Raw genomic sequence first — 144,179 nt, 5'->3', positions numbered from 1 at the left:
TCTAGGTCATTAACAATAAAGATGGAAAAATGTTGATGCTATCAACTGTGTAACTTTCTAAGACCAATATAAGTCAAAGGTACAATTACCAGTTCAACATCACAAATGCAGATTTACTAAGCACTAAGTCAACTATGCACCCTGAGTATCAGCCACAAAGCTTATGTATCCCAGAATCCAAAAGATACAAAACAGGGATATGGCACAGGGTGTTGTGGATGTGGGCAGGAAGCCTAGGTTGACACAAAAAGTCGGTGCATGTGTGTGAGTAAAAGAGAGAAGCAGGCAGGCAGTTGGTTAAAGCAACAAATGGCCAATGAAACAAAATGAGTTTTAAGCTGCATGGCTGAACCATGTAACTGTTGTGTGTGTATCTGTATGGGTCCTCCAGGTGAAACTGGTGTGTGAACATTTGCATGAACACAGCCAAGCTCTGTGCTAACTTTACATATTGGTATGTTGCACAGGTATGAACCATGCATGGTAGAGGTGGCAGTTCATTATTGTCATTCCCGACCATGAGAATCTGCCAGGAGTTGCACTAGCACATTCAGACCCATGGTGAGATGCATTACTGCTACCTGAATGTGACTGATGTCTGCTGGATGAGCTCTCCTCAACAGGGCACCCTGGACCATGACACCATAGCCTGCCACATCTAGGTGTGGGCAACTCACCCACTGATGGAGCAGTGGAAGTACTGCCACTATGAGACTGCGACTGGGCAAGACCATGTTGTCTTACAGCAGATGATGTGGCTGACCTACACCCATAAATATGCCATCCCCTATAAGCAGATAATCCATCACAGATACCGCTCATTCCAATGTGTCATTCATCTGATCCACTGAATCAGCAACACAGTGGAAGCAGTCATGCATGTCAGCTTGTTCCACATCTACAACCCTCAGCATTTTTCTGCAGCACCTATGGGTACATGTCTGTGCCTCCATGATGGACCTAAACATATGCTGAGAGGCACGGGAAGAGACACCTGGATCAGGTGGAGGATGGACAGCAGGTCTCTTCCGAGCACCCCTAACAACCCTCCTACTTGGCACCTCGCCCACACTTTGGCAATGGCCAGAGTCAAGCAGCACTGAAGCCACAATAACCACACTTCCCTGATCGACTGTCTCGCCCTCTACCCTCCAATATCTGAGGGCTGACTGGAATAGATAGGTGCAGGCCTACTGGCTGTGTCCGATGGAATTTCAGGGTATGGCTGTATGCCAACCTCAGTGTCAGATTCAACCACTGCACCCCCAACTGTGCCTCTGTTTGGCCATCATCATCATCATCATCATCATATCATCATCATCATCAGAGTATGCTGATATTTTGACATCTAGTGGTAGATATCCCACACTTACACAGTCAGGATAATAAGCAACAAACACAGGAACAATTAATACCTACAACTACTATAGTCCAATATATGCTAACAAAATAACAGTGGTGCCACTATTAGACAGTACAGCAATACACACAACAGTCCTGACATCAACATCGCACACTAAAATAGTTCTTTGAATTGCTTATCAGTACTGACATAAAATGGCTTACCATGTGCAGATGATGGTATGCTCTGTATGCTCTGTATACCAGATGATCCTGGATGAAGTTAAGCAAAACATAACAACAACATCATCACAATTGACAGTAACACATGGGGTAATACTTTTGTCCATTTATATGTCCATTAACTACACTTTCAACAAGAACTTGGATGACAAGTTCAACCTAAGCCCATGTGTAATAAATCAGAATGTGTTGTTAATTGTAGACATCTTCAACCCCCCTCCAAAAAATAAATCTTGTGAAACAGAATTAAAGCATTTAGTTAAGATTTTTTTACTATACAACAGTATTTAACAATTGAGATACAAAAGCCTACCTGAAAGCTCTTCCTGAGACATGCTGTCCCTGAAACAGCAGTACCAATGTCAAGGACATGCTGTTCTGCACTTTCCTGGGAGCTGCCTTGATCTCTTACAGTGGACAGGAACTCTTCATTTGCTGTTAGTGGTGGTTCTGTAGCAGGGTCCCCCTCGGTTCCCATCCAATCACGAGCCACTGTAACTGCTCTCCTCCCTGCCAATGGCTCTATGGAGTACCTGGTCATATGTCCTGTTGTGACCGACCACTGCATTAACATTAGCAACAATCTGCTGCCAAATTTGCATTCTGCCTGACATACCTCCATGCCCCCTCTTAAGCAGGAAGGCACCATGTTGCCTAAAAGCTTCAACAATGACCTGATTCTCAAAGTCAGTGAAGGGTGGTTTTCAAGGATTGAGACACCTGGGTGGCATAGTCCTAGGTGCACTAAATGACAACAGAAGGATAATACACATAAGTATCACATAACTACAAAATAACTGTTTCAGATAAAACAAAAAAAGTAGCATTTCAGTATTATCCACTGGAGAACCATAAAACAGTCTTGAAAATTGAAATATGAACAACAGGCTGGATTCCAATAAAGGAAATGAACAATAGCAACATAGGAATATAGGATCACAGGATCACAGGAAATTACTAGGCTAATAGCCTTAGGGCCCTTACAAGCCTAGCCAAGTTCTACCCTTATTTTCACAATCAGCACCTATTGCCCTTGTCCAAGAGGGACACAGGTGGAACCCCCGGGGTGAATTTATGGTTACCCATCCAATTGTCTAGATTGTGTTTGAAGAGGGCCAATTAGGTGTTCTGTTTGACATGAAGTGAGAGTCTGTTTTAAAGGTGTGGCAACCCCTGAGAGACAAATCTGTCCCTTCAGCAGATTCTATTAGTGTCACACACCAGGTTAAGGTCTTTAGAGTGAGTAATCCGTGTGCCATTTGACTTGAGGATATGCAAGGCTTCCAATAAAGCAGGGTCAGAGATTGCCTTATATGCAAGGCAGAGATCACCTCTGAGTAGTCTGTATCAAACAGAATAAAGTGACAGTGATTTCAGATGATCCACATAGGACAGTTGCTGAAGACCTTGAATTTTCCTTGTGAGGAACCTTTGTAGTCTCTCCAATGCAGGTGCTTGGAAAGGTACATACCAAAAGGGACATTGTACTCAATTATTGACCTGATGAGGGAAGAGTACAGAGAAGTTGTAACTTCATTTTTACTGGAGGCAATGCCCTTACTTATGAGACGGGAAATACAGAATGCCCTTCTTATCAGTGTGGAAATATGGTGATCAAAGATAAGGTTGCTGCCAACCTATGTGCCCAGGTCTCTCACTACTGAGTGGGTACTTAGGGTGTTGCTATTAATGCGATAGCTAGCAGGAACATCACTCTTACTGAAAGGGATGGAAATACATTTTTTTGCTTTGAGTTTAAGGCTGTGACTTTGGCACCAATCATTTGTTTGTGTAAGACCCTCTTGTAGGATGTTGACATCATTTGGAGATTCTATGACTGCTCCCAGTTTGTATTTATCAGCAAACTTTGTCAGCCACAGACATTTATTTTTTGCTTGTACTTTGGAGAAATTCCAAACAGTAGTGGTCCTAAGGCTGATCCCTGTGAAACACCACTGGTTAAAGGTCTGCTGTTGGAGGTGGATTCCCCTATTTCAGTTATATGTGTTCTATCAGTGAGTCAGTTAGTGACCCATCTAATGATATAAGGGTTGATACCTAGCTAGGTGAGTTTATCAATAATGCCTGAATGAGGGATAGTGTCAAAAGCCTTGACTAAGTCTAAGTAGGCTGTATACACAGATTTCCCCTCATCTAGGGCATTGGTGACTGTCTCAAAGAAGTCCACCAGGTTTTACAAACATGATCTCCTCTGACAAATCCAAACTGAGTAGGGTCAAGTGTTAGAAGATTACCTATATCTTTGTTGATAAGGTACATAATGTTGATAAGCACCATGGCCTTGCAGATAAGGCTAGTCAGGCTAATAGGTCTATAGTTCTTTGTGTCAGTGGAAGCACCACCTTTGTGCAAGGGCATATCCTTGTTTGTACCATACCAAAATTCAGCTTTGCCCCCCCACCCCAAAAAGAACAGGCAGATGGCATATTCTGCTAACAAATCATCTTTGAAAAGCTAAAACTGAAACATGTCTACAGATTTAACAGAGAACATTCCATGTTAAGATATTTTCAATCATGTATACCTGTGAAATACCCTGACAAACATGCCCATTCCATCAGTACACTTCTAACTAATGCATATAGATAAAAGTGTAAAAGCATTTAATAGTCAGTATATATATATATATATATATATATATATATATATATATATATATATATATATATATATATATAAAACTATTAAATAGATTTTTCTTAATTACATTTCAGCATGTGCATTATGTAGCTGACAGAATGCAAGCATACCTGCTCAAGTTCAGTAATCTTCTGTGCAGATATATCCCAAAGTATTAGCCTCTTTTCTGTGTTCTCCATGTAAATGATTCTCCTCACCTACAGTTTCCCTAGCTACATGGTTGCCTTTTTATGGTGTAGATTCAGGACTGTCAGCACAGTGAAGATGCAAATGAGGTGTGAACTCATGAGAAGTGCTGAATCCCAAATACTTGGCTCTGTGTAGAAAATGTAAACATAGTGCAGACATTCTTTTAATAGATTACCACTGTGAATGATTACTGGTAAGGAGAAAGAAAACACAACAGCAATGCAGACAGCCATACATCCAGTGGGTATATCAGGTTAGACTTACAAAGTATTAGATGTAATTTTGTCAAGGTTGTAAATGTAAGTAAGCAGCACACAATCCACAGGTTCTTTTCATTAACATCAAACCTCTCCTTCATTTGTTTGCAACTGCATATTATATTATTGCCATTTAATATCCTCATACATTTTAAGGACAACGATATAGAAAGGGTTACAGACTGCATGTCTCAGATTACTGGTTAAATAAGAGAATAATGACCAACAAACACAGAGAGGTAAGACAGAAAAGCTGCATATTTGCAAGCAATACGCATAACTGGTTGTGTGACCACTTAGTGCACTACATCCAAAATAATAAATGTACAAATAAGACTTATATGGTTTCATGCTGTGTAAATTAGTTGCAGTTGGTTTTATGCAGGGTGATTTCAGTTCCTTGCTGTAAAGCTATTTGTCTGGCAAAGAGGGATAATGCACCCTTACTGTATTCTGAAGGTTCATTTGAGTAAGAGTTAAATCTAGACCTATGTAGAAATATCTCATATGTACTAACATTTTGTAATGTGTATGTCATAGATTGAGGTTGCTTTTCCTCATTTCAGTTACTTTTCTGTGTTTTTTCTTTTTTTTTGGGGGGGTATTGTTTGAATGATGCATTGCTTAGCGCAAACACTGGAAATGGAGAAAACTGATGTCAGGTTTGGGTGTGCTTTTCTTGTTCGCATGTAGTGCCATGGAGTAGTGGCCCACCCAGAAAGCAGACAGGACACCTGAAGAACACCTGAAAACAGGGTATCTGTAAAAGGGCAAAGGTAAAAAACAATACATTGTTGCAATTTCTGTGTTTTATTGTGAAACTGCACTTAGCAGCATTGAGCAGTGGTTAGCAAAGTTTCCCAGCAGCTCCAGCCATTGAACACCTGCAGACAGGGCTCAGACAGCCAGTAATTGAAACTAGATGTATTCAATTAATTCTGTTGGACACTGTGCAAACATGCTAAGCAGCATTGCAGGGATGTTAACACAGAGACCTTTAGAATAATTAGGAAATTAGAAAATGTCATCTAACTAGTTTGGTGCCAACAGGTTTAAGTGTAGGGTTGGAGTACAGATGGTCCTGTGTTCTATTACAGGGTGTGCAACCTATTTTTCCTGTTGTGACAGTGCAGTTTATAGCAATGAACTGAAAAATCGACAAGTGTTATTTCAACATTCATATGGCAACAGGTGTAAGTTTAGGACTGCCATACACATGGCTCTGGGTTCTAAAAAAGAATATTTCATTAATTGTACTTGCTGTTGTTCCACTTCACATTATATTCACTTTCACTTATAACACTTTAGATAGTGGACCTGATATGAATTATATGTATGAGGAATAAGACACCATTATTGCATTTTCAGATCTATGACTGAGGGTATACTGTCTCCTATATTTCTATAAGAATAATTCTGCTATCTGGACTTGCATGGGCTTCCCAATTACATAAGACATATACACAACTGGATCTACATCCAATAGCCTTTTCAGATCACACACATACATGTGTAATAGCTCAAACTGTCACCTGTATTTATGTATGATTCCAGACTATGTGCACTTCTGTGGAAAAGATGGAAAATCAATATTGTGGAAAAAAATGTTTTGTCTCTTATGCCTAGGTTTGAATCCCACAGTAAAAATCAACTTCTCTTAGTGTATAAAGGTAAAAACAAATGTGTCAGATCATTACATTTATGCCCCCAGTGCATGTCTACAAACTTAACTCACCCTAACAGTTACCTTCCAATTTCCAATATATATATATATATATATATATATATATATATATCCAGGCTGAGTCTACTTATAATAATTGAAAGGCCAGTTACCTGAAACTGAATTTACCAAGATGACAAAACTGAACTGTAAATTCACCAAAATATCACAGTACCCAATTTTTTAACAAGGAAAATATGCACTTGGCCAACATGTGGAAATTTTCCCTTTTACCCACTGTAGGGTGATCCTGGAGTTGGTATATTTTTTGGGAGGTATGGCAGGAGTAGCTCTCTACATTGGGGGGTGTGGGAGCATAACTTTCCACCTGGTGGGTTTGACATTTTGCAGTGAGTTTCATTGTTCAATATTGGCCAAGTGCATATTTTCCATGTTAAAAAATTTGGTAGTGTGTTTGGTAAATTAACAGTTTGGTGCTGTCATCTTGGTAAATTCAGTTTCAGGTAAGTGGTCTTTTGATTATTAGAAGTAGATTCATCCAGGCTGCATTGTAGACACTCCTCAAACTAAGGCCAAATGTCAGCTTAACCTTCCGATTTCAGTTATTTAATTCCTCCCTGCTTGGCACTGCTGCTCTTTGCTTAACATCTCACAAACACAGTTGGCATTGTTTTTCTCTTTTGCCCAGTACCAGTAAGTGTGACAACTGGAACTGGCTAGAAAGCATCAGTTTCCATTGTTCTAGTTTGGCTGGTAGACATGGCTGGTTTAGAGAGGAAGGTGCCAAGTTTAAAGCCCAGATGTGGGGTGTCCAGGAGTCCAGGATATTTACTGGACTCCTGATAAAGTGCCACAGCCAAAGGCTTCTGTAGGGGAACTATTCTGGCTCCCAGTACAAGTCTGAGGCATGGTATAGTGGGTTCCTATTAGAACCTCGAACGCTTGAAATGTCGAACATCATATGGTCGACACCATATGATCGACATTTCAAGTGTTCGAAGGTTAAGCATAACGGCATCATTCAGTGCAGAATGGGAGAATTTCCCATTTCTGCACTGAAGTGCTATCTCGGAGTTGGTATATTTAAGTACGGGGGTGTAGTGTCGGGGTGCAGGGGGGGATTGCCCCCCTGTCTGCACCATTAAGGTAATTTTTTTTTTAGTTTTTTGTTTTTGATTATATATTCGAACTTTTGAACTTCGATCATATGTTGTCAAATATATGGGATTCAAAGTTTTGAAAGTTCAATTATATAATATAGACCCAGCTTAGTTTGGCTCAGACAGTGTCCAGTGCCACTGGTATCCCATGCAGTGGAGAGCAGTGTAGGAATCATTTTAATGACCTATGCAGGTGTAAAAGAGTTACTCTCATCAATTGCTTGCATGAGTTTGAGACTGCGGACATCCCCCAGCTGTATAAGTATGACAATAATGGAATACTTGTAAGACTTAGCTAAATATAGGCAAGATTGGTATGCATTATTATTTTCTTTTCTTTTCTGTTCTTTCCCCAGCTTCCACCAAATGTGAATACAACTGTCAGGCTCATGTTTCTTGACTGGAGGGACTGAGGGAATCAGGAGTATGTGTGCAGCAGAACAGAGTGTTATTGCAGCTTTAAAAGTTAAAGATAGCTTTTTTTTATAGAGTTGTATTAAATTGAGCATGCATATCCTAAATATAAAAGCAAGTATACATGCATTAGTCTGTAGCACAAACCAATTGTAGGAGTCCACTCTTAGACTGTAGTCAGAGATTGTGAGTTCAAATACCATGATTTGCAACTATATGATACTGTTATTTCTTCAATGATATTTAAATTAAATTAAAAACTCTATACCAGTGGCACCAACACTGCTGTAAACTGTAATCTGTATAATTGGAAGAAGCATATGTGCAATATATACACATTTCAAGGATTACTTTCAGTAGTCTGTAGTACAGTGTGTATCTGTTAGGATGTATACTTAAATGTAATACTTCAGATAAAAGACTTGCATAATTGTATTAATTAATTTTATACCAACCTTGACAGCACTGCCTTTACTGCCCCTGCACTACCTGGTGCAGTGGTACCCTCTGGGAGCAGTTGAGGAAGTGGTGTTTATCATCCACTGGAAGATGACAGAGTTGATGTATAGGGTTGTGCACCACACCATTGGTGTATGCCTATGACAGATGGAGAGGCTGCTGTTCCTCATGGTCCAGAAGAGGAGAAGACATCAAGCACTCCAGCCACCAAGAGAGTAAGGGGACAGTGATAACAGTCTGTTAGGTGAGAGCTTGATTCTCACTGTCTCTGAGCTTGAAGGGCATGAGCCTGGGTTGTCCCCTCCCTCACCCCAATCATGGTGTCCCCCAAACTTTTGTGTCCCTCACCTTCCTTCTCTCATGTTTTGTTTGTCTTGTTTGTTTGCATTTGCTTCCTCACCTACCCAATTTACCTGACCCAGACATACTTAGTGTATGTCCCTTACCCAGCAGTCCTCACTTACTAAATTAAAAAAAAATGAGCACATGTCCCACAAAAAAAAAAATCGTCCCATGCATAGCTCTCCATTTCACACACATGCCCTCTTGACACACTTGATTTGGTCCAACTGGCTATAAAACATGATTACTTTGTTGTTACCCCTCTCTCTGGAGGTGACAGTCCAAATTCAGCTAATATTCTGCATATATGATCAGTTATTACTGTTGAAGAAATAGATAGCTGTGGTTCTTTCCTACCTCCCTTCTGCACATTCCTGTATTGCTTTCCCTTTGTTCTTCCCCTGGATACTCCCCATTTCACCACTTTCCTATCTACACAATTTTAACACCTATAATCTGGTAAAAACAGAAGCACATGCAACACACATAAATAGCAAAAAAGCAATGGATCCCTTCACTTTTTGGCCTCTATGTTTGTGCAGGGTTTCGTATCACACCACAATGCCATGCAACAGTGAGTGGTGATATTATGTTGCGATTACCTCTGCAAAGTGCTGCTTAACCTCACTGTGTTATGCCAACACACAATAAAATGTACTATAAAGAATTCATGTCATTGCATTATCACTGTTTAGTTAATAAAAGTATTAAAAGTATTGGATACACCTGGATTCAAACCCAGTATCATCTGGGCTCAAAAAGAAATGTGTCAATGCATTTACACCTGCTGCTAGAGCATCAGTTAAGCAGTAGGTGTGGTTGATAGACACAATACTAACTCTCAGACTTTAGCAATGCAGCTCATGTTTGCGTACTGCTTAACTATAAGTACTGGAAATGTGTAGCTCACATGTGCAAACACTTTGCCATCCTGAAGAAAACATTGTGTGATTGACATGCCAACTGGCTGTGATTTACCCATTACCTCATTGTAGTGCAATATCAGACCATGGGGGGTGGAGGGGGTGCAGCCCCCTTGCAAAAATATAAAAAGAGTTTACTTTTCATGGTGTTGGCCAACCAAAACATTTTGATGATTTCCAGTTTGATGAATAGGTCATTTGGTGAATGGGTACTTCAGCAATTTGGGTTTGATGATTAGGTGGTTAATAAATTAAGCTTTCGACGATATGATTTAGACCCCACCTACACTACAGAAATTAATATCAAATGTGTGATATGTAATGCACACAAATGTGTTAACATGCAGAAATAGAACTGTTGACTCATGAGCATAAAAAACCTTATCTGCAAGGCTAGGGAAGGGATCATCATGGACCTTATCCACAGGGACATAGGTGACCCTCAACACACTTGACTTGACCCATTTTGGTTTTGTCAAGGGTAGATCTTGATTATTAAACCTAGTGGACTTTTTTGATCCTGACCACAAAGACCTGGATGAGGGATAACAGGACATACCGCCTATGTTGAGTTATACAAGGCCTTTGACACTATCCCCATTCAGGTATCATACAAAAAAATCTCCCATCTGGGGATTAATCCATACATTAATAGATAGCCAACTACCTCAGCAACAGAACACACATTGTCAAAGTTGGGGACTGCACCTCCACCAGTAGACCACTTACCAGTGGAATACCACAAGAATCTGTGATGGGCCCTCATCTGTTTGGAAACTATTTCTCTGAAGTCCAGGCAAAGGTAGTTGTCCCATGGCTTACCAAGTTTTCAGATGACTGTCAACTGGACTCTGTCATATAGAGTCCCCCAACTATGTTAACATATTACAGAAGGAGCTGACACAGATGGGTCTATATCAACTTATCAAAAGCTGATAACATAGAATGCTAGTTGATCGACCACTAAATGTCGAACAACCAAAATAGCGAAGATACAAAACAGTGATTTTTTCCCCAGGGAAAACAATCGCTGTTCTACAAAAAAATAAATAAATAAAGTGGTGGTCTTTGCCCCGCACACCCCCAACTTAAATATATCAACTCTGAGATCACACCACAGTGGAGGAAATGGCAAATTCCAACAATGGCTCAGCAATTTTTTCCCTGGGAAAAAAAAAATTGCTGTTCTGTGTCTTCACTATTTTGGTTGTTCAACCTTTAGAGTTCGATCAACTAGCATTCAATGTTATCAGCTTTCGATAAGCTGATATAGACATGACACAGACAAATGATTGGTGCCAAACTAACAGATTGAACCTTACAGCAACAAATGCCTGATTGTCCCCTTTGCAATGAAGTACCCCTGCTAATTATAATATACATAGCACCCCTCTAAGCTCAAACACAGTGTTGTGAGACTTGGGAACACATGTTGATAGCTATCTACACTTCAGTCACTATGTTTCCATAGTGGTGAGATAGACAGTCTACATTGGGCACCTCATAAATAAGGCTGTCACATCCAAGACCAGGGAGGTCATAGCTCTGCTGTACTCTACACTTATCAGACCACTAACTGAGAACAATTATCTCTTCTGTATGTACATCACCAGACACCTGCAGCAACTGGAGAAAACACAAAGGTTTGTGGTTGGCAGAATACAGGGCCTCCAAAACATGTCATACAGGGAAAGACTGAAAGGTCTGTCACTGTACTCAGTATCATTCAGGCTGCTGAGAGGTGACTTACACCTAGCCAAAGCAGACATGGACCCTGCCCTACTGGAAATGCTGGGCATCTGCAAATCAAATGGACAAGAATAACTTGCTCCAGGGATCTCAACCTCACCTGTGACATATACATAAGATGCTCGGGAGACAGATATATCTCCTAGCAATTGCCACTTCTTTGTAATAGGCAAACACAACCTTTACAACTGGATGGGTGATTGTAAATGTATCTCTTGTGTGGCACCTATGTCCCTCATGGACAGGGTCAGTTGGCGCTGATCACAAAAATGCTCTGCTAACAATGATCATCTAACTAGGCTCAATAAGGGCACTTGTCTGGTGGTGCAGTGGTTAGCACTGTTGCCTCACAGCAAGAGGTTCTCTAGTTTGATTCTTGGTTGGGGTCCCTTCTGTGCAGAGTCTATATGTCCTTCCTGCATTTGTGTGGGTTTCCTCTGGGTGCTCCAGTTTCCTCCCACATTCCAAAGACATGTCTGGAGGATTTCTCTCTGGACCTCCTCTGATAATGGGAGCTCTCCCAGTTGGACTTTCTTGGTAAACAAATTTAAACTAAACAAACTGTGTTTTATACAACTAGATTTGTAAATGCCCTAAGACCATTAGGCTAGTAACCTCCTATGAACCTATGAACCTATACAAGCCTCCCAACATCTTCTCTCCAACATGCCCTTCTGATATCATCCACTATAAGATGACCTGCAGTCTTGTAAAAGTCAGACATGTGTAGTGGTGCTTGCATACATTTCTGTGGTCTGTGTACTTAGGTAAGGGTTATGTTCTCACTGCAGTCAACTGTGTGTGCGTGTCTATCCAGAAGAGCAGAAGGGTGTATCCTACAGTCACTGTTACAATCCCATGGATTGACAGTATTTTGATGCTTGCACATGCCTACACATTCTGATAGGGTGAGGTGTGTGTGTGTGTGTGTGTGTGTGTGTGTGTGTGTGTGTGTGTGTGTGTGTGTGTGTGTGTGTGTGTGTCTGTGTGTGTGTGTGTGTGTGTGTGTGTGTGTGTGTGTGTGTGTGTGTCTAGCCAGAAGTGTGTATACCACGATTACTGTTGCAATCCAATGTATTGATAGTATTTTGATACTTCACATGCCTACACATCCATTTCATGCAGACCTACTAACATCTTCTCTCCAACATGCCCTGGTGATGTCATCCATGATACATTGGCCTGCAGTCTTGTAAAAGTTAGACTTGAGCTTTGGAACTTGCCTTAAATGCAGAGTTCTGTAATCTGTGCATTTAAATAGGCAGGGGTTATATTCTCACTGTAGTCAAGTGTGTGTGTGTGTGTGTGTGTGTGTGTGTGTGTGTGTGTGTAGCCAAATTAACAGAAGTGTATATCCTACTGTTACTGCTGCAATCCCATGGATTGACAGTATTTTGATACTTGCTAATTAGACAAACGGCACTTCAAACCCAGAAAATCGACAAAAAAGACAGATCCAAACCAGGGCACAGAACCAAGATGTAGTCAAGTAAATTTAATCCAGATAGAAAATGAACCACGAAACACTGATACACAATAAATTAAGCGCTTTTCGTCTGACTAGTAACAGACTTCTTCAGAAAATAAATTAATCAGACAAGGAATACTTAATTTAAATCAAAAAGTGCGGGAAAAATACAATTGAAATTTAAAGATGTATACAATGAAAATTAAAAAAAATTAATTGTTATAGATAAATACAGATAAATTGATATTATGTACTAAGTATATAAAAAACTACAGTTATTAAAAAAGAAATGCTTATAATTCATCTCCTAAGACTGTTTAATTTTAAAATACTCGCTATAGAGCAAAGTTCATTAATGCCTGGAAAGTTACTAGCATTCAGTTTTATCTGCCACAAGAGCTCTAGCTCTTCCAATTTAAATGAAGCTGGTCCACCTCTCACATCCTGAATATACTGGTCAATAACTAAAAATTTAAATCTGTGGTCACTAAATGAATTGATGTGCTTGGCTAGAGCATTGTCCAATTTTTTGTGGGTAATAGCGTACTGATGTTCATAAATTCTGTCACGCAGTCGGCGCTCGGTTTTACCGACATAAAATGCGTGACAGTCAGTACATTTAGCTAGGTAAACCACAAATCTAGTATTACAGTTATACTTTCCTTTTAACTTAAAACAATTTCCATTAATAGAAAATTGATTAGTACTATCTACATGTTTGCACTGGTTGCAGTTCTCACATTTAAACATTCCAGTACGTAAGGGCATAAACTTTTTGCCTTTTTCAACAATGCTCTTAATATTTCTACCCTTTCTAAATGTCACAAGAGGTCTATTACCCAACAATTCAAAAATAGTGGAGTTGTTTCTTAACAAGTCCCAGTTTTTGGACAATATGTCCACTATAAATTTAGATTGGGCACTATATGCTGTAGTAAAGGATCGCTGGAAATAACTGGCTTGTGGTGCTCTAGTAGCCTCATTAAATAGACTGTCACCCTGTAATGTAAGAATATCGGGAGTCGAAAGATCTGTAGAACGTACTTGTAACAAGGGAGAAAATAATCTAATTGCTCTCTTGTTTTTAACTTCATTTATTAAATCGTCAATTAAGCGTTCTGGGTAACCTCGGTGGAGAAACATGTGTTTCAAAATTCTGGTTTCGTTGTAAAAATCCTCGTCTAGAGTACAAATACGGGATGCCCTCACGAGTTGGCCCTTTACAACAGATCTTTTCTGATGGAGTGGGTGGCAACTCGAGAAATGTAATAAGGAGTTTGAGTATGTTGGTTTTCTATAAACTTGACCTACAAAACAATGTAGTTCTAAGTTTTTAACCAACAAGATGTCCAGATAAGCTATAGAATGATCACTAAAAGAGTGAGTGAATTTTAAAAATTCAGTAGTAGAATTAAAGCTATCAATCATAGTGTTAGCCAAATGTTCATCACCTTTTAACAAAATAAAAATATCATCTAAATAGCGAGTGTAGTAGATGATGTTTTCAAAGTAAGAAGAAGGAAAAACAAAATCAGTTTCCCATTGGGCCATTACAAGGTTCGCCACACTGGCTCCACATGGCGAACCCATGGCTAATCCAACCTTTTGTAAATAAAATTTGTCATTAAACATAAAATAATTATTGGTTAAAATTAAATCCAATAATTCTACTACTAGTGTAATAGTTGTTAAAGCTTCGTGTTTTTTCATAATCTGAGCCACCCATTCCAAAGCTGTATCGTGAGGGATACACGTATAAAGATCTTTGACGTCTATTGTTAAAAAATTGTACTCATTATTAAAGGACAATTCGTCAATTCTAGACAGGAAAGACCAAGAATCCTTACAAATGTGAGGCTCGAGGACCACATACCTCTGTAAAATATTATCTACCACTTTGGAAATAGCATAAGTTGGTGAACCCCTCCCATCTATTAAGGGACGCATTGGAGGATTTCTGATATCTTTATGGATTTTTGGTATTCCAAACAATGTTGGAAACCTAGGAAAAGTTGTACAAGTAAAATCCAATAATGCCTGATCAATGCGTCCTTCAATAAATAAATCATATAGACAGGATTTAATAAGGTTGTAGGCTTTGTTAATTTCAGATCTAGAACATAGTAAATATGTCTCACTATCCAAGAGAGTTAACATACGTTCTATGTAGTCGGCTTTATCAAAAACTACGAGGCCACCCCCTTTATCCGGTTTACAAAGCCTGATATCTTGGGTTTGTATATACTCAAGGTGGCTCCTTTCAACACTCGAAGAATGGCCTCTCATAGCCTTTCCTGTGTTAACTAGATTTCTCAGATCTAGTTCACAAATCTGTTCAAAGACAAGTAACAGTGGATGAAGGGGTGGGTTAAATGTACTGGCTATAGAAAATGGCCTTGGTTCAAAAGAGGCGTTATTTCCCATAAAAAATAAGCCACCTTGAGTATATAGAATATAGAATAACAGGTTTTGCATCAGCATGAATTTTCTGAAGTGTATGAAATCCAAAACTCAAATGTCTGTCGTTGTTTAAGTTTAGTCTCTAGTAATTTGCTACTAATTTAACTGAAAACCACCATTTTATGAAAAACAGACAAAAAATATGAGGCAAAAATCTTGACATTCTGTGAAAATCTGTACAGTTGAGAGGTATCAGTTTTGCAATATGCACCCTACCCCAATTGTATTTCATAACTCTGATAGATGTCCTCTGCATTATTCATGTAAGGATGCTTATCTCACACAGACATCCTCCCCATTGCTACGCACCTTGTGTCACATTACACACATTTTCACTGTGCAGTCCATGCTGCATCAGATTGATATGTGCTTACTTGGTGCTGCTGCTACAACCATCTTCCACTGACGCGCCCTCATTAGCTGTACATTAGATTGTTTCACCTGTCCTCTTTTCCTGTGTTCATTACTACAATTCATCTGTGTTGCCCTATTCAATACACACACTTCCCCAAAGTGTTTATTTTATATGGCAGTCCATGTACCCTTACAGATCATTTACACAGCTTCAGTACAGAATGCTAGGAATGTGATTTCACAATAATCTGCACTATAGATACACTGCCCTGTACTGTGTTTGAACCATATACATAACAATCATACCTCTTAACTGTCAAGATTTTCACAAAATGTCTAGAGTTTTGCCCTTATATATTTTGGTGTGTTCCTTATCAAGTTTTCTGCCATATCATTGGGATGTTCTCAGGACTGATGTGACTCAATTACATACATTTGAGTTTCAGACTTCAAATCCTTCAGAACATGTATCTTAACACAAACCCCTGGCTATTCTAACACATTTCTAAAGAGCAACTATGTCAAATAAGATCCTATTTCTGGGTCATTGTCCCCCCATTATGTTGGCCTTTGTCCAGTGTCTTGCATTAAGAGACTGGGATGTGTTAAACCCTGGTGATCATCGTGGCATTCTGAGCAAAACTGCAGATCTTCAGTGCACTGATTTAAACACGATTGTTATCCATGTTTGCTTACACAATTTCCTGGCTAACAACACTGTTGCCAGCCACAAAACTTCTCTTATTTATGTTTAAATGAGGTGCGTGGCAGGAATATGCATTGAGTACTGCTGTTCACCGTGCATCACTGTGCAAGCATCTAACCATACACAAAGTTTATTGAATAGGTACACGTTGTATGACAATGAAATATTTAAAGAATTATATCCCATTTATGGAGAAGTTAAGGGTAAGGTAGTATAATACAAACAGGAATTGCAATATGAAATGAGAGGAAAAACAGGCTTATGGTATATATAGAGAGAAATTCAAGGGGGAGATAAATTGACAGAAGTAAGGAAGTGAGTGAAGAAGGGGGAGAAAGGTGGTGTAAGGTATGAAATGATACTTGTTCACATGTAGGGATTCAAGTTTATACTGGTGTTGAGCAAGAACAGAGATTTTGGTTAAGAAATTTTTCAATATGGTTTTGAAAGATGAGAGGGTATTGACCTGATGGATACAGATAAGGAGTTCCAGGTCTTAGCAACATGGCGTGAGCATAGACAATGCCCAGCAGATTTCATAGGTTTGTGGACAGACAGGTGTTTTGAGTCATTGGATCAAAATGATTGACTGGTTAAATAGTTGTGTAGAGTGATATTTAATGTTGGACAAGCAGATGGATGCTGAATAATTTTATAGGTGGTAAGAAGCTGTGTATATGTTAATTGATGGTGGGTACTGAAAAGGCTACTTGGTGCAAATTTAGCAACTTTGTTATAGCATTGTTCAAGTTTTGTTTTTTATGTTGCCTGGGGTTTAGTAAGGATGGCAGCACCATAAAGAAGTGGGAGGAGATAAGTAGTGGCAAAGATAATTTTAGTTGAATTAGTGAAAGTTTTTCGACCTGTAAAGAATCCCTAGTTTTTGAGTTTTTCTTTTGCAATTTTGTATATGCAGGTCAAATTTCAGATTATCATCCACTATCACCCCTAATAATTTACAATGAGAAGTGATTTCAATGGTTGTATTATCAAGAGAGAGGAATTTCATTTTTTTTTCATGAGAGAATGAATTAAGGGGATTTTTTTTGGAAGGGCTTTGAGTATGTGTTGTGAGTTATAAAGCCATGTTTCAGTGTCTGTTAAAGCTTCCTGAGTAATTTTTGGAGGTGTGCCATGTTGTCAGATATGCTAAAGGATAATAGGCTTATGGCCTTACTAGGTGGGAAAGGCCAAAAAGCTACAACTAGATTATAGCCATTTCCTGGGCTCCAAACCATTAAAATCTGTTTACTAACATGAAGTAAGAGACAGGGAAATAATTCCTTTAGGAAAGGACCGAAAGATATTATTGAAAGCCAACATGATGCTCACTAAGGAGGCCGAAAATCGTAGATATGCTACATAAGGGAAGAAATGGCCAAGTGATGATGTTTCTTAAAACATGTATCTACGTAAGAACCTTTTTATAGGTAAGAAATTCTTTTTATGAAGTAGAAAGTATTTTAGCATAGTTTCCCTTTAAGTGTGGATCATACTCCCCATAACAAATCATGTACCAATCTCCAGTATTCATAACTTTTGTATGCCAAAGTATTAATACTGCTTTAATGTGTATTTTGTGTGTTAAATTTTGTGCTGCTCTGGTACATAGAATACTATTCAGTTGATCAGTTGTTGGAGCATGAAAATTCTTTCATAGTTCATTAAACTGGCTTGAAACTATACCATGTACAATCCAACTTGATGTCCAATTTCAGAGTTGGTTACATTAAGGGGGTGCATGTATGAAGCTCCCTATACTGTGTATTGCAACCATGTAATACATTTTGTACTTTCTATATTTGTAGTGTAAGCCTTTTTGTGGATTGGGTTCAAATTATTGGGTCTCCGTTTGGGTTTTTATAGGTTGCTAATAGGCAATAGACCACTTACATCTGTAGAATCCTAACCATGCAATCTCACTGGAAAATCAACTAGTTAATCTCCTTGTCTTAAAGAAATGCGGGGCTAGCCCTGAAGCAAATTGCATTTTCCCACTTATTTGTGTAAGTTAGATTTGAATATAGGGGTATGCTTTGCTTTACAGAAAGTGAGTGATGGTTGGAGAGGAGGGTTTTTCTTTATGAGAAAGATGTTGCATATAGTCCCATTTATGATGCAAGACGAAATAACTAAAATATGTGTTTCATTAGTGTTTATTACCAATCTTGTCAATTAAGTTGCAAACAAAGTAGAATTGGGTCATTTTTGGCTTGGTAGACCAGGCATAGATAACACAGTCTGTAAGGGACAGAAAAGAGAGAAGGCTTTTATAAGTTCTAAGTAGCACAGAGAGCTTATACCAAATATTCTTTTGGTGAGGAACCACTGGGATTTTCAAGCTGGGTTAGGAGTTTGGACTGGCACATTGTATATGATAGTATGAAAATGATGTATGAGCAAAGAGGGTAGTGATCTTTTTTGGTTCCCACAGCTGATTCTACCCTAAACGTGTCTGGGGCTGGAGAGGAGAGCAAGGACCTTACTGCAGCATCATACTACTTCCAGGGAGTATGTTATAACCCCACCACCCAGCAGCAGCTTTGTGAACTCTGATGTGGACATCTTTGGGAAAAGCTAATCTCCTGACCAAGTGAACCACTGTTTGAAGCTAGGACCTTGCCAGGTCCTTCATACTGCTATTTTAGCAAGCCAGGTTGCTTTCTAACCAGAGGATCACAGACTGGCATCAGACACTCATGCCAGTTTTCCACAGCCTGATCTCTCCAGCACCTATGCTAATAGTCTCAAACAGGTCATCTGGGGTGCAGCCCGGGCTTTTTCCCATCTGTACCTTGACGACCAGATTAGGGTGATCTCTTGACCAAGATTATATACTCTTAGTAATCCAATTTAGCAAGGTAGAAGAATTTCCTAATGATGGTGGATACTTATGTGGTCAAAGGTAAGTTTATCCACAAATGTGCCTAGGTTTCTGAGTATCTATAAAAAACAGGGTGTCATTTGTGCTATGAGTGAAAATGTTCATGCTACTCACACTGTGCCATGCAACATATTTTGGTGGTAAGCTTTTGATCATGATCCTAACAGCATGAATCTGCTTGCCATGTACCCTTTTCCAGGTTATGTGTGTGTGTTGCTCTCTTTTTCTCTGTCTCTCTCTCTCTCTCTCTCTCTCTCTCGCTAATGCAGTTGATGATTGTAAGCTTGCAACTGTATATAGACTTTGTCAAAGATCTTTAATGTCAGATTTGTAATGAAAGACATAGATGCTAGATAAAAGTGATACCAAAACATTGCACTGGTGTACATCACCATTACATTTCTTGAAGATTAAGGTGCCATTAACTCTAGACTAGTGTCAGGGTTCTAGACAGCAATCCAATGGATTATACATAGTTTTATATTATGTTAATTCAGTTTGCCCAATATACCAGATTGTCAAAGTCATCTGAATTGCAGTAAGCTGTATGCACTGAGTTCCCCTCATCTAGTACTTCTGTGGCATTCAAAGAAGCCGGCCAGGCTTAAGCATGAAATGTCTTGCACAAAGTCAAATTGGTTAGGATTTAAGGATTGTTGATTCTGTATGTCAATATTTGAGGTCCATGACAACACATTCTATTACTTTGTAAATGATGCTGGTGAAACCATTACTTCTATAGTTGCCAGGGTCCATGTTATGGCTGTCTTTGTGGAAGGGAACTACTATGGCTGTTCAGGCTTCTGATAGGTATCAATGGAGAGGTTATGATTTGAATAATTTAAGGCAGTCTGATGAAGATTTTCATACTAACCAAGAAGTAGCCCAGTTTGTTCACATGACCCAAAAGCCTGCTGCTTTTAATCCTGGGGAGTACTTTAATCTGTTCAGAGAAGATCGCTACGTCCTTTCTTTTGGGAATTTTGGAGTTGATAATGGGGGTGGAGGAGAAGGTAGAATTAAATATGCATCTGCAAAGATTTCATGTGTATCCTCAATGTCTGTGTAACAAAAGGAGATACTGCCAGGCTAGCTATCTGGAATTTTGTAAATAATTATATGTCATTTGAATATTAATATGATTTATATAATACTGTGACAGAAGGAGATACTGCCAGCCCAGCTATCTGGAATTTTGTAAGCGGTTATGTGTCATTTGTGAATATCAACATGATGCAATTATTACAACTGTATTAGAACTTCATGTCATATTGTACAGACGTGTGCGGAAGAGATATTTTGTGAAATACTGAGCAAAAATGTATATACACTGTTGTAACTGTTTACATATATATTTTAACAAGGAAGACTGAAACACGAGATTAACTTGCAAAATTTCAGAAGAATAGTTGAGATTGAAGTACTTTATTGCTCGGCCATAAAAAGATATGTTATCTTTCAGTTTCAGTGCAACAGGAAACATAATGTCAAGAACTAGAAGTTTTTTTTATTGCCTTTAAATGTGGAGGAATGTAAATTATTTTATGACTTCCACCATTTGCCTTAGATCTATAAGAGAAGTCCTTGTTTAGGTATTTTCACAGAGAGTTGCTAAATGCCACCAGCTGCAGTGGGGGTTTTCACCTGGGATAGTCAGATGACAAGAAGTGATGTCATGCTGCAATATTTGAAATATTAATTTAAGAACTCTCTGAGAGAGAGACTGAGCATTTTGTATTTTGTCTTTGACCTGACAAGAACATTCACTCACCACATCTGCCTTGCCTTGTTCTGTAAGTTAAGTTAACTAGGGTACAGTAATTTCTCTTAGATTCAACAGGAATATAGCAGAGTATAGCTTAGATGTTTTTCTGTATTTATTTCAGACTGTTCTGCAATGTTGTTTTATGTGTTTCCTGTGATTTTGAACTCTGAAGTATCTGTGTTTATTTGCTGAGTACTTTCTTGTTCTTTTATTGTTTATTATTAAGTATATTTAAATCTTTCAATTGTGTCTGGTCTGTCTAGAGATATTTAAGCTCTTAGCGTACTTGCATATCTATTTGGTACCACTGTGTAGACCACTCCTAATAGCCTTACTCTTGGTCAAACTACCATTTGGATTAATAGTAACATTACACAGTAAGATTGGGCACCCTTTGTTAAGAGCCTTAAAGTAGCTGATAAAGAGTGGCTGGTGGCAGTCTAAACTATCTTATAGTCTGGGCAAATGGGGGCATAGCTAGTAAACCTGTACCAGCCTTTCCCAGGTGTGTGTGTCTATTTGTGTATAAATCAAATCTCAAAGAGTGTGTGTGTCAGCTATTTGGGCAGGGACACAAAGCACTGGTTGGACAGAGAGCGTGTTGGAAATCTTGGCTTGGTCCCTCAGCTAAGATTTCAACTCTATAGCTGTGCCAGTGGGGAGCCGTATTGGGGATCTGGAGAAAGAGGGAAAAACAGCCCCAGACTGACTGTAGTCTCTGTGTGCTCTTAAGGGATATTACACTTTACTGTGTGAGTGCTTGTCATCCTCCCAGTGTGTACATCCATCACTGTTGCCAGTGGTGAGTATGGAGGCTCCTTGATTACTGTACCAGTATTGGGGCATCATAGTCTGAGTGAATGATGACATTACAGATGATATTCAAGCAATGCTGGGTATTAACTCTGATGTTCTTTACATAATTAATGTCAGATTTTTCATTTGCCAACAACAATTTTTAGTTTGGGATTAGTTCTATAGGATTTGATCTTGCACGTGAGTTTTTGAGGCTGATTATAATGTAGTTATTTTTTTTTTCATCTGGGCTATGAGTGCTTTTTTTATTAGAGTTTCTTTCTTTATTGTCAAGTTTCATCAGAGGGGCTTATTTCTTAACCTGGCATTGTATCATGGTGAATAGGAACATGCAACACTTTGCAAGAATTATGCATGTGTAATGTATAGTTGTGTAAGTTGCATTTACCCATAACAATAGATGTTTGAATTCCTCACTGCTGCAGTAGCCCTTAGGCAGTGGGGGTTGTTTCCTGCCTAGGAAACAAACTGGACAGCTTCAAAAACTGCCCCCCCCCACACACACACACACCTTTACTCTGTCTGCTGATTTGCTAACTTCCAAGGAGAGAAATCAGCAGTGAGTGTGAAGTTTTTTTTTCAGGACTTTCTTTTCCATATATTGGCAGAAGAGCCTAACAATCCTTACAGAATAGCCAACCAACAGTAGCAATAAAATATATAAAGTTGAAACATATCCAGTCCTACTTTATTTTCCAACTACAACTATATACAAGAGTAGGGGGATAAAGGGTGAGGGGCCTAATGCAACAGTGAGAAATTCAAACATCTACTGTTATTGGTAAGTCAAATCGCACAGCTGTACTGTATTCATTATCCCCATTGCTACAGTAGCCATTATGATATATGGGTTGAATACCAAAGCCTATCAATCTTGGAAGGAGGAAGGCTATGAAGCCAGGAACAAGGTGTATATAGAAGACCATGCAGGTTCCTATATAATGCTTAACTCAACCCTTTCCTGTATGCTATAGAGGAAGACTAGGCACTAGTAGAATGTACCATTTATAATACCTGGAATGGATTTGGCACGGTAGGAATTAAAAAAAAAAATTAGCTGAGGACAATGGCATGGAAATTGTCTGTTTAGATGCAGGGTGTCGCTTTTTTGCCTCATGACAAGAAATAAATAGCTGATTGGGTTTTCTAAATGGTTTAGTCCTGTTAAAATATTGCATGACCTGCTTATGCATGTAAAGAGTGGTTTACCTTTGAAAGGTTGAAAATCAACCGGCCGAACGGCCCTTTGTGCAAACCTGAATGACAAAAACCGTCATTCCGAACTGCATCGATGTTCGAAAATTAGCAAATCGAAAAATAGATTCACTGATTTTCAAACTACAATTATGAATACAGATAGTAATGCAGGGGGGCAAGCCCCCCTGCACCCCCCATGTGGGGAGCTGTGCCTCCCACACCCCCCCTACTTTATTATTCTAACTCCGAGATCACACTACAGTAGGGAAAGGGTCCACTTCCCGATCCACACTATAGTGCACTTTGCACCCACAATGCCGAATCTGCAATGAGCGAATGTCAATGTGCATTTGCTCATTGCACATTCACTGCATTTCTATTCGGGTATCTGAAAACTTGAAAACATACTTCCGCACAATTGTCTTTCGACAATGTGCATTTCAAGTTTTCAAAGGTAAACCGTCCAGAGTATGTAGAGTCTATTCTCACTGCTTTTAAGGTTGTGGATAGAAAATGTGGGCATTGAAGGTTTGTTCCAAAGTAATCTCAACCACTTTGTTCATGAATGAAAGATTTGTTCTTAACAGACCTTATCCGCATGAAAGATGAGATAGCATTCACTCACCATGAGAGCTTGCAACTCAGATACTGTTCTTGCAGATCCCAAAGCAATAATGTGTACAGTTTTCCAAGACAAGAACCTTAGATCAGCTTGATGGACAACTGACAGTCTATTTCTTCAGTTGAGATGCTAGGGAGAGCAACCTGCCTACAAGGAGGTCTTGGGTGTAAAACTCCTTTCAGAAACTGTTTCACAACAAGCAAAGATGAAAGAGGAAATGTCCATTATATGTATATTTATGGAGGAGTAAGGAAGGTTAGGGGAAAGTAACTCACACAGATATTTGAGTATCAGTGGTACAAAATCCAAGATGGGTCCCTGGTTATTGATTAAGCACTGACTAGAAAATTGCTTCCACTTATCAACATAAGATTTTCTAGTAGCAGATTTTCTTGCCTTCTTTATTACCTTCTGCATGTCCTCTTGAAATAAGGTAAAGTTGAAGTTGATTGATATTGGGGTTTATCAACCTTCCCCTTACTTGTGAGAGTCAATTCAGTCTGTGAGGAAGCTTGTAGCAATTGCTTATGGCCAATTCCATAAGAAGGGACAATGAATGATTAACACACACTACCTTACTGGCATATGGATCAATAGTGTTCTGCTGGTCTGTCTCTGGCAGTCTACCAAAGCTCAGAGTTCCTCCTACTGCCTATCCATGGTAGTGGTGGACTAATCACCTGGCAGTAGAGGGACTGCCTTTCAGACCCAAAGACAGAACTGTTTTAGTCTTCTTGTGCCACAGTAAGAGAAGGATCTTTTGGAAGACTTCTCCTTACTCTGGTTCACTTCAACTGTGAGCTTTGATAAGAACCCCTTTTGGGTTTTATTTTTTCCCTCTGCTTTTTCTGCCAGTGCTTGAATAGTGTGGTCTGCTACTTTGACTGCTTTTTTTTTCTGATTAGAAATTTTGTATAGACATCTGTTTTAATTTTGAATACCTTAGTAATGCCTGTGTTGTTGATTAAAAGCTTCATTTGGAAGTTTTGACATAAACTTTCTGAAATTGTAATTTTTTTTTCTTTGGGATTGTGATTATTTCAGGTGATTTGAGCAGGATTACAGCATTTTAAATGATTGTTTCATTTCAGATGTGATTTTATGTCCATTTTGCATGTCAAACATTTCTGACAGGAATTTCTCATCAGTTTGATTTATTTCTTATCTTATCTTATACTATTAAGCTGTATCCATTCATTTGATTACAAAATTAGGTAACTTTCGTCCATGTACTTTGTGCTTGAAACTTTACTGAAACTACAGTCATTTTATTCAGTGCAGTGTTCAGAATAGTATCCCTACCAAAATAAACTTTAGATTACTATTTAGAGGAAAAATAGTGGGATTTGTCCATAATTTACTGGGTTGGCCAGCCATGCAGCCATTATTTGGTATTGATCTGGCTAAATTTGTATTTCCTGACTTAGTGGATTCTGATATGGTGACCCCCCTCCCCCACACACACACACACACACACACACACACACACACACACACACACACACACACACACACACACACACACACACACACACACACACACATACCATATAGCCATTATGCATCCAAAAACATAGAAATCAAGAAATATGCCTCTGGTTTGTGACTCCACATTAGGTTGAGTCAGGCTATCAGATTTTCTTTTCCCTCCAGGTCTCTAGATGTGGTATAGTGCCACAACAGTGCATGACATGAGGGTATTGAACTATACTGAATCAGCGAATGCTTAAAAAAGCAAATGCTGATTCATTGACCCTATTTGAGCGAATGCTGACAATGCCGAACACCCGGAATAGCAATTGTTTTCTCAGGGGAAAAAAATCACTGGGCCGGTTTCGGGGGTTTGCCATTTTCTCCACTGTGGTGTGATCTCAGAGTTGGTATATTTAAGTAGGGGGCCCCCATATCAGGGAGTGTGGGGGGCAAAGAAAAAAAATCGCTGTTCCGAGTGTTCGGGATTGTTAGCGTTTAGTGAACTAGGGTTGATGAATCAGCATTCGCTTTTTTTAAGTGTTCGCTGATTTAATATAGACCAGAGGGTAAGACACATCATCCAGTGCTGTACCATTGCCTGGTTCAGGTACAGGAGATCAGAACTCTTTATTCATTAATTTATTTATTTATTTGTTTTACATTTGTTAACTGGGTAGAGTCCAGCTGGGCAAGTAGTCCATTTTCAGTGGAGATCCAGGGAGATAAGCTCCATAACAATAGTACAAAAATATTACAAACATTTTTAAATAGATTTACAAACAATGTACATATGCCAACAATCACAATTTACAAAAAAGTGAATGTAAAACAGGAAACAGTACATTTCTTAAGCCTTATTACAGACAGTAATATAAAACTCATTAGATATATAACCAAAAACCATTGTGGCATTTTCATTTGGAAGAAGTAAGACAAGAAGACAGCAGAATAGAAAACATTTCATCGAAGGCATGAGAAACTAGCCTGAGTATTACAGGAGCATAGCCATTGTTGAGTAAGGTTTTCCTTTATGAGTTTTTTGAAGCTATGATGATCTGTGTTTTTTACAATATTCTGGGGTAAGAGGTTCCACTGTTTGGCTACTTTAAAGGAGAAAAGAGAGTCACCAAAGTAATTATGGGACTTTATAACCTTGAGTATAAGTTTATCAGATGATCTAAGGGTCCTGGGTTGGTATTTAGTTGCACTAGGTTGGAGAGTACAGGGCAGTTTTCAGGTTTGTGGAAAATATACTGGGCAGTGGTGAGCTGATTGAGCAATAACAGATTGTGAAATTCAAGCCAGTGCAATTTTTGAAGAGCAAGGCAATTATGGGTCCTGTTGGGTATATTAACAGCAAATTTTGCTATTTTGTTATAGCAGGAATCAAGTAGATGTAAATCAGACTTGTGCAGGTTACTCTAAAGTTGAGAACAGTAGAGAAGAGTAGATAAGAGGTGGGATCTGGCTGTGGCTAGTCTGACATTTTGAGTAAGGTAAGGTTTGGCCCTGTAAGAGCAACAAGTTTGATGTGAACTTTCTTTATTGTGAGTGATATGTGTTTATTGAATGTTAGGTTGTTATCTATCCTGACAGCAAGTAGTTTTGTTTGGTTAACTGGTTCTATTATAGTGCCATTAATGGAGTAGATGGAGAAAGGAGGTGGTTTTGCTTTGGATTTCCTGTTAGAGAAGATCATTAATTTTGTTTTGTTTGGGTTTAGGATGAGTTGAAGTTCATTTAGGTAATTTTCAATATCTAGAAATGACTTCAACTCATCTTAAACCCAAACAGGGGAAGTCAGGGGTGCAGAATATGTTGCCCATGTTGATACTTCTCCCCCTGGGGATTCTCCCACTAGTGTAGTGCATGCAAAAAGAAACAGACCACCCACCATGTTGCAGGGTAGCAGTCTTTGGCTGCGTTTCCATCTGAGATAGTGGATATGATGAGATCTGTTGTTCAGGGTGTTGATTATGGGGTACAAACCCAGGTTATGAAAAATGTTCAGCCACCTAGGGATCCTAATTTTTGAAAGGGATCCGGTATCTGAGGTTTTAGAAGTGTCAGAGTTTGTTTCCTCTAAGGAAGAACAGGTTCAGATACCCAATAAGATGCTTTCTTTGCTGAAAATTGAATCATCCCTAAATCTAACCAACATTTGGGAAAAATCTTCAGCTACCCCTGAGATCAACAGGGAATATGATAATTTGGAGTATGCCACAAAAAGGGCAGCTTTCCTCCAATTGATTTAAGAGTTGGAGGATGTTTTTAAGAGAGCTTGCAATTCTCTGCTGAATGAATCTTTACAAAAAAACAGTGTTTAAGAAATTCAGGGTGGACTCAATCATGCCTGGCCTCCAAGACCCCTTGTCCATGTACCCTGCTTCTGTGTCCCCACTGACATCTTCCAGTAAGACTCATTTTATCAAACCCAGTTCCTTCAGATAAGCTAGGCAAGTGGCTATAATCTCAGGGAAAGAAGCTGGCACAGTCCCTCATTATAACTTTTAAGGTGAAGTATGTATAGATAAGATGAATTTGCTATATTATTACCTGCTGAGCATAAAGTCTATGCCAAAGAGAGTTTCCAATGTTTCTCAAGTGTCTAAACATGCTTTGAGTGCCTTGGAAGGGGCTGATACTATTTATAGAAAAGCAGCTAATCAGATCCTTAACACAGGGATGGCAGAAGTGTATTGATACAGGGGATGTATTAAATGTTCATATTCCCAAGCTTCCCTCCATTAAGCAGGATAATTTTTGGCAGCCCAAGAAACATAATTTCCAGCTGAACAAAAACAAGGCTCCCAAAGGAAATTATGTATACCAAGGCACAACACCTGTCTTTCCCAGGTGCCCCTCTGCATCTCCCTTCTTGAAAGTTAGCTCTTAACAAGGCAGCCTGGCCATCAGTGTTTTTTTGAGAAATGGTTGCTTAACACCATTGGCAGAGGTTACAGTTAACAGTGGAAGGAACATATGCCTCCATTCAAGGAGGTTCCCTGTCACATAGCTGACCAGACTTTGTTCCCTCTTATACTCCAGAAAATGTTGGATTCTGGTCATAAAATCACTCCCTCCTTTAAAGAGTGTGAAAAGTTTCTACTTCAGAGATTTTCTTGTTCCCAAATCAGAGCTTTGGGGAGACCAGTGTTGAATTTATCCTTTCTGAATGCCTTTGTTGAGGTCCCCAAGTTCAAGATGCAGACCTGCTTCCAGTGATTCACGAAGGATGCATATTACCATATTCCTATAGCTCATCACTTCAGGAGACATCTGAGATTTGTTGACTGGTTCACACTGTCAGTTCTCTGCATTGGCCTCTGGACTATCCACTGTACCTCATATGTTTACTAAATGTCTTGCTCCAGTAGTGGCCTTACTTGCACAACTTGCTGATTTGCTCAGAGTCTGTATTCAGATGTTTGAAATCGCTAAAGAAGGTCTTGACCTTACTTTCCCAGCCAGGGTTCAAGTTGTACCTTCAGAAGTTGTCTGACACCCTCACAAAAGCTTGTCTTCCTGGGGTAGTTAAATTGCACTTACAAAAGAATGGTCTTTTTTCCCCGAAGACAAGGTACTATCTTATCAGACAGTGTTTCTAGAATTTTCCATGTGGGACTTTGCCTTGTAAGAGCATCCCTAAATTCTAGGACTGATGGTGTCCATGATTCTCACAATACCACTGTCTCTTCTGCAAGAGATGAATTCAGTGATATGTCTGGAATTGTTGGGCCCATCACCTACATTCACTTGTCTCAGTTGCTGGCACAACCCTTCATCAGATGAGAGTTACAGTGGTGGTGATCTCATTTGAATATCAGTCCACGACTTCCCTTCTTCTTTCCTGTTCCAGCACAGTCTGTCCAGATGGATTGGGGAGCTATGTTAATGTAAGAGCAAGTGCAGGCCACTTAGGAGCCCAAGGATGCATGGAAGTACATAAGTATCAAGCAAATGGTGGTACTGATCCACACCTTTAAAGTCCTTCTGCTATGGACTTAGAGTCCTGGTCTGGTGGTTGTGGACAACACCACAGTGATGTGGTGCACCAGAAAGCAAGGAAGGTATAGGATCATACCTTCTATGCTGGTTGGCAGTTATTGCCTGGGAGCTGGTTCTACAGTATTCTCTGACTCTTCAGGCATAATACATCTCATCACAGCAAAATGTCATGGCAGACAGACTAAGCAGATCCTCCGCAGACCCGGGTCTATATTATATAGTCAAAGCTTTAGGTAATCGAATACTTAAAGCTCAACACCAAAACAGCAAAAGCTGCAAACATCAAATGGCCACTTCCACAAATTCTTTCGTAGGGAAGAATTTGCTTGGCCAAAGAAAAAAAAAATTTCAAACCCTAATCAAGTGGGGGGCTTCGCCACCCAACCCCATGTGGTTAAATATACCAACTCCGAGGTCGCTCTACAGTGGAGAAAAGGGCAGATTCCCAATAATGGCCAAGTGAATTCTTTCCCTGCAAAAGAATTTGCAGAAGTGGCCATTCGATGTTTACAGCTTTCTCTGTTTAGGTGTTGACCTTTAGGTATTTGATTACCTAAAGTTTTGATCACCTAATATAGTCCCGGCAGACCCTCTTGAGGGGTAGCTCAAGGCAATAGTGTTCCAAGATCCAGTCCAGATGTGGAAAATGCCTCAGACAGATTTTTGTCTCTTTTCAAAACAGACAGCAGGAGAAATTCTGTTGCAGACATCCTTGCAAACATGCTTGGATGCATGCATTCTCATCCACTTTGATGGAAATGTTCCTGTATGCATTTCCACCCTTTCCACTGCTTCAAAAGGTACTCCTGAAGGTTCAGAAAGAACTGCCAAAGATCATTGTGGTGACTCTGTACTGGTCAAGAAAAACTCGGTTCTCTCTTCTAATTGTACTATCTAAGAACAATTTCCACAGACTTCCTCACACTCTGGATTTGAGTCTCAGTGGGTCTGGTGTACTCTAACCTGGAGCAACTACAGCTGACAGTCTGGATGACTGAAGCTTGACTCCATTTAGGAAGCCAGAAAACCTGCTAATTGAAAAGCTTATGTTCACAAATGGTTGAGGTTTTTTAAGTGGTGCCTAATTAGGAACAAAGCCCTTGAAGTTAACATCTCTCTTTCTTGAAATATTTGTGTGAGCTACTTCAAGATGGCTTATTGTATGTGTCCATTAAAGTGCATTTAACAGCCATCTCTGCTTGTCTTTCAATGCATCTTCCTCTGTCTACTTCTCTTTTGATAAAATAGTTCAAGAAAGGAGTATTGCATATGACACTCAACAAAGTACTGAAGAAAGCTTCACTCTAACTGCTGATTTCTCTTCTTGGGGATTAGCCACTCAGCAGCCAGAGTAAAGGAGTTGGGCGAACAGCTTTTTGAAGCTGGTTGGTGGTTGTTTCATAGGCCAAACAACCCATATAGCCTAAGGGTTAGTGCCTTAGCTTGGGTATAGTCATTGAGGGTTGAGAAACCTTTGAACCATCTTGAGCTGTTATTGAGAGTGACAGTGAGAAAACTGGGCTTGAAGTCCCTAAATGGCTAATTTGGTCATTGAGCTACACTTGGGACAATATGGCAAAAAAATGTCATCTATACTGGCTAGTGAGGTTGTGACAAAAGGTAAAGAACAGACTGGGTCTGTGTTGGTGAGCATAAGATCAAATGTTGTTGCCTCAAGTGAGGGAGGATACTGCATGGTTGAGGGAGTTATTGTTACTTAAGTCAGAGAAACATACTGATTTGTAAATGTGTGGATGTGCCAATTTATGGAATGATAGTTGAGTCTCTCAAAAGTAACCCAAACACCTTCTTTGTAGGGGACTTAATCTAAATATTTCATGACTTGCAGGTATTGATGTGGTTCTGTAGCTGACCAGAATGTGGTATGAGGCCTTATGTACTGATATAAGGATATAAAGGAATTTACAATTATAGGACTAGTCAGTCTAGAGATGCTTGCATTTTGGAGAAAGATGGGCTGTACTATTTAGCAGTTATTGCCAAGGACTGGAGTTCAAAGCTATTAATGAGCTGTATCTGTGTTCAGGTACATGATTTGATTTCTTCTACCTTTATTTGCTTATCGTATGAGTTTGAGCAAGTCTCTTAACCAGACAGTGCTCCCTGATTGCCTCCTGAAAAGGGACAATTGTGTTAAGTGGGCAACCTGTTCAACAAACAGCAGTATTTTAATCCATCTGTACTTACTAACCTAATGGAGAATCACACCCAAAAACTGAAGAAAAAAATGTTTTTCAGCACATCTTCAACTTTCCTGCGTTACTAATCTCTGTATCAAACTGCGTGGCTAGTATTTTGCAATTTGCTACAACCCAAAATGGACTGAAAAGGGGGCTGCCATGCTGCATGATTTTGTCTGCAGTGAATGCTTTTGTCTACCTGATCTCATTTTAGAGGGACAGATAAAATCTTATGATGAGAGGATCATTTTCTGTGGTTTTCTATCTCTTCATCAGCTTAAACAGTACTGTGAATGCCTGCTTTGACTGCCAGCATCAATCTGTATTTTTCATTACTTTGCTTCCTTTGATTTTATTTTAAAGGCCATCTTTGCTAAGGCATTTTAAGAAATGTTTGTATAATAAGCTCAAAACTATAGCTGATTTAATTATTAAAGTAATAACTGTAATTCACTTTTAAGGTGTGAGAAATCTAACCCCTGTGACCGATTTGAGAAAATTGGGCTGAACATGTTAGTACTGCATTCACAGTTCTTAATACAATAGTTAGAATTAGTCTTTGATGTTCATCATCTCTCCCCCGGCTCACTGATTTGTCTCAACCAAACAGTCCATTTTTTGCAGAATGATCTCCATTTTCTTATTTTGAAAACCTGCTTAAACAAAATATCAGAAGAAGACATGAACTTTTACAGAAGATACAGTATAGAAAAATGCAAAATCAAATACTGATAGAAATTTGGGAGAGAGATGAAAACATTTTCTTTGTGGCAGTCATTTTGAATAAAGTAAAGACAATCTGTAATAAGGAAAAAAAAATATTTGTGAATGGCGTTTTATTCATTTGCATCTGAAAACCAAGCTTGAAAGCCTTGCTTTTGTTTAAACTCCTAACCGTAGCTTCAGACTACACTATTTATCTGAGGTGTAATGCTGGCAATCCATGACTGATATGGCACATCTAAATGTCACTTTTCAAAAGCCATTGTTTTTTAATGGCTTTATAGTTAGAATAAGTGACCGAACCTAATACTATGTCCCTCCTTTCTTTCATGATATATGATAGATGAGAAAAGCATAGGAAAGAAAGGCAGACAGAAATAAGTTCAGACATAAAACAAATGTATTAATTATTAAATTATGCTTTTTCTGTGTGTGACACAGTGTTGGAATAAAGGGAAAGAAATTCACTTTTTGGAAAGAAAAAGAATTGACATTTGGATGGAGTTGTCCTTTAAAAGAGTGGTGTGCAAAAAAAGTCAGGTTAGGAATGAGTGCTACTGCTCTTTAAACAGATTTCAATATTCACATAATGTGTTTTCCAAAGTTAGGAATGCCCTCAGAATGACACCAATAATTAAGCCCATTATTTAAATTAATCATTTTATGCTTGTACTGTGGCATCGTTTTCTCCAAGGATATGATAATGTTCAAGACTAATTGACTTCCAGCCTTAGAGATACATGCAGCTCATACAGTGTCTCAGGTTTCAACTTTCTGTTACCTAAGAAGCTCAGTTGTGAGTGTTCAGCCATTTTACAGTGAGCTGATCGAAGGAAGGACACTCAGCAAACTTGGAGCTACAATATATAACATTAAGTATCCTGTTTTTTGTTTATTTTGTTCTTTATTTCTTTGTTGTTTATAGCACTTTGTGTACTGTGTATTTTTTCTAGCTAGTTTCACTGTGTGTGAGGTATTAACTGGAAATTGTCCACTCTTATTAAGCATCTGTTGGGTTGTTTGTTTATGATAACTTGTTGCAGTTAAACTCTTTTTCTAGTGGCTCCTTTAGCTGTTTAAAACTTTCATTTAAAGGCTCACTGCTGCTTTTCAGCTGTGAGTAACATTTCTGCAGTTTGTTCTAAGTAGTGGGGATATTTGTAGCATTTCCATATTCAGGCTTGTATTTGGGCCTAGTGTTTGTGGAGGCTGTGTGTCTGAGCACATAATTCAGGGACATCTTGTTTTAGCCAAAGCCATCAGGCATTTCAGTGAGAGAGAATTGTTTGAGGTCATTGGCTGACTGAGGTCTCCTGGACTACAGCTAAGACTAAGCACCTCATTGGATCTTTTGAGATTTCTTTCTTAAAAGCTGTCTCAGGTTTCAACTTTCTGTTACCTAAGAAGCTCAGTTGTGAGTGTTCAGCCATTTTACAGTGAGCTGATCGAAGGAAGGACACTCAGCAAACTGGGAGCTACAATATATAACATTAAGTATCCTGTTTTTTGTTTATTTTGTTCTTTATTTCTTTGTTGTGTATAGCACTTTGTGTACTGTGTATTTTTTCTAGCTAGTTTCACTGTGTGTGAGGTATTAACTGGAAATTGTCCACTCTTATTAAGCATCTGTTGGGTTGTTTGTTTATGATAACTTGTTGCAGTTAAACTCTTTTTTTCTAGTGGTTCCTTTAGCTGTTTAAAACTTTCATTTAAAGGCTTACTGCTGCTTTTCAGCTGTGGGTAACATTTCTGCTGTTTGTTTCCCACCCTGCCTCCCTGTTGGTATAGTGTTTTTATAGTTGGTGGCTTTGCAGTTGCCCGTCCCTAGTGTAAATTTGATCTGGGACCCTCCTCCCAGTCTAGTGTCATTACCTCATTCTACCCAGTACAGGGAAAGCATTTGAGAAGGCCAGTCAGCTTAGTTTCTGCTACTCCTTTCTCTCTTTCCAGAAAAAAAAAAAAAAAAAATATCTGCTTTTACTGTATTTGTGTTTTTTCCTACTTTATTTTGCTTTTGCGTCATCTTAAAAGTACTCAATTGTATTTATTACTGCTTGGTGTAACTCATTGTAAGCCTTTTAGTTTAAGCACCTGGGCTTCAGACCAGTTTTACATTAGGAAGGTTTGTGGTCTGCACTGTAGTGGCAGGACAGGTAGCTTACATCCTTCTAAGTTGGGAACTGCTGATTGAGGGCTCAGTGTCTTTTATTCTAAAAGTGTATTAATTCTGGTTTAAGCACTTGGGCTTGAGGCCAGTTATTTTACATTAAGAGGGTTCGTGTTCTGCACTCTTGTAGGAGGAGAGGCTGGACTCTGTCCTCCTGAGCTGGGAATTTCTGGTTAAAGCTTATAGTGTCTGCATATTTGAACTGCTTCTTACTGAAATTGGTACATCTCGTTTTCTGTAACATAGACTAGATCCAGGCCTGCTGAATCTAGCTTTGTTTGTATAACTTGAGCACTAATCCAGGCATTCTTTAAAGTATTCAGTTGTATTTATTACTGCTGGTAGTAACTTGATTAAAGTGTAGCTATCATTTCTAAGTCTTTTGGATTAAGCACTTGGGCTTCAGACCAGTTGTTTTACATTAGGAAGGTTTGTGGCCTGCACTGTGGTGGCAGGACAGGTAGCTTACATCTTTCTAAGTTGGGAACTGCTGATTGAGTGCTCAGTGTCTGTTATTCTAAAAGTGTATTAGTTCTGGTTTAAGCACTTGGGCTTCAGGCCAGTTATTTTACGTTAAGAAGGATTGTGGTCTGCACTCTTGTGGGAGGAGAGGCTGGACTCTGCCCTTCTGAGCAGGGAATTTCTGGTTAGAGGCTTATAGTGCCTGCATATTCTAACTGTTTCTTATTGAAATTGGTACACCTTGTTTGCTGTAGCATAGACTAGATCCAGGCTTGCTGAATCTAGCTTTATTTGTATGCTTGTTGTTTGTTTATTTCCCTGAAACACTAATTCCACCTAAAACGCGGCCTTTTAGCACTTATGTGGATCCCTAGTGATATCTGCATTGCTTACTGTACTTATTTCCTTGTTTCACTTGAAAGAAAGTTACTGTTTGTCGTTTTTGCATTTAAGTTACCTGTAACACATTGCATTTAAGTTACCTGGCACTTGCTCACTAAAGCAATTATATAAGTCAGCTCTAAAAAATGAAAAGCACTGCACCCTCACAAACTCCCCTTGAGTACCTTGTTCCTCATTGGCCCTTTTTTCAATTATAAAGGAATTCCCAATACTATTCTAGCATGTCCAAAGGTCAGTTGTCAATCTCCTCTCGGTCCAGCTGGTGAATCTGGGAATCTTGAGGCAATGTTACAACTGCCTCATGTACACAGACAGCCCTCTCCTCCTCCCAACAAATTCCAACACATGTGAGAGATGCAACCATATAGCCAAACTGGAGGCTAAGCTCTCTTAACTCAGTACTGGCGTAACCAGTCAGGAGGAGAAGGAAACCACACTCACTACAATTCCAGTCTCACATAGACCTACCACGACAACAAACCAAACACATAAACACACAAAAACATACTCGGAGGCTCTAAATAAAAATCTGCCTAAGCAGCAGAGACCTCCAAAGCAGACAACCAAGCAACCGCTACCCCAAAACAAAACACATGCAACACATAGCTCACAAAGCCAGTGTGCCAAACAGTCACAGCCCTTAAGGCTAAACAACACACCTGATACACTTGTAATAGGTGACTTTCTCATCAGGCACACTGACGTCCCACTCACCAGGCTGAACAAGGAGAAGGTCACGGTGAGCTGCCTGTCAGGCGCTAGGATCCGCCACATAACACAAGCACTCAGGTCACTCCAAGGCAAGTAAATATGACTCAGTCATTGTCCATGCTGGTGTGAATGACTGGCCTGACCTCCCTGGACTACATGAAAAGAGACATAGAGGAGCTCTCTGAGCATGTAGCCCAGGCCGGTATGACCCTGACCTTGAGTAGCATCTTACCCTCACCAAGAATGATGCCACAATATGAAGACAAGATGATCAATTTCAACAATTGGCTTAAGTGTTGGTGTCATTCAAAGGGGATCCAATGCCTGTCAGCCTGGGATGACATGCTCGACAGTTTTCGCTAGGGACTGCTTGCACCTGGGCTTTCGGATATTGGCAAAGACTCTTGCTTCCCCCATAGTGCCTTTTTTAGGCAAGGCTCAAAAGACAAACCCACCTCCATAGGTATGACAAGGGATAAGAAACTAGGAGTAATGCTACTCAACGCCAGAAGTCTAAACCTCAAGATGCATGCACTCGAAACTCTCCTTAGCATGGAGAACATCGATATCTGTGCAGTAACAGAAACCTGGTTCAAGGCTCCCGAGAGCACCCCAGCACTACCAGGTTATACCTCATACCATGCTTTTCGGCCCCAAAACTTGGACCGAACCACAAAAGGAGGGGGAGTATCAATATTCAAAGATACCCACACCTCCAGGTTGGTGGCACAGCACGAAGCATCAGAGACTATCCATGTGCAACTAACTGTGGGTAAAACTGCCTTCCAGTTTATAGCCTGCTACAGACCACCCTCCCAAACACAGGAACCCCACTTGGCCTTCCTGAGAATACTGGAAAATATGAAGGTCTCTCCAAACACCATTATATTGGGCGACTTCAACTACCCAAACATAGACTGGGAGCATTACTCTAGCTCCAACACCCTAGCCCAAAGGTTCCTAGAATTTATAAACTCAAATGCTATGGAACAACTTAGGGGAAAACATACTGGACCTGATCATCACCAACATGGGGACACTATGCTCCAGACCAGAAGTGTATCCCTCACTGGTAAGATCAGACCATAAACTAATCTCACTGGATATTCACATCCACCCCTGCCCAGAAAACCACAGTGAAAAACTTCTGGCCTGTGGAAAATACGCCCAGACCCGCAGAATCCTTTATAAACGCATTCTATGAACACCTTCAGGAATGCATGGATCATGCAATCCCAAATACAACCAAGACCCAATCCTCCAAAGGTAGACATCCTGTCTGGTGGATCCCAAACTATACAACAGAAGGAGGAAGCTACTACATGATAGAGCAAAATCCCAAAAGGGAAGGCATCTCTGATCAGTATTAGCAAAAAACTACGGGCACTCATAAAATCGTCTAAGGCCAGCTTCGAGAGAAAAATTGCACAGGACACTAAGGATAATCACAAGGCTTTCTTTAGTTATGTTAGAAACCTGGGTGGGAATTCCCAGATATGCTCAGAATTAGTCCAAAATGACAAAAAATACACCGAGCCCACAGACATTGCCAACATCCTAGCTGACAGGTTCAGTGCAAACTTCTCCCCCGTCTCCCCACCAAAAGGGCAAAAATATTGATCCAAACAGAGTGCTGCCCCCCTGACATCTCAGATGCTCAGGTAAGAACCGCCCTCTCCAAAGCAAAAAACACAGCATCAATGGGACCAGATGGTGTCCCGGGCACCCGCCCTACATGAACTCCAAGAAGAGCTAAACTCAAACATAAAACTACTGTTCAATCTTAGCCTTACTACAGGATATGTACCCAAAGAGTGGCGTACAGCAACAGTGGTCCCTCTCCACAAAGGTGGCGGATCCTGGAAACTATCGCCCCATAAGCCTGACTAGCTTGGTCTGCAAAGCTATGGAAAGGATCATCATGGACCTCATAAATAAAGATATTGGGGACCTACAGACACTGGATCCTACCCAGTTTGGCTTTGTTAAGGGCAGATCCTGCCTCTTAAACCTGGTCGATTTCTTTGAAACAGTCACCAAGGCCATTGACTAGGGAAGGTGGTCCACACAGCCTACCTGGACCAAAGCCTTTGATACAATACCCCACTCGGGCATTATAGATAAGCTCACCAGCTTAAATATAAACCCCTATGCCACTAGATGGGTTGCAAACTGGCTCAAGGACAGAACCCACATGGTTAGAATTGCTGGAGCCATGTCAGACTCCAAACCAGTTACAAGTGGCGTCCCACAAGGCTCAGTCCTGGGACCTCTCTTGTTCGGTATATATTTCTCGGTACAGGCCAACACGGAAGGACTGTGGCTGACCAAGTTCAGATGACTGCAAACTGGGCCATAATCAACTCTCCAGCCGACACAAGCATCCTCCAAAAGGGCCTCATAGAAACAGACAACTGGTGCCAGAGCCATGGCCTCAAGCTAAATGTCAAAAGTGTATAGTCATCCCCTTTGGCAAAACAAAGTGCCCACAAATTACCACATAGGTGGTAATCCATTAAGTACAGAAGAAGTCATTAGGGACCTGGGGACCCAAGTTGATAGCAATCTCTCATTTGACAACCAAAGTGGTTAGAAAAACATTTTATATAGCCCACCTAATCATGAAGGGATTCACATCTAGATCAGGGAGGTCATCGTGCCTCTTTACTCATCCCTCATCAGGCCCATAATTGAGTACAATGCCCCTTTGGGATGTACCTTACCAGACACCTGCAGCAACTGGAAAGACCCCAAAAGTACCTCACCAAGAGGATCAAAGGGCTCAAACAGATGCCATATGCTGCCCGGTTAAAGAAACTCCAGCTCTACTCAGTGGCATACCGCCTGCTCAGAGGCGATCTGTGCCAGACGTATAAAGCCATGTCCAACCCGGAATTAATGGACATGCTGCACCTCAGAAAATCCAAATCCCTCGAGAGACTTGAACCTCAGCACTGAAATAAATAGGACATGCTGGAGGGACAGATTCATAACCCAGAGGCTCCCTTCACTCTGGAATAAAATCCCAGTCCAAGTTAGGCAGAGTCTCACATTGACTCTCTTCAAGAGGAATCTTGATGAGTGGATGGGAGATCGTAGGTTTACCCCGGCTATCACTTCTGTGTCACTGTTAGACAGAGGCACAGTATACTAACCTCAAAAAAAGGCGTAACAAAATTAATTTAAAATGGGTGGCGAAAGCCAAACACACTCTGGCTAGGCTTATAAATGCCCTAGGGCAGACAGCCTAGTATGAACCTATGAACCTATGAACCTATATGGTCTCGGCCATAAGAATTTCAAGTTTCTGAAAACTAATTCAGCTAATAAGGATCCATATTTTATATATATATATATATATATATATATATATATATATATATATATATATAAACAATACTCTGGAACAGACTACCTATCTATGTTAAACAGAACTCCTCATTAGCACTCTTCAAGAAAAATCTTGATGATTGGATGGGAAATAGGAAATTCACCCCGGGGATCACTTCTGTTGCTCTGCTTGACAGGGGCATAGCAAAATAATTTTCTTGGGTGCGAAAGCCAGGGTACCTTTTTGGCTAGGCTTATATAGGCCCTAGGGCCAATAGCCTAGTACCTACCTATGAACCTATAAATCCTTCACAATGACATGAATTGTGACCAAGTTACATTAGTATTTGGTGTAAAGGACATGGGTGCCCTCAGAATATGACTGATTCTATCCCACAAGTGGCAACAGAATCTTGTCTGCTGAGCCTTGTAAGCATTGCATCAATGTGCCAAACAATGGAGTTGTGTGTAATAAGTACATTATGATGATGAGTTAACTGTTCTTGCAGCCTGAAGGGCTTGTTAAAACCATTCTGATGATCTTTTATCCTGGTCCTGGTGGAAGAAGCTATTTGCTATGGTATTAAAATTGTGTGTACTACCAAAGTTTGACTGGTTTACCACCTACATTGCTACTCCTAGGATTTCTTTGTCACTTTGGAGCATTTCCATCACAGGAATATTTTTGATTCCCTTGTGTGTAGGTGTAGTGTTGGTATTGGCACTGCTGGTTTTGTTAGAGATTTACCTCCAGGTATAGTAAGCATTTGCACTCGTCACATACACACTCATTAAATAGGAATAAATATGTTTAAGATGCGCAACAAGCACACTACCTTACTGGCATTCAGGTAGTAGTGCTCTGCTACCCTCCTCTGGCAGTCTTCTAAAACTCTAGCCACTCCTATTGCTTGTCTTTGGGTGTGATGAACCAATAATCTGGCAGTATAGAGACAACATTACAAACTCACAGATGGGATCCTCCCAGTTTCCTAGTGCCATAGTAAGAAAATAATCTATTGGAGGACTGCTCCTTACTTTGGATCTCTTCAGCTGCTGAGCTCCAATAAGAAACCCTTTGGAGGTTTTATTTCCCAGCTCTGCCATTTTTTTCTCTGTGCTTGAATAGTGTATTCTGCTGCTTTGAGTTTTTTTTCTGATTTGGTTAATTGTATGTGCTTGGGTATTTAATTTATCTGCGGTATAAAGGTTTGTACATTTATAATAAGCTTCATTTAAAAAGTTTGACAAGAAAACTTGCTGATTCTGCAGTCTTTTAATTGGGGTTATAATTATTTGAGGTGATTGAGCTGGTTTACAGCATTTTAAAATATTTTTTCATTTAAATCATTATTTTCCTGCCATTTTGTATGTTAAAACATTTGAAAAGGATTTTTAAGTCTTGTCTAAGGCTATTGTATGCTGTTTCTAATAACCTGGAGCTGAAATTACCTTTTTATTAAAAGAGGGGGATCTCCTGTGACATATATTTTGTGCTTTGATCTATGCTACTGAAACTACAGTTTTTTATTCAGTGCAGTGTTCAGAATAGTATCTCTGCAGAAATAGACTTTGGATTGCTGTTTAGAGGGAGAATATTGGGATTTGTCCATGTTTTACTAGGCTGACCATGCAGCCATTCTTTGATATTGCTCTGGCTGTTTTTCTGTCCCCTGGCTAGATGGACTCAGATATGGTGCTCCTACCACCACCATCTATTGCTTGTACATGTAAGAAATGCAGAATTAAATAAAAATATGTCTCAGCTTATGGCTTGTGACTCCACAGGAGCTTTGGACAGGCTATCAGGCCAATCACCTTATTTTATCTCCAGGTCCCCTGGTGTGCTATTAGTACCACACATGTGTATGACACAAGGGTCAGACACATCCTCCAGGATTGTAACATTACCTGGCTCAGGTATGGGAGAACCAACTGTTTAGGTGTAGAGGAAGTCAGGGGGTGCAGAATCTATTTCTAGTGTTGATATTTCTACCCCCCAGGCATTTTCCCACTAGTATAGTGTGTACAAAGAAAGATAAAAGACACACCACATTGCAGGGCAACAGTCTGACTGTGTTTTCACCTGAGATGGTGATTGGCTAGATCCATTATTCAAGCTGTTGATTATGCGGTGCAAACCCAGGTTATAAGGAATTCTAGCACTCCACCTCTTTCAACCACCAAAGGATCCTGATTTGAAAGCAATCCAGAATCTGAGGTTTCAGAAGTGTCACACTCTCATCAGTCAGTTTCTTTGATGATGAAGAGGTTCAGATACTCAAACAGATGCTTTTTTTCCCCTAAATGCTGGCTAGATTTAGGAATGTATTCAGTTAGGAGCAATCTTCAGCTGCCTCCCAAGATCAGCAAGTTATATAATCTTTTAGAAGATGAGGCCCCAGACATGGCAACCTTCCCTCTGTTGGTCCCAGAGTTGGAAGATGCTTTTTTAAGAAAGCTTGCAGTTCTCATTTGCTGAATGAGTATCTTCCTTAAAAAGTGTTTTTAAGATATATTCAGGGTGAGCTTGGCCATGCTTGGTCTCAAAGATGCCTTACCTGTGGATCTTGCTTTTGTGTCCCCATTGATCTTCTCCAATAAAAAGACTGTGCCTTCATCAAATGCAATCCCTCAAGATAAACTAGACATGCAGATCGAATCTCAAGGAAATAAGCTTGAGTAGTCCAGTCTGGTAGCTTTTAATGTGTTTAATTACCAATATTTTGTATGGAAGTTTGTGTTGAAGTGCATGTATAGTTTACACGAGTTCACTGCATCCTTACTTGTGTAGCAGAATGACTATGTGAAACAGATTGTTTCCAATGTTTCTCAAGTTTCTAAACATGCTTTAAAGATCATTGGAGGGGGGACCAATACTGTATCTGGAAATGCAGTGACGTCAGTTATAGTAAGGAGGTATGCTTAGTTGCATAACCAAAATTTTTCTGATGAGTTGAAAATGAGATTTTGAAGGCTTTGCATGTGTTTGGCACAACAGCTAATCAGATCCTTAAACACTGAGATGACAGAGGTAAACTTATGCAAGGGTTGTCTGAAATGTTTCATATTTTCAAGTTTTCCTCCAATAAGCAAGATAATTTTTGGCAGCCCAACAAACAAAAGCCACAGCTGAACAACAAACTAGCCAATGAAAGGAATGGCAGGACGAGAACTCCACCAAACATAACAAGGGGTTGCTTTCCCAAAAGGATATCCTCCCTCCCAATCTAGGACTATGCTGAGTCTCAACACCCATCATTCCTAAGTTCCCCTCCAGGTTTCTTGTCACAAAGATTAGCTCTCAACAAGGCAGCCTGGTCATGTGTGCTGCCTGACAAATGGGAGCTCAACATTGCTGGCAGAGGTTACAGGTATTGGTGGAATTAACGTCCGTCTCGCTTCAGGGGAGGGGTCCCCCTCATCTGCTGGACCAGACTTTTTCCCCTATATTTTGGCATATGCTGGACATGGGGATCATAGAGCCAGTTCCTCCTTTGGAGAGAATGAAAGGTTTCAACTCCAGAATTTTCCTGGTCCCAAAAAAAATGCTGTTGAGTAGACTGGTGGTAGATCTATCCTTTCTGAATACATTTGTCAAGGTCCCCAAGTTCAAAATGCTCACCCTGCAGACAGTGCATCTTCTCCTGCTGAACTACTGCTTTATGGTGACCCAAACATGAAGGATGCATATCATTATATTCTCATTGCTTATCACTTTAGGAAGTATCTGAGACTTGTTGTGTCTGGTGTGCACTATTTGCTCTTTGTGTTTCCCTTTGGGCTATCCACTGCACCTCTAGTGTTTACAAAATGCCTTGTTCATTAGTGGACCACTGCTAGACTCTTGGCATTCACATATTTCAGTACTTGGATGTCTTGCTGATCTGTGCAGAGTCTGCATCCAGGTGTTTGGAATTGCTGGATAAAGTCTTGACCTTACTCTTCCAGATAGCTTTCAAGTTGAACATTCACAAATCTTGCCTGACAACCATCAAAGTCTAGTTTTCCTGGGGTGCTTAATTGACACCGAAAAAAAGAATGGTCTTTCTTCCCAAAGATAAGGTCCGGACCTACCAGAGGAGGAATGCTGCCATGGCAAGACAATTCTTACAAATTCTAGGACATGATAGATTTTCATGATACCACAGGCCTGTCTCCACATGAGAAATATTCAGTTATGAAATTGTTTGACTTAGCACCTACATTTCCTGGAATCCCAGCTGCCAGTGTTATATTTCATCAAATATGAATTACAGTGGAGAACACAGTGGAGAGCACAGCTGAGTATCAATCAAGGAATTCCATCCTTCCAAGCTGTTCCGATGCAATCTTTCCAGACAGATTTGTCCAACTTTGCTTGAGGAGCTGTGTCAATAGGAGTGCAAGTGCAGGCCACTTAGAGTCCCAAGGATGCATGGAAGCAGATAAATATCAAGGAAATATTGACTGTGATCCACACCTTGAAAATTCTTCACCACCTAAGGACTCCGGGTCATCATCTTGTGGTTATGGACAACACTGCAGTGAATGTGGTACCTCAACAAACAAAAGGGTACAAGGTCATATCTTCTATGCTGGTTGGCAGTGATGGCTTGGGAGATGGCTTTACAGTATTCTCTGACTCTTCAGGCATCATACATACCATCAGATCAAAACATTTTGGCAGGCAGGCTAAGCAGATCCCGAGCAGATCTACATGAGTAGCAACTGAAGGCAGTAGTGTTCTAGGATCTTGCCAGGATGTGGGGAATGCCTCAAATAGATATGTTCACCTCCTCTTTTCAAAACAACTGGATAAATGCTGTTAGACATCCTTGCAGTCACCTCCTTCTTTCAAAACAGCTGGAGAAATCCTTGCAGCCATGCTTGGAAGACAGGTCCTTTCTCGTTCCCTTAAACTGGAATGTTCTTTTATGCATTTCCACCCTTTTCACTGATTTACAAGGTACTTCTGAAGATTCCAAGCAAAATTCCAAAGATCACTGTGGTGACCCCCTATTGGCCGAGGCAATCTTGGTTCTACCTTACATTTTATTGGCAAGAGGCAAGTAAAACAAACTTCCTCAAAGTCTGGATTTGCTCACCCAGTTTTAGGGATGACTGATGCACCTCAATTTGGAGCAACTACAACTGACAGCCTGGATGATTCAGTCTTGACACTATTAGGTACTTATTTCATGGGGATGTGCAGCAGGTGTTAAAGGAGGCCAGAAAACCTGCTACTAGAATATCTTATGTGTACAAATAGACGAGGTTTTCTAAGTGGTGCCTAAGCATGAACAGATGGTCCCTTGAGGTTAAAATCACTTTGGTCTTCAGATATTTGTGTACACTACTTAAAGATGACTTGTTGTATGTATCCATTAAGGTGCATTTAGTGGCCATCTCTGCTTGTCTGCAAGTTGATTTCCTATCTATCTTCATCTCTCTTGTTAAAACTGTCCAAGAAAGGAGTATGGCATATAAGACCCCTCGCAAGCAAGTCCCTCCTTCATGGGGATCTCAACTATGTTCTGGAAAAATTGACCTTAACACATTTTGAACCATCCGCTGAAGCTGATCTGAAGCTCTTAATGTGCAAAATTTGTTTTTCTAATTGCTCTAACATCTGCAAGGTGAGTCTCTGAGCTGTAAGCTCTCATGGTGGGACAACTGGTTTTTAGAATTCACTCTCAATCAGTCTATTAAAATCCCTGTGTTCTTCCCAAAACCTAAGTATGAGGGAGAGGATACTTCGTATCTTGGATGTGCACTGGTAGCTCAGATACAACTTTGACAGACTGAAACCCTTCAGAACACCTGAAGGCTTTTTATTTTCTACATGGATGGAAAAATTCAATCTGTCTCTATGCAAACCATTAATGTTGAGTGTCCTCTGGTATTGTTTTGTTAAACCCACCATGGCAAGACAAATTCAGACAAGGTAAAGGCACAATCCACCAGGGCCTTTGCCTCTTCAGTGGTGTATTGGAAAGGAGTGGACTCTTAAGTATTCCAGAGGCAGGAACTTGGTCTTCTCTTCATGCCTGTATGAATCACTACAAACTGGATGTCTTTTCTAGATCCACAGCAGGCTTTGCTAGCCCATTTTACAGGGACTCCTCAACTCTTATCCTTCCTCCTCTCAGATTGGATAAGTATTGGGAATCTACCCAAATGTCAATAAGGCAGTTGAACATAGTACATTTGCATAAGTCATATATACCTGTAATGGTAGATGTTAGTAGAGCAGACTGCCTTACTGGCAATATCCACCCACCATCTCCCTTTTTGGGTGTACATAGTTTGGGTTACAATAGAGCTATGCTCATTGGCCTTTAATGGTGTGTGTGTGTGTGTGTGTGTGTGTGTGTGTGTGTGTGTGTGTGTGTGTGTGTGTGTGTGTGTGTGTGTGTGTGTGTGTGTGTGCGTGTGTGCGTGTGTGCGTGTGTGTGTGTGTGTGTGTGCAGTGTGTGCATGCGTGTAAGTGTGTATGCACATGCGCGCACGTGTGTGTGTGTGTGTGTGTGTGTGTGTGTGTGTGTGTGTGTGTGTGTGTGTGTGTGTGTGTGCTTGGGGTTTCTGACATTACAACAAGAGATGTTCACAAAGCTTGTACTTCCATTTTCACTTCTTGTTGGACCCTAGAAAACAATGTCCTGTCTGTGGGTTTGTAATTCAATTCCTGTACTGTCAGGTGGTTGGCACATTTCTCCCACCAATAGGCAGTGGAAGGGACTATGAGCTTTAATAAACAGCCAGAGGAGGATAGCAGTGTTGTTTGATTGTCCTGCTTGAATTTACTTTGGGATAAGTGTGGTATTGTTTTACATTAAGAAGGCTTGGGACTGCTTTTTTAATAGTTGCGGAAAGTGATGTGATGTTGTCTATCTGAGCTGGGAATCGCACATTATGTGAGACTGATTAATTGGTCAGATGGCTGTTTACTTTGTTTAGTCAGCTTTCTCTGCCTGTCATAATTTGGCACATTTGCATGATGGTGCTCATTGCACAGTAGCAGTTAGCAGTGCCCTGTATATACACAGGCACACAGAATTGAAATTGCCCATATAAAACTAGCCCTCAAATTTCCACAGGACTTGTTTGCTGAAAGAATAACTAGTTAATGCATTGAGGAGCACCTACCCTGCCCCTGAGTTTGGTCTTAGTCGGTCCTGATTGCAGACTATACTCTTACAGCAATAAAGCTAGGCAGCTGTAAACCCTTTTATTTACACCCTTTTAGAAGAAGAAATAAGGATCCATAGTAATGAACATGTGCTTCCTTGCTCTCTCCACAACCAGTCTGGTGGATATGGGCATCCATGGGTAATGTAGCAAATGTCTTATGATGTCCTTCCATTTCACTGTTGCATTATTCTTTAGAATAGGGATCCCTTTCTAAGGGTGGACCGACATCTGGTCAGTATACCAAAGCCTTTAGGTTGCTTTAAGGTATGCCATATGTCACATGTATGCTCCCCGTGTATAGAGCAAGGGGCATAAAGGTGATGTCCTGATGTACCATCCTTAGAACTTCTTTGCCACCAGTCCGAATGCCATCATTTGATATCAGTCTGAATGCTTGCTTCGTTGCTGGTTCACCAAGCCATTTCAGATAAGTGTCCCATTGGGGTTTTTGCTCTTAGCTTTTTTCCTTTTGTTTCTTGCTTGTGGGGTTTTATGTCATCCAGAAAAGGTAAATGCCAGTGCAGAAAACTGATTCCCCATAAAGACCATCATGAACAGTGCTAATTTTATCTCTGTGCTTCCCACGACCATACGTCCCATTTCATTTGTCAGACTTTCATCCTAAAGATTCTCCATAGTTGACTTTCCTCTTTGACCTTTTATTTATAGAACCAATGTCTTAAGCTTTAAGCAAAAGACACTATGGAGGGAACTTCCTGCTCTAAGGGTCAGCTGTCTGTGAAGAAAGTGGTCAAGAAGTCTCAGTCTGATTCTTCTATGCTACCACCTCCACCGGACATCTCTGCTGAGGCTAGTGAAAGCCCAGAAGATTGCCCGGTTCCTGCATTGGATTCCCCTGCCTTGACTTCTTCAGAGGCCAGCATGGACACAAAAAGACACAAACAAACCAACAAAGTGGTAGGTATTTTGCTTATATACCAAATGACAATTTGATAATCCAGGTGTACATGACATATTCCTCTTGCAAAGAGTCTGATAGTATCCTTTGTATAGAACTATACAGGGAAATCATTATTTAATGGGGATTAAAGAAGAAATATGAATTTGCTTAAGTTACTTTAGTAAGATTTTAGCTAAGCTCCTCTATAAGTCTTTTCCAGTATTTCTGAAAATAAGTTAACTTGTTGTGACTTACTGTTTTTAGTTTATTTGCTAAGACATATTTGGTAGCTATAGATTTAAATTCTGCCCAAGAAGTCTTGGATGTGTCAAGCCAGTTGAGGGCTATATAGGATTTCCATGTAGCGCTCAGCGTTACAATGATATGTTTGGACTCAAATGTATATGAACTGGGTAAAATGCTTAATAATGCCATTTCCCACGAGAGGGTAGTTTTCATATAGCCTGTTTTCTCTAATTTTGCTCTTAAAGAGCACCATAGTTTGTATATATTTTTACAAGACCAGAATATATGGAGAGTGTCAGCTACTGAGTTGGAGCAAGTAGGATAGAAAGGTGATGTATTTGGATTTATTTTGTTCAGAAAAAGTGGTGTGTAATAAGCATTATTGTTAATCATAAATTGAGTATAAATTAATTTTTTAAAAAGAGTTAGTTTTATGGCTATGTCAATTGCTTCTAGTTTTTGTTCAGTAGTTAAATTATTATTATGTCTTCCCCAATGATTAGAAAATAGGATTACGTCCTTGGATTTGATTTGAGTAATTAGTCTATACCTTTTTGATAACATTTTAGTCCTCAATAGAAGAAAGGTAGTGATTTGTTGGTACTGATGGTAGTCTTATGTAGTTATGTTAACATCTGATGTCATTAGAGTTACTAGATATAATATTTGCTTAATAATTATACAGTATTTTCTATTTGCTGCAAGGGAGTCTACAATGGAACTCAACGGCAGAGCCTTGATTTTATAAAAATCCCAGATTGAACACTTGGGTAATTGTTAAGGTTTATCATATTGTTATTAATCCTGATATTTGGGTTCATATGTATTGGTTGAGCCATAATTAAGGAATTGTTTAAGTTCAAGGATGTTATGAGCTTTTGGAAACGGACCGTATTATTGATTAAAATAGGATGTATTTTGAAGTCTTTTAGAGTTTTGTTATTTAGAAAAGGTATAGCCTTTGGATTTATGTTGGAAGAGCTGAGGTGCTGGTAGTAGATTTTGATCCAAAGAGAGTGCCATGATGTATCAGAGCATTGCTCATGAATCCAAGCTGTTCGGGAGATATAATATAAGGGAATATTTTACTAAGTCTATGAGTCAGTAATGATGATAGAATTTTTATATCTAGGTTAATTAGTGCAATTGGACGATAATCATTGGGGTTGTTCTCATTCGCGTTAGGCTTTAGTATAAGTATTGTCTTAGAGTTATTTATATATAAATCAGTAATGCCAAATTTTATTTTATAATTATATACTTTGAGTAAGATCGGAGCCAATTGTTTCTTGAAGGATTTATAGAATTCAGCTGAATATCCATTGGGGCCTGGGGCTTTCCCTGATTTCAAGTGGTTGATGGCTCGTGATATTTCGTCAACAGTTATTGATGCCTTTAGTTTATTTACCTGAATATCATTTAATATTAGGAATTCTAGGTCATCTAAGAAGTTATCAGTGGATGCCTCCTCAGCATGTGTTTGGGGGCCATATACCTCCTGATATATTCCTTCAAAAACTTGAATGATTTCCTTGTCCGAGATGTAGGACCTATTATTGTAATTAATTTGTTTTATTCTAGAGAGTGAATGTTTGATGTTGATTAGTCTTGCCAGAATTCTAGAAGGGGTTTGGGCCCATTCAGCATATCTATGGAGATGTCTGAGTTTGTTAAGTGAAGATTGGTTTAATTGGATTTCATGCAGTTGTTTTTTTCACGGACAGCATCTGTTTTTCTAAAGCTGGGTTGTATTTGACTTGCATATCTAACTCTAGACTTCTTAGTTTGGATTCTAAGGTAACCATTTGTGACTTAGCTTGTTTCTTTAGTAAGGATGCTTTTTGAATTACTATTCCTCTAAGTGTTGCCTTGGCTGTGGCCCATTGGATGTCTAGGGGAATGTTAGATTTTTCTTAGTTGTTGTTTGTTTGGGTAATGAATTCCTGTACTTCTTGGTAGAGTTCTCTGTTTTTTAATAGGTTTGGGGTTAGAGTCCAGTTTGATGTAAATTGGTCTCTCATGTCTGTCTTTGCATCACTTATTTTTAAATTTATTTTGGCATGGTCAGAAAGAGTTCTGGGGTCATTGTAGTAGTTTATTACATATTTTGAGAAACTTGTTGAAAGAAAAAAAAAGTCCATTCTAGACCATGATTTATGTGAGGCTGAACAGAATGTAAACTTACTGATTGCAGAGTCACTTCTATATAACTCAAAAGGATCAAATATATCATAGTCATCCATTAGTTCAATTATAAGGTTAGAGAGACTGGCAGATTGATTGTTAATCTTGTTCATTCTATCTAGTTCAGGTCATATTACAATCCCCACCTATTAAGTATAGATGATTTGGGAATTTTTCTAAAATTTTGTAAACTTCATATATGAAAGAATTCTGGTACAAGCACGGGCCATATACATTTAAGACTAAAATGTCTTTATTGAAACAAGGGAGGGAGCATGTTAGGTAACACCACCTACCATTAGAATCAGTATCACTTGAAATTATGGTGCCTTTGAAAGAGTCTTTGACTATTATTGCTACCCCTTTAGAGACAGTGGAGTCCTCTGCGGCTATTAGTAGCTTTATCCATTTCTTTTTTAAATCCTTCTCCCAATGTATTTTGTCCATGTTGGTCTCTTGGATAAATGTTATTTCAGCCTTTTATTTATAAATTAAATGTAGAATTAAGTTATTTTTCTTATTATTTTGTAGCCCTTTAACATTCCAAGATTCCAATGATACCATTAGAACCTTATTTTAACCATTGCAAGTTGCTGGTATTCTGGGTACAGAGGAAAACTGACATTATAGAGGAATGCAAATATTCTGGTATAAACTGTGGTAATTCTTAATAGGTGATAGGTGTGACTGTAAAGTGTAGGAGTGACAACCCCCTTCCTCAGACCACCACCCGTGCATAACCACAACCTACTGTTATCTGAAAGAGGCGTAAGAACCATATTTATAAACCTAACTAATATAGAAAATCCTACTGTTACTCTAAGATACATCAGTTATTCAGCACAAAAATCAAACGTCATAGCCTGCATTAACTTTTGTAGATATGGTCTGAGTTATGTATTTTTTTCTTTTTATCCCTTTTTTTATTAATGATTAATTAAAGGATAAGTTTAGTTTTGACCAAATCCTGCAAGAAAGGATTCCAACCTTTTCTCACTACAGGAAGAATATTATTTCTTCTGCAAAGAAGAGATTGTAATTATAAGTATTTGCCTTTACCTCTTGAGTTGGATGTTATTCCGTGTAAGCATTAATTGCTTTTTGGTGTGTGTTTTGGGAACCAAAATGATTTTTTGTGTAAGTTCTTCACTATTGTTAGGGTTGTTAGAATTTTGAAATTCATTTGTGTCTGTGAATTTCTTTTCAATAAGAGTAGATCCTTGTAATCATGTATTCAAGAGATGACGTAATAAATTTAGTGTATCTCAAGTGAGCTAAATGTTAGATCCCATGCACATTTCTCTCTTACATTACAGTTACAACATATCAGTATACATAGACCCTTAAAACAGAGCAAATCATATCATATTAATGTTCTTAGTTGCATAAAATTCAATACCATCTAGTAATTTAACTACGTGCCCATCTTATTGTACAACATAAATCCTTATTAAGCCTATCTCACCAAGTTATCTATAATTAGGGCATTTTTAGATAAACTTCTGATAGCAATTTTATATTATCTTGGTTACATATAGAAATGTTTGCCATATTTAAGTATTAATATCTGGTTAATATGACATTTGTTTTGAACGTAAGTGTATTGTTGTTATGTTGGCTTGATATTGATTAATATGGTACTGCATATAAACATAAACATTTTTTCCCCATGTTATTAGACTGCAAGTTATTGCTTGAGCAACTGTTATGTACCACATAGCATAAAATCTATCATCTATTTTTACATAGTTGTTGATTAGGCTGGGTGTGTGTCTCAATAGCAACGCAGTCACAAAACTGTTGCAGAGAAAGCTTACCTTCAAAAATCGGTAATGGACCATATGGTCAGCATGTTTTGCTCAGATTTAATAAACCTTTTGATGTGAATGATTATTCAGTTGAGAAGTTCAGTGTGGAAGCCCTTCACATTAAGCACCGATAATATTGCTTGCAAAGTTAACTCTTACCATTTGGAAGCATGTAGCTATGTGACAATTTTTCCTTCTGTTATGTTGAGCTTTACACACTGCACAGTTATCTGACATATTTTCCTATGCAAGTCTCTTACCGGGGTTCAAAGCTTCATATTTATTTGTGTGTTATGGTTTGCCTCCTTGCTCGCGGGCCTTATACAGGTTTTTGGTACTGAGTATATTGGCCATTGGAAGGCAGAGATCATATCAACATTTACATCACAGATATTAGGCTGAAAATCCTACAATCTGGCCTAATTGGTGGACAGATAATTAGATTTCCAGGCCAGAGACAATGGGGCTTTTGTTTATTTATCCCTTCATTCTGGTAACTGTAGCAAAATGATGGTTTGGCAGCTATGCAGAGAAGGACTTAATCTATCATGCATAGGATAGATGAAGAGATGTGTCCAATTCTTCACTAAGAGGAAGAAAACAGCAGCTGATGGTTCGCTAACACAAAGCCGTTTTCGTTTTAGGACTTGCTTGGGGTATTTAGACTAATTATGAAGTTAATATATTTCCTTTTTTCTTTTTTTTGATTCCTTGTACAGCTTTAAGAAATTGCTGGATTTTCATTGGTGTAAGAGAGTCACCAGACATCAGCTGACTGCAGATACATCCATGTTCGTTGCTGGCATTAACTTTTTTTTTTCATCCACATCTTATTTTATTTCACAAGAAGCAGTACTGTTCAGGAAGTTGAGCAATATTTTTGAAATTGCCATACAACTGTGTATCACTTCCAGAGAGAACTATGAAGTAATAACATTCTTTCTTCAACTAATAACGAGTAACTGGATGACATTGCTTCCGGCTCACTTTAACACCCCCATTTAAGTCTATTAAGAGCGGCAGGTGTAAATCTCCACTCTTGAATGGAGGACAATTTTTGATCTGGTAAGGGATATAGTTTCACACATTTTTATATGTTGCTCCCGTAAACTTAGAGAGATGTTGGAGTAACAGGTTTAGAATTGTGAGTTTTAGAAGTAGTTGGGGATTGAAAATCAAGTGCGTGTGTTTCAAATACTTTGTTCCTCAGTGACTTTAGGAGTGCCAAGTTGTATACCCAGAAGTTGGAACATAAGGCTTTATTATTTCAGCCATAAGTGTCAGCTAAAGGATCAACAGACTGGATGGAGTGGTTTGTAGATCCCAGAAGCATTTAGGTATCGGATAGCTAAGGCAAGATAGGTACTAGACTATTATTGTGGGGACAGCGTGCACTAAATGAGATATTAGATTACTTGTATCGGTGACCTTCACCCTTTGTAATCTTGTACTTCCTGCTTTTTAACTCGGAAGTTGCTTATAGGGTCAGAGGGTGTTTGCTGATTGTATGTTGCGTTACCTTGTTTTACAAAATGGAATTCCGAGATGGCACTAATACTGCAAGCCAAAGAATTAGGTAGATAGCTGAATTAAGTTGGTTGTGAGTGTTCGTTTTTTTTCCCAGGAGCTATGTGCGCTTCTTATGTTGAGCAAACTCCGTTTTGCAAACTGGAACTCAGTTCATTGCTTCATGCAAGATTTGGCAGTAGTTCTTTAAATGCTTTGGAAAAAGCTGATTTGGCTTTTTGGAAGTTTTTAATAGAGTAGCTGACATTTATGTTGGAAACATAGTGTCAACGAAGACTTCATTTGGAATTTAATATTTTTGTTCAGAAGGTAGTTGCAAAAGGGTGACAAGACTTGTCCCGACTGTTTAATTGGTAGTGGAAGGTCTTGTGTGATTGAGATTTTATTACCATTCCAGGTGATGTTTTTCTTCTTTTTAGCGAAGAAAATAATAGATTGGGCTTGTGAGGCATTCAGGATTCTTGCATATACTTGTCTAGGGGTGTCGGATGTTTGAGACTTTCTTAGCACTCTGTGGATTCTCTCTATTGTAATTGACTGTGACAACTCCTTATTTTCTACAACAATATTAAAAATTTCTTTTGCAATACTGGTGAGTTACTGGTGAGCTGATCGTACTTTTCAGGAATTCCTCTGATTAAGACATTGTTGTGTCTCATTCTCGCTTCAAGATCTATTAATTTCTGTTGTAAGTCCTTGATGGAAGTGCCATTTTCAAAGATTTTTTTTTGCAACTCCTATATTTTTACTTCATTATTCATTATTTTTGCCTCATTTTGCTTCATTCTTGTCATGATTTGATCTAGGTTATTTCCAAATGATGTTAATTTTGTGGAGAAAGCATGTATTTCTGATTGAAGGGGGAGTAGAGCAGTTTTGAATTCTTTCATAGTAAATTGTTGGTCAGATTTGGTTTTCTGGATTTGCTTAGGAGCTTCGGATTGCGATTTATTGGTTTTCTGTCTCTTTGAAGAGATCTCCTTTTCAGGAGAATTGATTAGCGATAACCTTGTTTTAGTGGATTGTGATTCCATTTGTTCCATTTTAATAAGAGCTTCTGATTGTTTGCTTGTCTAGGTTGTTGTTTCAAGGCTGGCAGGCACAAGCACATGTAACCGGAGTCACCACTATTATCACTGTTGTAGAAGATAATGTTCTGGCTTATTCTTGCTTCGAAACCAAAAAATAAGCAGCAGGTATGTGAAAGTATATTTTTCCCTTGCTTTGTAATTATTTTCTTTTAAGGTTTGATGCAGTTGTAGTGATTTATTTAGATTAGAACTTATTATTGAGAGCAGGCTGAAGTGTGTGCTTCCTAGCTGTCGGCCATCTTAGATCTCCCCCAGAGAGAAAGTTCTAACTACTATTGTGGAATGTCATCCAGCATCTGAATCTTCTGTTTTATAGACATCCCTTTGAAAAAGAAACAAGAAACAAAGGATGGTTCTCCTACTTCTAAGGACTCTCAGAGTGAATTGTTTCCTGTTCCCACTCCATCTTCGTCCTCAACACCTCTTAATAGGCCTAGGAAACAATATTCCTCTGAGCAAGAGATGGAATCAGGTGAGGAATCCCTTGCTTACTCATCCCTGATTCCTTCCCCTTTAGATTATGAGTCTAAGGAAGAGGAGTTTACTAGTCCTGGAACTCCTTTGGAAGATATTTCCTTTGGGGGCACAATTTTTGGGATGATGGAATTTTTTAAATGGGACTGTACTCAGATTTTGGAGGTACAGAAGAGGTATTATGAGCTTCTGAAAATTGACTCTGCTAGACCTTCTATTGTCCCTCCTGTTTTGTCTGCCTTGTTGGATACCTTTTCTACTGTGGCTCTTTTTAGACTCTCAGCTCCCTGCCTCCCAAAAACCTAGTATGTTTGTTATATATGTCCTTCAGCTGACCTCTCTATGGTGTCTGTGGCACTGACAAGCCATCTCATTTACTGCTTTCTACAAAGCTTCTTTCTTCTGATAAAGACAGTAGGACTATGGAAAGAGGCTAGATAAGAAGGTTTATACCTCTGCTACCTTGGCTTTTAGGGCTGTCAATTACCAGACCCATATGTCCAGATATATTTTGGCTCTTATTTCTCAGGCCTGTCAGGTTATTTTTGACCTTCCTGATTTTGAAGGGAAGACTTCTTGCTCTTTCCTTGTTGGGGACTTCTTCTCAGATGGCTCACCATTCTATCAAGTGCAGTTGTGATGCAGCAGATGCTTCTTCCAGATCTGCTGGTTTTGGTTCTGTAATGAGGAGATATTCCTGGCTTTGGCTTCAACCTTTGCCTGATGATATTAAGGCTAAGTTGATGGATGCTTCTCTGGATAACAGACACTTAAACAAATCAGCTGCACCAGATAATTCTCTTCAGGATAAAGGCAAAGCCTTGCAGAAACTTATACATGTTTTTGTTCCTCCTGTGCCCAGGTTTTAAAGAAATCACCCTAATACGCCTATCCTTGTTTGTAGGCAGTCTCACCCTCCTCCCAAGGGTAATAAAGGGAGTAAATGGCTCCTCTGGCTAATGCTACCCAGACTCCTGTGACTCAGGTGCTGTCTGACTATCCTGTTCTTCTCAGCCCCATTCCTCTTTCTCTTCATCTTTCTCTATCTCTTACAGTTTGGTTTATTCAGGATTCATGGGTACTTCCCATTATCCACCTTGGGTATTACATGGTCTGGAAATCTCTTCCCCCTTTCAGGTCATTCCTCAGCCTCCTTAGGAACAGTTGACTTTCTTTCCAGGGGGTGTTTCAGAATATTTTGGCTCAGGGAACTATTCAGGAAGTTTCAATTTCTCAAAGGCGGAAGAGGCTTTACTCCAGAATTTTTTGAGTTCCCAGGAAAGAGAGCACTTGGAGAACCATTCCAAACTTCTCTGATTTGAATACCTTTCTGAAGGTCCCTTTCTTTCGGATGTTGTCCCTTCAGACTTTGTTCCCTCTGCTGCTTCCTCAGGCATTTCTAGTGTCTCTGAACCTCAAGGACATATCTTTACATTCCCATTCATACCCTTTTCAGGAAGTTTTTATATTTCTCTGTTGCTACCTGACATTTTCAGTTCTCTGCCTTGCCCTTTGGCCTTTCTACTGCTCCAAGGGTATTTCCCAAATACCTCACTCCTGTAATTGCTTTTTGCAGGCTAAGGGGGATACAAGTCTTTCCCTACTTAGATGATCTCCTGCTTCAGGCATCCTCTCTAGAGATTCTACTGCAGCATTTTCACTTTGCCATTTCCCTCCTGCAAAGCCTGGGCTTCACCATAAATTTCCAAAAGTCCTTTCTGATTCCTTCACAGGATCATGTATTTCTTTGGTGCAGGATCCAGACTATTTCAATGCTGGCATCCTAGCCTCCTCCCAAGGCCTTGACTCTCATTTCTTTCTTTCAATCCCTTCTTCCTCTGGCCTTAATCACAGCAAGGAAGTTTCTGAGAGCTCTAGGTTTTCTGGCCTCCACCATTCATATGATCCTTTTGCCAAACACCACATAAGAAAACTTCTGCAGTTTCTAAAGCCAGTTTGGCTTCACCATTCTCATCCTCTGGACTTCTCAATTCCTCTTCTTTCATGTCTCAAGCTGGAATTTCAGTGGTGGATTCAGCAGTTGATTCCCAATCCAGGGCTTCCTTTTCAACCTCTTCTTCCCTCTCAGGAGCTGTTCACAGATGCTTCAGAAGTGCGATGTGGGCATCCTGTGGCTCTGTAAAGGTACAGGGTCCTTGGTCGCCTCAACAAAGGAAAGAACCCATCAATGTCAAGGAGATGAGAGCTCTTTTGCTGGTTCTTCAAGTTTTTCACCCTTTATTTTCCTCAGGCCATCTCAAGGTTTTCACAGTCAATACAACAGTGATGTGGTATGTCAACAAGCAAGAGGGCATGAGATCTTCCCTCTTTTGCAGGTTGGCTCTTCTAGTGTGGGAACTAGCTATCCAGTATCATGTGACTCTTCTGACCTGAGGGAATATAAACTGGCTGAACATTGTGACAGACTCTCTGAGCATGTCCCTAACAGAATCCCATGAGTGGATGCTTCACAAGGATGTGTTTCTGGACATTGTCCACCAGACGGTAGATCTATTTGTCTTCCCTTGGAAGAGGCAACTTCCTCTTTTTTGTGGCAGAGTCCCAGGTCCTCTGGACTGGAAGGTGGGCATTGTCTCTTTTTTTTGGAAGTTGATGCTCCTTTATGCCTTTCCTCCTCTTCCCCTCATTCCAAAAGTCCTGTTCAAAATACAACAAGATGCTCCCAAAATCTTGCTGGTGTCTACCTTTTGGCCCAGACAGCACTGGTCCCCTCTTCTTCTGCATTTAGCCATGGGCAAGCATTACAAGTTACCTCACACAGTGGATCTACTCACACAAGACAATTGATCCCTCATCGATTCTCACCTGTCTATGCTTCAACCGACACTCTGAGTGATAGGCTTTTGAGTCTATACAGATACCTTTTTTCCTGATGATAGGTTCATACTAGGCTATCTCTGCTAAAAGGCATTTTCTAAGGCATTTAAAGTTTTAGCCTAAACGTTTCCCATGTTATTATATTACAAAATACTGTGCATTTGTTTGTTGTGTGCAGCAGCAGCACAGCAGAGATGAGATGACAGAGATGATTCCTCCCATATCTCCATCCAATTTCTCTCATTTCAGGAGCCAGGTGCAGGTGCTCTGCCTCACCTGGGACCCTATTTTATTCCCACAGCATAGGAGTCTCTGGGTGACAAATCTATCCCTCCAGCATGTCCTATTTATATCCATGCTAAGGTTTAAGTCGCTTGCTCTAGTGGATCTGGCAGATTTGGATTTTTTGAGGTGGAGCATGTCCATTAATTCCGGGTTGGACATGGCCATGATGTGCTTAGGGTCTTGCAGGAGGCCAGGAAGCCCACAGCTATAAAATCCTGCTTATCCAAATGGAAGAGGTTTTCTGTTTGCTGTCCTTCTCATGCCCTAGAAACACTTTCTGTGGATGTTTCTTTGGTTCTAGCTTAACTATGTGAACTAATCAATGCTGGGTTGGCTAATTCTTCTGTAAAGGCCCACTTATCAACTGTGTCTGCTTGTCTGCCTTTATCACCTCCTTTAGCTTCTAGATTTTAGTCTAGGTGTCCTTCATATTAGACCTCCCAGGAAGCCTGCCACTCCCCTCTCCCCCTGGGATCTTAATTTTGTTTTAGAAAAATTGACCCGGGCTCCTTTTGAGTCTGCAGCTTCAGCTTCCTTGCAGCAATGTTTTTGGAAAACTGCACTTTTGTTAGCCCTTACTTCTGCCAGATGGGTGTCTGAGCTTCAGGTCCTTATGGCCTGTCCTCTTTGTTTAATTTTCCATAAGGAAACTAATCCACTTTAAGCACTAATCCTTCTTTTATGGCCAAGGTGGTGACTGAGTTGTCTCTTAAAAGGTATATTCACTTGCCCACTTTTTTCCCTTCTCCGCAATATGCTAGTGAGAAGGTGCTGCACACCTTGGATGTACATAGACAACTCAGATTTTATTTGGATAAGACAAAGGTTTTTCATAAATCTGATCCGATCTGTGTTTCCTTTCATCCTAGATCCTTAGGTCTGGCTGTTTTCAATAAATTTCTTTTTGGATTTCTAAAGCCATTTCTTTTTGTCATGCCTTACATGGCAAGAGCCTTTCTTCTGATATGGCTCATTCTCCTGTGGTTGTAGCTTCTTCTGGTGTTTTTTTTAAGGGTTTGGATACCAACTCTATTCTTGAGGCAGCTACCTGGTCTTCTGTCCATACATTTACCAAACACTATAAGCTTGATGTTATTTCCAGAGCTAGAGCTAGCTTTGCTAAAGCCATTCTCCATGGGTTCCTGGAGAGCTCTGCTGGTCTGTCCTTCTCCTCCCTCTACACTTTCTAAGCTTTTGCACTCTCCCTATTGTACATGGCACAGATGTTCTTCTCTTCACTGTTGCAGTATTCATTCCCTCTCCCCTTCTCCCTGTTTTTTTTCTCTTCTGGATGTACTGATTACCTCTATTGACCTTGAGCTAATGTTTCTACTGGGACAGTCAGTTCTGAGAATGGTATGTCCAGAAGTCCCTTTTATAGCCTATGCTATACAAGTGGAGCAAACATGTGATGTACGCCATAATATAAAGCAACCTAATGGCTTTGGTATATTGGCTGGATGCTGAGCCACCCTTGGTAGGGGATTTCTGTTGTAAAGAATACTGAAACAGAGAAGGGAAAGTCATCTACCATTATGGTATAATCTTCCACAACTGTACTTTCACTGACAAACAATTCTTAAATGATAGTATGTGTGAGAAATGTTACATAATTTCACTGGAGGAAAGGCTGTCACATGCAAGCACTTATAATTACAAAACAGATTGTCAGAAACACATACACTGTACTGACCTCAAGTTGTATAGACCAGACACATGGACCCACGTATGCTGAGGCTCTTAATTGTAATCTCCCTAAACCACAAAGACCTTCCAGACATTTCACAAACAAAAAGTATGCTCAGCAGTCTCAAGAGCATTCCACCAAATCAACACCCAATATGACACAAATGGTCACATCCCACAGTTTCTCAGCTTCTACGTTCAAAAGACACACCACCACACAACCCAATATTTCAATTATCAGAGACTCTATTGTGAGATGCACAGATATCCCACTCACCAGACTAAGTAAGGAGAGACTCACAGTCGGCTGTCTGTCTGGAGCCATGCTTCATCAGATCATGCATGTTCTTTGGTCACTGAACCCCAAGTACCAGTATGACTCGGTCATAGTCCATGTGGGCATAAATGACTTGAAGTACCTCCCTGGACTACACAAAAGAGACATGGCAGAGCTCTTAGCCTGTATGTCTTAAGGTTCTGAATCTAGCACTGGGCAACATTCTACCTTCTGCAAAGATGATGTCACAATCTGAACAGAAAATTGACTTTAGCAATTCCCTTAGAGTATGGTATCATTTAAAGGGAGTACAATGTTTTGTCATTTTGCGAGGATATGGTCAAAAGTCCCAGGGATGATCTGCACATGTCCTGTCTTGCGATTTTAAATACTAGTTAAAACCTTGTCCATTCCCTTACTGCCTTTTCACTCTGGAGAATATAGACATCTGTGAAGTCACTGAGACATGTTTTAAAGCCAGATAGAATACCTTGGTAACACAGGGTTACAATGCTTTCCACAAATTTGATCAATTACTGCACAGGAAGGGACAAAAGGTGGAGATGTCTCTATTTACATTAAAAACAAGCACACTTCAAGGTCGGTTCATCAGTATGATGTGCTTGAACTTCTCCATGTCCAAACTACTATAGACAAAGTTCCATGCCATATCCTTTCAAGATATAGGTCTCCCTCTATTACCCAGGAAAGCCATAATACATACATAAACATATTGGAAATGCTCCCCATTCGACCTAAGACCTAATTCATAGGTGACTTTAATTATCGCAGTATAATCTGAGAAATAGTACATGACTCCTAACAAGCAGGCCCAAAGATTTCTGAACTTTGCAAATGCAAATACCTTGGACCAGTCAGTCTGTATGCTCACCTAGGGGCAAAAACACCCTTTATTTGATCTTCAGAAACATAGCAGAACCTTGCACTCTCCCTAGTATAATGATCAAGCTAGTCAGATCAGACAATAAATCTATCTCCTTTGAAGTAAAGGCAAAACTAGGCACACCAGCTAACTCTGGACCTTGTAGAAATTATTGTAGGGAAAGTTCCTACTACTAACTGATAACCTGGGAAAATTTCAAGCCTCCCCCCCAAAGTCTAAGAACACTGGTGGGTATGTGGAATCATTCACAGAAACTCGGTATATCGTATTAACAGCTGCATAGAGACAGCTGTAGCTACATGGATCAAGCACAGGAACACCTCTGAAAACAAACCACCCAGGTAGAGTAGGTTGTATAACAAAAGGAAGAAATCAATGGCAAGAATTAGGAGATGCAATGTCCAGCAAGGTAAAAAAAATTCCTCATCCACCTAAACAAGCAACTCAGTGGTGGGAGCACTAATAAAATCTACCAAAGCCAAATCTGAGGTAAAATAAGCTTCCCAGGCCAACGACAGTCACAAAACTTTCTTCAGCTATGTCCGTAACGTCAATGGCAATACACAACAATGTACCGAATTATCTGTAAATGGTGTCACCTATATGGAGCCTGAGGATATAATTCACTACCTGGCTGAGCTGATGATGTCCTTTTCATTCATTCCTCAATGATTGGGATCTTGGATCTGACTCATCAGCATTTACAAGACTCTTGAATCCAACTCTTGAGCTCCTTTCTATACCCATAATGCCCTAATCCACCTGCTATACCCCAGATCTCGTTTGCCACCATATCACTACAGACATAGATCCATCTCAAAGAGTTTTGGGGGTGTTTTCTTTTGATGTAAGTTAGATATTTTTGTCTTCTATCTTACTATCTTATTTTTTTCACCCACCTCTCAAACCTAGCTATTGAATTTTCAAGCTCTTAACTTTGTGACACTCTTGCCTTTCTCTATACCATCTACCTCAGGTAACTATCAGCACCATTGCTGGTACTTTTTCCTACACTTTCCTCCTATCTGCCCTCTAGAGGGTATATTTTGTTACCTACCATTGTTGGTAGTTAAAAAAAGAACTTTTCCTATTTTTCTGTCTTGCATGTTAGTATAGTGGTGAGGTATTCTATCAAGGCCAAGAAACCAGCACGTTTCAAAAAATGCATTTCTTGTGGGCATTAGATCCCTAACTCTGATGCCTGCATGTAATGTGTCTACTGCCTTGGAGCTTCTCATCTCAAAACGCACTGCTCTATTTGCACAGTCTTTAATTCCAGGGCTCTTAGAGATTGAAGAAATTAGTTAGTTTTAAAGGGATTATTACCACCTTCTTCCTCTGCATCAGGAGCTCAAACTCCCATAAAATCTTCCAAAGCTTTATCAGAGGTGAAGGATTCATGTAAGCAGTCTCCAACCCTCTCTCCAAAGACTATTTCATCTTTAGAGCCTCCTCAAAAGATTCAAAAGAAATTGGATCTGACCTCTTTGGTTCTGAAACTGAAACAGACCCCATGTCCTCTTACAAAGTCTCCAAGAACCCAGTCCCCAGGGTTCACTGAAGAGCCTGTTTATCTTTGGCTCCATTCTCCTTTCCTTCAGGGGACCCAGAGAAGAGAGTCTTGGCTCCAATCCACCACTTCTTCCATCAGGTCCTTGAGGAGCTTTTCAGAAACTGAACTGGACAGGGTGATGAAAAAGTTTCTCAGAACCCAGATTCACATGGGGGTTATCCCAGCCCTGTATTCCATCAGATCCATGAGCTACCCATCTACTTCTCATGCAGTGACCTCTTCTTCTCAGATCTGATCCATGGTTTCAGAGCCCTCAGATTGAGGAGACCCAAAGGTTTTGACATCTGATACAAACACAGCTAGATCTTCGATTCTGACTGCTTCCCTGAATTATTTGGCCCCTACTCCTTTGGACCAGGACAAATCTCAGAGCTGAAGTGTTGGTACCAGGTCTAGGGGGCTAGGATCCACTCCATTGTTGTTAAAGCAATCCCTGCCCCTTGGAGCTTCGTTATTGGACAGCTTGAGTCTGACTGCCCTTTGAGGCACAGGTCCGGGTAGGGTTATGGCATGGCAGCATTGGCAGCTTCGGCTCCAGTGCAGCCAGCTATGGCTTCTTCCTATCCTTCTGCTTTTGAGGTAGTGGAGAGGGTTTCCTCTTGACTGAGAGATTCAGCTACTCTATCTTCTTTTGATCCTACAGCCATACCCCTATCAGGTCTGTGCTCTGATCCTCTCAGTCCTATTCCACAGGGACAGCCAGGCCCATCCTGCATCCAGATGGATCCCCATCCTAGGACTTCCCCTCTCTTCAGATACCCATTGAGGAGGTTCTCCAGAAAGAGAACATGTAAGAGGAAACACATAGATTTCCCCATGGAGTCTCTTAACAAAGACACTGACTTCGATGAAGGGGAGGGGTCCCCAGATCTCCACCAGATGATGTCACTTTTGGAGACATCTTAGAGATTCTCATGCAAAAGGTGGATGGTTCTCTGAAACCTCATCTCAAGAGGAGTCAGTTTTTCTGGAAGGCTTTGGGTTCAGCCCATCTATGTCTTGGGTGACTTCCCGGCAGATGACCTTATAGATCTAGTCTCTCAGTGGGCATGGTAGAAACTGCATACAATAGAATCCATTCTGGCTGCCTAGATAAATTTATTGTGCCACCTAAAGACAGACCTCAATGGAGCAAGGGTGTCCTTAATGCTATGGTTGTAGTGGCAGCCACAAAAAAGGTGCTGGAGGAGCAGAGCTCCCCTGTCCATCCTCCTAACATATAATCCAGGGCATTGGACAGATTCAGAAAGTGCATTTTTGGCTCAGCCACCTTTGCCTTATGGTCTTTAAATTACTTGGCATATTTTACAAGATTACAGAGGGATTTGACTAAGCAAATTTCCAAATCCCTCTGAGTATATGTCTGTGGAGGACTACAAGAAGTCTTTTTCACAGTTGGCCACTGTTTTATCTATCCATCTCTAATGCTTCCATAAGGTTAATATCCCATGCTGTGGAGGGTACCTCATGGGTGGCTGGTTCAGGCATAGCTGTTAAGAGACATGCCTGGATGCACCTATGTGACTTTGCTGAGCCTTTCAAGTCTTTTTTCATCAATGATTGTTTTGATGGAACATCTTTCTTTGACCTTGGTGTAAAGGAAATGCTTTCCCAGAGTGAATAGGATGGAAAGACTCAGTCTGCCATGGGGATACACTTTTCTACCCCTCAATGATAATTTTCAAGGAATCAAAGAGGAGGCAAGAAAATGTGGTTCCATAATTCTCAGGGTCCTTTCCAGGATTCTTATACGGATAACGCCCTCGGGGCAGAGGGGGAAGCTAAAATGGAAGATACCATCCTCACTGCAGAGGAGGCCTACAGGACCAAGATTGTTATTTATTTATTTATTTATTTGACATTTGTTTACCGGGGTGGTCTGACTGGGTCTACAGAACCCGTTTTCAGTAAAGGCCTGGGGAGAAAAGCTTCACATACACTACGATACAAATACAGTATAATCCAATACAATAAAGATTACATTAGAAATACTATACAAAAAATAAATTGAAAGAACAAACTGCTACAAGATGTTGTATTATATTACTACACATCTAAACAGTTCTATACAGTTAAAACATTACGGAAGATAATAGTCACTCTCATCATACATGATGTAGAAATAGCAGCCAGAAAGTTAGTGATGCAGACATATAGTGAGAGAGAGTTAAGAAGAATAGAAGCAATAAAAGCCTGAGCAGCAGCTTAAGAATTTGGTATAGAAGCAGAGAAGGAGTTAGAAGAGCTTTAAGATCTTGCAGTCTGTGAGGGATTGAAATGTGAGAGAAGAGGAAGATCTGAGCATTAGGCAGGCTTTATGCAGGAGCAGAGCCATCTATTTTTTTAGATGATTTTTTAAACAGGCTTTGAAATGGGTTAGGCCAAGAATAAACCTGGTAGCTCGAGGTAGTTAATTCCAATGTATAGAGACAGTATGAATACAGAGAGTGACCAGGTTTACTTGTGGGTTTTGAGATAGCTAAGAGATTTTTGTCTTCTGATTGCAGGGTGTAAGGTGCAACTAGATTGGCTAGTGCAGCTCAGGCAGTAGGCTTGAAAATAAGGTTGTGCAAGGTGGATAGCTGAATAAAGCCAAGTTGGTTGGGTAGTTCAAGCCAGTTTAATTGTAGGAGTGGTTTACAGTGGTGTGTGATATTTAGAGTTTTTTGGCAAACTTTGCAGCTTTGTTGTAGCACTGTTCCAACTTGCATAGGGTAGAATTTTGTACAGAAGAGAGGGAAGTAAAAATGTATTTGCAAGGGTAGTTTTGGTTGCTGCAGTAAAAAAAATGTTTGTTTCAATAAAGGAGTCCCAATTTATGATGAGTTTTCTTTATATTTTGCTGTATACGAGGGTCAAATGAAAGTTTATTGTCAATAAATACACCTAGAAGTTTGATTTCCTGCACTATTTCTATGGCGGTGTTGTCAGATGCAAGGATGTTGAAATAATCAATGATAAGGGAGGTGTTTTTCACTTAATTAAGTGATGTTAAAAACCTTTTATTCTCCATTTGATGATGTAGTGACTTCTAGTGTATATAGTGTATATATATTTCTTGTGTTATTAGTTTTTTGAATGTTTCCTTTTTGTATGTACTGTTTTGTGTGTTTGATTGTATATATCGCGGTTAATATCTGAAAATTCAAATAAAGAGATTTTGGAACAAAAAAAAAAGAGTTGGGTATTTCTTAGCCAGGATTCAACTACTGTAAAGGACTGCTGAGTTTTTGAGAGTAGTTCTTGTAGTGATTGAGCAGTGCAGATTATGGTGGAATCATCAGCATATTGAATCAGGGTCCCAGGGTGAGAGGCAGTGTGAAGGTTGTTTGTGAAAATGTTGAAGAGTAGGGGTCCTGGGATGGAGTCTTGGGGGACTCCAGTAGGGCTGTGGAGAAAGGGTGAGAGTTTGTTGGACCATTTCACTGCTTGTTTATGATCCTTGAGGTAGCTCTGAAACCATTTTACTGTGTTATGTTAGAAGCCTAAGTTAGAAAGTGTGTTCAAAAGTAATGGGTGAGACACTGTGTCAAAGGCCTTAGAGAGATCAAGGAATACTGAGGCTGTATAGCATCCTGCATCTCTGGCCTTGTTCACTGTGTCTGTCAAAGATAATAGGGCTGTATCTATGCTGTGGCTAGGTCAGAAGCCATGTTGGGTTTTGGTTAAAAGATTGTTTTGCAGTAGATATTGTATTACCTTCTGATGGATACCTCTCTCGAGAATTTTGGATATGGGTGACAAGATGGATATAGGATGGAGATTGGATGGATCAAAAGAGTTGCCTTCTTTGTGGATGGTGGTAATGTGAGATTGTTTCCATATGGTAGGTACTTCTGATTTGGAAAAGACCTATTTATAAGGATACTGATTGGGTAGGCAACTGAGTTAGCAGCCAGTTTGAGGTAGTATGGGGGAGATTGTCAGCTGAAGTAGAGCAGGGTTTTAGTTTTTGTATCAGTTTCTTAATGGTGTCAGTGGGTATGGGCTGAAATGAGAATGGGTTTTGTATGACATTTTGTTGAGTATGGGGATTAGTAATGAGAGGGTTAGAAGTAGCTGATGGGGTCGGTGTCGGAATAGGTTGAAGGCTGGGGGGGGGTGGTTCTAGCATTAGGCATATTAGTAGGTCTGAAATAGATTTTATGAAGTGCTTGTTAAAGTTCTCGGCTATTTGGGATGGAGAGGTATCAGGTGATAGGGTGTGCTCTCCATTTCTTCCAGGGTTAAGTAGAGAAGATATGGAGTGCCAAAATTTACTGGGGTTGATTTTATGCTGGAACTGAAGCTGGGAATAATATGACGTCTTATGTTTGTTGATTAGTTTTGTCACTTTGTTACATAGTGTTTTGAAATTAACATGATCCTGTTCATTTTTGTGTTGTTTCCAGGTTGACCAGGCTAGGTCCCTTTGCTTCATCAGGTGTTTACATTCATGAGTTCTTTTTGATTCTTTTCATACAAATGGGAGCGAAGAGTATTAAGTATGTGAAGGAAGGTATTATTAAAGTATAGTACAGCACCATTAAGGGGTGGTAGTTTAAGGGGTGTCCAGTCTATTTCCTGTAGGAGATTGTTGAATTTATGCTGATGAAAATTAATTGAGTTCCTAACTGATTTTATAGTGTATACACTTAGTTGTTGGGAGTTTGTTCTAAGGGAGTAAGCTGGTAGATGATCACTCAGGGAGCTAGGCAGTGTACCAGAAGAGGGGTAATTAGCAGGGTGGGATTCTAGAATCCAGTCTAAGGTGGATTGACAGGCAAGATCTTTGCTGTATCTTGTTGGAGCACTGATAAGCTGAGAAAAAACATACAGATTTATACTATTTGTCCGGGAGTTGGAAGCAATGATTTGCCAATCTATATTTACGTCTCCTAAGATTATTGTTTCAGTTTGGGATGTCCAGCGTAAAATATTTTCCAACACTGGTATATTGTTGGGGTATATATTACTATTATACAAATTCCTTTTGATATATTAAGGTTCAAAAAGGAGATTAGTACCTCAGCATTAGAAAAGATGGGTATATTACTGGTATAGGGTGTGATGTTGAGTGTAAAGGGATATAGAAGTGCTATCCCTCCCCCTTTTTTAGATCTATCTCTTCTGATTATTGTAAAGTTTGGTGATATTATTTCTGAGTCTTTTACATCGGGATGTAGCCATGTTTCAGTAAGGGCTAGTATGTCAGGTTTATTTTGATCAATCCAGGCATGCAGTGGGGCTATTTTATTACACATACTTTTAAGGATAAGCGTAAGTATGTTTAAGTCTTTGGGGTTACTCTTGTGGTTAGGATTAGAGGGTGGGCCAGAGTTAGGATGTATGTCTCCACATTTGAGTAGATAGGTAATGAGGAATACGCACCATGGGAAGTGTTTTTTATTCCTAGGTGAGAGTACTGGTGTCAGGTGTGGTTTCATAGGAGGTGAGGAGGCCAGTTTGTGGCTTGAATAGAATGGCTGGGAGGAGATATGTGAGAAGCTGTGTTGTTTATTGGGGAGAGGGTTAGAGGAGGTTGTTGATGTGTATTGGTGTGTGGGGGTATGCAAAGATATAGCTGTAATGAGGTTGAGAATTAAGAGTAAATAGGCTAGGCAAGTTAGGAGGAGCATGTCAACTGTGATAGTGGGTTTAAAAATAGTACAAGTGGAATTTCTGTCTTTGAATGTAGAACAGGTGTAAATAAAGATTGTTATCATGTGATATGTATGCAGCTGAAGGTAAAGTTGGAATGGTTTGATTTCAGAGTGTGCTTTGATAATGTAGTTAGGTGTTTTACCATGCAGTTTGTGATAAGGATGGGTGGGGTTGATGTGATTGGTCAGTGGTAAAATTATGGTGCAATGCTAGTTTGTGTATATAGTAGAAGAGAAGGTGGTAAGCTTGGAGTTAATTTAAAATAGTTTGAGGTTGTGATTGTATTGTGATGGTAGAGTAGAGTTAGATGCAAAAATGTATAGTAGTGGGCATGTAAGTTCAAGGGGATGGATGTAAGGGAGACCAGATAAGTTTGCCTAAGTAAAATAAAGCAAGTTGTGCATGAAATGTGGGTGTGGACAAGGTTGGTTGTATGTAATTCGATCACAGGAATGAGGGGGAGTGGTCTGTGTGGGATAAGAGTAGAGGTGCTGGGGGAGAGTGGGATATGGGGCAAGGGCACGGGAGCAGAGTGAGCAGAGTGAACGGAGTGGGAAGAACCCCCCCAAGATGGTTTACCACCATAAACAATCAATCAGTGAGTTAGGATGTTCATGTATACAAAAGACAAGTTGTCTGAACTCTAAATACTTGTCTCAAGTCACTGCATCTAATTTTATATTTATGGGCTTTTCAATGTCTTTCCAGGGATATGTTAAACTGATGAGTGAAATATGCTGAAGTGTTAATGTAGCTTCACCTTCAGCAGTAAAAAGGCCTATGAGTTTTGGTGAATGAGTGAGGGGGTAAGGATATCCTTCCAGAAGATTCAACACTACAAAACAATGCAAACTAGACTTAAATTAAGTTATTTGCATATTGCCTTACATAGATTTAACTTTATTTGCTGCTTGTGTACTTCTTGCCAACTGCAGGTGAATTTCAGCCATGCAAGTTCTTTAGGTAGTGTGATATGATAAGTCTGACTACTGCTTCTGCTGCAGAAGGAATATATGCTTGTTTCACTTTTTGTAGAGTGAAAACAGCTGGATGAAGACACATACTTGAGACATGGGGTAGAGAAGTGACTCATTTGAGATTCCTTTTCGGATAAACCCTTCCAGCACCCATGAAAGGTTGCCTGACTGCTCATCTCTGGAGGCAGTTGGAGGGCACTTGTCTCTGCACCCATATGCATGGGCATCAATAGTAAAAGATTCTTCAGTGTTAAAAATCAAATCCAGAGGTTATTACATACCATTTTCCAGATTTCCCCCTACAAAAAGAAAAAGGCTCCCCGATGTCCCACACAGTCAGGGGAGGCGGCATCTCAAGAAATTAAAAAGCTGCTAAGACAAGAGTAATCCAGGAGGTTCCACCAGTCCAGAAAGAATTCAGAATTTACTCAAGATTCATTTTAGTGCCAAACAAAACTGGGGACTTGAGATCAATTCTGGATCTGAGCAAACTAAATCAGTTGGTGAAGAAGTCAAAGTTACGAATGCTCACTGATCAGTCTATTCTGTCATTTCTACACAAGGATGATTGGATGTGCTACATCAATCTTCAGGATGCATACTATCACATCAAGATAAACAGATGATCCTGAAGATTTCTGTGCTTTTGGCTAGGGGCCAGTCACTATCAGTTCAGAGCTCTGGCCTTTGGTCTCACCACTGCACACAAGGTGTTTACCAAATGTATGGCAGTGGTAGCAGAGACTGCTGGGATTCCAAATGTTTCCATACCTGGATGACTGTATCCAACCAAACATCTCCTAGAATCCAGGGACTAAACAAAGAAAGAGATACTGTTGCTGAAACCAATACACTCCAAAATCATAAAAATATGGTAACAGGCGGCAAGTATGGAACTTGATAAAACATGTAAAAATACTTTTAATAAACCAAACCACACTTAAGTGTTTTAATCTCATATGTCGAGACTTCATCAGAACTGTAGCAAAAAAAAAAAAAAAAAAAAAAGCACCAAATTTAAAACTTCTAGCTTTATCTCCATTGGTCAATTCATCAAAAAAAAATCATTAATTAATTAACCATTGTACACCTGTTCAAATAAATCTTAAACACCTAACAATTTCATAGTACAAGAAATATACTCCAAAAACATTAAAAAAGCAATCATAAACCACTTGTTGACATTTTTGGTTTTACAACCCTTAAAATTTAATACTAACATTTGTCATTTTATGCATTTCGGGAAGCTGGAAAAAAGCTAAAAAAAATATAGAAAAGTAGTAAAAAAATTGTAAAAATGTTAATTTTGCTGAGCTTAACTTTAAAACAGGAAACAAAAATCTGTTCATTAATTCCAGGATGTGGCACTGACATTCAGTCTCACCTGCCATAATAACTCCCAGTATTCCAAATACGTTTCCTATTAACCTCCCCTAAGACTTTGTTCCACATGTTCGAGTACCCAAAATAAAAAATGCCTTCCTTACATTCCATGCAATTTCTTGCTAAAGCATTAGTGGGTACCTATTTTTTATATCGTTGTTGTGTTCATATATTTTTACCCTTAGACTTCTTTTGGATTTTCCCTATGTAGTATGAGAAACAGGTCGTACAGTAGGCTAAGTAAACTACACATTTAGAAAGGCAGTTGTAGTATCTGTGCTCTAAAGTTCCACATAAGTCCTGGAATTCAAAAAAAAAGGTTGCAAGGAAACAGATGAAGGTTTTAGTGCTTTTGTTCTATCTTAATGTGTTCAGAACTTCATCAGAAAGGTTTCCTTGCATCCATTTTTTTTAGTTTAGAAGTTTATTTTTTGCTGCGTTTCTTTTTTCTTTTGAGCTTTAGTCCTGGAGCTGTTAACACTTCCAGGTGTACAACATATGCACACTGCTTACAAGTCCCACATTTGTAGGTTCCTTTTAAATTTTTATTACTAACCACCTTATTCTCATTACTACCCCTCTCCAAAATATGCTTCACATTGGGTCCTCTTTTGTATATAAATGTGGGGGACTTAGAAAAAATCCCAAGGGTATTCTCTGCTTTAATAAAAATATCACAGTATTTTTAACACTTCTCTGAATTTGCCTAGAATCTCAGTTATATTTTAAGGTAAAGACATCCCTGTAACTAATTTCATTAGATCCACTCAAGTCAGAATTTTTAAAATTAAAATCCTGAACTCCAAGTAGGGGCTTCTACTCTGTCCCCTATCTTTTAGTAACCTCACTAGCTACCCTTCTAATAATATCATTGGGTATTTGCTTTCTGCAAAACATTCCACAATTTTTTTTTATTTTGTCCATAAAATCTTTGTGGCGGGAAGTCATCCTTGCTACTCTAACCATTTGTCCTTTGATTATATTCTTCTTTTAATGTGTGGGGGGTGTTCACTGCCATAATGCAGACAGGACTGTGATCAACTCCAATGTTCTTGGCATTAGAGAGCTTGGCTCCAACCTCTGCTTTGAGGCTGGAGCCAGGAGAAATTGGGCTTCATCCTTCATAGGCTTCTTCAGATTCAGTGAGGGCCAGGCTTTGCTTGCTCATAGCTTCAGCTTTCAAGGTAGTGGAGAGAGCTTTCTTTGATTCTAGGAAAAAGACATCCTTGCCTCCCTCAGGTCCACCCCATCCTCAGCTGTCTTCTGTGGAAGCTGGATCTTTCATCCTGTTCTATTAGGACAGCTGGTCTGGTCCAGCCTTGAAACTGTCCTCATTCAAGACTCAGCGGGTGCTTTCAAGTCTTCTCCAGAGCCTCCCACTGAAGAACCCCTCTGAAGCGGCCATGTAAGACGAGACTCCTTTTCACAAGCCATGTAGACTTTCCACAATAGTCTTTAACCGAAGACACCAACTTCAATGAAGGGGAAGGGACCCTCATGTCACTCAATGAGGATGTCTCATTCAGTGAAATGCTCTAACATCTGAGACAAAAAGGTGACTAATCTTCTGATACTCTCTTCCCAAGAGGACTCAGTGTTTCTTAAGGATTTCAGGACAGGTTCAGCTATGACTTGGGCAGTTCCCTGGAAGATGAGATGATAGACCTTATCCCCCACCTGGCCTGGAAGGATCCAGATGTTGCAGAGCTCATTCCCAAACACCCTGACAAGTACCTTGTAGCACCTAAGGATAGGACTCATTGGAGCAAGGGGTCTCCAAAAGATGCTATGGTGGTTGCAGCAGCCACTAAGAAAGAGATCACTGAACAGAGCTCTTCATTCCATCTCCCTAACAGGGAATCTAGGACATTGGACAGATATGGAAAGTGTATCTACACTTCAGTGACCTTCTCCCTCAGGTCTGTGAATTATCTGGCACATGTGACAAAATTTCAGAGAGAACTGATCAAGCATTTTTCAATACCATCTCTGGGTCCATGTCTACAGAGAACAAGAAGACAGTTTCTTTGCAACTGGCCACCCTTCAAACCCTATCCAATAATTTTAAGAAATTGATTTCTCATGACTCAGGGGGAGAATCTAGAGAGATGGGTTCAGGTATAACCATCAGGAGGTACACCTGGATGTGCCTTTATGATTTTGTGGAACCCTTCAAGTCGTCTTTCATCATTACCCCTTTTTGATAGATCTACATTGTTTGGCCCCTAAGATAATGGAAACTCTCTCCATGAGTGAACAAGTTGGGAAGACTTTGCTGTTGAACTCCATTTTTAAACCCTGAAAGGCCCTCTCCAAAAACCAGAGAAATGGCAGAAAATTGTGGTTCAAAAAATCCCAAGGGTCTTCCTAGGACTCTTATGCAGCTAGATCCCCTTGCAGCAGAGGGGAAAACTCTAACAGAAGACACTGTCCCCACAGCAGAGGTGGCCCTCACCATCAAGGCTTCAGAAACCCCTACTCTTAGAAGTCTCTTCATTGTCCCCGAAGGATTACCTCACTGCTGCACTCTGGAAGCAGCTGGGGGGGGGGCACTTAACTCTACATCCAGAAGCCTGGATAGCCATTACCAAAGACACTTGGGTACAGAGTATAATATCCAAAGGTTATAGCATACCATATTACCTTCTTCCCCTAAACTACACCAAAAGAATCCCTGATGTTCCACCTAGTCAAATGAAAGTGGCAGCTATAGAAATAGAAAAGCTGCTGAAGAAAAGAATCATCCAGCCAGTCATCCAGACCAACAAGAATCCGGAACTTACTCAAGATTTGATTTGTTTTAGTGCCAAAAAAGACAGGGGACTTCAGACCAATTTTGGATCTTAGCAGTAAAAATCACTATGTAAAACATTTGAAGTTCCATATGGTCATGGTTTAGTCCATCCTACCATTTCTAAGTAAGAACTAGTGGCTGCACTCCATAAATCTCCAGGATATGTACTAGCATATCAAGATACACAGGTGCTTCAGGAGATATCTATGCTTCCAACTGGAGCCAGTCACTATCAGTTCAGAGCACTGCCCTTTGGTCTTTCCACAACCCCAATGGTGTTTACCAAATGCATGTCAGTAGTTGTGGCTCACCTGAGTCTGGCATTGATTCTGGGTGTTTCCTTACCTAGACAACTACATCCTATCTGCTTCCACAAGGCCTCTACTCCTTTAAGCCAGGGACTACTTATTCCATGTATGTCTTCAACTAGGTATTAGTATGAATTACAACAAATCACAGCTTTTCCCAATGCAATCCCTGGAGTTTGTTGCTGCCCGTATAGATACCTGGTCACAAATAGCAACTATAGCACAGACAAGAGTGGACACCTTATGGAGACAAGCATTGCATGTTCTCTCTCTTCATTTCCCCTCTGCCAAACTAATCTTACAATTACTGGGGTCAATGGCAATGCTAATAGTTCTAGTACCTTTGGCTTGCTTTTACATGAGCATTACAGTGGACTATAACAGTACAGTGGTCCATCAGACACCATCCGCTGATGGAACTCATTCATATCATGAATGTCTGCAGGCATCACATAGCATGGTGGATACATGGATAAGAAGCCATTCATGGCTACCCTTTTTCTCTGCCTGTACCCCAGGCCACAGTGACCACAGATGCCTCCCAACTAGGGTGGGGAAGCATTATTTGGGAAGGACAGTCCAAGGTATGTGGTCCCAGACAGAGGCTGGTGTTCACTTCAGCATCCTAGAAATGAGGGCATTCCTACTGGTGCTGCAGGCTTTTCAAGATGTTCTCTCTCTAGGGATGACTGCTCCTCAGACAGACAACATGTCAGTGCTCTGGTATATCAATAAACAGGGGGAACCCAATCCTAACCACAATGCAGGGAGGCAATGAGAGTTTGGTAGTGGAGATTTCTTCCAATCACTTTCTCTTGGCAATACACATATCAGGAAAAACAATGTGTTAGCAGACAAATTGAGCAACATACTTCCTCACAACTGGTCTCTCAATCAATCAGTAGCAGAAATAACATTCCACTGATGGGGTCAAATAGGATGTGACCTATTCACTTCCCCTCACAACAAAAAAGTGCAGCAGATATTTTGCCCTAATTCCCTACTGGGGGAAAACCGAGAGACTCTCTGGTTCATGACTGGCTCTTAAATCTACTATATGCCTTCACTTCAAATCTTTTCATCCCAAAGTTTATTGAGAAAGCATTATGGAGGAAGAGCAAGGCTATCCTCATTGCCCAATTCTGGCCTTGAAAAATGTAATTTCCCTTTCTGTGGCCTCATCTAGATCATCATCCCTGGGTGCTGGATCCTTTTCAAGACCTTTTGTCTCATCCATCCAGCCTGCCTCTCCCGGACATGAAATCTTTCAAGCTGACTCTATGGTTTCTTCACTTCCAGTGATGACTAGAAATTAGGCACTTTCTTCTCCTGCACCACCTTCTTATGTCATCCCAGAAAGCCTCTACCAGGAAGATTTACAAGCGGAAGTGGAAACGATTTTCAGTCTGTGCTGAACAGAGACATCTAAATCCCTTTTCAGCACTGATTCCAGTAATTATTGATTTTCTGGCTTCCATTTTCAATAAAGGGACTAGTAATTTGACAGTTAAGGTACAACCAGCTGCAATATCAAATTTTCACTTGGGAAAAAATAATTCTTCTCTAGCTTCCTTGAAAACTGTGCAAAGCATTTCTTAAGGGCACTTTGCTGCTTCAGCCTCCTGTTAAGGACCCTATCCTCCCTTAAGACCTGACTTTTATCCTTCAAGCTTTAACTCAGACTCCCTTTGATCCTGCAGCCATTGCAGAATTAAAAATATTTATCCTGGAAAGAACTTTTGTTGATTGCCATTAAATTGACTAGATGGATATCAGTGCTCCATGCTCTTTCTTCCCAGCCACTTTATCTAGTCTTTCATAAGGGCAGAGTATCTCCCCACTTCCTTTCTGCCTAAAGTTGTCTCAGAAGCTAACCTTGACCAGACTTAATCTGCCAGTTTTCTTCCCAATTTTTTCTAACAAAAGTGAATACATGCTCCATTTATTGGATGTGCATAGAAGACTCAGATTTTACATTCACAGAACCAAAGATCAAAGGAAATCAGAACAGATGTGTATCTCTTTTTCCAAAGATAATTTGTGAAAACCAGTATCAAAGATAACTTTATCCTAGATGGATCAATGCTTGCATTGTATTTGTTTACAAAACTAAAGTTATATAATTTCTTAAACATCCTAAAGCTCATTCTACCAGGACTATTACCGCATCTTCTGCTTTCAACTCTAAAGCTTCCAGTTATGACATTTGTGCAGCTGCTACATGGTCCAGTGCTCATACCTTCATATCTCATTACAAATTATATATTTTATCGAGGAAATATAGCAGCTTTTGGTTCTGCTATACTTCAGAATATTCTTTCTTGAGGACCACCAAAGACTACTCTAGCTGGGGATGCTGTCCCATCAGTTGAGGAATGGATGAAAAAGATATCAGATATTAAAGTTATGTACTCATTATAATTCTGAATCTGTGTTGCCTATTTTTGTCGTTCCTCAACTTCCCACCCTCCAGTTCATCTCCCAGTATGCCCTGGGGGATATTCCTTAATGGTCTTACTGTGTGTGCTCCAGAAACTCTCTTCTCTGTTCCTTCAGCATCGCTACTCTTTAGTAATACTTTGCTCGTTTTGCCTCAGAAATTTTTAGTGGCTGGTACTATTTTGTATTTTTGTGATTAACTGAATAGGGGGCAAACTCAATCTGAGGTGACTAAGGAGAAGTTAGTGACTATGAGTAAGAGGAGGACCTGAAGTCTATTAGTGTGGCTGAGAATGGATCTGATGTTGGATCCGAGACACATCAGTTGAGGAAAGACGAAAACAGACAATACTGTTGCAGAGTTATGGTGAGTATATAGCCATAATTTTCCATATTTAGACAACTTACTTATCTTTGAAGAATCTTTTTTCAAAGCATCAGGAATCTCTTACTTTGGTCAGATATCTCCCACATAGGCTGGCATTCCAAAAGAGCATTCAAGTCTTTTTTGACTCTATAACACAGGATTATGTTTTTGGAAAGTTTCTTAGACACCTCTGTACTATGATTTTTTCTGTTTCAGTAAAAAAAAATAAATATGATCTTTAGATCTATTCCAGGTGTTTTCCACTCAGACTTCAGTTACTGAAAGAGAATAACTCAGGATTCTGGGTCTCCTAGCATCCATGATACTTACTGTAAAACTCCGCATGAGAAAGATACAGTTGTATCTGAAGTGTCTTCGGTCCCAGCACCAACAACCACTGTGTCATTGAATTCCAGTTCTAGGATTTGTGAAGAGAAATTGCTTAATGAAGACATTAAATATCTCTGAATCTCAGTATCCCTTTTTCCACTCCTGCTCCAAAGCAGTCAGTCACTACAGATGCCTCAGACTTTGTTTGGGAAGCAGTATCTATGGTGATAAAATTGCAATGTTTCTAGGACAACAAAATCCAAAACACGTAAACATAAATGATGCTAACTCTTATCAAAGCTTTCATTTCTCTGAATCATCTTTGGTTCTCAGGACCTCTTAAAGTAGTTAGAGAGTCCCACAGTAATGTGTTGTCTAAACAAGCAAGACACAACTAGATTTTATCTCCTATGCAGAACTGCAGTGTAGCATTGTTTATAGGTTTGCAGCACAGTCTCACTTTGTAGGCATTTTACATTCCATCAAAGCAAAGTGTGTGGTAGAGGAGCTGTGCAGGGCAAAGAGCAGACCCCTCAGGAATGGAAACTAGATCATGAGGTCTAGCAAGATTTCTTCCATCTGTGGGGAGTTCCTCAGGTAGATATTTTTGCCTCCTCTCTGAAAAATCAGCTGGCAAAATTCTGCTCCAAGACTACATGTAAGACGAGGAAGACTGATGCCTTTTCTTTTCTTTGAACAAGAATGTTCCTGCATGCTTTTCACCAATATTCAGGGTAGTTTTGAAGACCAGAAATCATTCTCCCTTTTGGAAGTGTCCAGGGGCAATTAAAACAAGCTTCCTCGCAAACTGGATCTACTCACACAAAAACAAGGGTGTTTGATGCATCCTGACCCTACACTACTATAACTGGCTCTTTGGATTATATGGTCTTAATACCATTTTAGGCATTGAGGATGTGCAGCAGGTACTAATGGAGACAAGAAAGCTTACAATTGGAAAATCATAAGCAAATGGAAAAGGTTTTCTAGTTAGTGTCAGCAATGTACCCGACATCCAGTTAGGGCTAGTGTTACTCTAGTTTTACAATATTTGAGTTGCTATCCTATGGCCTCTCTTATTCCTTCATCAAGATTCATTTTTTTGGCCATTTCAGTATGTCTACCCATGGATCCCTCTCTTTCAAGGCATTCTAATATCAAAATACTTTTGAAAGCGGTGCTAAATAAGAGACCTCCAAGAAAACAGGTGGCTCTTCCTTGGGATGTTATGTTAGAGGAGCTAACACTTGTTTCATTTAACCAGCTCATATGACTAACTTGAGGTTCCTAACATGGAAAGCAGTTTTACTGATTGCTTTGACCTCTGCAAGAAATGTATCCATGTTGCAAACTGCTATGGTAGGTATGTTAACTGTATCTCACTTTGCACATAGACAGGGTTTCTTTGAGAACTAATCCTCCTTTTGTGCGTAAAGTGGTATCAAAGTTTACTTTAAGCCAGACTATGCCTCTATCTATGTTTTTGCCTGAACCCATCAATGAGAGAGGATACATCATACCTTGGATGGCTACAGACAACTCTGGTACTCTTGATAGAGCAAAATCTTTCAAAACTTCTAGTCAGCTGTTTATTTCTTGTGAAGGCAAAAAGGGACAATCTGTGCCAAATCAGACTATTTCCAAATGGTGATCCCAGGCTATTACCTTTTGATGCAATGTGTTTTCTGTCCAACTCAACCGATAGGGGTTATCAGATCAGATGAGATCTGACTTTGACATCTTTTCAAGCTCTTGAATCCAGGGCTCATGTTCTTCCCATACCTAATATCCCCTCATGTTCCTACAGTACTTCAAATGTTGTTTGCCACCTGTTTGGTCAAGGTGCAATTTTGAGAGCTTAGTACTTATCTTAGAGTTAAGTGCTTTGGGTCTTATTTACACATAGTTTCTGTAGGGGTTTATTATTCCTTTATATCCTATAGTGATACTGATAGTTGTATTTGACAGTTTTTGAAGTTTAGCTTTCTTCACTGCTTAGTTCCCTTTTTCAGGAGTTTTTTTTTTCTTGCTCTTCCTCTTAAAAAAAGTTTCTTCTCTTGCTGCTCTTACTAGTGTAGTAGTTTTCTGATAATGTGATAATGGTTACCTTTAAGGTTAACATTTTTTCTCCTTTGATATGGAGTGTTGTGATTGCTGCTGTTCACTGTTATTTTTTTTGTGTATGCTGTTGTGGTAAAAATGTCCAACAAAGCATTTGGATTTAAAAAATGTAATGTTTGTTGGCACAAGTTTCCCCAGAAGATCAATATACCATGTGTAAATATTGCTTAACCACTTAGACATTGAATGTGGGTCCTGCACTTCCTTTGGAGCCAGAGCTCTTGTAGACAGGAGGAACAAGTTAGTGATCAAAGGTACCCTGTCCAAGTGGGAGATTTGAACACAGCAGCTTCTACTTTGGCTTCTCCTGTGAAGAAACCAAACAAATCTTAGTCAGCTGAAATGGAGTAAAAGAGAAGTAAGGAGAAAGAGAGACAGAAAAGGACAAAGGGGGAAATCATGCAAGAGCTCCCTGGATCTGACAGGTCCTTCTGGTCAGGTGCCAAAGACTCAAAAGATCTCTGATTCTACCACAGGGCAGGACCAGGTTAGAATCAGATCTCAGCCTCCACCCTGCCATTTTTCACCAGAAGTGACCAATCCTTGCCTCTGCTCTCCTATTTTACAAGATAGTCTTATATACCAATCTTTCAGACCACCCTCAGTGTCATCTTTGTTCAGGTTCTTTCTATCATTGAGGAGCCTTTAAGAAGCTGACTTCAATAGGATTATGCAGAAATTTCTCCAGACACAAATTCATATGGGGGGTCCTCCTGGGGCCTACCCCATCTGGGTCAGGGCCTAACAGTTCCATTATTGATCTCTCCTTCTCTGGTCCTACCATCTGTCTGTGGAAGGTCCTTGTCTAAAATGAGAGCTTGGTCTGCTTTGGCTCCAGTTTCACTCACCCTTTTGACTCTGGCTCTTTTGAATCAGGAAGGATCTTGGAGCTGAGAGGTCAGGGTTGAGGCACCGGGGGTCAGTGTTAACTGAGTGTTTCAGAGCCTTCTTTGCTCCAGGATGCTTTGACCCTGGACAGCTTAGTTGCCAAGCCAAATTGCAGCAAGGTTAGTGCCTTTTTCAGTTTCCTCTGGTCCAAAAGGGCCTAATGAGCACCTGTCACAGCTTCAGCTTTCAAGACATTTGAGAGGGTTCTCTCCAGGTTGAGAGAGAAATCTCTCATGCACTAGGCACTATCCTGTCCTCCTCCTTGGATCCTGTTACAGTTTCCTTTTATACTACAATACATGAACAACCAACCTCTTTTAAGTCTCGATGGCTCTCACTTGGCAAGTTCCCCTTCCTGTTCTAAGCCTTCTCTGGAACCTCTAACCAGATATGTTTACAACAAACAGACTTTCAGAAGGAGGCATTTTTACTCTTCCTAGGAGTCACTCACTGAGGATACAGACTTTGAGGTAGGGGAAGGATCCCCAAGGTCCCATCTGGAAGACATCTCTTTGATTTGATAAAGCAAACAGGGGTCTGGTCTACCAAAGCTCCCTCCACAAAGGAGTCTGCATTTCTTGAGGCTTTTGGGGTTGGCTGATTCACCTCCTAGGTGGTCCCACCCACTGATGGATTCACTGATTTGGTCTCTCAGTGAGCTTGGAAGGAACCTGATGCAATGGAACCTATTTTCATGAAGTCTGATAACATTTTGGAACCCCCAGGAACAGGTCCCATTGTAGCAAAGGTCCCCAATAGATACCATGGTAACTAAAAATGAGCTTTCTGAAGAGGGGACTTTTACCCATCCTCCTAACAGGAAGTCCTATATGCTGGACAGGTTTGGGAAACAGAGTTGTGCTTCAGCGACATTTGCACTTCATGCATCCTGAACTATCTCACTCATATGGATTAATTCCAGAGAAATTTGACAAGGGAGCTCTCCAAATCCCTCCTGGTTAATTTCCCTGCCAACATATAAAAAATGGTAGAGTCACAGCCATCTACCCTTCAATCAATGTCTGTGTCCATGAACCTGCTTTCCAACACAGCTGCTAGCATATCGAGAGTGGCAGGCACTACCATTGCTATTCAACTGCATGCCGGGATGCGTCTCTGTGACTTTGCACAGATCTTTAAGATGTCTTTCATCAATGTTCCCTTCAATGATTCAACTCTTTTTGGACTAAAATTCAAAGATACACTCACCAGAGGTACACAGGAGGGCAAAATCTGTCTGCCATAGGCATCAGCTTTTCCTTTTCTCAGAATCAGAAGGGTGAAAAGAGGTTATGATTTTGAAAATCTCAGTGTTTTTCCCGAGACACTTATTCTGACAACTGCACCCAGAGCAGAGTGGGGAATAACTTCAATGGACATCATCCCAAGGGCAGAGGTGGACTACAAAATCAAGAGTTTTGAGGTCCCTTTTCCAAGAAGCCCTTTCAGTGCTCCTAAACAGTTGTCTGACTGCTACATTCTGGAAGCAGTTGGAGGAGATTATGTCTGCATCCTCACACCTGGCTAGCCATCACCCAAGGTTTGTGGGTGTAGAAGATAATCACCAGAGGCTGTAGTATTCCCTTCACTTTTCCCCAGCAGGGAATCCATGATGTTCCAACCAGTCACAGGCAATTAGCAGCAGCAGACGTAACAAAGCTACTAGAAAAGCATGTCATCCAGGAGGTCTCAACAGACCAGCAAGGACCCAGAGTCTATTCAAGTTTTGTTTTGGTTCTGAAAAAGACAAGGGACTTCAGGCCCATTTTGAACCTCACTCACCTGAATCGTTTTTTAAAGCAAAGTTCCAGATGGTCACAGTGCAGTCCATCTCATGTCTTCTGTGGAAGGATGACTGGATATGATCAATAGTTCTTCATGACACCTAATATCATATCAAGATAATGAGGCAGACCAGGAGGTTTGAAGAAACTAAAAGAAGTTTAGCTGAAAGAGTTAAAGAACATATAAGAGATATAAAAAAATCATAGAATAGTTAGTCCTTTGGGAGAACATAGTAATGTAAAACATGGAGGGGTACCTTTAAAATTTAAAGTTACGATTTTAGCACAAATTAATTCTAAATATATTAGTGAGAATAGGGTAAAATATCTTTTAAGAAAGAAAGAGTATATTTAATTTTAACATATAATACTTTACAACCCATGGGTTTAAATAGGGAATGTAATTGGAAGAGATTTATGTAATATTTTTGTAATATTGCTTTCAATATTTGTTATAGAGTTAAGAATGTTAAACGTTGATCTTAATAATTAGAATTTTAGTAAATTACTTAATTGATTGATTAATTGGTATTATATATAAATGTCTGTTTTAATCTAATTCAATTACTCTGTAAAGGCTGTTTGGCCGAGGCGCTACGAGGTTATATTGGCATTTGTGCTATTCAAGCACCACGTTTCTGTGATATTGTTGTGATAATAGCAGTTGCTGTTCCAGCTCATTGTTTTAATGATATTGTTTTTTGGACTATCCTCATTGGTGCTGACTACTTCAATCTGCAGTCGCTGAATAAACTGTATCTATGAAACTGATTTAAAGATGTGGAGTTCCTGGCATTCAGTGGTTCTTCTTTTTTCCTTATTTGCTACCTTTGTGGTTCATAGACTAGGAGGTTTCTCCATTTCTGGCTGGAAGCCAGTAATTTCCAATTCAGAACTCTATTCTTAGGGCTTAATACAGACCCCTAGGTCTTTACCAAAAATATGGCAGTAGAGGCAGTGTATCTAAGTCTGTCAGGTTTCCGTATGTTCCTCTAACTGGATGACTGGCTCCTCACCGCACCAGCAAGGATTTGTTTATCTAGTGTTTGGACTTCATACTTGGGCATCACAATAAATGAAGGAAAAGGCAGCTGACACTGATGCAAATAAGAGATCATAGGGCGCCACCTTGATACAATTTCTAAAATTGCCAACTTTCCAGAATCACGAGTGTTTTGTTCATTACCAATCTTCCAAAGTACTTTCTTCTTCAAACCCTCTAGAGAGACTGATTATCTGTCTTCTGGGTTCAGTGGCTGTATAAATCACTCTGGTACCCCAAGCAAGATTTTACATGAGAGTTCTGCAGTGGACTCTGTCTTTTCAATGGTCAGTGATTCATCAGTCCCTTCATTTTCCCATTTGTCTCCCAACAATATGCAAAAGTCACATTTGTTGGTGGTTAACTCTCCAATAGACACATGGGGTTGACCTTTTACCCTTCCATCCCTGATAGCAATTGTGACCAAGGACACCTCCCTTCTGGGGTGGGGGGTATTATAGAAGGAGAATTGTACAAGGCACAAAGGCACCTCCCTTCTGGGGTGGGGGGTATTTCAGAGGGAGGATTGTATAAGGCACATAGGCAATACATTGAGGACAATATTGCATACAATATCTTGGGGTTGAGAGCAGACCTCCTAGCATTGTAGGCATTGAAGAACTCCTATCCAAGACTGTGATAGCTATCCAAATGTGCAATATGGCAGTGGTTTGGTATGTCAACAAGCAAGGGGGAATATGTTCATACAAGTTATATCAGGAAGCTATGAAGGTGTGGCTATGGGCAATGTCTTAACATTTTCTGGTGGCAATGCACATCCCAGGGAGTTCCAGTGTCTTGGTAGACAAACTAAGTAGATCTACCCTTTTGTCTCATAAGTGGTTCCTCAACCAGTCAGTGGCAACTATGATTTTACAGTCGGCTGCAACCTTTTCGCCTCCCACCCCAACACCAAGTACAGCAGCAACTTTAACCTGACCACCCTAGAGGGAGCAGTCACTGAGGGATGATCTACTCCACAGTTGACCTCTAGGTATCCAGTATGCCTTTCCAGCCATTCCTGTTATAACCAAGTGTTTAAAGAAAGCCATAACCTGCAAGGTGACAGTGATTCTCATTGTCCCCTTCTGGCCTTGGCAGGTGTGTTTTCCCTACCTCTGGCCTCATCTGAAACTCCCTTCCTGTTTGCCGAACCCTTTTTCAGACCTTCTGTCCATCCATATAAGACAAGCTTATTAAGATCTGAAAGCCCTGAGATTAACTGCACAATCCTATGTTGTCTATTTTCATCCGATTCAACATTTGTGTTGACTGATCCAACCAAATCCAACCCCTGCATCCTATACCAGTTTATTGGATTACTCTTTCTAACTGATTTACCTGAGATCTCATTTGCCACCCTATTCAACCAGATGTGCTCTCTGAGAAATCCAAAGTGTTCATGATACGTGAAAGGAACTTTATTTTGTGCTTCTCCCTTTCTTTATAGTGCATTAGAATTGAGCAGTTATTCGTAAAATTAGGTAAAGATTTAGGTTAGTGTTGAAGTAGTTTTTGAAATTGAAATTGTGTCATTTGTGATTGTTCTTAACACATACTTGTCTTGCTTTGGCTCATTAGCAGCAGTACAAAGAACTGCCTGCTCACACCCTTGTTCTCCCCTACCCTTCCCTGTTTATTACCTTAAGACAATCCCAGAGTTAATAAATATTACCTGTGGCAGGCACCATTTGTAAAACTACAATCCACTCTGCTACAGGCCCCATGAAGGCTCAGTGTCTCTCCAGTAAGTGTTTTACAACTGTAAATGCCTATTTATGTTGAATTGTATTAGACATTTTACAACTGTATATATTTATGTTGAATTGTGTTAGACATCTAATATGTTTTATGCTTTATTATTGATGTTACTATGGCATGCACCAAGTTGTTACTAGTATAATAGTATGTATGGTCTATTTGCATAGCTGTACCTTGTTCACTAATGTTATTCATGTAATAGTGTTGTGTGTAGACAGCTCATACTAGTGTCTAAATTATTTCTATAAGTTTGTGCTGTTACTGGTGGATAGAATCACATTAGAGAACCACGACAGATTGCTGCTCGCTATATTTTTATCTGTGGCTGCATAACTGTCTGGGTTTTTGTTTTCTAATGTTCTTCCAGTTGGCTCAGTATCTGCATATACTAAGTAGTGGTTCAGGGCATTTTCCTGCATATCGTAGCTATTTGCTCAGTGTGTTTTTTATAATCTTTATAATATATATTTACCATCTCAAAAGTGCTTACTCCTCTCTGTACTCTTCTTTTCTAGACCTAACACCACTCTTAAGTATTCAACTGTGGTACCACCTTTAACATTCCTATAAGAAAAGTGCAGTCCGGGTCTGAACTGTCTGCAAACAGCTACAGTTAACTTTGAGTATGTGTCTAACTGTTTGAGCCAATCTTCATTTTCCCCTGGAGAGCACTGTGCTTTGGCTGTAAGCAGCCCCCACCACCACCACACACATCTTCCACTTTCTCTTATTCCCTTCTGTTAGCAAATAGTATCCATAACTGATCAATACTGTGTGTTTGTTTATTTAAACTATACCACAGTAGCCTACTGATACAAGGTTATCCTGGTTTTCCACCTGAGAAATTAAGACAAGACTTACAGTTTCAGAGCAGTCCTTGGTCAATTGTGATTGTTCTTAACACATACTTGTCTTGCTTTGTGATTGTTTCCAGCCCCTCATACAAGAACTTAACAGGGTCTCTACCCGCTTCGCTCCCTGCCCTGCCCCTATTCCCTCCGCCCCAGTGGTCCCACCTTTATTGCACTCAAACCCCTCCCATCTTTCCAATAGCCAACCACAGCACTAACCCAACACTACCTCCTCCATATTCCCTCTATCACACCTCCTCAACTGACATGTACAAGCATACCTTTCCTTTGCTCACTGCATGCACTCTCCTTGCATATCTTACATCCTACCAAAGCTCCATCATTCCCCCACTCAACCACTACCACTGTACTACTACTCACACCACCACCCATGTCTCATCCATACTCAGCTCCCCTCCCATCAGCTCAAGAACCATCCCTATGCATCCCCCACATATTCTACCAACTATATTACTCAAATGTAAAGCATCCCTACAACTTAACATAGTAACCCTCCCACCATACCTATTACCCACAGAGAACAATCATAAACTTTCCCTTATAAACAAACACATTCAAAAACTGAGAAAACTAATAATCTCATGCATATCAAAACTAGCCCTAAGTGGAGACATCCACCCCAACCCTGGCCCTACCATCTCCAACCCCAATCCTCATAATCAGACTAGAAACCACAACTTCTCCCATATTACAGCCAATAGAAAGCCAAGTGACTTCCTTCTACTAAGCCTAAATATTAGAAGTATATCCAACAAAGTCCATGAACTCCATGCCACCATAGACTTATACTCCCCAGATATAGTTGTCCTGACAGAAACCTGGCTAAAACCTCACATTACCAGTGAGCAAATACTCCCTACAGGTTACGGCATACTAAGAGTTGACCGGCTAAACAAAAGGAGGTGGTGTAGCTATAATATTTAAACAACATCTAAACATCCAGATCTTAAAATCATCAGCTCCACAAATAGGCAATGAAGAAATAATATATACCAACCTCAAAATTAACCAAAACAAAACCATCAACATAATTGGATGCTACTTCCCACCTGGCCAAAATATCCCTCCACTAGAAAACCTCCTCAGCTGGTCTACCCACCATCTCCCCAAGAAACTATCATCTTAGGTGATTTCAATATTGACTGGCAATCCTGTTCTGGCAACAATCCAACCCATCATGTACACCTTCATGGCTTCACCCAACTAGTCCAGTCACCAACAAGGATAAATAAAACTCCAGCAAGCACTCTACCCTGGATTGGATACTAGTCAGTAAGAACCCCAGTCATATATAACAGGCTGCTTATCAGATAGCCTCAGTGATCACTCCCCAACATTCCTACTCAAAAATACCTGTACCAAGCTAAACCTGTCATCTATTGTCAAATACATAAAAATAAACTTTAACCCACTCACATTCATCTCATCCCTCAAAGAATGTAACTGGCATGCTCTAAAGTACCTCAGTCTAGATGACGTGTTGAATTTTTTAATACTACCTTCCTGAACATCCTTAATTACCATGCCCCCATAAGATTTTCCAGAACCAAAGCACAACCCTCCCCATGGCTACAGAAAACCACTAAGTCAGAAATGAAAAACAGGGATAAAGCCTGGGAGCACTGGCAAAACCAAAACCCCGCAGCTAGACAGAAATTCCTAGAACTACGCAATAGAGTCAAAAAGCTAATAAAACAGGACAAATTCCAATACTACCAGTCTGCCCTAGACTCCTCACAACACAGCCCCAAACAATTCTGGTCCTCCATAAACTCCATCTTCCACCCAGGTAAAGTCAGTACCCCTCCTCCTAACATCCCTCACTCCTCAGAAAATATTGCTACCTCATTCAACACACATTTCACGAAACCATACTATCACTAGCTAAACAACACAACCCTCCCTCCAACCCACACCTTCAACTAGTAATCTCCCCACTGCCTTCTCTTTTCTCCTGTACCTACCTCCAACATAAAAAACTCTTAACTAAACTTAAACCCACCAAATTAGCAGCAGACAACCTCCCAAGTGAATACCTACAAATCGCAGCTGATGCTCTGGCCTACCCAGTATCCATCTTGATTAACCGATCTCTGTCAGAAAGTTACGTTCCCACATTGTGGAAAGTCTCACATATAATTCCCTCCACAAAGGCGGACCCTCTGCAGAACTAACCAATTACCGCCCCATAGCTATTCTCTCTCCACTCTCCAAAATACTAGAGAGATGCATACACTCTCAGGTCTCACACTACCTCCTTACTAACAACCTCCTTTCCAGTACTCAGCATGGTTTCCGACCAAACCATAGCACCACCACTGCCTTACTCTCCTTTACTAACACTATCCTTCAGCATAAAAACAATGGCTATCTCTCCTCTGCTACTTTCCTAGACCTATCTAAAGCATTTGACATGGTCCCACACAAACAACTTATCTCTGTCCTCAATAACCTATCCTTCTCACAATCAGTCACCAACTGGTTTCAGAGTTACCTGTCTGACCGCCAACAATCCGTTGTATGGCAGAATGACATATCTCCCCAACTACCTGTCTCCATAGGGGTTCCCCAAGGATCCATCCTTGGACCCCTACTCTCTGTTTACACCAATAATCTAGCCTCTGCCACCAAACATGGCACACTCATCCAATACGCAGATGACTCTACCATCATCTGCTCAGCCCAGTCCCTACCCAAACTGCAAAAAGTCACACAGGAAGCCTTTTCCTCTGTTGAAACATGGTTATCCGATGCCCAATTAATACTCAACCCAAACAAAACTAAACTACTCATCTTCCAACCCACCAAACATACTCAAAACAACTCTCACTTTAACATCACAGCAAAAGACAACATCACTATATACCCAACTGAACACACCAAATTGCTAGGAGTGGAAATAGACAATAAACTAAAATTTGACATTCACATATCCATGACCATAAAAAGTCCACAAAAAACTAGGAGCATTATACAGAAATAAACAATTTCTCACCAAAGCAGCAAAGATTTCAGTAGCAAATTCCCACCTTATCTCCACCCTACTTTATGCCTCTCCAATATATACCAACCTAAGGCAATGTGATCTAAACAAGCTAGAGACCTGCTACAACAAAATCGCAAAATTAAGCCACAGGAGCATCCTACCATAGTCACCACTGTCTCTCACTTGCTGAACTGGGCTGGTTTGAATTCCCTCACCTCCTTCAGTGGTATCAACTCTCACTCACCCACAAACTAGTAAACCATCCACTAAATGTCCCATCCCTCCAGAATCTACTCCAACCCTATCGCACCACCAGACCACTAAGATCCAGCAACAAAAATCACTTGCAGATCACTAAAGCCAATAACTCTGCTGGTGAAGCACTATTCTCTTACACCATAGCCAAATTATGGAACTCACTCCCACCCACAATTACCTCCGTACCATCGTGCACCAACTTCAAAACTTTATTAAAAGCACCTAAAACATGCTGGCTATGCCCTTGCAACTCCCACTCTAATATCATCCACCCCATCCAACTACTACCTTTCTTTCACCTCCACTAACTACCTTGATGATAGCAAGCTCAGATGCTCATAAGCCTAGTACTTATTATACAGCAGGAACTTCTCATTGTTACATTTGTTAATGCCTGTTATGTACTTCACAGATAAAGATTCTAGTTGTCTACTGATGTACTATGTTCTTCATCTGTAAATATGTTGTAAGTAATTTCTATGTTAAATTGTTAATCACTATGTAATCCAATGTAACTACTGTCTGTTTATTTTACTGTGGAGCTTTTCTCCCCGGGCCTCTGCTGAAAATGGACCCACGTCCAGTCGGACACTCCCGGTCAACAAATTTAAATAAATAAATAAATAATAAATAAATAAATACATATTTTTCTGAGTGTCATTTCTGTTGTAGAACCTTCTAGTACAACTAGTGTTGCTTAAAGTTTAGCCTCTTATAATAAGACTGTGTCTTTTCTGCTTCAAGAGATATTTTTCCTGGAGTTATATATCCATCTATCTATCTATCTATATATATATATCTATATATATATATATATATATCTATATATATATCTATATATATATATATATATATATATATATATATATATATATAGAGAGAGAGAGAGAGAGAGAGAAAGAAATAAATAGATATATATAGATAGCTAGATAGATAGATGCTGACAAACATATACTTACTACTCGGAGGTAAGAACTGTTTTTTGCAGTTACTCAGTGTGATATATTTTCTTGTTTGTCTTTATGATAGCTGAAACACCTACTGGTTTTATAAATCCCTCCTCAGGATCCCTCATTCCCTTTGTATCTATTGATTGGGTGCTTCTCATCTTCAGGATAATTGTAATATCTGTGTTGTCTTTGGATCCAGAGCTTTCCAAGGCAGGAAAGAAGAGTTAATACTTAAAGGTTTGCTTCCCCCTCAGACAATGTCTACCATGATGTCATCTGAAGTTACAGTCTTCTGCATGTCCCTGTTCTGTGAAGAGAAAAGGGAAGGAGAAAGACAGATCTAAGGAGAAGCAACAAGAGAAATCAGCAGATGAACAGAGACAGTAAGAGAAAAATACAAGGCTAGGAAAATGTCTCTGGATCCACACAGTCTCACAAGTCCAGTACTCAAGTCTTAGAGGTAGTTGGATCCTTCTGCAATCCAGATCCAAACTCACTCACCTAAAGCTACTTTTTTCCTGGGGCCAACAAGCCCATGGTTACATTTCCCAATATTTTCACAAGCTACCATCTAGACTTGCATCTGTAGCTCCATCATTGAGGACTGGATGTTCCACCAAAAATCTTGCCGAGATGGACATTGACTGGATGATGAGAAAATTCTTTAGGACACAGATTCAGTTGGGGGTTCTCCCAACACCATTCCCCAGAAGAGGACCAGGAATAGGTCCAGTGACTCCATCCCACTTCATTTGGATGCCAAATCCCTTCTCAGAGCCAGTGCTTATGGGTCTGAACCCTTCTGGCGCACATTTATAAGATCTGATAGCCCTGTAGACTTTGGCTTTGACTTCATCCCTTACTCTCTCTATGCCAATGCGTTCATAAAAATACTTTGAATACCTTCATCATGATTTCAAAGAAAACAACAGTTACTGAAGAACATTGTGTGGTGCAGGAAAACTGGAAAACCTTGTACTTTCTGCTGAAGTGAATGGAAAACCAACGTGTTTGATTGTAAGCAAAACATAGCTGCGGCAAAGGATTATAACATTCGCAGGCATTACACAAGTATTCACACTTCGAAGTATGATGAATATAGTGAAAAAGATGCATGAAGAAAAAGTTAAGGAGTTAGAACAGTCACTCAAAAAGCAGCAGCTACTGTTTAAATGTGTTCATTAAGCTAGTGGTGCTGTAGTTAGGGCAAGTTATAGGACTGCACAAGAAATAGCTGTGTCATCTAAGCCTTTTTCAGAGGGGGACTTTATAAAGAAATGTATATTGGTGATCGCAGAAGACATTTGCCCTGAAAAATGTCAAGCATTTGCAAACAAGCCTTTCAAGAAATACAACTGCAGATAGAATTAATGAATTATCAGAAAATCTTAACAGTGATCTCAAAGAAAAAGTTGCTAAATTTGTAGCATTTTCTGTAGCAATTGAGGAAAGTATAGATGTAAGTGGCTCCTGGCCACTGAATTACCTCAGATCTCATTTGCTGGTCTATGGTTTAGTTGGGATTGCAATCTCTCAAGCTCATTTTTTGGTTTAGTGAGTTGAAAACCTTTATATTTTCTTCTTTAAATCTTCTCCCTTTTCAATTATATACTGGTATCTTCCTTGCCCTCTATCTAAACTAGTTTACTTACCAAATTTAAGACTTTTTTGGTGCTCTTTGTTACCATTGTTGATAACCTATCCTCCTGTCCTTTACCTCACTTGAGGTATTTTAGTTATACCATTGCTGGTCTATAAATCTATATAAAAAACACTTTCCTTTTCTCCTTTAACTCTCTGGCTTTCTACTGCATGTTTTTCTCTTACAGTATGGCTGAAAAGATCACTGGTTTTAGAAAGTGCACTTCTTGTGGGCATACAATACCCAATTTGGATGCCCACAGGGAGTGTGCCTATTGTTTAGCCCCTGCACACCTGAACATTTCTTCTAGCATTTGTGCTGGATTTAGCAGTAGGGCTATTAGTGATAGAAAGAACAAGCTGGCTGTCAAGGACCTTATTCCTGCCTCTGCTCCTTCTTCTGGTACATCAACATCAGGGTCTCAAACCCCTCTTATACGTCTAAGGAGCTCAGGGAGTGCAGAAAATGCTTCCCAGCAAGGTCTCCTAAGTTTGCTTTGGCTTCTGAACTGCCAATGAAAATTTCTAAAAGCTCATATCCATCTCCATTGGATCTGATACCTGCCACTTCAAAGTCTCCTTGGCTCTGAAGCTCATGAGTCTCCTCAGAGCCAGTGTCCTTGAGCCTGAGGTCTTCTTTTTTTTTTCAGGAGCCTCCTAAAAAATCTTTGAGATGCCTCTTCTGTCAGGTCCTACTGAGGTCTTTCCAAAGCTGAGGTGGATAGGATGGTGAGAAATGTTTTCAGAACACAGATCCAGATGGGGGTATTGTCAGCTCCATCTCCCACTGGATCCATGAGCCTCAAACTATCCTGTCATATATTCATTACTCCTTCTCCAATCCAACCTTCTGTTTTAGATCCCTCAGATCCAAGACCTCCAAGAGATGAACCTCTTTCTTCAACTGCAACTCATTCCCTGATCTGTTTGGGTCAGATCCCCCTGGAGCAGGACATGTCTTGGAGCTGGGGTGTTGGCATCAGGTCCAAGGGAATGTCTTTGACTCCAAAGTTTAGCTCCAACTCTTCCCTTAGAATGGAGGGTTGGGTGGGCCCTGGATTGTCTAATACAAGAGTTTCAGCTCTGGTTGGATTGTCTTTGGTTTCTCCTGGTCCCTCTGCCTTCAAGGTGATGGAGAGGGTCTTCTCTCATCCAAGAGCAGTTTCTACTCTTATGTCTTTGGATCCAGTTCCTGTTCCCCCTTCGGATCAGGTGTTTGAGTCTAATCATTCTATCTCTCAGGGTCAGCCAGCCTATGTGCGCTTCCAGACAGTTCCAATTAGGGAACTCCCTACATCTTCGGATACATCTTCAGAGCATCCCACTGAGGATGTTCCCTGAAAGAGGTCATGCAAAAGGAGGCACTTGGATTCTCCACAGGAATCCCTCACTGAAGACATGGATTTTGATGAATGGGTGGGGTCCCATAGATCACCACCTGAGGAGGTCTTCTTTGGGGACATTTTATAAATTCTATACCAGAAAGGTGGTTGGTAATTCCAAAATTCTGCCCAAGAGAAATTGGTGTTCCTTGAAGCCTTTGGGTCTGAACCATCTATGTCTTGGGTCCCTCCCCCAGGCTGATGAGCTTATAGATCTTGTCACCTGCTGGGTATGGACGGAACTGGATGCCACAGAACTGATCCCTAGATGCCTGGAGAAGATTTTGAGTGCTCCTACAGACACACAGACAGACAATATTGGATTAAAGGGGTACCTGTAGACACCATGGTTGATGTGGCAGCCACCAAGAAGAGCTAGCTGAGCAGAGCTCTGCTTTTCATCCCCCTAATAGAGTCTAGGGTATTGGATGGGTATGTGAAGTGAGTCTATGCCTCAGCCACCATTGTTTTACGGTTGTTGAACTACCTGGCACACTTCACTAGGTTACAGAGGGACTTAGTTAAGGAACTCTCTAACTCTACCCCTGGGTCTGTGTTGGCAGAGGAACAAACATCTTTTTTGTCATGACTGGCCACCCTACAGGCAATATCGAATGCATCCAGGAGGTTAATCTCACATGCAGCTAAAGTTTCTTCATGGGCCACTGGTTCAGGCATAACCATTAGGAGACATGCCTGGATGAGGCTGTGTGATTTTGTGGAGCCCTTTGAAGTGTCATTCATCAACACTCCTTTAAATGGCTTCTCCTTATTTGGGCCAATCATTAAAGACACACTTTCCCACAGTGAGCAAGATGGAAAGACCTTATCTGCTGTAGGAATCCATTTTTCTCCCCTCAGAGACCTTTTTATAGGAATCAGCATGGTGGCAAAAAGATGTGGTTCAGAAAATCTCAAGGGCCTTTTTGAAAAATCACATGGTGATTTTTCTCCCAGAGGCTAAAGGGGAAATAATTATAATGGAAAATCCTGCCCTCATGGCAGTGGGAGTCCATCAAACCAGGAGTCTCAAGATTCCTTCTTGGACAGGCCCTTTCAGTGCTCCTGAAAGGTTGCCCGATTGTTCTTCTCTGGATGTAGCCAGGGGGCACTTATCCCTGCACCTAAACACCTGGACAGCCATCTCAGAAGGCTTTTGATGGCAAAGGATCATATACAAAGGATATATCATTCCATTTTTACAACTTCCCTCGATGAAAAGAAAACATCTCCCTGATGTTCCACCAAATCAGTGGGAGTCAGCAGCTCTAAAGGTTCAAAAGCTGCTAGACAAGAGTCATCCAAGTCATCTAGACCAAAGATGATTCAGAATTTACTCAAGGGTCTTTTTAGTGCCAAAGTATACAGGAGACCTTAGACCCATCTTGGATTTCAGTTATCTGAACCAGTTCATAAAGACTTCCAAGTTCTAGATTGTTGCAGTTCAGTCCATTCTGCCTCTCTTACAGAAGGATGACTGTATGTGCTCTACAGATCTTCAGTATGCATACTATCATAGCAAAACAAATGCGCTCTTGAAGATACTTACACTTCTGGCTGGGAGCCAGTCATTACCAGTTCAGAGTCCTGCCCTTTGGTATCCCCACAGGGTATTCACCAAATGCATGGCAATGCTAGAAGCTCATCTAAGAATGTATGGAATCAGAGTGTTTCCTTATTTAGATGATTGACTCACCACAAAAATCAGGCATCACCTAGAAAAAAAGAACAGGGATTATTTACTTCAGTTATTCCACTCCCTGGGAATCACAATCAGTCTCCAAAGTCCCACTTATAGCCAGTTCAAGTCTTTGAATCTAGGTGAGTCCCTATAAACTCCGTCAATTGTCTCGCTGTCTTACTACAATACAGAATTCTTGCCTTAAGACTGCATGTCAGGTAAGTTCTTTCTAACCCCTGTCCCCCAGCAAACCTGATTATCAAAGCCTTAGGGTTGATAGATGCTGTGATCACCTTGATACCTACAGCTCACCTTCACATGCAAATCCTCCAGTGGACCCTAGCAGTACATTTGTCCATATAACAGCCTTTACAACACCCTATAAAACCATCTCTGGTTTTCAAGGAGTCCCTACTGTGGTGTATACAGCCAGATGATATGTGTTTAGGACCTCCCTTTATCCTTCCTCCCCCAATAGCCACGTTGAACACTGACTCCTCCCAACTGGAGTGTGGGGCATTTCTAGTGATAGACTGTTCAGGGCACGTGGTTCCCAGAAGAGACCAATTGAATATAAATGTATTGTAGATGAGAGTGTTCCTTTAAGTGTTGCAAGCACTTCAGAACTCTCTTCCTCTGGGGACAATTGCTATCCAGATGGAAAATATGTCAGTAGTCTGTTACATCAACAAACAAGGGGGAACTTACCCACTATACTGTGAAGCCATGAGAGTATGGCAGTGGGTGATCTCTTCCAATCACTTTCTTATAATATCGCACATATCAGGGAAATCCAGCGTTTTAGCAGACAAGCTCAACAGATCTATCCTGATGCCTCATGAGTGATCTCTTAATCAATCAGTGGCAAACATGATCTTCCATGAATGGGGTCAGCCTTGCCATGGTCTGTTCGCCTCTCCTCTCAACAAATGCAACAAGATTTTTGCCCTAATTCACCCTAAGGAACAGTCACCAAGAGATGCCCTAGTCCATGTTTGGCTTATGCTTATTCTCCCCTGCCTCTAATACCCAAATTACTTTAGGAAGCACTCTGGTTGAAGAACAAGGTAATCATCGTTGTCACTTTTTGGCCTCTGCAAATTTGGTTCCTCTAATGTCTCATCTACTGAGTCTGCCTTGGACACTGGACCCCAGTCCATATCTGCTTTCAGATCCATCATGGATGACTCATCCAGACATTACAGGCCTCAGATTAACTGCAAGGTTTCTCGAACCACAGTGATGGTATGACATTTCAGGCTTTCCTCTCTTGTTCACAAAATTATATGCTCACCCTAGAAGCCCTCTACAAGTAAAATTTTGTAAGAATAAATGGAAGAGGTTTTCTTTTTGGGCTCAGCAAAGAGAAATGAATTCTTTCACTGCTGCACTTCTGGCTTTTTAGATTTCCTTGCTTCAGTTTTTCAAAATGGTGTGAGTTTCTCCACCATCAAAGTTCAGTTAGTAGCCATCTCTAACTACAATATCGGAAATGATGATTTTCCTTTAGTCTCATCCAAGTTATGTAAATTGTTTCTAAAAGACAACTTTTTACTTAGAACTCCAATTAAGGATCCCACTCCACCTTAATATCTTACTGTCATATTACAGACTTTAGTACAATCAATGTTTGAGCCCTTGGATAAAGTAGATCTCAAATTTCTTTTTTGGAAAAAGCAGTTTTCCATGTGGTTATTACTTCTGTGAGGTGAGTCTCTGAACTCCAAGCACTCTCTTCAAAACCACCTTATTTGATTTTCTGTAAAGATAGGGTTAACTTACTTACTAATCCTTCCTTTTTACCTAAAATTGCCTCTGAAACAAACATTATTCAAGTGATCAACCTGTCTGTATTCTTTCCTAAAAAAGACAATAAAGGAGAATACATGCTTCATCTTTTAGATGTGCATAGGCAACTTTATTTATATCTTCATGGGACTAAGGAATTTAGAAAATCTGACCAAACTATGATCACCTGTTTCAAAGACTACACTAGCCAGATGGATTACAGGTTGCATTTCATATATTTATTCTTCTAAAGGTTTAACCCTACCAAAACAACCAAGGGCATACTCAACTAGGTTGATGGCTACTTCAGCTGCTTTTTGGGCCATTGTGTCTATTGATGATATTTGTGCAGCTGCCACATGGTCTAATGCTTATACTTTTACTACTCATTACACGTTGGATATCATCTCCAGAAACAGAGCTGCATTTGGTTCTGCGGTTCTCTGGAATATCCTTTCATGAGAGTCACCCAGGGTTCTTGTAACTTGGCTCACCCTCTACACACCAGAATCTGAATCTTCCATGTATGCAGAAACCATACACATTGGTGGATAACTTCTCTATCAGTAGTAGAGGACAGACCCTTCTGCTCACTTGTCCCCCAGGCCACAGTATACGTGGATGCTTTCCTTCTAGGGTGGGAGGGAATTTCAAAGGGATGACAGTTCAAGGCATCTGGTCATCAGCAGAGGCCAAACTTGACATCATTGTCTTGGAGATGAGGGCAATCCTCCTAATGTTGCAGGTTTTTAAGGACTTCCTACCCAAGGTTGTGATTTCCATCCAGATAGACAATCTGTTAGTGGTATGGTACAACAACAAACAATTTGGAACACATTCACATCCTTTTTGTCAGGAGGCCATGTGAGTCTTGCAATGGGTGATGTCTTCCCATTACTTTCTGGTAGCAAAGCACATTCCAGGGGCATCAACTATACTAGGGGACAGCTTTAGCAGGTGTAGCCTATTACCTCATGAGTGGTCACTCAAATGGACAGTGGCAACAGAGATCATCAGCCAGTGTGGCCAACCTGCTACAGTCTCTTTGCCTCCTAAACAACAAATGCAGTAGTTACTTTGCCATTATCCCTCTACAGTGACAGTCATAGAGAGATGCTCTAGTTCACATTTGGCTTCCAGGTCGGCTATACACTTTTCTACTGATACGTCTCATAACAAAATTCATTCATTAAGACACAAGGTTTAAGAAAAATGTGATCCTTTTTGCCACATTCCGGCCCCGGCCGGTATGGTTCCCCTTTATTTGGTCTCACTTACTGAACCCACCATGGGTGCTGGATCCTATCCTGGAACTACGAAGTCACCTGTCCAAGATGCCTCTTCTGGACCTTCAGAATGTAAAATTAACCACATGCTTTCTCCAATTGCAATCAATTCTATTTGGGCATCCTCAAAGGGTTTGGAACCTTTTTTAGCCCCTCTTCCATTGATACTGAAATTTCTTTCAGAACTTTTTTGACAGGGTTCCACTTGCATTACTGTAAAAGTTCAGATGGATACCATTTCAAATTTTCACAAAAGACATAATGATTCATCTATTTGCTTTGCTTAGATTAACTAAATCTTTCCTCAGAGGAACTTTCTTGTTGAGACCTCCTCTTTAAGTTCCAGTCTCCCATGGGATATCACATTGTTGTTTCAGTTATTGACTCAAAAACCTTTTGAGCCTGTGGCCTTAGCCAATTTAAAGTTTCTTGCTTGGAAGACAATTTATTCTGACTGAAAGAGTTTTGGAATATCCAGGTGGCTATCTGATTGTATTGATTTTGTGTGTAAAGAAATGGGATTGTTATTGCCACACACATACCTAAGGCTCATTCAAACTAGGGCAGTGGCTACCACTGCTGCTTACTTTGCTAGAGTTCCAATAGATGAGATCTGTGCTGTGGGTACTAGGTCTACTGATCACATCTCTGCACATCCATCTTATAATGTAAAATGATCTAGATCTCAGGCATTCATTGGCTCCACTATCCTTTGAAGTATCCTTCCATGAGACCTTTCTGGGTCATCAGTAGCTGAGGACTCTCTTATCTGTTGAGCTGGATGGAAAAGACAAGATTGAATACAAACGTTATGTACTTGCCATAACACTAAATCCTTGTTTTCTTCCATCCAGCTCAACATTTTCCCCTTCACCCCCCTGACCTTAATTGTCATGCAGTGGACCTCATCTAATTGAAGGGACCTGACTAGGGTCTTGTCAAGTTTTCATTACTGAGGCTGAGATGATTTTTCTCTTATTCCATATGTTGTCCCTAATGTATTTTGATTATGTATGTGTTTGGATAAGCAGACATGCCCAATCTGAGGTACTTTAGTGAGATGAGGGGAGGGGATTATGGGTGGAGGAGGAGCCTGAACCCTGGATCCAACTATCCAAGAGCTTGAAAAGGTACCATTAAAAAATGTGTGAACCCCATTTTTTGAGCCAGACTAAAGAAGACAACAATGATCTAGCATTTTGACAAGTACATAACTTCCATTTATTCCCACCACAACAAAACTATTCCAGGCAGGGTCATGACTCACTCTATCAAGGCCTATGGATTTTTGGAAAGGGCTGGACTTTAGAAATATTCTAGGAGCAGCAGCTTGGTCTGCTGTACGTACTTCACAAAAGCACTACAAAGTAGATTCCTTTTTCATTTTTTAGGTCAGACTTTTCTAGAACCATTCTCCAGGGGCTCCTGGACCCTTCCCCTTCCACATCCCAGATGTTTTAAGCTATGATGAACTACTTATTTAGCTTAGGCTATTGCAGCAGTGATCACTATGTTGTGCATAGTGCATTTGTGTAAGTGAATTTATCATAACCATAGATGTTTGAATGATCAATGCTGCAGCAGCTGCTCATTCCCTCCCTCTCTTAATCTGTCCATCCCCTTGTTTATTGGCATGCTTTCTATACTGGGGTTTGGACCTGTGTTTTTGCTTTTTTACCAGTAGCTTCTCAGGGCTTAGCCTCCTTCTTTCAGATGGCATGAAAGCTCTGAGGGGACTGGCCCCAAACCTGTCTGTTGGTTAGCTCATCTCGATCTATTTGACTGTTTGGGTGCATGGAAGGTGCCCTAAAGCTTTGGAAGCTGTCTGGATGTTATATGCTATGCATGCTATAACCCATATAATTTAGGCTACTGCGGCAGTGATTATTTGACATTTACTGTTATAGTAAGTTACTTACACACCTGCATTTTTCCTTTATAATGGAATCAGCCAGTGGCAATCAAACAAAACCTTCCTCACATTTTGGATCTACTCGCAGAATCTTGGAGGAGTTTAATATACTCCAGTCTCAAGTTACCTAGATGATTCCATTTTAATACTGTTTAGGCACCTTTTTCATGGGGACATGCAGCAGATACTGAAGAAGGCAAAAATCCTGCTACTCAGAAATCTTATGTTAACCAGAGGAGATTATTTCATAATTGGTACCTCACCTATAAGCAGGGCCCTATTTGGAGTTATTAACCAACAACGAGTGAGAGTTACTATCATATGATCTGTGTAATCCTTAACTTCCCCCTGCCAAAGGATTAATCAGTCATTTCAGCATGTCAACCCATGAATCCTCTTCATTTCAGACTTGGCTAAATCTGTTCTAATAAGAGGTTTTTCCATTTATACACAAGCGTGTCTGTTATTCAGGTGCCATTTAATTGAGATCTTTACTTTTTATTGGGAAAGCTACTTCTGTCTACATTTGAAGTGACTATTTTTTTTGCTGGGTTCATCTTTTTGGTAGACTAACTGGTTTCTTGCCTGGTTTCCCTGGTTTCCCAGTTATGGTCACCACGATTGTGTGATGACCCTCCTCCTTTTGCAGCCAGACTTGGAGCTGTCCTTGGCTGAGGAGGAATAACTATGAGAGGACACTGCTAAAAAAAGGAAAAACACAGTTTCACATGATCCAACTCAGCCATTACTTTAGCTCGTGGCCACCAAAAAACTCTCAAGCTCCTGCCTTACCCATAATGAACTAGCCCCTACCATACCTCAGATCTTGGTTGCCATTTGACATAAAGTAGGAAGTACTAGTGTAAAATTCCTAACAGAATAAGCCATACTTGCAGCTCAACATGAAGGACAGTGGTGTTCTTATAAACTCTTGTTCTTCCAGAAATCAGTTGTGAAAAAGATTGGGGGTCAGTGGGTGGGAAGATGAGGAAGAATTAAAATGGACAACACATATGGAACATTATGGTGAGTACATAACATCTTAATCTGATGTCAATTTTCATTCTATCCTCAACTGTTGGGACAGAGTCCCCAGCTACCTACATTTCCAGGTGGACTCTAAGGAAGGATATTCCTGGGCACAGTTGAGCCAAAGGCTGCTCTTCCCCTTGAGACCAGATCCAATTTGTAATGAGTAATAAAAGTATGATGATTAGCCAAAGTTGTAGCCACACATATGTCATCCATGGAAGTCCTAGCAAAAAACACCAAAGACATTGCCATGAACATAGTAGAATGGGCTTTTAAAGGTGTTGGTAAGGACAGGACTAACTTTTTGTAGATAAATGATATACACTCTGCCAGCCATCTAGCCGAGACTGATTTTCCCAATTTACAATCTGCAAATGACACAAACAATTGATCTCTTTTTGTAATGTCTTTTGTTCTATGTAGGTTAAAATGTAATTGTCTGTGGACATCCAGCAAATAAAGCACATATTCTCCTTTATTTGCATATTTAGGAAAGAAGACTGGTAAGTTAATGGACTGATTAATATTGAATTCTGACACCATCTTAGTAAAGAAGAAGCGTTTGCACATAATGTTTCTCTATCCTTTGAGAAATCAAATAGATTTAGAAGGCAATGCCTGAAGTTCTGAAATTCTTCAAGCAGAGGTAATGGCCACTATAGAAAGATAGTTTTCCAGGAAAAAAATTTAAAATAACATTTAGCTGCTGGTTCAGAGGAAAAATAAATTAAGGCCTGCAGCACCAAATTTAAATCCCGTTGTAAAGTAGGATCTTTGTAAGGAAGTCTCGGAAGGAGGGTGCCTCTCAAAAAGGCATTACAAATCTTTGATGAAGCCAAAGAAGAATTCTCAAATCCAGTATGAAATTTAGAAATTGCTGCTAACTGAACTCAGATTGTGTAGGAGTTAACTCCCTCTTTAAAAATTGTTGCCAAAAATTTGAGAACATTTTGTATAGGGACTGAGAAAGGATCATTGTGTTTTTACTGTGCTCAAAAAACAAACCTTTTCCATTTACTTTTGTAATGTTTTCTGCTAGAAGCCTTACTGGAAGACAAAAGTATCTTGCAGACAGGGGAAGAAACTATCAGCTGTCTGGCTATTAAAGGAATTGGAGAAACCACTCTTGTTAGCTTGAGGTTTAAAATTTTCAGATGAAGAATGCCTGTAGGGTGAGACAGGAGGTCTGGACTTGGATCCAGAATTTAAGGTGGGTAAAGCAGATGAGGCAAAAGCAAGGGTAGCAAAATCTGTTGAGGCCAGTAAGGTGTAGTGAGGATGACTTTGCTCTTCAACCAGACAGCTTTCTGTAGGAATTTGGGAATTGGGGGGTGGTTGGAGGATAAGCATAGAGAAGACCGGAGGGACAATTGTTGAGCAGAGTGTCCCTCAGTCATTCCCTCAGTGAAGGGATCAGGGCAAAGAAGTTGCTGCACTAGATGTGTAGGGGAGATGCAAAAAGATCGCAGCAAGGCTGATCCCATTGATGGAAAATTATATCTGTCACTTTCCTGTTGAGGGACCACTAGTGGGTAGTAGAATGGACCTGCTCAGTTTGTCCGCTGTAACACTAGACTTCTCCGAAATGTACTTTGCTATCAGAAAGCAGTTGGAAGAGATTGCATATTGCCATGCTCCGAGGGCTTCTCAACACAGGGGGTAAGATCTGGTTCCTCCTTGTTTATTGATGTACCAGAATACTGACATGATGTCTGTCTGGATCACAACTGTCTCTAAAGGGAGAAAATCTTGGAATGCCTGCAAAATTAAGAGCACCGCTATCATCTCTAGGACATTGATATGTATATTGTCCTCTTCAAGGGAGCAAGTGCCTTGGACTGTTTTCCCATGGAATTGACCTGCACCCAATCTGGGAAGTGTCTATTGTTTCTATAGCCTTAGGCTGGGGGAGGATGAAAAGACAGCCTTGAAGAACCTGATCTGATCAAATCCCACCACCAAAGGTATATCTTACATGCCTGAGTAATTCTTATTTTTGTTGACATATAATGATAAAGAATTGGCCGTTGTGTCACTAACATCCACTGAAGAATTCTCATGTGAAATCTTGCTAACAGAATTAGAATTATGGCTGCTGACGTTGACCCTAAGGATTTTAGGATAAAGAGAGTTGAAATTTTTGTGCTGCAAATTATTTTCCTGATGTGTGACCTGATGATATGCACTCTTGAGAAAGGAAGAGAAGGTGTCACTGATGTCATGTTGAATATCATTCCTATGAATTCCAGTTTTGAGTTGGTTGTAACTGAGATTTGTTGTGGTTTATGGTTATTCCTAGTTGGGAACAAGTCCAAAGTACCTGATTCCTTGCTTTTGTTAGTAGATGGTCAATCAGGGTGGTAATGAGCCAGTCATCTAAATATGGGAATACTGGGAATCTCTGCATTCTCAAGTGAGCAGCTACTACTGCCATGCATTTGGTGAACACACTGGTGGCTGTGATGAGGCCAAAGGGCAGTGCTCTGAACTGATAGTGACTGGCTCCCAGATGGAAGCGTAAATACCTTCTGGATTGTCTGTTCATTTTTATGTGCTAGCATGCATCCTGAAGGTCTATCAAGCACATCCAGTCATCCTTGCCCAAAATTGGAAGAATGGACTGAACTGTGACTATCCAAAACTTGGTATGTTGAATTGACTTGTTTAAGTCACTGAGATCCAAAATTGGTCTCCAGTCCCTTTTTTTTGGCACTAAAATGAATCTTGAGTACGTTCCGGATTCTATGTGGTCTGGTGGCCTTCTTGGATAGCTCTTTTTTCTAGCAACTTTTGTACTCCTTGTGCTGTTGCTTTTTTCTAACTGGGTGAAACAAAATGAAATTTGCGTATAGATGGAGGTGGAAGGGAAAAGGAAATTATATAACCTCTGTAAATAATCCTCTGTGCTCAGGTATCTTTTGTGATACCTAGCCAGGGTTCTCTGGTGCAGGGATAAGTGACCCCCGATTGCCTTCAGAGGGGGCAATCAGGCCTCCTTTCAGGAGTGCTGATAGGGTCTATAGGAGAAAGAATCTCAGGACCCTTGGTTCTGTGGACCTCCTCACCTGTTTATGTGATGCTGTCCATTGGTCTTCCTTCCCTCTACCCCTGAGGGAACTATCTACATGTGGATCTTGGAAAGGACCCTGGGACTTCCTGAACCACATCTTCTGTCCACCTTGTTGATTCCTAGACAAAGATCTTTGAGAGGTCAAAAAATGTATACCTACTGCAGAGTGGGTCTTTCCATCTTTCTCACACCTGGAGAGTGTGTTCTTTACTTTTGGCACAAACAATGAACTGCTGTCAAAGGGTGCATTGATGAATGAGAACTTGAAAGGCTCCACAAAATCACACAAGTGCATCCAGGCATGCCTCCTGATGGAAATGCCTGAACCCACTGCCCTTGAGGTGCCTTCAGCAGCATGAGACATAAGCCTCATGGACGAATTTGCTATAGATTGAAGGGTAGTCATCTGTGAAGCCACAGAAGATTAAGCTTTAGCAGTAGTGGTCCCTGAAAAGGATTTTGAAAGTTCCTTGATCAAGCCCCTTTGCAATCTTGTGAAGTATGGCAAGTAGTGCAGTGACCTAAGAGCAAAAGTCACTGATGCATACACACGCCTCCCGTATCTGTCAAATGCCCTAGACCATCTGTTAGGAGGATGGACAGTGGATGTAAAAGAAGAAATCTGTTCAGCTAGTTCTTCCTTCTTGTTGGCGCCTGCCATGACCATAGCATCTACAAGCACCCCAGCAAAAGTGGAAAGAAAGCCAAAGTCAAACTAAGAAGCAGTGTAAACATCACAGAATAGACCACCAGAATATGTGTTTCTCATGGTTTTTACCTTCTGCTGTGACCTGGAATAAAGGGCATTTATTGGAGCTGCTGTTGTGGTCTATTCTGTGCTGTTTGCACTGGTTCTGAGTTTGACTTCGGCTTTGCTTCCACTTTTGCTGGTTTTGTGTTTTATTCTTGGGAGCATAGACCACCGTATTCATTCCAGCCCCAATCCCATGGCATCAGGAGGAGGATTAGATATGGGTGATTTGAGGAAGTTGGTCAGACAACTAACGCAATTGGTTGAGCTGTTACCACCTTTTGTGTTCCTCTATGGCCTTGGCAATATCCCATAGCTCATTACCTGGCAACCAGGAGGCAGGACATTCCTTTTCCTATGGCACACACCCTAAGTGACCAGTTAACAGGCCTATTGGGATGGTTCCTAATTCCAATGGATCTAGTGAAATCAGAACAAGATTTTCAAAGGACATCAAGGGTTTTGGTGGAATCAGATGAGAGAAATGAACCATCAGAGCGGAATGACAACAAAATACATCAGCCTAGTAATAAACAAGGTGACTATTTATTAGATTCCAGTTGTGCTTCTAGCACTAAGTTTGACTTAAATGCTTGGTTTAAAAAGCCCATTGTTTTTCATGGGAACTCAGTGAGTGACAATACCACCACTAATGACAATGTCAATGCTACATATTTGGACAATGTGCAAATATCAGAAACATATATGTTCAACTACAAGACTTTAGATATTGATAATAATTACTTAAAAGAATGTATTAGTAAAAGCATGGTACCAAAAGACTTGAGAATGTGGAAGTATCCGAACAATGTTAAGGAAGGATCAGACTTCCACAAAGAACTTATTGACATATTTGATAAAAGTGGTATGGAGGTTGTTAGATCATTGATAAAAAACAAAGAAAGAGAATTGTCAATTTTATTGGATGAAATTGAGAAGGTCAACCAGAGAATTGTTTCTGACCTGTTAGTTTTGGTGGAAAGTTATAGGAAGAAATATTAAGATACTAGGGAGCATGTAGATAAAAAATGTCAAGCCTTGGTTAATCGTAAGAAGAAGAAGTTGGAAAGAGACAGAAGAGAATATTCTGAGCATCAGGGTTACCCCAAACCTAGGGGTTACAATAATTACTTGTTGAGGGAAGAGAATTTTGTTATAAATGGTAATAATAAATCTATTGATGACTGTTTTAGAAATAATGGTGTTGAATTGAATGGTTATGAAAATCCCAATCCGTGGTTTAATTACCAAGACCCTTTAGATTATCTCCCCCTCCGGAGATCAGAAAGATTGAGGGGCAAGCTGTCACAGGCTTGAACACACGATCAAAGGAAGGGGACGAATTGGTGGTGATACCACGATATTAATGGTAAACTGATACTAAGGGATGGTTTTAGAATGACCCTGGAAGGGTATAATATTTTTAACTACAGTATTATTGATGTGAGCGAAGCACACTTTGGTCTGTTCACCAAAGGCTTTAATTTTGTCCCCTGGAAAAAGTGTGGCATTAGTAAACTCATCATTAATATAAAACTTTTTGTAAGGAAGAAAAATTTAGAATTAATTTATGGCAATCATTGCTAAGGCTTTAATTCCAGTGAATTAAAAGAAAAAGCATATACATTGCATCCCAAATTGAAAAGTTTTGAGTTATTAGCAGAAAGTGAATTAAGAAAGGGGGTTTCTACTAACAAGGTGTACCCTAATTTATCATCCAGTGAAAAGAAGATTATGGAGGATGTTAGAAACAATAAAATGGTTAGAGTAATGAAACCAGATAAGGGGGGAGGAATGGTGCTTATGAGCAGGATAGACTATGAATCAAAAATTATGGCAATACTGGCTGATGGAGACAAGTACACAAGGGTTTCCATTAACGAGATAAACATAGCCTATAAATGTATTTATGTGATTTTAAATTATTTATTACTTGAGGGGCTTATTGATAGGGAGACCTTTGTGTTTTTACATAATGACAAACCCAGGGTGTGGGCCATTTTTGGTATGCCCAAGGACCATAAGGATGATCTTAACCCCCCGTTGCAACCAATAGTCTTGGCTGAGGGTTCAGTCACCACCCTCAAGCAAAATGTCTAGATGTAAAGTTGAAAGGGATACCTTTGGGGGACCATAATGTTTTAAAAGATTCTTGTGACCTTCTTAGGTGTGTGAAATCAAATTTATTACATCAACCTTTGTATTTTGTAACTATCGATGTAGTGGATCTTTTTAGTTGTATTCCACATGAAGAAGGGTTGAGATCGTTTGAGGAAGCTCTCACCCTATTGGTAACTTAAGTCATGATGATTTTCGGATAAGTTTAACCTTGATTGATGTGGTTTTAAAAGAACACTCTACAATGCCAAAATCCTGAAAGATCGAATTTCATATGGTCGAGACCATATGATCAAACTTTCGGAATCCCAACATTGTGAACGGAGATCTGCATACAGCACAAAATGGGAGATTTCCCTTTTCCTTGCTGTAGTGCGATCTCAGAGTTGGAATATTTAAGTAGCGGGGGTGTGGAGGGTGCAGGGGGCTTGCCCCCCTGCAGAAACATTTAAATTGTTTTTTTTTGGATTTGTTTCTGAATTTTGATATTCCGAAACATTGATCATATGGTCTCAATCATATGAAATTCGATGTTTTGGAATTTCGAGATTCTGAAGTGAATCCAGTTTTAAAGAATAATTTCATCTTCTTTGAGAGAGAGTACTTTCAGCAAAAAAGCGGAGTGGCAATGGGGACGAGTTGTGGCCCCCTATATGCCAATATGATTTTTATGGTATAGGAACATACATTTATTGTTTACTCAGAATATAAAAGTAGTTGGAGCCTCTATAAGACATTTTTGGATGACATTATTATTTTTTGGGTGGACACAAAAGAGAAATTAGTGGAGTTTTTGGAATACATATCGGGGACCATGACTTTTTTATGCTTTACCCATCACATTGAAGAATTCTGTGTAAATTACCTAGATGTAACTCTAATTAAACATGAAAGTGGTTTCAAGTCCAGTGTGTTTAGGAAACCAACCTATTCCACCTCCCTACTCCACTATACTAGTTCCCATCCTTACCATCAGAATATTGGATTAATTAAAAGACAGTTTGTACGTATTTGCAGGATGTGCTCAGAAGATGAGGATTTTAGAAATTAGAGTAATACCTTAACCAGAATGTTTTTGGAAAGAGGTTACCCTAATGAAGTAATTAATGGGATATACAATGAAGTGGTGAAGGGTCGGATGGATAGATTAAAGGAATACTAGGGGATGAAATAATGGGCCTAGGGACACAAGGCCAAGGTTAGGCACCTGCCCTTGATACAAGTGGAGAGAAAGGCTTTGAATGAACATTTATAACTTAATTTAACAGATACTCGGGTGTTATTAGAAACATTTTGGAAAAGGAATGGCAAAGGTTTGCTAGTCTATCCGACCGAGGGGGAATTTTTGATACCCCACTTAAATTTATCTATAGTCGAGCTTCCAATGTTAAGGAACTCCTTGAGAGAGCTAAGCAAAAAATATACCAGTACATGGAAGGTAGGTACATACAAATGTGATTCTTGCCCACAATGTATGTATATTAGCAATAAAGAGTGTTTAATACTGGAAGATATGGACCTTTACCTAACTAGTAGTGTCCGTAGTACTTGTGATTCCAGTGGTTTAATTTATATTGCCTTATGTAATAAGTGTACCTCATTTTATGTGGGCAAGACCGAAAGAAAATGAATGAGGAGAGTTTATGAGCATACTTACGACATACATACTAAAAATATGGGAAGTGTTATATATAAACATACTCTCACCTGTATGGAGGCAAAGTATGATTTTTTTGTATTGGAAGAAATAGCTAGAGACTTGAGGGGGGGACCCTGGTAGACTCGGATAGAGTACAGAGATGTTTACTGGCAAATACTGCTGGAAGCTAATATGCACCCTGGTCTCAATGCTATCATTTCCCTGGTACCAGTCTTCAAATTGAGAGCTGCAAGACTGTAGAGGGTGGACAAATTACTGTATATGTATTTTGTGAACTTGGTTTGTCCTAAGACGGGCTATTTTTATTTATTTAGCCATGATTCAGTCTTTTTATTGGGGTTTGTTGTCAACAAATGTGTTTTTTCCAAATGTATTTTTATAAGTGCTTTTTATAAAAATGCTCTTTTTAAATGTGAATTTGTGTGCGTAAGGTTTTATATCCTACCATGGTACACTTATAACTAGGGTAATAAGAGTGTATTTTATTTTATTTTATTATTTGGATTTTAATTTTGGGGCAGTGTAGTGGTGCAGTGGTTAACACTGTCAACTCACAGCAAGAGGTTCTCCGGTTCGATTCTCGGCTGGGGTGCCTTCTGTGTGGAGTTTGCATGTTCTCCCTGCGGTCGCGTGGGTTTCCTCCGGTTTCCTCCCACATTCTAAAGACATGCTTCTGGAGCATTTCTCCCCGGGCCTCCGCTGAAAACAGGATCTGTGGAACCTAGTCAGACTTTCCCAGTCAACAAATGTAAAATAAAAATAAAAAACTCAGTTCTCTTCTCTTATTGCTGGAATTTCAGTGAAGGGCATACTCAGGTGTAATGGGTTGTAATTGTTTTTTCTTTACATGATGAAGTCTAAGGATGAAAACATATCAGTTGTGTTGGCATTAATGTGTTTCTCATAGTTTTTACCCTCTGCTGTGACCTGGAAAAAAGGGGATTTATTGGAGATGCAGTTGTGGTCTATTCTGTGCCATTTACACTGGATCTACAATCACCCCCTAACTTCATAACTCCCTGCCTGTCGGTGAAGCCAGAATCTGATCTGGTCTCTTGAGGATTGGCTTAATTGAGTCAGGCTCCTTCCATGCCCACCTAGAGATCAATTCACTCAGGTTTCTGGCAGGTGGAGTCAGCAGGAGGTAGACGGGCTGGCTCCAAAAGCCTCCAAAAATACTGATTCCTCCAGTGAAGGGTTATTAGAGGGCCACCCACCTCTCTGCTTAAGGAACTGAAGGATATCTCTGAATGAGATGTCTTCAAAAGGTTATCTTGGGGACCCTTTTCCTTCACTGAAATACATATCCTCAGTGATTGACCCCTGAGGGGAGTCCAAGTGCCTCCTATTGCACTTCCTCTTCCTAGGGACTTCCTCGATGGGATGCTCAGGTGAAATGTTGGAAGACATCGTAATATCCTATGAAGTGGACTGAAGACTTTGAGCTGGCTGCCCCTGTGACATACAATGATGTGGCTCAAGATGCAGGGACATCTGGGATCCAGATGGAAGATCTTAGGGGAAGGGTCTGTCCATCCTGCTGGAGCAGAAAACACTATCTTCACTACCTTGAAGGCAGACCACTCCAGGGAGAAGGAAGACAATGGATCCAAGAAGCCAGGCGTATGACCCATTGCATCTCTCTGCCCAAAAGCAATCTTCCTGAGGTGGAAGTTGGAGCTGAGCTGTCCAATGCTGAGGCTCGAAGGGGCAGAGATGGCTCTGAAAACTTTGAAGTCAACTCCAGCACCTTGGCTCTGGCAGGGGCACTTCAGCTCTGAGAGTCATCCAGATCTCAAGACATCTGAGCTGGTGTACTCAGAGACTGCTTTGGATCCGAAGGTAAAAGTACCTTTGCATCCAGGCCAGCTGGACCCAGATGGTTTGGATCCAAGGGCTCTGAAATAATCAGGCAGATTTTAGAAGGAGCTGCCATAGGTGTTGTGATGGAAGGATGGGCTTCCTGACCCAAGGGAGTAGGAGATGGGAGAACACCCATCTATATCTGTATTAAGAGGAATCTCCTCATCATTCTGTTCACGTCTTCTTCAGTCAAACTTCTGCAAGAATGAGATGAGTTGAGGGAAGGTGACCTGGAGTGGTCTGTCTCCAGAAAGGGTGAAGGTAGTCTGAAAGGAACTGGATCCAAGAAAGGAAAGTACCTCATTCTAGGCAAAAAAGTCAGATCCGAAGAAGTAGGATCTGAAGATTTTTTTGGTCTAATCTGTCAGAGTTTGAATTGGTACAGAATAAATATCTGACTTGAGCTTCCTTCTTGGTGGGTCTGGGTCCTAAGATGGAGTTGACAAAGTAGAAGGCCTTGGGGACTGGGTGAGAGGCTCCTTAACTTTAGATTTGGGGGATTCAGCTTCCAATCGCTATGCCCACCCATCTACTGCTGAATGCAGCCATGGATGTCTGATGAGTATCTGGATCACATTGTCCAATGGAAGCAGGCAAAGTGGATCAACTATAAATGATACAAGCAGTTCAGTCAAGAAGTTCACCAGAGGCTGAAAGCAGAAAGGGAAGTGTATTGGAGCAAGGTGGCAGCTGATCTTCTGGAGGTGGCATCCAGACATGAGTACTGCACCCTGCAGAGCATCCCCAAATGATTGAATGGGAAGACCAGACCCACCAGCGATAACATCAAAAAAGCAGATGGGAGACTTGTGCACTCACCTGGTGAATGCCTGAAACTTTGGAGGGGATTCTTTCAAGAGCCTTACAGCCATGCCGCACCTTATGAAATAATGGTTGATCCACCATTCATCAATCTCCCTGTGGCCCCAATGACTGATGCAAAGCCAACAGTTGAAAAGGTGAAATCAGCTATCAGAACACTGGGAAACAGCAAGGCACAAGGAGCAGATCAGGTCACTGTGAGGGCGATATCCTGCTCCACCAACTCCCTGCACTGATTGAGATGGGTTATGGAACAGATACCATCCACATGGAAGAAGGCTATCATCGTACCCATCCATGAGAAGGAGGACAACAGGGAATGAAAGAACTACAATGGCATCAACCTACTCTCCATCACTGGAAATTAATTTATGAAGATCATGCAATCCAGCCTGCAAAAACAGCACAAGCAAACCAGCAGGGAAGAACAGGCTGGATTTAGACCAAACAGAGGATGCTACAATTAAATCTTTGCCATTCATCAGCTAATGGAGTAAAGAATCCAGTTATCATCTTTGTTGATTTTAAGTCCTCATTTGACTGTATCCACTAGCCTGCCCACTGGAAGACATTGCAGACCGAGCATATGCCAAAGAAAATCATCAGACTCCTTCAAATGTCATACAATGTTTTATCCAACCAGGTGTGCTTACAGAATGAACTGACTGAAGAGCTTACCATTCAGACTGGGATCTGTCAAAGGGATGTGTTCTTTCCTCTGCTGTTCATCATAGTGGTAGATGCCAGCATAAGGAGAGTATTCGAGGGCAGGATCTTAGACCAGTATGGTGAAGCCGATTCTGTGACTGACTTGATGCTTGCTGATGACAGTGCCATTTTTGCATATAGTGATGCTGAGGTCACAGATATCCTTTACAACATCACCTGCATTGCCCAATGATATGGCATATGGATAAATGCAGACAAGACCAAAGTGATGGCAACCGATGGGTCACAAGCCACTGTCCACCTCTGGGGACAGATCAAACAAATGCAAGAATTCAAGTATCTGGGTTCACTGGTCCAAGAGAAGAAGGTGGCATCAACAGCCTAAGTCCATAGCAGGACTGGACAAGCTACTGCAGCATTTGCCTCACTCAAGTGGTGTCTGTGGAAGAGGACAAACATCTCTATCACCACCAAAATTTGCTCTTTCTGGACACTGATCTTGTCAATTCTCCTTTATGGGCCAGAAATGTGGATCCTCCTCAAGCCAGACCTGAACAAGCTTGAGGTTTTACAGATGCGATGCCTACACCAAATTGTGTGAATCTCACTTCTTGACCATATTAGAAATGACAGCATCCAGACTAGATGTGATCAGCAGCCAACGATCAGTGAACAGATCCAGTACAGATGGCTGTGCTTGTTTGGACACATCTGCAGGATGGACACCCACCACTTGCCATACAGACTGTTATGGAGGGAACACCCTGCAGACTGGAGAGTTCACAAATCTGTACTAAAGAAGACATGGGCTGGTTGAAGAGGACCTGAGAAGCCAGTAACTCAAACAACAAGAACATTGCCATGGACCAAACAGCATGAAAAGGCATCATGAAAGAAGTCTGGAATCCAGCAGTACCCACAGCAGTGCACCAAACATGGGGTCGACCACCTCCGCTGGCTGCCAGCTAGGAAAAAAAGAAGAAGAAGAAGAAGACTTACTGGTATATTGCTCAAACATCTTTAAGAGAGTATCTTGGTTACAACTGTTTATGGTGCCTTAAGTCTTCTGCTTTTCCATGTTTATAGGGTCATCTGTCAAAAAAAAATCCACAATATATACCCTTACTACTTTTATAGTGTTCTTTGAATCTAGTCATCTATCTCCTTCATTTCTTTCAGAATTTGAATGACAGGGAGATTCAATTGTATATACTCTGGCCATGCATTTGCAACATTGGTGATATTTTGTCAGTATTAAATCCTTTAAGAAAGCTGTACAAATGTGAAATTCCTTGTATGGGACTGGAAAAGGACAAATTGTGTCATTTCAGAAAATTCTAGTTGGTTGTTCCCTACTTTATTTTCTTGTTATTCCCATTATGGTAAAACTATTTCCAGGCAGAATTAATATACATGTTAATAGTGCTTTGTTTTTCATTAATGACATATTAAAAATGGGTAGACTCAAGAAACATTGTTGAAGCAATTACACAGTCCACTGTACATACTTTCACAAAGCATTACAATCTGGATTCTTCTTCCATGTTCGGGACTGTTTCTGATAGGACCATTCCCAAAGGGTGCCTGGATCCATATCCTTCCTCCTCCCGCATTGGATAAGTTTTGGTAATAAGCTCAAATATGCAAAGAAGACTGCAGCAGTGAGAATGATGAACAATTACAGTTGTGTAAGTTGTACCTACCATAACAGATGTTTGAATTCCTCACAACTGTAGTAGCTATACCCATTCACCATCCACCTTTCTATGTATATAGCTTTTGGCTGGGATATAAACTTTTTGCTTTTATTACAGTACATGCTTGTTTTCAGGATTAAAACAGTCCTATTCTAATGGACAAGAAAGTCCAGAAGAAATTCTGAAGTGATCTTTACTCAGAATGTTGATTTCCTATCAGCCAGCACTGAGTGAAGGTGTGGGATGGAGCCAGAGCTTTGTGAAGCTGGCCGGTTGTTGTATCCTGGGCAGGATACAACTCAAATAGCCAAAAGCTGCTGCAGCAGTGATCAATTTAAACACCTGCTGTTATGGTAAGTGCATCTTGTACAGCTGTACTTTCTTCATTTTCCAGAAGCATGGTGACCAAATGAGAATTAGCCTGAGAACCAATACACGAACAACTCAAAGTAGACTTCACAATGATGCTTAATAAGTAAAAAGTTAAATGCTTTCATCTTCTAGAGCCTTCTTCAGAACTTAATCAGCATAAAAACATTTAGTGTAAATAACCCAATGCATCTAATCAAATCATAACATGTCACAGGTTAATTAATAAACCCTTTGAGTATTTGATAGTAAAATACATTACGTGTTTAACATTTTTAAATAACGTTTTTATATAAAGTTAAAAATTAAAATCTAGATAAAGACTTGTACCAGTTCCTATTGATAAGGAATCCTTTAGTCTCCTTTGTATTCAGGATTATTTTGCTGTATATATTGATCACCAGTTTAAAGGGATTTTGAACAGTTGCCAACATGTTAGAGATTCATGGTACTTTTACAAAGTTTGAATCTTCTTTCTTTTGATGGTGATTTTTGGTTTTGTGCTACTTCTTTTTCTTTCGGCTGTTCCTGTTAGGGGTCGCAACAGCGGGTCATCTGTTTCCATTTCTTTCTGTCCTCTGCATCTTGCTCTGTCACACCAGCCACCTCCATGTCCTCTCTCACCACATCCATAAACCTTATCTTAGGCCTTCCTCTTTTCCTCTTACCTGGCAGCTCCATCCTTAGCATCTTTTTCCCAATATACCCAGCATCCCTCCTCAGCACGTCCAAACCAATGCAATCTCGCCTTTCTGTCTTTGTTTCCAAACCAACCTGAGCTGACCCTCTAATATACTCATTCCTAATCCTGTCCATCCTCATCACACCCAATGTGAATCATAACATCTTTAACACTGCCACGTACAGCTCTGACTCCTGCTTTTTTTGTCAAAGCTACCGTCTCTAACCCATATAACATAGGTGGTCTCACTAACCTCTTGTAGACCTGTCTGTCACAAATCACTCCTGACACTTTTCTCTATCAACTCCATCCTGCCTGTACTCTCTTCTTCACCTCTCCTCCACACTCACCATTATTCTGAGCTGTTGATCCCAAATATTTAAACTTATCCACCTTCACCAGCTCTACTCCCTGCATCCTTACCATTCCTCTATCCTCCCTCTCATTCATACACACATATATTCTGTCTTAGTCCTGCTGACCTTAATTCCTCTCCTCTCTAAAGCATATCTCCACCTCTCCAGGGTCTCCTCAACCTGGTCCCTTCTCTCATTACAGATCACAATGTCATCTGCAAACATCATAGTCCACAGGGCCTCCTGTCTGATCTTGTCTGTCAACCTGTCCATCACCATTGCAAATAAGAAAGAGCTCATAGCTGATCCTTGATGTAATCCCACCTCCACCTTAAATGTATCAGTCACTCCAACTGCAGACCTCACCACTTTTACATTACCCTCGTACAGATCCTATACCACTCTTACATACTTCTCTGCCACTCCAGACTTCCTCATACAATACCACAACTCCTGTCTAGGCACCCTGTCACATGCTTTCTCTAAGTCCACAAAGACACAATGCAACTCCTTCTGACCATCTCTGTACTTCTCCATTAAAACTCTCAGAGCAAACGTTACATCTGTAGTGCTCTTTCCCGGCATGAAACCATACTGCTCACTAATTATCACCTCCTTTCTTAACCTAGCTTCCACTACTCTTTCCCATAACTTCATGCTGTGACTGATCAATTTTATCCCTCTGTTGTTACTACAGCTCTGCACATCACCCTTATTCTTAAAAATCAGTACCAAAACACCTTTCCTCCACTCCTCAGGCACTCTCACTTTCCAAGATTTCATTAAACAATCTGTTAAAAACTCCACTGCCATTTCTTCTAAGCACCTCCATGCTTCCACTGGTATGTTATCTGGACCAACAGCCTTTCCATTCTTCATCCTCTTCATAGGTGTCCTTACTTCCTCCTTGCTAATCTGTTGCACTTCCTGAGTCACTATCCCCACATCATCCAACCTTCTCTCTCTCATTCTCTTCATTCATCAGCCCCTCAAAGTACTCTTTCCATCTGCTCAACACACTCTCCTCACTTGTGAATACATTTCCCTCATTATCATTTATCACCTTTACCTGCTGCACATCTTTCCCAGCTCAGTCTGTCTGTCTAGCCAATCAGTACAGGTCCTTTTCTTTTTGGTTTGCGACTGTTGATGTTAATTTATTTACAGTTAATTGCCCCATTCTTGTTGATTCACTGACATTTAATTGAGTTAAATTAACAAATACAGAGATGTGGCTGTTAAAAGTGTTTGAAACTTGTGCTACAGAACAATTTTGTTTTCTTTGAAGGGAACTTTTTTCATCAGACATCTGCAGTGGCCATGGGAGTAGCATCCACCCCCATTTATGCCAACACTGTATTGTTAATGTGGGAAAAGAATGTAATATTTAATTCAGAATATGCTAAATATCTACACACATTACCATTTGTTGGATGTCATTTTTATTTCATGGAAAGGAGACTAAGCAAAATTCATGCAGTTTATAGAATATTTAAATCTTAACACTTTTTTTAGTTTTACTTCACATGTGGAATTTTAACATATTAATTTTTTGAGATATCACTATTTTTTAAATATAATCACAATAAGTGATTTTCTTATACTATATTTTGAAAGCCCACATTTTCTAATTCATATTTGTATTATATTTGTCACTTTTCACTGCAAAAGATGAGTATAATTAAAGGACAGATGGTTCATTTGTCCAGGATTATAAGTGAAGACAAAACTGTTTTTCAGAACTTGATCTTTTAGCATGTTTCACAACAGGGGTTACCCAGAAGTTTTAGTTCAATCAGTTAAGAATGAGATGACTGACAAGACAATAGATGATACAAAATTTAAACTGATATTAAGCAACCCTGTTTTTTTCTCACTACATTAATTAAAACTAATTCTAAGTTTGCTAAATGCCAGTGTTTGATTATCCCGTTACTCCAAGGAAAGAGTTTTTGTTAAAGATATTGTTAACATTAGGTTTCAACAGAAGGATACAGTCGATTTACAGGTTGCCTTGGTTCATGTAATTGTGACACAAAAGGAATGGTTTATGTGGCAACAATGCATTTCCTGTCCTGCTTTTTATGACTGTAAGACAGAATATAGACTTATTCTTCTTCTTCTTTCGGCTTTTCCTGGTTAGGGGTCGCCACAGCGGATCACCTGTCTGCTCATGATTGGCAGTGGAGTTTTACAGTGTCTAATTGCCAGACCGGCACCCAACCTTCCACAGAAGGCACATACACGCACTCACACCTAGGGCCAATTTACAGTGTCCAATCCACCTGCAGCATGTCTTTGGGATGTGGGAGGAAACCAGAGCACCCGGAGGAAACCCATGTGACCACAGGGAGGACATGCAGACTCCGCACAGAAGGCACCCCAGCCGAGGATCGAACTGGAGAACCTATTGCTGTGAGGCGGCAATGCTAACCACTGCACCACCATGGCCACTAAGACAGAATATAGACTCAGAGACAGAATATATGAACACCAATATGACATTAAGAAATGTGAAAATACTAACGCTTTATACTGACATTCATTAACTTTCTGATTAAATAAAAAAAAAAAATATATATATATATATATATATTTTTTTTTTTTTTTTTTTTTTTTGATAAAATTGGATTCAAAGGGAGGGTGAATGGGGAAAACATTTGAAATTCTAGAGTATAAAAAACTTTTGTGGGAACTGCATTTGAATGCTGTACCCTTTCCCGGTTTAAATGATACTGTTATAGCTGCTAATGTGTTAAATTTGAAAGCAGCCATATTATAAAATCCCATTAATGAGGTTTATTTCTATTTATTTTTTATTTTCCTTTTTAACTTTAATGTGTATATAAATACTTTATAACATGTTTTACAATGAAATACAGAAAGGGTATATTAATTAACAATCTATAACATGTGATGAGTTAATTAAATGTAATGAGTTTTTTAAACTAAATGTTTTTATGTTGATTAAGTTCTGAAGATGTCTCTATGAGATGAATGTACTTAACTTTAAAATTATTTTTCATTATTGTAACATCTGTGTTGTTTCTCGTATACTGGTTCTTAGGCTACTTCTCATTTGGTAACCATGTTTTTGGTTTTGTATTATTTGTTGGTAACCTGGTCATTTGATAGGAGACTTTCTTCATCTTTTCCATTGGATGACAAATTCCATTTAACTTGGTTTGTGTATCGACCTCAAGAGTGCTTTGCAACCTGTCACACAAAGCACAGTCACATGAAGATTATTTTTCTTTTGTGAGTTCTTTTGGGAATATGCGTGGTATGTTAATGCACGGTTTGACCAGATTAAAGTCTGGAAAGGGTATAGGACGGAGATGAAAAAGGGAAGCAAGCAGAGTGTACAACACCAGGTGAGGAAATAAGGACTGAGCACTATGGGGGTGGGTGAAAACTATGGACATCCAATTGGTTGCAACTCGTGTCATTTATAGTGATAGTCTCCATGACAGTTTATTAGCAAAGGCAACCAGTGAAGCTAAGGGAGTCATAAGAAGTACATATCAGTGAACTGTAGTACATTTGCAGACTGTTAACAAGAACAAAATAGGCTTTAAGGGATTGTATCAAAAGTCTTTTGTGGTTGTATTCTCCACAGCAGTGCATTAGCAAGAGGGGAAAATGAAGCTGTCAGACTAGTAGTGTGTCTTTAAAAAGCCACAATAGAGAAATGCAGCACATTACAGAGTGGATACCAAATAGTGTAAAACACCATTCAAACCCTGTGGTATTCGAACACCCTACCCAGTACACAGAAATAATTTCATAAGTACACTGAGATGAGTTGTTTTATAAGCCCTTTGAGGACATGTTTGTTGTTGTTATCTATTTTTTTCATAGGTTAAAGGTTGGAAATGGGGATTATAAGACAGAGAAGAAGAAAGGAAGCACACAGATGGTACTACACAAGATGAACCAATAAGGAATTAGCTGGATGGTGGTTTATTGCAAGCATTATCTCACAACTTTAGCTCAGCTATGCTAGACAAATAATTGCATTTGGTTAGAAAGTGCCAAACTCTAACAGAATTTACACTATGATAGGAATGTTCATTTCAGCAGAATGGAACACATGACTGCATGAAAATAAAAATACACCAGAATGCATATGAGCCAGTGACGTCATCATTCATCTCTGAAGAAGAGCATTAACCCTGTGTGCCACAGAAGCACTCATATGAAAGGCATGAGAAAAAACATGTAGCAGGAAAATGGAATACAGTTGCATGCTGGAAACTGAATATTGTAAAACACCATCTAACCTTCAGGGGATTAGAACACTGCATGTGGACTGTGAATGGACTCCTCAGGTAATGAATACAATAAGCCATAGAAGCCATTACAGGGAAAGAATTCACTTTACTGTATTTCATTATTGCTTGGTAATTTAGTCCTATGCTGGTCTCATTTTATATTATTAGTGGCAGTATCGTATGCTAATGTGAAGAATTTTTATTCATTTTTTCCCATAGGATGGGAAGAATCATTTCTCTGCAGTTATATTTGACCATCAACATTGTTTTCTGCTAGCTGCCGCACAACATACGACAACAGGAAGATTATTTTGAATTATAAACCTTTTGTGAGCATGTGTCTGATGTTACCTATTTTTTTATCATTTTATAAATTAGAAATGAGAGTATAGGACATAGATGAAAAGGGGAAGAAGAAGAGGGTACAACACAGGTTAAGCAAAGAAGGAATGACCTGGATGGAAGTGGGATAGAAGCATACTTCTCAACATCTTAGCTCAATAATTATGTTGATCTACAAAAATATGTCATTATTTACTGAAGGAAGTTATCTGTGATTTATAAAACAACTACACTTTTAAATCTGATCAATTGTAGGCATCTACGTGTACATTACTGAAATATTTGGGAAGTTGAGAGGTATAAGTTGGGGTATTTTGTGGGACAGGTGCCCTTTGGGTATTTGAAAATACACTCTCTGCCAGCTTATCTTCAGTGGAAGATGCTTCTTCCTGCCTCAGAAGTTGGAGACTGCACCGGGCAGAGAAACAACTCAATGAGTTGCTGGAACATGGCTTCTATACATCTGATGCAGCATCCATCTTCCTCTCTTATCTCCTGTACAAGGTGTGCCAGCTCTTGGTGTGTGACAGAAGTGTCACCATCACATGCACTGCTACTGGCGGGTGCCACTATTACCAACATCTGGTGCAGGGCTACCTGAAATAAGTGGTGCAGGTATGGCAAGTGGTGTGGAGGCAACTGCGACAGGCTGAGACTCATATGTTCTGGGTGCCTCTAGCAGTGGTGGTGGTGCTGCTGCTGATATCAGTGGAGGGATGACAGGACATGCAGGTGTTGTTGCTGTACTGCTGCATATAATTGTTACAGAAATGAAGAAAAAATAGAATAAATGTAAAAGAGAGGATAATGACATTGAGGGACTGGGAAGAGGCATACTAAAACAATAAAACTGCTTTCTTAACTATTCTGACACTCATAAGTGAAGAAAAATAACTTTGTGATAGTAGGACTTAGACAAACAGTTTGATGACATATTTGTGTGAGTGTTATATTTGTGGTGGGGTTAAGCCAAAAGCTATTCTCATATGCAGTCTGATATAAGAACATAATGTGCAAGAGATATTTATCAGGGTACCATATCTGTGCTTGTGGCCAGTGATGCTATTTCATTTTTTTTCAATACTATGACTGTACATTTAAATGTGAAATGTGCTGATCACACTAAAACTGTCAAGCACAGGTTATGACAAGGGGCAGATACGTGTATTGTGTATTGTGAGGAGCCCAATCAACTAGTAATTATGGACATGACAAAGGAACCTTGTGGTGCAGCACTGATATCACTGAGATGACACTTGCTCTGCCATAACAGAAGTTAACATGATGAAACATGTGCCCACCTATGCTACGGGGTGGCATGCAGAAGTACAATGCTAGCACTGTATAGTAATGCAGAATTTTTACTGGTTACAACTGTTATTAAACACACATCTTTTACAACAGCAGGTAGACTTACCGCAGCACTGTCTTAGGTGCTTTAATCTGCTGTTGTGTATCTCCCAGTTCCTTTCAACCTCTGCAGGGGTTAGAGACATAAACAGGCATAATGTGATATTGGATGGTAGCATGGATTAACATGCTCTTTGCTTACTGAAAAGGTGGTATACTTAACAGTACTGAGATGGTGCCTATACCTTAACGTCTGCCTTCCATCAGCTAAAGTGGTCAGGCTTTCATTCACTCATGTCAGTGTAGTGGTAGCTGTGCCATTCTCCTATGGGTGGGGTGCTAGTAACAAGAGAGATGGCCCTGACCAAACTATTAGCCTTGTCTGTGTCCCAGAATAGCTTCCTTCAGGAGCCTCTGCTTGAAATGTTTATGGAGGATGATCCAGAAAAATGTTGGTTCATCCTCGCACCACTTCTCTGCTCTAAAAGAAACATTAACTTCACTTTTTTGCAGTCATAATTGTTTAAACTTTCAAAAATCTCAGAAAAGATAGCAGAAAACTGGCACCTAAAGCAGGTCACACGTGTCTCAGCCATTTCAGAAAGCCTGGCCGTGATGGTTGCTATAAATAGCTATACAATAAAGCACTGTATTATTAGTGTTATTACTATTACTGTTGTTATTATTATTCCAATGGCACTTTAAGGTGTGAAACCTGGCAGTTCTCCAGCCATTCATTTGGTTTTGAGAATGCGCAATACCAACTATACCTCCGGATAGATGATTTTAGAATGACAACTCCCTCACCCCTATAATCATGGGCGTCTTGTGTATATGTGAAGCTGGCTGCAGAGGCTCAAGCATGAGCACAGCATAATTTACAGTAGACGTCTTCTTATCCGGTCTTGCTGGGACCAGACCTTAGGCTGGATAAACCAATGGTTGGTTAATCAGAAAAAGCAGACAGCATAGCATTTATAGATTATAAATAAGCTAGAATAACAGGATTTGTGTTAGTATGCATTTTTCTAAAGAATATGAAGTCTAAAACTCAAATGTCTGTCATTCTTTAGCCTAGATGAGGCAGAAATGTTATTATTCCCTGTTGTCTTTTGGTAGGGCTATGGCAGAAATCTGATGGCTAGTTAAAGAGGAGGCTGGTTTACGACAGGTTGGATAAGTGGGAGTCTACTGTAGTAATCTTCATGATGTTAATTAGGGTTGATTGTCACACAAATTGAGTGATTCAGAAACAATACTGAGCTCAGCCTTAATTAACATAATCATTGTGATCAGCGGGATAACTACATGATATAAGCATAATTAGGAGACCAAAGTTCCATTGCCCTATAGGGGAAAACTGCTTTGAGGAATTTGAATCTTGTGAGCTGATTTCTTTTTTAACTTTTTCATTTTTAGTCTGATATCTTGCATATATAGAATAAGTACTACTTACTACGCAGTTCATTTCTATACCTTTGACTGTTCATAGACCCTTATACTTTTAAGATGTGTTAAACAAGGCTGTCTTGGGAGCTACATTGCAAGTGTTTTGCAAGTAGTAAACTACAAACAGCTGTTAAGGATAGTGGGTAGACACCCCCTTTGCTCATATTCTGAGTAATGTTCATTACTATTTTATTGTTTTGTGCCTTACAGATATGCAATTAGATATGCAACCTTATTTAAAGTGGTTGTACTAGTAAAGGCCGTTGTTTTACTTTCACTTCTGTAATTGCTCTATGGGAAGTATATGGTCAATGCACATATCATGCCTGAGTTTTTCTTAAAGAATATGGGTAAACAAGTATAACAGTCATGCAGACACTGACCATGAAATATGGCCTAGTAGGTACAGAGCTTTGTATAGATTTTTATGGCTATGTGAGAACAAGGCTATTAATATTTTTTTCCATGCCAACAGAGCAATTCCTAAAAATCAGAGACCTAAAAACTTCAGGATTTGAAGGACCATTCACATCTACCCAAAAGCTCAAATTTGCAGATGCAGAAATTGAGTTGGTACTATAGACCCACATTTTTAGTGCTGATGGCTGTTCTTTGTTTTTGTCACTGGCAATCTCTTCTGTGTCCATGCTTGGGCTGATATGGTCATCAGTGTAAATGCAATGGATGGTCATGACCACAACTATAGATGGATATGATATGTGCTGCCACCCACTGACCAGAGGCTGTGGCACAGGAACAGGGGGCAACTATCAATTGGACATTAACAAAACCTTCTCTTACAGAGATGTGGAGTTCCTGACCTCTTTGAAAAGCAGTATTATCTACATTGAGTTCCACAGGACAGTACTGGATGTTGAAGCTGAGATGAACAGGCCCTAGAGAGATTCAACTACAGATGGTCCTGGTATGCAGTCCTTCTTCAGATCAGTAGCTTCAAACCCACCTTAACAAGTTGTTACCATCAGTCCTTCAATCTGCCTAACTAATGATATACAGACACATTGGAGACCCAAGTTCTACATCCATCTGCATGAGGTATGGATAGGGTTGTTAGCTTTATAAATATAAAACAGTATGATTGACAGTTGCATGTTGAGTTGTGGTGTTGGGTCCTACTTACACTGAGTATATTTTTGGCTGTGGTGCATTCACACATGAATGTTTATCTGGCACCAGCACTGTGAAAATGCCCCTGTCTGATAATGGAGGATCCATTGCCTTTGATAATGAGGGCAAAGATGAGCTGACAAAATTAGAGGGTGCAGAGTGCATTGGACGCAGGGATTATGGACACAGTTTGTCTGCAGTTAACCATGAAATACAACCATCTGAAGATAGACAATTTGATGAGGACACTCTCTAGAATGGTGATATGTGGTTTCCTCACACTGCAGATGCCTGCATCGGCCCCTAGCACTTATGTGCAAGGTGGTGCATACAGAGGGGTTGGTAATGGTGCTTGCTGAAGTTATGATTAGTGCCTTCCCCTAAGTTTGATGTCAGTGTTTGCCACTGAATTTATTTGTAAGGCCTTTGTGGCAGCACAAGCTAGTTCCACTAGAGCTGTGACAGAGATAGTGAGGCTGATCTGGGCTGTGCACACGAACATATGGGAGTGCATGACCCCTATATATGAAATGTTGGGTAGACTGAATCACACATTAGAGTGTATATTCCCTGAGTCATCTGTCAGTATTGAGGGGATGTCCTCAAGGCTGGTCATCTGCTACAGCCACAGATATTAGCCAAAATGGCCATGGATGAGGGAGATTCTGTTTTCACAATGCTAGCACTTCCCCAGCAACATGGATTGAGGAAATGTCTACGCCCCAGAGAGATTGTCCCTATGGTCATTGTTATGCTGACAGATCTGCTAGCAGATGTCTGTGTAGGTCACGTAGCATACCAACATCAAGCCAAGGTCATGATATAGCCAGTGCAACTGCTAGCAGAGCCAGTGCTAGTGGGCAGGGACTTGCCCAGTATGCTAAGTCACAGTGCTGCACCAAATGCTGAGGCTATGTCCCTGCATGTACACATGCACACACCTACCACCAGTATAGCCCCAGCACAACACACACCTATTTACCTTGGCTTTTAATGTGTTATTATCCCTGCCAAGCAAATTCTCACAATACACATTAATGTGCTTTGTTTTACTACACCTCAAGACTCACACCTTCACATTTCCCTGTGAAGGACATGAACTCCTGAGATCTCTTCCCCTGCTGTTCAAATGATAACTGTGCCCTGTCCTTTCTATGTTGTTATTCAGGTGGTCTGTGTGTGCACAGTGTAGCAGCCTATGCATGGTTAAGCACAGTCTGGTAAAAAAACGATGGAAAGACTGAGTTAAACACAAACAACACAGTAAACCAAGAAAAAACTCAGTCTGGCACACTGGATCCAATAAAGACACAAAATAGTAATCACAGTCCCAAACAAGTGTTCCAAATATAATAAAACCTTAACTATTCACATGATATCACATATGATTTGATGTAACCCATCAGTAAATGACCCATTACTCGTAAGGTCATCTCAGTGTGCCATTAAAGGAAGATATCTTGTACCCCACCCATTCAAAATGTCATGTTTAATAGAAATCACCAAGTCTTTGGGGTAACCCCTAGCCAGAAAAAGTTCCTCGATGAATTTAACTTAATTGATTAGGACATCCTTTAAATTTTCCCTTTTATGATATTCCTTTTTTGAAAAAAGGGGTGTTCACTTTTGAAATGTAAATAAGAGTTAGTGCTCTTTCCTATACAAAGTGCATACATATCTACTGTTGGTGACATCCTTCCTAATACTTGACATCCAAAAAATGCATCTCTGTCAATCCTGTATTGTGACTAAGCACCAACAAATTGGTAGTATGGTTAATATAATCCAGAAAGACTTCTATGTCACTTATAAGACCTTTCAACATGATAAAACTGTCATCCAGGAACCAATAATATGCTCTTATGTTATCATAAAACGGAGAAGAAACAACAAACTGTTGTTCCCAATATAGTAAAACTATATATATTATCAAAAACAGGGGCACATGAGGCCCCCATAGCTACCCCATCTATTTGTTTGTGATATTCGCCCTGGAAAAACAAGAAATTGTTTTTAAGCATTAATTCCATGTTCTCTAAAACTAACCTGAAGTCTTGTTGAGACACAAACAAAAGCTATGAGGGCCTCTTCAAACCAAGCTAAATCAGCATTGTGAGGTATAACAATAAAAAAGATCTTTGATGTCAATAGTTACAAACACATAATCAGAAGTGAATTCAATTCCCCCTATTTTATTCAAAAACATCACACGAATCAATAAGGATATGCTGGTATAGTCCACAAAAAGGTTTGTTTTGTGTCAACACAAATAGCCAACAGCTGACTTTTTGAACTGGCTGATGAAACAATTGGCCTTAAAGGGGGATTAGATACATTTTTGTGAACTTTGGGTATACCATAGATCCCTGGTATAACTGGTTTGGACACCTTCAAAAATTCAAATAACTTGCTTATCAATGGCCCCCTGTAATAAATTATCCTCCAGCCACAAATCCAAATTTTGATATGTCAAATTTATTTCATTTTTGGAAACTTGCAGATATTTCCCATCACAGTGCAAAATGTCCAACATTTTGATAGGGTGCAATCATTCCTCCATTATCACCACCCCACCACCCTTATCCAGTTTCATGATCCTAACTACCTGATTCCTACTTGATTTGTGAATCAGATCCTTTTCATCCCGGGGACAGTTATCAACAAAACCTCTACTTTTGTTGTTCTTACTTGCTAATTTCCAAATGTCCCTCTCTACCAGTGCCTCAAAGTTAGTTAAAACCAGATGGGTGTTGGGATTAATTGTACTCTTTTTCTTAAGGATAACCGCACTAGACACAGGACACTTTCCCTACAATACTTCCAAGTTCAAATTCCTAATGAACAATTTCATATCCAATATCATATTGGCTACCGACTCTTTCTTGGTGGGTACACATGAAAACCCTTTTTGAAACAATTCAAAGTGGGTATTTGTCAAATCCATTTCACTGTAATTAAAATGTGGAAGTTATCCAATGTATATACAGATCCATCTATCTGAATGGTATCTCCATCTAAATGCATAGATTCTAAATATTCCTGATCTAATACACTTTGCCCTTGCCCCTCTGTCCTCGTCAAAAATGGGGTTGATGTGTCGCTTTCCATATCACTTGGGATTAAGAGGGCTGAGTTGGTAAATTTTGAAGTCTCACTGATCTCCTTATAGGGAATTGATCTAAAGGGGTCCCTCATGTCTCACTGCATCATTATTACCACTATTACTCTCCCCATTAAACTCCCCTGAACTACTCAAATTGTCCTGGGTATTAATATTCTGGAAACAGTCAGAACCATTCCTTTTTGGCAGATAGGCTGAGAATGCCTTCCCACTTGTCTTTTAATCAGTAAATCATACCTTGATATGAAAGATGTTCATTTCTAAGTGATTGTACAGAGCTTGTGATCCCTTGTGCAAGCAATGCATTCAAATCCAAATGAGTATACTGTTTCTCCATTCCATTTAATTGACTGTGTGTCCATGGTTCACAAATTCTAGCTTGTAAAATGCCCAATGGCCCAGGGTTAACATTAACATTCGCAGCACCCATGTTAGGCACCATAGTAGAAGAAAGGAAAACATCACTACTTCCCGCTACCTGCAAGCCCGGAAATGATATCACCTCACCCTATCTCTGCTGAAAACATGGAATGAAATCCTCAGTTTCTGTCCTTGGGGTTTCCTCTTGTGAAAACATATTGACTAATTTTGTAAGTTCACCCAACAACGTACGTTCATTCCTCAAAGGTAATCCATTACTTGGTAATCCAGATCCAGCCATATCCACGACCAGTAACTAGTACCAACCAGACCAATAAGCTGGTGTTTTGTATGCAGCATTTTGTTGTGTGTGCCTGCTTAGGTCTAGTATAGTTATGTTGTAAAGCTATATGCTAGGCACCCTGTCTTTGGTAGTGCCATGGCATACTTGCAGGCCTCCATCTAACATGGTCATCCACTGCAGCTAGCTCCTCTTCTGACCCCTCATCTGTCTCGGCTACTACTACCTGTAGTACTGGGGATCTATGGTCCCTGCAAGAGCCACTCTGCTGTAACTGCTTTTTAAGTATCATATTATGTAATGTAGCACACACAGTCAGTATGTTTGCACACATGATGGGATCATAGTGTGGGAGCATCACCAGATGTAGCCATACAACAAAAGCATGTATCCAGTAGCCAAAACACATTCTCTGTGATATTTCTTGATTGTGATAGTGCATAGTTATACCCCTAGTCAGTTCTATTGTGAGGATTTCTGATGATCTAGGGTAGTAGGACATATCTAGGATCACTGACAGGATGTCTCTTTGGAAAGTCATCCCTGTCAAGCCATTGATAGCGATCACTGGTTTGCCATATTTGTGAGCTATGAAAACTGCCTGGGGGGCTTGCACACTCATTGCAGATACTCTGTGCATTATAAACCACCTGGCAGTGGATGGAGCAATACTCTTTGCCGTTCTTGTACCTCCTTCTCAGTTCACAATGTGAGGGCCTTTATTTCAATGTAGATACAGTCTTTGTCCCTAAGAACCTCAAGAAAATTGGCTATGTCATAAAACTCCCGCATGATTATTTCTCTCCTCTGGACTACATGGAATCCACATATGTTATCTCACATGCTGTCAACATGGCATTCAGGAACTAATAGAGTATTCTCAATGTAGATGACTGAGATACCCAGACTGTCTCCCCAGTTGGTTACTGAAAGGTCCTTGTAGCTAATATACATAAATCCATGCATACTTTAATACCCATTGGGCTGTAAATGAGTCTGACATATCCACAATTTCTTGCATGGTGTCCCTGTTCATGTGTTACTGGTCTAGTATGTCAGTGTCACAGACAGCATGAAATGATAAGCATATTTGGATGGCCTGGTGCCTCCAGGGGTGATGATACATACTACTGGATGCAACAGCTACACTGAGGCCATCATGCAGGTGCACAATTACAATAGCTGTATCAGTCCCTAACGTCATACACTACTTTAGCGTGCCGGAACACTAGCATATGGCATTGTACAAACCTAAAACATGGACAGCATTTAAGGGTTTTTGAAGCAGTCTGTGTTGTTTTTACCTTATCATACAGAGTGTTTCATTATACAGTCTTTAACATATAACATGGTTGACTATGTCATTTTGACTTCCAGCTTCATGTTGCTGAGTTTCTTGAATCTGTCATCACCTGCATGTGGTCACTCATCTTGCAAAATTGCTTACTGCAATGCAATGACCTTTTCTGAATTCTTCCCTGTGTTTTTAAATATCCCATAAGGCTATGTGTGAGGAAGTCATGTGATACTGTCTTGCTTTCTTTAATTTCTATGTCAGTAAATGTTAGATTACTCACCTGTTGTCTCTTGGATATCTACATTTGGCCATTAAAAACCAGTAGTGTGTCTCTGATGTAAAACTGCAACCTTGAACTGTGATATACAACACTATACAGGTGTTCAGCTTTACTGCCTTTTCTGTCCTAGTATAATAGTTTTGGTCTGTTCCCTCATAAAACTTCATGGTCTTCTGCCAAATCTTTGAAGAATGAAGTCACTGAATGACAGACATTTGAGCTTCAGACTTTGTATCCTTCAGAAAATACAATATAATACAAACCTATTATTTTGGCAACTTTCTAAGAGCAATATTAACATGTGTCCCTGATGTGGGGCATTGTCTCTCATTATTTTTGTGTCCACTACATATCTTTCTCATTCTGCAGCCTGACTTTATAATCTCAAATTCCAGTGTGTAAGTGCAGCAGGAAGAACAGTAATTGACAACAGGGTAATACTATTTTGTGTTGTGATTTCAAGGAATTCATTAATTCATTGTGCTGTAACAGTGAACTGCGGTGGTGGTGCTGCGGTAGCATTGTCGCCTCACAGTAAGAAGCTGTGCCGTTTGATTCTTAGCTAGAGCATCTTCTGTGTGGAGACATGCGTGAATGGGCGTACCTTCGTTGAAGGTTGTGCGTCAGGGCTGCCAAACTCGGCACGTAAAAAATATACTGCCAATCATTAGCGGACCAGAGTTCTGCTGTGGCGACCCCTAACCGGGAAAAGTCGAAAGACACAGATTGTGCTGTAACAGTGTGACACAGCTAAAAATGTGAACTAACCTTTCTCATGTATTTAAAGAAAAACAAGTAAAACAAAAACTGATAGTAGTTTGATTATCTTGAGGGATGGCAGTGTTTTTACATCTTAACCTAGCAGACCATGTTTCAGTTTATCCTGTTATCAGAGTTTATAGCATGCATGTGTTTCATGCTGCATTACAAGCTGTTAGTTCACTTTGTTTCTTGACTGGTTTAATAATGCTGGCACATAACTTTTTGTTTATTTTCATATATATCTGACAATGGTTCTGAATTAAATATTTCAGGTAAAAAAGTCACATTAATATCTTTTGGTTTCTTTATAGACTGATAGCTATCGTGTCCAATGGCAACTTGCATTAATGTTTTCTAGTTATCTTCAATCTGACAATATGCTTGGGAACTTATTTCCCAAGATGATATCATCTTGGGAAATAAGAGAGCAGCTGACTGTGTTCCTTCAGGCTGCCGTCACCCAAGATCTTTATCAAAAACAGAGCTCAGTTTTTCATTATGCCTGGCCCACCTCAGAATACCTACTGCATACAGAATAGAGAAATGTGTTTTATTAGTACCTTTTGCATGAAATTAATTATCTTTAGTGCATCTGAAAGACAGTTTCATCACTGGTTTTGTATTACACTTGGCAAAAATGATTAATGTTATCTTAATTTGTCTTACTAAAGCAGCGTAGTCTTGAAATGATCGGCATAGAAGAAATAATGGGTATTCAAGGCCTTCAGCGTCTCAAGTTATGAATTCTGCCCATCTTATATAACTAGACTAGTTTTAAATAAATATTGGTGTTCACAACTAATCACAACTATTCATGGATATTTTGATTTTTAAAGTAGTAGAGCTGGAGTGAGGTTCAGAAATCTGAGTTGCAAGATAGTCTCCTCCATCTCATGTATCGTTTATGAGGCATTATGAAGCACATGTACATCTTTGTTCAGGTCTGTATGTGAGGAGTAGCAATATTACAGAAACAGCTTTTGGGTTAATTGACTTAGGAGTATTTGGGGCTACTAACAATCCTACTATCCCTACACCTGCATAACAACTGATATCCATGAGCCAATTACAAGGCTGCATTTGGACTTAATGCTGAGCACTACAAACTTAAATACAGGAGTGACACCGCTTTAATTAAAAAAGTGCATACAATGTAGGGGAAAACAATGGGGCATAAGGAGTGTCAAATGAAAGTTATGTATTAGTCCAGAATTACACCCAGCACCAGGGTTCTTTAATCTGCCATTTTTCGTCAGGGTTTTCCTTTCTAGGAATATCTGTTTCAGTTCTGTTACTCACTCACTTGTCTTCCAAACAATTATGCTTGATAGTTTGTTTAGGCTAGTATAGTCAAAATGTGTATGAGGAGTGTTTCCTTACTTGATTTTGAAGGTAACCATTTGAAATGTCAGGACCTACTAGAGTAAGTCTTGAGACACAGACTGAATGGCTGAAAACCAGACTTGCATGTATACCAAGTCCAAGATAGCCATTTCTCAGGAATATTCACCTTTCTCCAAGATATGGCAATCTCAGAATTGGTATGGTGCGTGTGTGGGTGGGTTGTCCTCCACATCTTGGTGTGTAGAGGGGCTTGACCCCTGCAAAAAAGTTTAAAGGAGAAGAGCAATGTTACCGATTCACTCTTCTCCCATAGTTTTGGTCTATTTTTTTCCTGTGTGTCAGCTCTCACCATTTTTGTGTGCTGACATTTCAGTAGGGAGCAACTTTTGCAAGATCCTATTGCTCCAAGTTCTAAACAATTTACCTGCGTTTTAGCACTTTGTGATGGTGGTGTTTGGTTTTGGGGATTTATATATATATATATATATATATATATATATATATATATATATATATACACACACACACACACACACACACACACACACTCATATATATATATATATATATATATATATATATATATATATATATATATATATATATATATATATATATAATTTATTTATTTTTAACTAGGGTAGTGCACTGATCAATACTGACCAATTTCAGGCTTAGCCCATGTGAAAAATAAAACATTTCATAAACATGAAGTACAGAAATGTAAACAATAACAGAATGGTTGAGTCTAATTACAAAAAAAACCTGCGCATATGCATTCCAGTGAACAAGCACAATGCAGTCTACAACCAAGCAGAGCCTAATGTATAGTACTTTACTTTTTAAAGTGGGTCAGTCTCTTCAGTGAATCTTAAGGGAGACTAAATTAGGAAAGGAGGTAGGTTAGGTAATATGTCATGTGTTCTAGCAAGAGCATTTGGCTTGGATGAAGAGTTTTTTGTACCGCATTCTGAATTTGAAATACGTGTTGATTTCCTTACTGTCAGTGGGGAGATCTTGCCAAAGAGGAGGTGCTTGAGAGGCGAAAGCATGTGCAGTGTTATGGATTTTGGTCTCATGGGTAACGAGAGTTGGGGTGGCTTGTGAGTAGTGTCTCAATATGTGTGAAGAGGTTTTTCTGTAAAGTCTAGCTGCAGGGGAAGTAAATCTGTGGAGCTGTAGTAGTTTGCAGAGTTGGAATCCTAAAAGCAGGTTAGAGCTTTATTTTATGGGTACCCATTTGGCTTTTTCTAGGGCAATGCACTGATGATCACAGAAAAGTGAGTTTGTATTGAATCAGCAGATGTTGTTAGAGATTAGTCTGGAGTGTGACAATGTTTTTCTTGGAAGCAGAAGCAAAAATTGAGAGCCCATATTCAAGTTAAGAAAGGAAAACTCCTTTGCCAATGGCTGCTTTGGCTGGTAGGGATAGAAAAAGGAAGATCTTTTCAGCCCAGAAGAGGAGGGAGTTAATTTGGCTCTCACTTTGGCTATGATTAAATGGAAGTTTAGTGACTGATAAGCCATATTCCTAGGTATTTGAAGGTGGAGGCTGTCGCTGTGAAATAGTTGTATAGGTTGACAGAGTCAGGTGCTTGGTGAATTTTCTGTGGAGTTCCAACAATCATAGTTTGTCTTGGTGGGGTTGAAGTAGTTTATGGTTTAAGTCATTGGTGGAGCTCATGCAAGTCTAACTGGAGTTGGCATTGAATGTTAGTGTGAGAGTGACCTAATCATTAAATGACCATGTTATCAGCATAGAGGATAAGATGGAGGTGGGAGAAGTCACAAGGAAGTTTATTAATGTGTATGGACAAGAGGAAGGGGCAAGAATGGATCCTAGTTATACACCTTTGATAATAGTTGCAAATTCTGATTTAGAGGATCCTATTTTAACTCTGAAGTGTCTATCAGTGAAGACATTTTTAAACTAGGAAGTGGTATCTGGACTTGTACCACTTTTAATTAGTTTGTTTTGGAGAAGATAGTGGTCAATAACATCAAATGCCTTTGTCAGGTCTGTAAATAGACACCTGTAAGGAGGCCAGTATCAGAGTTTAGCAGGATCTCATCAATCAGGGACCAACATACTGTCATAGTAGTTTGTCCAGGCCAGAATCCATGTTTGGAGGAGAGCAGATGATAACAGTGAATATAGAGGGAGAACTGGGTGTAGATCATCTTTTCAAGAAGTTTGCCCAGAACTGGGAGGATTGATATTGGATGGAAATGAGAGATATCTTTTGGGTTGCTTTGGTTTTGCTTTGGGAGTTTAATTAGAATAATTTTCCAAATCTGTGATATAATGTTATGTCTGAGACATAAATTACATATGTGGGTGAGAGGAAGATATAGATGCTCTCTGCAGTGACATATGAACCAGGGGTTTATGTTGTCAAATCCAGGAAGGTGTCAGTGGAAATATTTTCAAGTAGAATAGATGCGAATTTGGGGCATATACATTTGAAATGGAAGAGGGGGGTAAATGGTGGTAGAGTGGGCAACACATCATCTGCGGGAGGTGTGGATTCTAATTGATGGGAGATTGTGATATTCTTTAAAGAAATCTTCTGGTGGAAGTTTTGCTGTACCACATTCAATCATCATTATCATCATCTTTTGGCTGTTCCCGTTAGGGGTCGCCACAGTGGATCATCTGTTTCCATTTCTTCCTGTCCTCTGCATCTTGCTCTGTCACACCAACCACCTGCATGTCCTCTCTCATCACATCCATAAACCTTACCTTAGGCCTAACACTTTTCCGGTTACCTGGTAGCTTCATCCTTAGCATCCTTTTCCCAATATACTCAGCATTCCTCCTCAGCACATGTCCAAACCAATGTAATCTTGCCTCTCTGGCTTTGTCTCCAAACCTTCCAACCTTGGCTGACCCTCTAATATACTTATTCCTAATCCTGTCCACCCTCGTCACACCCAGTGCAAATCTTAACATCTTTAACTCTGCCACATCCAGCTCTAACTCCTGTCTTTTTGTCAATGCCACTGTCTCCAACTCATATAACATAGCTGGTCTCACTACCCTCTTGTAGACCTTCCCTTTCACTGTTACTGGTACTCATCTGTCACAAATCACTCCTGGCACTCTTCTCCACCCATTACATCCTGCCTGTACTCTCTTCTTCACCTCTCTTCCACACTCACCATTACTCTGAACTATTGATCCCAAGTATTTAAACTCATCCACCTTCGCCACCTCTACTCCTTGCATCCTCACCATTCCTCTATCCTCCCTCTCATTCACACACATATATTCTGTCTTAGTCCTGCTGACCTTCATTCCTCTTCTCTCTAGAGCATATCTCCATCTCTCCAGGGTCTCCTCCACCTGTTCCCCACTCTCACTACAGATCACAATGTCATCTGCAAACATCGTAGCCACAGGGACTCCTGCTGATCTCATCTGTCAACCAGTCCATCACAATTGCAAATAAGAAAGGGCTCAGAGCTGATCCTTGATGTAATCCCACCTCCACCTTAAATGTATCCATCACTCCCACCGCAAACCTCACCATTGTTACACTACCCTCATACATATCCTGCATCACTCTTACATACTTCTCTGACACTCCCGATTTCCTCATACAATACCACAACTCCTCTCTAGGCACCCTGTCATATGCTTTCTCTAAGTCTACGAAAACACAATGCAACTCCTTCTGACCTTCTCTGTACTTCTCCATCAACACTATCAGAGCAAACATCGCATCTGTAGTGCTCTTTCCCGGCATGAAACCATACTGCTGATCACTAATCATCACATCCCTTCTTATCCTAGCTTCCACTACTCTTTCCCATAACTTCATGCTGTGACTGATCAGTTTAATCCCTCTGTAGTTACTAAAGCTCTGCACATCACCCTTATTTTTAAAAATCGGTACCAAAACACTTTTTCTCCATTCCTCAGGCATCTTCTCACTTTCCAAAATTTCATTAAACAATCTGGTTAAAAACTCCACTGCCATTTCACCTAAACACCTCCATGCTTCCACTGGTATGTCATCTGAACCAACAGTCTTTCCATTCTTCATCCTCTTCATAGCTATCCTTACTTCCTCCTTGCTAATCCATTGCATTTCATGATTCACTATCCCCACATCATCCAACCTTCTCTCCCTTTCATTCTCTTCATTCATCAACCCCTCAAAGTACTCTTTCTTTCTGCTCAACACACTCTCCTTGCTTGTAAGTATGTTTCCCTCATTATCCTTTATCACCTTTATCTGCTGCACATCTTTCCTAGCTCGGTCCCACTGTCTAGCCAATTGGTACAGGTCCCTTTCTCCCTCCTTAGTGTCCAACCTTTCATACAACTCTTCATATGTTTTATCCTTAGCCTTCGCCACCTCTCTCTTTGCCATGCATCTCATCTCCTTATACTCCTGTCTACTTTCTTCATCTCTTTGACAATCCCACTTCTTCTTTGCCAACCTCTTTCTCTGTATATTCTCCTGTACTTCCTCATTCCTCCACCATGTCTCCTTGTCGTCCTTCCTCTGTCCAGATGTCATACCAAGCACCTTTCTAGCCGTCTCCCTTACTAGCTCTGTTGTAGTTACCCAGCTATTCAGTAACTCTTCACTGCCACCCAGTGCCTGTCTTAAGTCTTCCCTGAACTCCACCTCACAATTACCCTTTTTCAATTTTCACCATTTGATCCTTGGTGCTGCCCTCACACTCCTCCTCCTCTTCTTGATAACCAACCATCCTATGCTGTCTAACTACACTTTCCCCGATCACCACTTTACAGTCTCCAATCTCCTTCAAACTGGCCTTCCTACATAAGATATAATCCACATGTGTGCATCTTCCTTCACTCTTGTATGTCACCCTATGCTCCTCCCTCTTTTTAAAATACGTATTCACCACAGCCATGTCCATCCATTTTATAAAATTCACTACCATCTGACCTTTTGCATTCCTTTGTTTAACACCATACCTACCCATCACTTCCTCATCCCCTCTGTTCCCTTCACCAACATGCCCATTGAAATCTGCTCCAGTCACCACTCTCTCACCCTTGGGTCATCATGACTTCATCCAACTCATTCCAAAATTTTTCTTTCTTGTCCATCGCACACCCAAGTTGTGGAATATATGCACTAACAACATTCATTATTACACCATCAATTTCCAGCTTCATAAACATCACTCTATCTGACACTCTTTTCACCTCCAAAACACTCTTAGCATACTGTTCCTTCAGGATAACTCCTATGCCATTTCTCCTCCCATCCACACCATGATAAAACAATTTGAACCCACCTCCAATATGCCTAGTCTTATTCCCCTTCCATCTGGTCTCTTGCACACACAATATACCAACCTTCCTTCTGTCCATCATATCAGCTAGCTCTCTCTCTATACCAGTCATACTGCCAACATTTAAAGTTCTGATCCTCAGTACCACAGTTCTAGCCTTTCTCATCTCTTCCTGCCTTCGGCCATGCCTTCCACCCCCTCTCCTCCTCTGGCCAACAGTAGCTCAATTTCCGCCAGCACCCTGTTGGCTAACAGTACTGGTTGTGGTCATTGTTAACCCGGGCCTCAACTGATCTGGTATGTAAATCTTTTCTGGTGTCCGCATGAATAATTTGGCCAAGTTTTACACCGGATGCCCTTCCTGATGCAACCCTCCCCGATGCAACCCTCCCCATTTCTCCGGGCTTTGGGACTGGCACAAAGAAATGCACTGGCTTGTGCATCCCCAGTGGCTGTACCACATTCAATGATGTTTGTAAACAGGGTATTTCTTCCTGTGAACAAGTTAACCTCTTTCAAAAACTGTTTGGGTGAATGTAAGAGGGTAATTTGTTTCTTTGTTTTTGGAGCTTTCTTTTGTGTCTTCTGATGGACTTATTAGCTAGGTTACCCAAGACTATAAAGGAGGTGCAGTTGTCATTTGTGGGGGTTTGTTTCTGTTTTGCCATGGTTCATTCCTTATAGTTAAAAGGTGTTTGAGTCCAGTGTATAGCCATTCAGTTTTGGTGAGTTTATAAAGCATGTGGATAAGTGGGAAGAATTTGATGGCAGCCGGAGTAGAAAGTTGGTTAGGCTTAAAGCTGCTGAATTAGGGCCATGTAAAGAGAGTATGTGGTTCCAGTTGTGGCTTGTGAGAAAGGGTCTGAGATTGTCTATATTTGTGCTATTATAATTTCTGAAAGCTTTTAATTTCGGTGGTAATTTTATAAGACATTTGACAACTGAAAAGATGATTGGGCAGTAGTCACTTAGTGATGGTGGCAGAATTTTTATGTTGGCATTGGAGTTTGGTATGTTTCTAATAATTAGGTCATGTGGACTGTTTAGGGGCGGTCACAGTGGTGCAGCAGTTAGCGTTGTCACCTCACAGCAAGAGGTTCTCCGGTTCGATCCTTGTCTGGGGTGCCTTCTGTGCGGAGTCTGCATGTCCTCCCTGTGGTCGTGTGGGTTTCCTCCGAGTACTCCGGTTTCCTCCCACATCCCAAAGACATGCTGTAGGTGGAATGGACACTCTACATTGGCCCTAGGTGTGAGTGTGTGCATGTGTGTGCCTTCTGTGGAAAGTTGGGCACTGGGCTGGCAACTCAACACCGTACAACTCCACTGTCAATCATGAGCAGACACGTGATCTGCTGTGGTGACCCCTAACTGGGAAAAGCTGAAAGAAGATTAAGGTCAAGTGTGGACTGTTTGAAGGACTGAAGTTAGGCATTGCTGGTTCTTTGATAAGTTAAATAAGACCTAAATCTGCCAGAAAAGTACCTATATCAGATGAAAGAGGTGCAAGATAATTAAGATTGAAGTCACCTAGAATGATTACTATTTTTGAGACAGTTATTAAAGATGTTAATTATGAGAAATTTGAATTTAAGACATCCTCTGATCTCTTCAAGGGTCAGATATATATTTTTTCCTCAGTGGATTAGGAGCTATTTTTCCAGGACTTAGCATATTGAAGTACTTGAATCTATATGTATTTGCTAATAGGTTCATAGTTGAATACTAGGCTAACAACCCTGAAGGGCCATTTTAAGCATAGCTTTGTTATCCCATTAGGTGTTTAAATTACCCTGACATGATTTTTATTTCTATATTTTCCATTTGTGAATGTTTCTGGGGTCATACCGTTGAGCATCAAAAGATATCCTGCTGCAGGATAGGACCTATATGTGTTGCTTCTGTCCATTAATAGCACAAGGAGGAGTCCTGGGGTAAATTTCTTATCCATTGATCCAAGTTACATTTGAATAGGGATAGGGACAAACTTTGTTTTTTGTAGCTGGGAGTCTGTTCCAGAACAGTGGTATCTTCTGGGATATGTACCTGTCCATCCAAACTGTTCTGTTTATTTTGCAGAAGAGGTTGAGGTCTATGGATCTGATATTTCTGATACCATTTGACTTGCAGATGTGGGTCAGAGGATGCTATATAGACCAGGCACAGATCACCTTTTAATAATTTATAAGCGATAGAGTATAGTGATAAGACTTTGAGGCAGTCTGTGTAGATCATGTGGTACAGTTCTCTACATTTACTGGAATGTCTGTGGACACTATAATTGTTGCACGTATCTGGATGGGTACTTAACCAAAGGAGTCTTTATCCACAATGATGGGTCTGATGAAAGCTGAATACAGTGGGATAATAACATCTTGGGACCAAGATGCTATCCTTTTGCTTATATGTTATGGAGTATAGAACGGCTTCCTCACAACTGTAGACAAATGTTAGTGGAATGCTAGGTCACAGTCTACATAGGTTCCCAAATCTCTAATTACTGGATTAGCTCTTAGGGGTGTACTGTCACTGTGGTAGTTCCCCAGAGCAGTCTGTTTTTTAGAAGATAGTGTGATGTACTTTTTGGTATTCAGGTTTAGTCTGATTCTGACACCAGTTGTGTGGCACAAGCCCTCCTGGAGGATGGTTGTGTCTTTATGGGGATTCAGTGACTGCTCACAACCTGCTGTCATACACAAACTTGGTCAATCAAAGACCCTTGACATTTGCTTGGAATTCTGGGAAGGGGACGTCAAACAGGAGTGGTCCCCGCACAGAGCCCCGTGGGTCTCCACTAGTTACCTGCTGGCCTTTTTGTGGAGGTAGCTCCACCTATTTTGACTTCCTGTGTCCTATCTGTGAGCCATTTGGCAATCTAGTGGATGACATAGGGGTGTATTCCTAATTTTAGTAAAGTTTTTCTACAATGCCTGAGTGAGGTATTGTGTGAAAATCTTTGGCCAAGTCTAGGTAGGCAGTGTGTGCCATCTTGCCTTCACCTATTGGATTGGTGCCTTTTTCGAAAAAGTCCACTAGGTCATGCAGTTTGTTTACCTGAAGCACATTTTCAGATTTCCTACCAGTTGTGATGTACTGTTTTGTTTCTTTTTTCCATGAATCCATTCCTTTTAGTTTATTTAGGAAGTGAATCATTTCTCTGTTTCACTGTTAATTGTTTTCATAAGATAAGTTGCATACAGTGATTAGGGTAGTGCTGAAGGTTCTATCAGCCTTATTAACTTATTCTTCTAACAATGTGATTTAGGGAGTGCTTTATGTTATGAGGCTCAATAATACAGACAGAGTGAGGGATCAGTTTCCTTATAATCTACCCAGGAGAACATTACCAGTCTTACCAAACAACCTCATAGTCTTGTTGCAGTTGATTTTTTCTTGTATGTATTTGTAGTTTTAAAGGATGTTTATGTTTCTCGGCAATTCTTTTGAAAAAGTCCATTTCTTTATAATGGAATATTTTACATTTTGTACTTTAGAAATGAGAAGACAGTATTGAGTGAAAATGTTTACCTCTTTGTAAATCTGAATATTTGTAAGTGTCTTTGTCTTGAGTTTTGCCTCTGTCTGTAATACATATATGTTAAGAAAAATAAAAATGTGGAGAAGCAAGTAGCAATGTAGATACAGTGCAAGATGCTTCCAGTTTGGTTGCTGGCAGGGATGTCTTCTGTGTAGATCTTCCCTTTATTCATATGGATTTTCTCCAGGTGCTCAAATTTCTTTAAAGACATGCAGCAAGTAAAATGGCGACTGTAAGCTGTCCATAGTGTACAAACACTGGGTGTAGTATTGAAGAAAATGTGGAAATTTACCTCATTTCCCTACACGTGTAGTAAACTCTGTGTATAGCATCGATGGGCTGTTTGTTGGGCTGCTGCAGAAGTCAGATTTGATGTGATTGTGTTGGATGGGTAGATGTGTGCCAGAGGGTGACATTTGACATTATAGTACATAATGCTGTCTGGAGCTGTCACATTCTTTAATGAATTTTATCAGGTAGAGAATATCATGAAATAAAGTGCTATTCTGTTGTTAACTGCTATCCAAACTACACTTTTGTAGGAGCAGCTGTAACACAGAGCTGAGTGTTCCAAGTGTAGTTGTGATACTGCATATCAGTTTATAACCGAAGAAAAGTCACACAAGAGTCCTTATCTTGCAGTGCTGAAATTCCCAGCTGAATTGTCATGTTTGACAGCTATTTTGGCAACTTCATAAAATTGTACAAGTTCAGTCTGAGCTGCAGGAGTTTGACAGCTTACATACACTACCAGTTCAGGTTTTAGAAAAGTTTGGTTTGAGCCACCTACTGTCAAAATAATTGTCAACGCATAGCAGTCTAGTACTTGACTGACAAGATTACAGGTCTAGAAAGAAACTTGAATCATATTACCTTGCAAAAGGTCAGCATTGTCTGTTGGCATCTATATCACGTTATCGAAAGTTTACATAATCGAATCAATAAAGGTCGAACTTCATTGATCGATTAAGTAAAACATCGAATAACGTAAAAAAACAAATTTAAAAAATAAAAAACTAAATGGCATATGCTGCACCACCCACGTGGGGGGGTTGCACCCTCCACACCCCCCTACTTAAATATACCAACTCTGAGACTGCACTACATTGAGGTAAATGGAAATCTCCCCTTAAGGAGATTTCCGTTTATTTGCACGATGTTCTTCACTTTTGATATTGTTATGCCAACAATATCAGGCTCGATATTGTCAGCTTATGACAATGTGAAGTAGACCCATCTGTTGTTGTAGTTATCAAACTTTAGGCAGTCTTAATTGTCCAATATTTCTGTTAGAACAATCAGGTTTAAGGCTTTATGAAGTCAATATATAATATACACACATATATATATATTACTGGGTGTATGTGCATGGAAAAAAAAGCAGATCTTCGTAACTGCATTTATTTGTGTGTTGCTGTTGTGCCATTCAAACCCTTACAAGACCAAACATACTAACTTTGAAGTTACGACCTACAGATATGGGGAATACCTAAGCTATATCACACAATGGAGATTGAGGGAATACTGGGTTTACACTAAATTTGCATACTTCCTTACTCTGAGTTAGGGTGTCATCAGTTAGTAAAGGAGGCACTCAGGCAAAGCCCTATATTGGAATGGTTTGGAGGGTTGTACATTCCTGAAAAACACTTCTTGCTTCTCAACACCAATGTATACTGGTTATGAATTATAAGGTATACACTGATGTCCTAAACGCTTTTGTATTTTTGAACAGTCATATCTTAATAGAAGTTTGTCTTTAATACATTTTTAATTACAAACCCACTGTTTAGTTTTGAAGAATGCTAATATTGGTACTAATAAAAAGCATTTTAGAAATGGTATTATAGCATTATATAGACAGGTATCACAAATTTGAGTTGAATGTATTTTGCATTACTCAGCCAACAGACTTTGTTCTTAAATAGTGCATTATACACTTGTATTGATGACATTTTTATTTATTTTTTATTTAACATTTGTTTACTGGGAAAGCCAATTTTCAGCGGAGGCCTGGGGAGAAATGCTCTAGACATATGTCTTTGTAATGTGGGAGGAAACTGGAGTACCTGGAGAAAACCCACACAAACGCAGGGAGGACATGCAGACTCTGCACAGAAGGCACTCCAGCTGAGAATCAAACCGGCAAACCTCTTGGTGTGAGGTGACAACTCTACCAGTGCACCTCTGCACTGTCCTACATATATATATATATATATATATATATATATATATATATATATATATATATATATATATATATATATATATATATATATATATATATAATATATCTGCATATACATACATATATGTCAAATACATTTGACATATGTGGTCAGCATTAACACAGTTGGTATTTCATGTTCAGTGTTGAAATATTATGTAATAATTATTGGTATCTTATAATGCAACCACATCAATGCTATAATTTTCTTTTGTTGGGGTGCAGGAGCTCTTGTACTCTTCAGCTGTTATTCTCTACAGGGTCAGGGTTATTTCTAAAGCACTGTCCGAACACCCAGCCTATTGCAAAAATCTCTTCCTTCATGCTGTGATCTGGCTTATTTTACATTATTCTTTCCATACAACCTCATCTTCAGTATGGTTTCTAATGACCTGCCTGTTATTGGACTGACCTGCATTCTTCTATGTTTTACTATTTCTTTCTCATATACTTTTTGAGAAACTTCTAGTCTTTCAGTCATAGCTATACCCACTATTGTCCTGTCAAGGTCAGCTTATTTGAACATTACTTTTTCTTTGCTGTATACTTTTCATTCCTCGTATAGGGAATACAAAACTCCCATTACCTACTCCTAATAAAATTACATCTTCACAACTGTTTGAATTACACACATTTTTGACATCACCACTTTTCTTATGGTCACTAAAGGGCCAAAATTACTACAGCTAGATATAGGTTCATAGGTTGGTACTAAGCTGTCAGCCCTAGGGTCTATAAAAGCCTAGCCATAACAATTCCCTGACTATTTCTTCCCACAATATTTACTTCCCTGGACACCTGCCTAGCAGGGCGACTGACGTGATCCCCGGATAAATTTCTTATCTCCCATCCAGTCGTCAAGGTTCCTTTTGAAGAGGGCCAAACAGCCTACTCAGTAAGCTTTGATGCATCTAAACTTGACTGCTCTAAACAAAACATCTTAGATATCAGACAATCCTTGCTGAATCCTCCACATGTCTTTTCTTCATCTCTTGACCAAGATGCCCTTTCCATTCACTGAAGTGAATTAAAGCAGACATGATAAATGAAGACATAGGTAATCTGCATAAACTGGACCCATAACAGTTTGGCTTTAAGGGAAGGTCATGCCAATTAAATCTGGTGGACTTTTATGAGAGGATCACCAAAGCATTGGATGAAGGTAAGACTGTATGCACAACTTACCTGGACCTGACTAAGGCTTTTGATACAATACCCCACTCAAGCATTATAGACAAGCTTACTAATTTAGGTTTAAACCATTTTATCACCCACTGGATAGCTAACTAGTTCACTGAAAGGACAGAGGAAGTCAAAATGGGTGAGGCCACCTCCACCAAGAGCCAGTCACTAGTGGAGTCTCCCAGGGCTCCATACTGGGCCTACTCCTTTTTGGCATCTATTTCTCTGAAATGGAATCAAATGCTGTAGGTTTATGGCTGACTAAGTTTACAGATGATTGAAAGCTGGGGTTATCATCAGCTCCCCTGCAGACACTAGCTGTAAAAATGTTAAAAACAAACTTTAATCTTCATTACAAACAACAAAAACAAAAGCACAGTAAAATTCCCCTGATAAGCGCTTTCAGCTTACTAGCCTTCATCAGATCATATGTCTTAGCTGTGCTCACTCTGAAATTAAAGACAGGATAATCCAACAGAATAAACCAATCAATGTTCCAGACACATAGTCATAACCAATGAAAACTCATTTATTTGCATACAGCATATCTCCTGTGCCTTGCTGTGAGATAATCATTACTGTATCTCAAGGTATCAAATGTCTGGTATCCTAGTGGCAGAACTATCCAATAGCAACAAAATTAGTGATTTGCATACAGCATAAATCTTGCTTCTTGTTATAACCAATCATATTTATGCCTTCAAATATCCAGTCTACAGTTTTCTTGTCCTGTGGCTATCCAATAGTATCTAAGGGACTGTATTCCTTTGGTTGCCAGAACATATTGTTATTCAGTTCATTCAACAATATGCAGTATTTCAGAGAGGCAAGTAGCACATATAATACAGTTTTATGAGTACAATAGCATTGGTGCTCTTGGATATAAATTCCTATTATGTGCGTATTACACAATATAGCGAGTTAATACATGTATCCGTGTGGTTTTCAGAGTAATATACTCTATGCCTCCTGAAGTATTCTTAGCCATTTGCTCCTTGTTCTATAGAAAATACAGCCTGGTCACAGATTCAGCATAAAATAATGCACCACAAAGAGTGCTATCAGCAGTTAAACAGTTAAAATGTGAGTGTTCTAATATCGAACCATTTTTAGCAAACGCTGAAAATATTGAAGAAGCAGAAATGGACAACCAAATTCGGTTGTCCATTTCTGTTGCTTCGGTATTTTCAGCGTTCTGTTGGAAAGTTACGGGTTGGGTTCAGGTAAGTGTGCAATTGAGTGCGGGTTAGGTATATGTGTGATTGTGTGCACATGAGGGTTAGGGCAGGTTAGGTGAGTTAGGGTTAGGGTGCGGGTTAGGTATGTGTGGGATTGTGGGGACATGAGGGTTAGGGCGGGTTAGGTGAGTTAGGGTTAGGGCACGGGTGAGGTGAGTGTGCGATAGTGACAGATCTTAGGGTTAGGGTTTTGTTTAAGGTAAGTGGATAGTTAGTGGTTTGTGTATAGTTTAGTTTAGGGTTAGGTGTAAGATTTTAGGTGTGTGTGTGTGTGTGTGTGTGTGTGTGTGTGTGTGTGTGTGTGTGTGTGTGTGTGTGTGTGTGTGTGTGTGTGTGCTTGTGTGTGTGTGTGTGTGTGTGTGTGTGTGTGTGTGTGTGTGTTTGGTGTGCTTGTGTTGTGTGTATGTGTTTTGGAACAGCAATTTTTTTCCCTAGGAAAAAATTTGCCATTCTGAACGTTCAGTGTTTGGTATTTTCGAATGGTTAGGTTCGATATTAGAACACTCGACATTTTGAATGTTCTGTGTTCTAATATAGACCTTAAATATGATTGGTTATAACAAGAAGCAAGATTTATGCTGTATGCAAATCACTAACTTTGTTGCTATTGGATAGTTCTGCCACTAGGGTACCAGACATTTGATACCTTGAGATACAATAATGATTGGCTCACAGCAAGACACAGGAGATGTGCTGTATGCAAATTAATGAGTTTTCATTGGTTATGACTATGTGTCTGGAACATTGATTGGATTATTCTGTTGGTTTATCCTGTCTTTAAATTCAGAGTGAGCACAGCTAAGACGTATGATCTGATGAAGGCTAGTAAGCCAAAAGCGCTTATCAGGGAATTTTACTGTGTCCCTGTTTTTGTTGTTTTTAATGAAGA

At 40.1% G+C, this 144,179-nt stretch overlaps 1 long non-coding RNA gene across 1 annotated transcript; it reads left to right on the top strand.

Annotated features, from left to right (window-relative positions):
• Positions 1-52,974: 52,974 nt before the first annotated feature.
• On the top strand, positions 52,975-118,093 carry LOC122810066. The gene is made up of 3 exons (XR_006366042.1): positions 52,975-53,059; positions 54,088-54,206; positions 117,682-118,093. It is a non-coding gene; the product is annotated as an uncharacterized LOC122810066 (long non-coding RNA).
• Positions 118,094-144,179: the final 26,086 nt, after the last annotated feature.

Source organism: Protopterus annectens, chromosome 8.part1 (genome assembly GCF_019279795.1).
Source record: "Protopterus annectens isolate FY-2018-M chromosome 8.part1, PAN1.0, whole genome shotgun sequence".
NCBI lineage: Eukaryota > Metazoa > Chordata > Ceratodontiformes > Protopteridae > Protopterus > Protopterus annectens.
Note: the sequence above shows the minus strand (reverse complement) of the source record. Positions and strands in the feature narration are given on the sequence as shown.